The following is a 144,179-nucleotide window of genomic DNA, read 5'->3' as shown; positions in this document are numbered from 1 at the left end:
CCAGGCCGACCTCCAGGGAGCGACTGAGCCGCAATGGTCTCTGAGCACTCGCTTAGATAAAGTCTTTCTTAGGCATCAAACATGGAATCAAGGATCCTAACAGAGAAACACTTTCTTTTTTTAATACTAACTATTATTATTATTATTGATTTTTTTTTCTTGGGTTATTACAGTGTATGTGATTGTGTATATGGTATACGTGAACTCTACGGGGTCGGACTCTTATATTGTATAGTATCATGGATAATTGTATGATACAGGGACGGGTTAGGTTACTAAATCACACCCTGTGGCCCATTTCCGGTTCGGGATATGACATACCTTGCTCAATTGGGTTTAAAATTATCCCATTTCATAATTAAATTGAATTTGAATCCTCACTATCTTTTACTCGATGATCATCAATTTAAAAAATAAACTTTAAAAAAAGAAAAAAACAGAGATATGAAATTTCTAGGTGAGCCAATTGCTATTGGAGGATTCCATGACTTCCTTTCCCAATTCTCTATTTCTTAGTACACATAAAAATAAATAAAAGTAATTCTCTAAGGATAGCTAAAGTGGTAAAATCAAGATTTTTCTTATTAAAATATTAAAAATTGAGCTTTAGGAATTATGATTTCTCATTTGACACAATGCCTTAATATTTAAACAGAGATGAGTAGATTCAGTTCGGTGATTTCGGTTAAAAAAATTCATTAACCGAACCGACCAAAATTTCATATTTAACCAAACTCAATTCCATATTTCATATATATATATATATATATATATATATATATATATATATATAATATAAATACTATAAATAGTATATATAAAATTTTAAAATATATAATATAAATAAAATTTTTGTATATATATAATATATAAAATATTTCAATATATAATATTTAATTATTTATTATTAATTTATACTATTTGATTTATTCGCTTAATCGAATTAACCGACCAAAAACTAAAAACCGAAATTCAACGAAATTAAATAAATTTTTAGCCAAATCGAATCGACCAAATTTACTCGGTTAATTCAATTTTAATCGAATTATGCTCACCCCTAAAGTAGAGAAATAAATTCATTGTCCTAGATTAATTGAGTGTTCAAAATATTTTTAATATCATCATTTAAAAAGTTACTCACGTGTGCACTGCAAGTGCTTATGCAGTGTCCCATTCTCAGCCAAGGGCGCGCGTGGAATAAGCTTTGGCATCCTATATAAAAGGGGAATAATTATTCTTAATATTATTATTATTTAATTAACTTTACATTCCAAACGGTTTTCCGTTAATTGTCATTATCAAGCTAAAGAAGTCACACTCTCCCAGATTATAAACTATAAACTATATGTGATCAATTAACTAATTAATTATTTATTTATTTATTTGTAATCATTATTTTTTCACTTATTTATTCATTTGCAACCATTATTTTTTCAAACATCGATAGAAAGTTCAAAAGGCAAACGACAATTTGCAATGCCCTTTACATTCCCAACGTGGGACACAACTTCCATCCAAATCGCCAGGCCCCTTTAAAGGCAATGTGCATGACAGGGCAGCGCAGCCCAAGCAAAATTTTCAGTGTCCCACATCACACTCATCCTCCACATTATGCCATTCACTCATTACCCACGCTCTATTATTTTCCTTTTCCCTCACAATTTTCTATTCTAAAATAATAATTTAAGAATAAAATTACTAATTAATGGATAAAATTATTATTTAATGCGTTAAATTTATAAAGTATAAATTATATTAATAAATAAAAATTTACTTTTATGCGCCATTTATATTATTTTTTTTAAAAAAATAGTTCATTATATATAAAATGATTTAGAAATTAATAATAAAATAAATAAAGATGAGCAAAAAAATAAACGAAGACGAGATAGAAATTTTACGTGGTTTGAATATACCTACTCCATGGATGGATTGGATCAGAGTTTTACCATTTTAGGAGTAATTACAATATGATATGAATATAGCATTATATAAAATCTATATCTCTCCTTATTTCTTTTATATTTCTCATCTTTCATTTTACTTTTATCTTTTTCTCTTCTTCTTTTCCTACTCCACTGGTTATGTGGGAGGAAGTATTTATAACATTCATAAGTTGACTATTGCTAATTTTATTAGTGGAAACATATAGGACGGATTCACATAAAGACATAATTAATGCGTGCATATGAGACAGATTCATAAGTATATAAATTAGTATAGACATGAGGAGTAGGTTCATAGGAACACGAAAAAGTTAACAAGATATGGATGAACGATAGCCGCAAATATCCATTCATAACATAGAATATATTTTTTTTTATTCTTCATATTTCTAATATGAAAACATACAATAAAAAATAAATTTAAATCGTAATAATGCACTGGGTATACTGCTCCATCTTTAATTAATTCCTGTGGACCCCACGCAGGCGACAGCCTGGGTCCCAGATGAATCTCAACGGCTGGAAACAACTCTTTGAGTGAGAGAAATAATCATGTGTGGCACACGGACATGCGTTTTGGTAAGGACAGAACATGAGAGACGCATGGGAAGTACACGATCAAAACAGAAGGGGACAAGATTGCAACACCAATCACTCCTTCATAATCAGCGCAGTCAAACCTCACAACCAAAACACACATTGGATCTTCAACAAATGAAAAAGCTTTTGGGGTTGTTTGGTGTTATTTTTCTTTTTTGTTTTTGTTTTTTTTTATACCATAAAGGTCCGTTTAATCAAAAAAAATTATTTGAGAAAAAGAAAAAATTATTTCCGATATGATTTCATTTTGATATTTAAATTGTTAAAAATAAAAAAATATTTTAATACGATTAAGAATTTAAAAGAATAGAAGCTTAAGCGCAATAGTAAGATTGACATCGTGTGACCTGGAGATCATGGGTTTGAGACACGGAAACAGTCTCTTACAAAAATGTAAGATAAGACTATATACTATAGACCTATTGTGGTCTGCCCCTTCTATTACGAAAAAAAAAAAAAATTATATTGCTAGTTTTTTTTTTTTTAATTTCTATAAATGATTTTCACCTGTTTAAAAAAAATGAAATAATATTTAGAATTAGATTATGTAGATCGAATAATACATTATTTATATAATTTTCAATTAAAATCACAATAAATGACTATGTGAATTTAAAATATAATTAAATAAAAATATTCATAAATTTTATAAAAATGTGAAAAGAAACAATAAAAGCCTTTCAAAAAACATTTCAACTATTTTTCAATTGTCATGTATAGTAACAAATATTAGCATTTGTTAACTAACATTATTATTTTTTTTTGTTTTAAAAATATTGACTAAATAGATTGGCCGTTTTATTTTTCATTTATAATTTTATTTTCAAAATTTTTTATGATAATACCAAGTAAACACTACATTTATAGTAGAATTCTTATGCATGAGAAATTATCATGTGGGTTGAAGAGGGAAAGAAAATTGTCACATCAATGATTATTGTTATGTCATGTCCACTACTTTCTTGGGGAGTGCCTATTTACTTTCAAATAGTTTGTGAAGCTCACATTTATATATTTATAAAGTTATACAATTTAAATGGTCTAAAACTTTCTATTCTCACCTCACATGTCAATTTTGGCATTTGACATGACCATCCTCTTTTAAATTTTTTTTTGTCTTTTTTATATAATTTACATTACATATTCTCCTTTTATTCATCCATTTGTATGTTGTCCTTGTCTCTTCATCTTTTAAGTCTTTTTTTAACTTTTGGTCTTTTTTACTTTTGTTCTAATTGTGAATGAAGGAATAGTGCGCTATTAGATAGCTAACTTATCAAATCTCTAATATATAAATCCTTACTAATCATTCATTACCGTGTCCCAAGCAAGTGATGCATTGCACTTATACTATTTGGATGTATCAAAAATGGATGAAGATAGGCTAGGTCCTCATCTCGAAGTAACGCACCATTAGTGCCCCAATATTGTATCAAATGCAAAGAGTTCCTGCATCATTCTTGATGTGGGCAAGTAAAGAACTTAACTAATAAGATCAAGATTAGATTAGCAACTTGGAATGTAAAGACATTGTAGCAACCCAAAAATTATGCTATATATATATATTGTGACGCACCCGCCAAGTGGGGTCCGGGTGTCACGTGTTCCAATCACTACCGTAATTAATATGTACGCAGTGGAACATAAATAAATAACTTCAAATAAATATCATAGTTCTATATAGCAACTCAAAAACGAACACTACAATATTCAGATATCCGTATCCATAACCAGTATTTAAAACATAACCCAATACAAATATATCTGTATATATACCAGTATCTCACAATACCAAAAAAAGAAAACCACCAAAAATAATATCAGTCTAGGCCTTCAAGCCCGATCTCAAGAAGAACCTAAAAAGTTGTTAATCCATTAGGGTGAGACACTTCTTAGTAAGGGTGGAATAAATTATAACAGTGTGTGACAAATGAGTTTTAAAATTTATATATCAAATTAAACTGTTTCTCATATAATATCAATAACAACTAAGAAAACATATCATTAATAACATCACTAACATCTGATATCATACACACATCCAATATGCACAAGTAGATAATTTTTATGCAGGCGAAAGTCCCTAAGGATATGGAAGATTACCCGCCAATACAAGTAACTTCCCTTTGCTCTGGTACCTAAAAGATATCTATCAGAGCACTCACCTTACTCAGTAAGCCCTCAGGTGGAGAATTACCTCGCCGCCAATATACACATCTTTATTATTTTAAAGACGAAGGTATCTGGGAATCGGGATGTCTACCCACTCATACAAGTAGTATTCTTTTACACTGATACCAAGAAACTACCTAACAGAGCACTCACCTTTCTCAGTAAGCCCCTGCGGTATGTTTACCTCGCCGCATGCACACACATGCATTCACAATATGCTATATCATTATTATTATGCTATAATCAAATTCACATGTACACAACACATCCACACATGAATCATGCATCTCATACTTTGTCTTCCAATGTCCTCAGTACGTGACCCACATAGAGCAATTGCATACATATCAGTATGTGGCCCACACATGCACCTACGTACTTGTTATCTACACGTGGCCCACACAGGCACCACTACCGACATAGGGTACATAACATGACCCACACAGGCGCCACTATCCATACAGGATACATAACATGGCCCACACAGGCGCCATCATCCACACAGGATATAACGTGGCCCATACAGGCACCACTCCAGCTTCCGCGACACGTGGCCCACACAGGCACCACTATTCACCAGTATCCAATCCCCATGACCTACCCGTCGTACATCAGTAGAACAAGCTCCTCGACCTGCCAATGTCCTACTCCATATAAATGACAATATAACGAGCTCCTCGACCTGCTAACATCATATCATGATTTATATCTAAGCAATATAACAACCTCCTCATGCCAACGTTATATTGAGATGCATACGAACAATCACACCAGTTAGTTCACACAGACGCATCAATGCATTACCACACAAGTATCCAACATATCCACATTCCCACACAGTAATCCAATAGATCAATACATTTCCACACATGAGTCAAACATAGCAATTCATTCATCATGTCATAATCATTCCAAACATCCCCACATGCAAACCCAAATACCATAGTAATTCATATTCAATTTATTACGAAAAATTGTTTCCATGTCACACGAATTTAATATCATATGCAATTATCCCAAGTATAAACCTTAAACAAAATCATCATTTTCTAGTACTCACGCAGTTCTAAAAATTATATAGATAAATAATAAATTTCACATGCTCGTAAATGACTAGTTCACTTTAATAAAATACTGATATAATTTTATTCCCCCTTACTTGATTTCCTGAACCACGCTTGCAGGGTTCCCAAAATTACAGCGCTCACCCGAACCCTGATTCAATCAAATTAACCCCAATAAAATATTATTTTAACCTTTCCTAATTTATAATAATTAAATAACAATTAATTTCTAAATAACCTATTTATCCTAGTTTTGAGGCTATGCCTATAATGACTCCACGAGAAATTTGCTCCGTTAGACTTATAAAGAATCATCCCTAGATTCTCGTGGTGGTGTCCGATCGTCAATTTGACTTAAAATTTAAGAAAAATTGAGGCAAAAATGAGAATTTGTCTTACCCTAGGAGAAGCCCACGTTACTCTTACGACAAATCCACTTCGGTAGAAATGTCGGTGGCAAAGAATGGAGTTTAGTGAAATTTTCGGATTTTAATTTGGGCGAGAATCTACCGTGAAATCGTAGAAAGAGGAGGAGTGGAGAGCGTGAACTGAGAGAGTGTTTTTTTTCTCTTTCCCTCCTTCAGTTTTGTTTCCAGGAAGCTAACCACTAAGCTTTCCTCTTCTTTTTTTTTTTTCCCCTTTATCCCTTACTTTACTTTTATATATACTTATATATATATATATATATATATATATATATATATATATATATATATAAAATTTATCCTTATATGTACTAAAGTATATAGACATATATATACCCACAATCCTCAAATTTCTTAATTTAATTAATTTTATTAATAATAATTAATTAATTTATAATAATAATAATAATTTTTTGGTCGTTACATATATATTCATATAAAATAAGTTTACTCTGAAATCACAACTGTAACGCCCCAAACTCAGTGGGGCCCGAAGTGCTAATATTTCGTAGATAATTTAAACATACAACCAACGGAAGCAAAATATAATTTTACAACCATGCATACCAGAGTATTACCTCCCAACCTTAATGTCAACATCTCTCCAAAAACATATTACAATCTCGAATAATGAAAACAACCATAAATAAACAAAATATTGTCCCAACACTACTCACTCTCAACTAGCTTGTCTAGGTCTCGCCTTTAAACTCCTAGAATCGGTTTTTTGAAGGTCTTGAAAAATTTGTATATTTAATGAGGTAAGACACTTTTCAGTAAGACGGAATAAATTATTGCCAGTGTGTGGCTAACATGAGTCTTAGTGAAATCAAATACCTCATTTAATTTACTTTAACTGGAAAATATGACATTTGTGTATTATAACTCACACCTATACAGTTGAAAATACACATTTTCTTCACAATATAATATGTTCAGTAAATAATAACATTTACATAAATTTACATATATGCATAAAAGAAACCCCCTTTTGGACAAACAATAGCATCATGTATAAACCCCCATGATCGGGTTGTGCAATCCAAAAACTGGACCTAGCCTTGATTGGCCTACCACCAGGTTAAGTCAAACCTCATGTCTGTAAATCTGATTTTCCTACCTAGGTTGGTCTAGACTCCAGAAGGGTACACAACCCTTCCGTAGCCAAATCAACTTTTCATTACCAATACTTCTATTTAGAATAGTGTGGTTGCACTATCTCAAATACTAGCTACGGTACTGTGCTCTCATCACATCTGGTCCTCAGGGTTCTTAAATCATATAATGCAATTTAAGTAATAAAAATTATAATTTAAACTCATTTCACCATTCAGTATAAAATCTATCATATAAAAACTTGGCATTTAGCCGTCATATCAAACCCTCGACATACAGTCGCCATATTAAAACCCGGCACTTAGCCGTCAAATCAAACTCGGCTCCTAACCGTCATATCTCATTTCACAAAATCCACCACATTTCTAGTACTTCCATCAAATAGTCCAAATCACATTTTCACAATAATATCACAAAAATACTCAGATTCAATCACGCAGTAAAATATAATTAAATCTCATGCCACACGATTTATTCAATAATTATAATTCTATAAACTACTGGAAAACAGGTCATTTTATACCCAATATTTGTTTTACCAAAAATATCAGTTTAATTATCTCCATCATTTATTTAACTCAAAATATGTATTTAAAGGAAAAACGGAGATAACCAACCCTACTCACTTTAATTCTTTACAAAATACGTATAATAAATCAAACCAATAATTTTAAATGGTCAAATCATTTAGAAAATCTACTATAATAATCTAGAAATCAAATTCTTTAATTCAATAAGCTCAACTTTAAAATAACAATTATTATAAAATCCCTAGGCTCACAAACACCAATTTAATTAACTCATAATAATAATAATAATCCAAAATCTAATTTCCATATATCAGAATATTTAAAAAAACGAGCATATAATTCATGTAATCTCATATTACAATTTAATTGATTAAATTATAAAAATTATTGATATAATTTATTTCCCTTACCTAACCCTATGAGTGGTGCCTACGATGTCCCAATGACGAATCCACTCTAGTTAAAAAGTTGGTGGTCGAGATCAGAACTCAAGGATCTTTTCGTTCTTCAATCGGCCACACATATCGCCGAGAAATTGAGGAGAGAGAGAGAGAGAGAGAGAGTGAGAGAGAGAGGGAGAGAGAGTGAGAGTTGTGTAGAAGAGGGGAGGAGGGGCTCTCTATTTCTCTAAAATCAAATCAGGATGCTTCACAGAAGCATCCTGATACTTCCTTTTTATAATATATATATATATATATATATATATATATATAACATATTATAATATTATATATTAATATATATTATATTATATTATTTAATTAATAATATTAATTAATTAATTAATTAATTTAAATTTATTTTATTTTTATTTTATTTTTTGGAATCACTACATTCTCCCCACATTATAAAATTTTATACTCGAAACTTGCTAACCGTTACTTATTGCAATTTCTTCTGAAAATCACTGAATTGTTTACTCGACTCTAGAAAGAGTTGGCGACCACCCACATAGAGGCCCCGTCTCAAATTTATTAATAACTCTCACTTATGATGGAGGAACATCATGGTTACAATAGAGATCCTAGAAGACTACAATTAATCAAAGAAAACTCTCCCAAAACCATTCATAACCTAAAACCAAAAACACTAGCTCATAACTAGCTACCCTATATTGTACAAGATAATAGTCAAAACAATTATTTACCTTTACCTCAACTGGTTCAATGTTGGGCCCCACTGAACAGGTGTGGATAGCCCTAACGCATTTTCTCTTCTAACTCCCATGAGGCTTCCTCAATTGCATGATTGTGCCAGAGTACCTTTACCAATGGGATCCTTTTAGTGCGCAATTCCTGTTCCTTCAAATCCAGAATCTAAACTGACACTTCTTCATATGTCAGGGTATCTTTAAGCTCTAGTAACTCATAACTAATCACGTGTGAAGGATCTGGGATGTACTTCCTCAACATAGACACGTGAAATACGTCATGGATCCTAGAGAGAGCCGGAGTTAATGCCAACCGGTAGGCAAGTAGACCAATTCTTTTTAGTATCTCAAACGGCCCAATATACTTAGGGCTTAACTTACCCTTTTCCCAAACCTCATAACTCCCTTCATCGGAGCAACCCTTAGGAAAATCATAGCACCCACATCAAATTCTAGTTCCCATCGGCGAGTATTAGTGTAACTCTTCTGCCGACTCTAAGCTATCTTGATTCTATCCTTGATTAATTTAATCTTCTCGGAAGTATGCTGCACGAGTTCGGGTCCCAAAACCTGATGTTCACCAATTTCATCCCAATATAATGGAGATCGGTACCTCTTACCATAGAATGCTTCATATGGTGCCATATCGATACTAGCTTAATAGCTATTATTGTAGGCGAATTCTACCAGTGGGAAAAATCGGATCCAGCTACCTTCGAAATCCAGCACACATGCCCTCAGTATATCTTCTAAGATATGAATCATTCGCTCCGACTGTCCGTTAGTCTATGGGTGAAATGCACTACTGAAAGTACGTTAAGATCCCAAAGCTTCCTGCAAACTCTTCAAGAACCGAGAGGTGAACCGTGGATTTTGATCTGAAATAATGGACAAAGGCACGCCATGGAGTCTAACTATCTCTTACACATAAAGTTCTGTCAGTCTATTCATGGAGTAACTAACTCTGATTGGAACAAAATGCATAGTCTTTGTCAGCCGATCCACAATAACTCAGATGGCATTCTGTCCATACAACGCTGACAGTAATTCCGTGACAAAGTCTATGGAGATATGCTCCCACTTCCACTCAGGAATGTGAAGTGGTTGCAGTAGTCCCGCTAGTCTCTGATGTTCCGCTTTCACTCATTGGCATATTAGACACTATTCCACAAATCAGGCAATCTCCCTTTTCATCGGTGCAGCTTTCAAGAATATATGATCCTCCACACCAAACTACAACACACGCTCAGGAGGTAAACTCGGAAAATCCTTCGAAAATACGTTAGGAAACTCCTTTACTATTAGAATATCCTCCAACTTAACTTCCCCCTCCAGTGTTCCCTTTACCCAAGCTAGGTACCCCTGACACTTATTTAAGAGTAACCTTTTAGCCTGCGTGGCTGACAAAATCGATGGCAAGGCGCGCACACGCGACACCACAAATCTAAACTCTTACTCTCCTAGAGGTCTAAACATCACCTTTTTCTTGTAGTAGTCAATACTGGCATAACCGGAAGCTAGCCAGTCCATCCCCAAAATCACCTCAAATTCGTGCATATCGAGAACTGCAAGATTAGCAGGCAATGTCTTCCCCTGAATGTTGATCGAAAAATTTTCAAGTATCCTCCTACACGTTACTATGGTCCCTGTCGGTGTAGCCAATGATAAATCGACGCCTAGTGGCTGAGCCTCTATCCCACACAATTTAATGAACTTCCGAACCACGAATTAATGTGTCGCCCTTGAATCAAACAACATAATAGCTTTATGCGACACAAACAAAATGGTACATTTCACCACGTCACCGTCATTCTATGCATCTCTCGGCGTAAGTGAATACACCCGCGCCTAGGTGGTGCCCCTCTGGTGGCCACCTCGGGGTGCCTAATTATGTCCCTAGAATTGATGAGGTGTGGGCGCATCATTGAACGGTGCATGACAGTCTCGTGCAATGTGGCTAGGTTTACCACATTGGTAACAGCCAGTTGATCTACTTCGGCACTCGCCCCAATGCCTTTGATGACACTTGGGGATAGGAGGGTGTGACTGAGTTCCCTAAGGAGCTCGGGGTCCCACCTCATATCGCTGACCCGTGTAGTCACCAGGCCTCCTCTATGTACTCCGACTGGTGCTGGTCTGAAACCCATGAGGCAGGGGTTTCTTCCTTGGGTTCGCTACCCCCTCACACTCTTGTATACTAGCCTCCACTACTATGGCCTTGTCCAGTAGCTCAGAGAAACTTTGGGCCTACAACGCCACTACCTACGTGCGTATTCCTTGCCTTAGACCTCTCTAAAACCTCCAGGCCTTCTTCAGCTCATCCGAAATCATGTACGGGGAAAAGCGAGATAGCTTCATAAATTTGGTCGCGTATTGCTGTACGGTCAAGTGCCCTTGTGTCAGATTCAGGAACTCCTTTACCTTAACTTCCCTAATGGAAGCAAGGAAATATATGTCGAAGAAGATCTCCCGATAACGGCTCCAGGTGATAGCCGTAAATCCTAGCCTCTGTTCCTTTAGTAATCTTTCTGCTCTCCACCATCATTTAGCCTCTCCTATCAATTTGAAAGTGGCATATTGCACCCAACTGGTCTCCCTTATAGGGCGAGGACACCTCAGTTCAATTTTTGGGTTGAACCCAACCGGTCTCACTTATGGGGTTGAGACTCCCCAGTTCAATTTACAGGTTGAACCCAACCGGTCTCACTTATGAGGCAGAGACTCCCCAATTTAATTAATGGGTTGAACCCAATTGATGCATGAAAACATTTTTGTACATATTAATACACTTCTAAATACAAGTATGGATGTACATATTAAAAGTTCAAATACATGCACTCTCGAATGATATGCATTATGCTCAATAGAGTAAGGGTGCTATCAAATAACATTTTCAATCATTGAAAAATAATGTATATGATAAAATGCTCAAAGATCTGAACCCTATAAAATATTTCTTCATAAATATTTTCAATGAGAAGTATGAGAACTTAGGGTTTTGGTTTTAATAATATTTTTGCAAAAACAAAGATGTGTGATCTTTGATGTTGAGACTTCAAAGATCAAAATAAAATAAGTATTTCTCCAACATATATTAGCAATAAAGAGTATTTGGAGAAATTAGGATTTATGCTCAAAAGTTGTTTTTGCAATAAACACAATCAAAATAAATGCGTAAACAAAATAAATACTCTCTTACAAAAGATTTTCTAAATAGTAATAAAGAGAGTTGGAGAGTAAAAAATTTAACCCCAAAATGATTTTTGAAATAAAAGTGTATGTGGGGGAACTTTGATTAAGTGAAAAATTTGAGAGAAAATATTTGTTAATAAAAGTTATTAATTAAACAAATGGACAAGTATTTATAGTTTTTCTGAAAAATATAACCATTGGGGACATATTGAGGATTTTTGAAATTGTTTAATTAGAATTTAACCCCAATTATCGCGATTAATTTTAGTGAACTCGAGAGGTTCAATCGCCCGGTTCATAGGGCCGGTCGCCCAAACAGACTCATAGCCAAAATTGGGTTCAATTTGCCGTGGGGAGAATTGGTTGGCTAGGACAAGGAAATTTTCCAAACCTTTGTAGGTTCGGGGCACCCGGTGCATGGTTTGATCTACCTGTTCTTAATGTTTGGTCGCCTGGGGCCTTTTTGAACTACAAGTTTGGTCGCTCAGAGATAGTGGAAAAGTCAGTGAACAGGGTTTGACCAATCGTGGAAGCTATGTTCATTTTTAATTTGGTCGCTCGAGGCTTCAGTCAACTATTTGACTTTTTGGCAAAAAATGTGTTCGTTCGACTGAGGGCTATAACACATAAATCGGTCGGTCGCCCAAGGCTTTTAATTAAGCCTAAAAAACCCAACGTCGGTCGACCGAAGACCCATTTTTGCCCCAATTTAAACCCTAAGGACATTTTAAAACCTTTGTATGATGTTAACTTTTATGAAAAAAATTTTCAATGAAAAATTCAATGTCCTAAGGTTTGTCTATGGCCTTTGGTTTCCTACGATCAGTTTATGGTTTTTTCTGAGCATTGAAACATATCATGCAGATGCATGCATTATTATAGACCGGATAATCGAAATTTAAATGCAATTACAATAAAGAATAAACGTCTTATTCTTCTTTTTGCTCTTCTCTTTATGGAATACACCAAGCTGTTATATGGGCTTTAAGTTTTGTCTTGGATTCCATTTCTCATATATCTTATGTCTGTGCTAACATGTAAACATGTTCACACACTAAATGCACACATAAGATACATATGTTTTGTCAGCATCAAAAAAGGGATTGGACTCAAAAAGTTAATGCTTAAGATGGTCTTAAGTCAAGAGATAACAAATATTATTGGTGCTTATGTAACGCCCTGACCCGCCACGTGGGGCCCGGGGTGCTACTTAAGTGATGTCTGTGTTTTTGATACCATATTCAATATAAATGCGGCAGAAATAAGTGATACATTCTCCAAACACATTACTAAAGTTCTAATTACTATTATACATAAACGTCTCCAAATATCCATATTACAACCCATAATACTATACAAAAAGAATACCCATTCCATTCACACTACATAGATATACTTTACGACTAGCTCGGGCCCTCTAGCCCTGCTAAACACGATCCCTGGTGTTTATTGAAAAGATAATTTGTATATTGGGTTGAGACATTTCTTAGTAAGGAAGATTAAGTTAAAATCAGTGTGTGGTTAGCATGAATTTAGTGTTTACAGGAAACATCCATCCTTCATAAAACCGAAAATAACTATTTTACATTGTACTCTCTTTATACCATTGAAAATACTCGTCTCGTTTCCATAGTATAAAAAGTTCATTAAATAGTAACATCATTTAAATAAATCTACAGATATGCATATAAGATAACTCCTTGTGACTAACACCATTTACTTCCCCCATGGTACGGGTTATGCGGCCCGAAGGCTAGACTAAGTTTGGGTGATCAGCCCAAAACAAAATCAAAATATCCCTCTACAAGTCCGTCTGCAGGCATCCATAGCCAAGTTGCAGACCTGATGCCCTTACTTCATCCTCACGCAGGCTATCGGATGAGACCACCCTACACTTCTATTTAGAATAGTGTGGGCGCATATAGTCTAATAATCAATCACCAGCAACGGTACCATGCTCACATAAAAACTGGTCCTCAGGGTTCTTAAAACATATCATGCAATTTAAGTAATAAAAACTGTAATTTAAATCATTTCATTTTACACCTGCCATTTAATAAAGACCCGGTCCCCGGCATCACATAAACCCAGCTCGCAGCTGTCAAATAAAACCTGGCCCCTGACCCCCGGCCATCATATCAATTCCCTGTATTATTCACAAGTAATTCCAGTATGTTTCACAAACAGTTCCATATATTTCACAATCATTCCCAAATTCAATTTCACGATAAACCATAAAATCATTCACTTGCCACACATTTTCAGTATTTGAATACAATCCAGGAGATAACCAAAGATACACAGTATTTTTAGTTCATAAAATAAATCAAAATTTCCAACATTCATGTTATTCAAAATAATGTATCATATGTCCTAAATTTGTAAAATCCCGGTTGAACAGTTGGTTTTCAAAATAATCTTTGAACTCATAATAAATAAATATATAACAGTTTAATCAATTTTAAAAAAAAATCCTGACTTAACTTAATCCCCTTACCTGTTTACTAAGAGAGTTCCTACGATGCTCCTAAAGGGCCCTATGGTGATACGGAGCCCCAAAACCCTGAAAACAAATTTTCTCAAAATAATAACCATTAAGCATCCCCAAACCCACACACCCCATTTAATTAATTAAATGCTAGACAAATAGTTCATTTCTACCCTTACCTCAACTTTGGTGTAATGCCTAGAAAGACCTTGTTCAAAAATCCACTTCGCTAGACTTGTAGAGAAACTCCCCTAGATCCTCGTGGTGACTTTCGATCATCGATTCGAGAAGTGAACATCGAGATATTGTAGAGAAAGAGTGAGGGGCGCGATTTTAGAGAGAGAGAGAGAGAGAGATTTTTAGTTTTCTTAATGAAGAAGTAATTCCAAAGCTATTTATAGGTTGTTGACCCGGTCGCACTCGTCAACGAAATGGAGCCTTCGTCAACGAGTTGCAGAAGGATGTTCGTCGACGAAAGGAAGAGTTCGTCGACGAACCTGAAGCCTGAAATTTCTTGTCGTTTGGGATCTCTTCGTCGACGATGCCTGAACTTCGTCGACAAACCACAGAAGGGCATTCGTCGACGAAAATAGGAGATTCGTCGACAAACTCCACTGCTTTGCCTTTTTTAAAATTCCCTTTCTTCCTTTCTTATTTATTTCTTTTATTTTCTAGGTTCGGGTTTCTAGAGCTTATACCCTCAAATAAGGTTAGCAAAAAAACTTTTAAAGACAATATGGGAACTTATGGATAGTATATACAAGCGAGGGGCTATCAAGGACGTAGAATATATTCATAGAAGCTTATTTGCATGGATACGTTGGAAAGGATAATAAAGGTTGTGAAAGGATACATGCAAAAATAAAAGTCAAATAAATTTTTTATTTAACCCAAAGGACAGATCATTTGTCATCGATCTAAGGATTATAAAAATTTATTCTAGTGAAATTTTAACCAAACAACATAGAGTTTTAGTGTTATATATATACATACATATATTAAACTAGGTGGTGGAACCTAAAACTAGAAAATATAATAAAATTTTAAAAAAAATAATCAAAGAAGATGATTGGACACGCAAACACTCTTTGAAATAAGATAGTTAGTTTTATTAGAAAGATAGTAAAAGACATTTTCTGTGACTTTAGGAGAAAATTCTTGGATAGTAAAGGAAGTTAGTGATGAGATCAAGATGTCCAAAAAACCATAAAGACAAAAAAGAAATCTTGGTATAAAATATGACTAAAATATAGAAGCATAGAAAAATTTAAAAAGTATAAATGGATAATAAAAGATGCAAAAAAAAAAAAAAAACATTGTCATTGAAGTTAGATATAGATCACATAATAATTTATATGTTAAAGTAGATACAAAAGAAGGGGAAAGAGACAAATTTAAACTTATTAGAATAAGAGAAAGAAAGAGTAAGGACTTAATGAAAACCAAGTAGAAAGCTTAAACAAAGAATTGAGAAATGGAGAGACTAAAAATATGAATTTTATTAGCAAAATTAGAATTAATAAAGTTAACTTTGTAATAAAATACATGAATAAATATATAAGTTATAAGACCAAATGACATTCCAGTTAAAGTTTGAAAATGTCTAGATGATAACAGAATTATATAATTAACTAATTTATTAATATGACTAGTTAATAAATTATAAACATTAAACAAATGTCAGAATGAAGAAAAAAAAACACTTCAATACCTATATACAAAAATAAAAAAGAAATTCAGAATTATAATAACTACTTTGTAATTGCTAATGAGTTCTACAATGAAATTGTGGGAAATTGAACAAAGATTGAGGTTAGAAATGAGAGATCCACTACAAAAGTATATATCTTTTTTAAAAAGATTAATTGAAAACTTTGGAGAGAGAGAGAGAGAGAGAGAGAGAGAGAGAGAGAGAGAGAGAGAGAGAGAGAGATGAATATATCTTTTATTGACTTAAAGAATGCTTAAGATAGGGTACTTAAGGAAATTTTATGGTATGTTTTAGAATATATATATATATATATATATATATACATTGGGTATTCTAATATCATTAAGGATATATACAATGGAGTAGTGATTAACAGAAGAATTATAGGTGGAAAAATATAGGGATTTTCCTATTGCAATAAGTGTACCTCAAGGATCCGCCTTAAATCAAAATATAGGGATTTTCCTATTGCACATGATATTGCATTGATCAATAATATAGGGATTGAGTAATAACTAAAAATAAAAAGAGAAACTTTATAATCTAAAGAGCTTTTAAGATAAGTAAAAACAAGACAAAATATATATAATGTAGTTTTACTTATAGGATAAGGGATATTTACTACAAAAAATAAGGCCTTTGAAACTGTCACTAATAATAGCAATCCGCTCAAATTCCTTGATCGTAATCATTCTAAATTTTGGCAATATCTTCCCGTGGTTCTCCAAGCATACCAGATGGGGGAAGTGAACATATTGTTAGTTTTTCATCACTAACAAATTGTCGTGACACCCCACTATGTACCCAGAGAATATAAGTAGAGACGCTCTCAAAATATGTAATGATAATGAATAAAACGTGAACAATGACAACAATGTAAATACAACTTTCTAAATTATCCACACATTGGACAATTTAAGAATGGTTGAAATACAAACATCACTCGTCATAAATGAAACAAATAATTAACATGTTCAATTGATTATTAATCTACATAGTATGACTAATAATCAATTAAATATTAATTGATTTGTCTCACATTTACGATAAGACGTGAATGTATAGTAATGATTTTGAATGGATCTAAACTTCAATGAACACATGCATATAATGAACGAAAGCATAAATTGAGTTACCAATTTTTTTTTTAACTTTGAATTTTCCAACTATATTAACGATCATCTTCAACTAGTTTTCTACAACCAAGAGTAAAAGAAAGAGTTGGGTTGATTGATGAGTCTCTCTTGAGGTCCCATACCTTTGAGACTTCTTATCTTCATCTATATGTTTTTCTAAGTTACCAAGTCAACAATTTTGACTTTTTATGTTATTTTTTTACTTACAATAATAAGATGGCAACTCTTTATTTCATGAATGGATTCCTATTGTTCAAAGATTATCTAGAGAAAGTAGTTACCGTGTGAGATTCCTACCATGAAAATTTTTAATGAATAAACAATGATACAAGAAAGGAATTCCTACCATCTACATAAATGTAGTGAAATATAATACTTAAATAAGATAATTATAACTAATTTCTATTTTTTATTATAATATTTTATAATTTATATCCTTTTGCATTTTTATTATTTTAATCATATTTTTAATTGTTCTTCTATTCAAGGCCAAAGACGAAAATGAGTTCATTTTGGCTCTTAATTTGTTTTAGTTTTGGTAATATTAACCTAACCGAGTGCTACTTTTCACTTTTTAACGCATTTCTAATTTCCAGTTTTTGTTTCTATAATTTTAATAATGATACCAAGCAAACTCTTAGTTTTATTTTCTTTTTTGCCAAGTCATGTTCTTACATTATTACTTGCACTGTTTGTAATTGCCATAATGAATTTTCAATAACAGGAATTGCTTTGATACAATTATTCTCATGTACTTTCAACAAAACTTAGCAAACAACATTAATCAATACATTGATGATACATCATTTTGGCCCTACGATAATTCCTAATAGGGTTTTTTACTTGTAATAGAGCGGTTGAATTTCAAATGCAAACTACATTAGCCATTTGTATGAGATGAAAATTAATTTGCCCCATCAGTTATCAAAAAAATACTGCCTCACAACACATAATGATACTATCAAAGCAAATGAGCCACAAACACTTTTTTCAAGCAAAAAAGTGGTAAACATTCACACAAAAATTATTTCCTTTGCATCTCACACAATATGTTTGTCATTTGTGTGGTCTTAAAAATGTAGAGAAATATTCGTCTTTTCCAAATATGAATGGAAGAAATAAAAATCAACACAAATATATACCTTATATATGGGGTTTAACACAAAAATACAACCAACCCTAGTGTAGTGAGTGTTGATGATAGGGAGGGGGGAGGACTAATACATAGCAGCCGGTGGTGGAAAGCAGTGGATTCCGGCGACTCCTTTCCCTTCGGCAACAGGTACAGCGGTGGTGGCTTGGGCGGACTCCAACGACTCTAGCGATTGGCAGGCGGGAGGGGATTCTATGAGCTGGGAGGAGGGAAACCAAGCGAGAGGCTGGGAAAGGGGTTTGTGGAAAGGGAAATCAGCGTGAAGAAAAGAGGGGGAGTGATGTTATCTAGGTAAGGGTTTAGTGATGGTTTCAAAAATTATCACTGAAAGTCTACTATTAGTGACCATTTTTTAAAACCGTAACTAATAGATAATTATTAGTGAATGATCACAACCGTAGTGCATTATTAGTGACGAAAATTTTCGTCACTAATATCCAAAAAAGCGTTGCTAATATTTTCTCGCTATAGTTTGAGCAGGAAATTTACTTTTAGCAACGAAAGTATTAGTGACAATTTCATTTTCGTCACTAAAAATGCATTATTAGTGACGAATTTTTAAACCATCACTAATACGTTGACTATTAGTGACAAATTTTATTTTCATCACTAATGGCTCATTATTAGTGACGATTTTAGCTCCGTTACAAATAATTTTTGTTAACTTTGGTGTATTCCCAAGAGGCGGATAAATTGGGTATTAAAAAATTCTTCCTAGGTTCAACTAATCTGGCAATAGTAATACTCAACCTAGGGTCTATCTATATACACATAAACCAAAATGCATAGATAAATGTAAGAAGCAGAAATTAAATCATGCACAACATTCACACTATAACATACACGTGCTGAAATAAAAATTGCGGAAATATAAATAGTACACACACGATTTGTCATCGAGGTTCGGCCAATATTGCCTACGTCCCTGCCTTTAGCTCGCAAGCCCGAGAATTCCACTAATGCTCACTTAACGGGTAGAGCGGCACCGTTTATAACTAGGTCAATTAACGGGGTGACCTCAACTTACAACCGCACCTTACTAGGATGGAGTACCTAGCTTTCCTAATTGGGTCTAAGCCAATCCGAAACTATTCAATAGGGCTTGTAACGCCCCGACCCGAAACGTGGGCCCAAGGTCCTACTTTAGTGACGTCTGTGTACCTGATACCATCATATCATACACGATATGCATCAGAATAAATAAAACAATCTCAACATACAATTACTAGAGTCTAAATCAACATATATATATATATATATATATATATATATATCAAGGTTTTGTCCATACACATATTACATTCTAATCTAATAAGTCCACAAACTCGGTCTATACGACCATAAATACAAACCCGAAGGCATACTACAATAGTTACTCACATCCAAGTTCATGAAGACACTTACAAAAAGTAACTAAACTAGTCTCCACCCCCAGGATCCCGCTAAACTCTATCTCTGGGAATCCCTTAAAAGATATGTTGTACAACGAGATGAGACACCTCTCAGTAAGGAAGATTAAGTTAATGACAGTGTGTGACAATATGCTTTTCAGTGTATACTAGAATCATACCTCTCTCTTTACTGAACATAGAATGTCTACTCATTTTTCATTTCTCATAACATATATCAATACTGAGAAAACATTTACATCATTACATAAACATATAGATATGCATAAAAGATACACCCTGGAACTACTCGCCATGTATAAATCCATGTGGTCAGGGTTGTGCGGCCCGAAGGCTGGACAAAAACCCGGGGGATCAACCCAAGCCAAGTCAACTCCCTGTTATATACGCCAGCCAGCTTCCGCAAGCTCACTTACGGGTCCAATTGCGTCTAGGTCAATCGACTAGGACCACCCAACACCACATGCTTGTAAATGTGGTCGCACACAGTCAAAAGGTGAAACTCTCTCTAGCAATGGTACCGTACTTGCAACACTGGGTTCATAGGTTTCCTAAAGCATATTGTACAATTTAAGTAAATAAAACTGTACTTTAAAACTCATTTCATAAAACCCGTCCACTCATCGTTTAACACCACTTGGGCCTCTGCCCTCTCATAAAGTACAAATCTCGGGCCTCAGCCCCTCTGTTACAACTCAGTCATTTAATACAAACCCCAGCCTCAAAATAAACTCTGTTATTTATAAAACCCAGCCTCGGTCATTTAATACAACTCGACTTCGGCCCTCTCCTAAGTTCCTGCATTTCTCAAAACAATTCCAGTATTTTCGTAAACAGTTCAGTATTACACAACATAACCTCTCTAGTATTTCCATAACTAACAAAACAATATACACCTGCCACACAATTTTCTATATTTAATACATAGCTCGTAGACAAGCAATAAAACTCCATACAAATGGTTTGTAAGATTGAACCGAACTTTCCACCGTTCATTTCTATTCAAAATATCATATCGTATATCCTAAGTTTAAAAGCAAGCTTTTGGAAAGGTTGGTTTTCAGAAGAACAACTGAAAACATAAACATACTCGCACCATAAACATATCCACCGGTCAAAAATGATAAAACACTGCATTAAACATAATCCCCTTACCTGATTTCGAAACAGAAATTGAAACGTTCAAAAACCAAATCTCGACCTTTATCACCAAACTAAAAATCTAATCTGTTAGAACTGTAGATGTTAGCTCCCTGATCCTCGCAGTAACTTTCGATTGTCAAAACGGGCAACGAACGACGAAGAACTATAGAGAGGGAGCTTGCTGGTTCTAGAGAGAGATAGAGAGAGAGAGAGTTTAGGGTTTCTTAACCCTTAAGCAATGAATTATAGGCCTTTTGACTTGGTCAAACTCGTCGACGAATTGGTCCCTTGTCGACGAGACATAGAAGGTTGTTCGTTGCCGAACCTCCTCCCTCGTTGATGAACCCAAGCCTGATATTTTTCATTTCGGTCAGGATCTCTTCATCGATGAGACTCTGAATCTCAGAGACAAAGCACTAAAGGGCATTCGTTGACGACAACAATGGCTTCATCGACGAAGCCTACAAAAATCCCCTTTTTATATTTTTCTTATTTTTACGGGTTCGAGTCTCTACAATCTCCCTTGCTTATAAGAATTTCGACCTCAAAATTTGCTAACTGATACCGATCATACTTTAACTTACAACTCAGCTATACAAAAAAGTTGGCAGCCACCCATATAGCGGCTTTGGCCCAAGTTTATTACATACCCTCCCTTATGGCGGAGGAATACCATGGATACTAAATGACATGAAAATAAGGTTAGACCAGAATTATTCACAAACTATTTCAGTTCAAATATTTCATAAGACCCATGAAAGATTTTAGTTCAAAGCACACGACATAGGAAAGCAAATACAGGGTTTGAGCATAAAAACAGTCAAATAAGTTCACATGCATTTTTATGTGAAGTTACCGAACCGGTTATGCAATTTAAAGATATATATGTATATAATAATAATAATAATAATAATAATAATAATAATAATAATAATAATAATAATAATAATAATAATAATAATAATAATAATATATCCCCTTTATAATGTTTGCAAAATGGTGTTGGGGGGTGTTTGTTGAAAAGGAAATTTTAATTTAAAGCAAGCAAGCACAAATTTTCTGGTTTGTTAATAAAACACATACTAAAATATAACCAGAAAAGCACAATCACAATGATCCTAACAATTTATCAGTCACATGCAAGATCATATGATAGCACAAAGAACATGCGGCAAAGCAATAGCACATGCCACAGGTGTTCCAACACATATCTACGATGAAAAGTTTGTGAGCATAATAGGATAGACAATTTAATTTTTGGATGCTCTCCCTATAAATTTGAATTCTAACTTAGATACAATAAACTGCTTATACTAGATAGAGAATTGTTTCATTATGCCTAGTTGTAAAAACCCCAAAAAAAGATATAAAAGATTAATAGAATAATTCCAAATAAAAAAAATAAAAATAAAAATAAAAATAAAAATAAAAATTAAAAAAAATATATTAATTAATTAATTAATTAAAGGAATTTAAAAAGAAAAATAAAAAAAATTAATTAATTAAAATTTATTTTTATTTTATTTATAAAATATATTATTATTAATATTAATTAAATTTATTATTATTATTATTATTATTATTATTATTATCCTCCTGAAGCTTTAGCAAGCTTCAGGAGATTCAAAAGTTACTTTTTCTTTTTCTTCTTCTTCTTCTTCTTTACGTTTTCTTTTCTTTACTTTATTTCCTACAACCTGCAACCTGCAATCTCTCTCTCTCTCTCTCCTCACATTCTCTCTCCCTCTCTCCTCGATTTTGTGACGGATTTTCGCCCGATCGAAAATCCAAAGATACCACTGGACTCCATTCGCCGTTGCCGTCATTTCTACCGGAGCGGATCGGTGGTAGGAGCTGCGTAAGCGTATTCCCTGGGGTAAGCCATTTTTCCCTTTTTCTTTAATTTCTTACAAAATGTAAGCCCAATTGACGAACGGACACCACCACGAGAATCTAGGGATGATTCTCTACAAGTCTAGTGGGACGGAATTCTCGTGGGGGTGTCGGGCTAAAACCCTAAATTTAGGGTGCGACGATTATTAAGGGACTTATTTTTAATTAATTAGCATTAATTTAGAAATGCGAAAATATTAAGCATTTAGAACTAAAGTAAGATTTCTGAAATTTAGGGCCCGGGTGAGCGTCGCGGGTGTAATTTTAGGACCCGTAGGCAAAATTCAGAAAATTAAATGGGGATATTAAATAATAGTTTAAATATTAATTTGAGGTATATGGAGCTTAGGGAAGGCTAGATGAGTATTATTTTGGAGAAATAGATTAATTAATCTGGGGAAAATGTAAATTGCAGGAATTAAATTTCGGGCGCCAAGGGCATGAAATTTTGGGTCCTAAGGAATTTCTCAATAGCCAAGTAAGGGAATAAACTAAAGCAGTAATTTTCCATGCAAATTATTATTGATTACGAGTAAATTTATTTTCAGAAAAACTTATGTTATATTGTGTATTACGAATGAAATGTACGATTGGGAAAATACTGCTATGATGATTAAAATATATATATATGTATGAGGTGCCGGAAAATCACGATTTTAGAATATGAAGTATGACTTTTAACAGCATATGTGTGACATGAATATTATTTTATGTGAAATGTATTATGATGTGAAAGATTTTACGAACAAAGTATGATTTCAAGTATTATGAAAATATGAGTTATGTTGTGATGGTTTTGACGATTATGTGATAACTGATGTATTTTCAGAATATATATACCTGAAACAATTTTGGCGCGAGGCCATATATTTATGTTATCGGTACGAGGCCATATTTATGTTATCGGCGTGAGGCCATGTATTTATGTTATCGGCACAAGGCCGTATTTATGTTATTGGCACGAGGCCGTATTTATGTTATTGGCACGAGGCCGTATTTATGTTATTGGCGTAAGGTCATGTATTTATGTTTTTGGCACGAAGCCGTAATGATGTTATATATATGATCATGTATTATATGTTATCACCACCAGGATGTTAGTTTAGTTTAGTTCAGGGGCTCGGTACCGTAGTTATATGTGTAGATAAGATATCTACATCAGATTAGTGCTAACCATCCCACAAGGGTGGCACGAGGCCGTATTTATGTTATTGGCACGAGGCTGTATTTATGTTATTGGTACGAGGCCGTATTTATGTTATTGGCGCGAGGCCATGTATTTATGTTTTCGGCACGAAGCCGTAATGATGTTATATATATGATCATGTATTATATGTTATCACCACCAGGATGTTAGTTTAGTTTAGTTCAGGGACTCGGTACCGTAGTTATATGTGTAGATAAGATATCTACATCAGATTAGTGCTAACATGTATTTATGTTTTCGGCACGAAGCCGTAATGATGTTATATATATGATCATGTATTATATGTTATCACCACCAGGATGTTAGTTTAGTTTAGTTCAGGGGCTCGGTACCATAGTTATATGTGTAGATAAGATATCTACATCAGATTAGTGCTAACCATCCCACGAGGGGATGGGAGATGGATAGTCGATGTGGCTTTCAGTAGATTGTGGACGTCCACCTGGCAGTCCGGACCAGGGTGTGGCAGGCTCATCGTACTTACAGACATATTTGATTCGGCAGTGGTCGGCCAGCCATTGTCAGGTTTCGCCTTTGGGCTGCACAACCCGTCATAGGGGGTAATACATGACACCAGCTAGCTATTCATCCTGGGTTTGTTTTCAGTATTACAGTTATAACAGATGATTTTATGTATGTTATGATTTATTAACAAATGTGAAAATATATGTTTACCCAGTACGATATGATGATGTTTATAGATTTATGAAATATACTACATACGTATAAATGCATTAAATTTTCATGTTGCCACACAACTGTATTTAGTTTATTTTCCCTTACTGAGAAGTGTCTCACCCCCGAACATTAAATGATTTTCAGGAAATCCAGTGAGACCGGCGGGCTAGAGCCGCCATTGAGTGATTGGAGCTTCCCTACTAGAAGGGTAAGCATTGAACTAGGATCGGGAGTTTTTGTTATTTAATCCTAGTGTTATTTTGACTTTTGGAGGTTGTATATCATAACAGTATTTTGATGTTATAGAAAGCTCTGGTATTATGTTTTATGATTGGATGTTTGAGATTTTATGTTTACTGCTGCCAGGTTTTCCGCTATGTTTGACAGGTGTCCCCGCTACCCACGGGTTCGGGTTGACCATTTTATTTATTATGTGATATTTTATGTTAAGAAATTGAGGGACGTTACACTAGTAGTATATGCCATCAATCTAAATCTTTAAAATCAACTATACTGAATATTTATCAATTGCATTTGTCACTTGATCGGTTTAGTTGTCCCTATAGACCATAGATGCATCAAAGAATGTATATTAAGACATACAATAATATCCATAACCGAGAACAATCCATATCTGTTCATTGAGCTTTTAGGAACTGTATACGATGTTTCAGTTTTTTAGAAAAGCCTCAATATTTCAAAAAGTGAAGTGATGCATTTGAGTCTTTTATGTTCTTTCTATAGGGATGGAGTTGAGCTCATCTAAATATTCCCGATGATTATGCAAGGATGAAATTTAATTATTCATTTGATTTTCACTCATCCTTTCAAAAATATTTCAACATTAATTTTATCATAATCATCTATGTACAAGGTTTTACTTTTGGAAAAAATCCCCTCGAAATTTCGACAGCATGCCATCTATAAATCGGACATTTTTCCATAAAACTTGTACCTAATAAGTTAAAATAAGCAATTTATAATTCAGTTCAAAGCACATGAGAACCTATATCCACTACCAGCATGCAATACACATCACTGCATCCGCCATGCAGGAGGCATTCAACACAAGCACACAATCAGGTAGCTTAAAAATAAATTATGTAAACAAAACTAACCAACAGTTTTTATCTATCAGTGCACTATGGATAGCTATGTACAATTTAGTTCCCATAAAGACATATGTACACATAATATGATATAAGATCAGGAGAACCTTTGAATTTGTAACCATAGAAGATGAATGCTCCCCCTAAATTATGCACTTATTCAATTTATGTCTTTTCTTAATTATCTACTTTCTTTAGCCAATTTTATTAAGATTTTCAATGGATTTAGACTTGACATGAATGCTGTAGGCTTATTGGACCAAAAAGTCACAATGAAAATTTTTTTAAGTGTACTAAGCCAATATTGCCTCCAATGATATGAATTTCAATACTTGTGAGAGGCACAAGTTAGAATGACTTTCATATTTAACAATTTGTACAATGGTTTCTTTGAACTATGTAATTTTATTTTAAATTGAAACCTAAAACAATCATTTTAGCCATTTAATTTAGGTGAAGCTCTAAATGATTTGATTTTAATGTTTGAGAGCTTGTGAGAAGTATAAACTTAAACACTTTTAAGGATTAACATTTTTTTTAAGTTCGAAGAGTATTCAATATGAGTGGACAAGGTATGTTTAATTTAATATGTTTATATTTAAGTGTGAATTAAGCATATTGAACTATATACCAGGCATAATAGCCTTGTCCATTTGGAAGTGGATGTGTATACTAAGTTTCTACATTTTAAACCTAAGCCACTTCCCAAGCCTAATGTCATTACCAACCCCTAAATCTAGTCTCAGGGTCTAAGGAAGAATTAACTAATTTGGTAATGTTAATTTAGATCCATTTTTCCTTAGGTCCTAAGGGGTTTGCTTTCATGACAACCCACTCCATTTCTTCATCTAAGCCTCTGGTACTTCTAGATTTACATTTGGATTGGATGTGCGGGTTCCTTTTTCAAAGTAAGCTCGTTTTGTATATTCGGGAAAAATCATGCTTATATAAACTCTTTTTGCTTGATGAGGCATAAGGATGCTTATGGGATTTGAAGGATGAATTCTTTTTGACACTCTTTTTCTTTTTAACTCTTAAGAGTTTGTTTGAACTATACTTCCCATCTTTGGATTTGAAAAACATTTCAGAATTATCTTCAATCTTTCTTTCTAAACAGTTGATTTACAATACCTTCAAAATCTTTTTCTTTTCTAAAATGGCATGATAATTTTTCAAATCTCTTAATTGTTTTGCCAATCTTTTATTTTCATTTTGAAAGTCAGTTTTCTGCTTAGATACCCTAACTAGAAGTTTATGCATTTTAGATAAAGTGCATTCTAGTTCTTTGTTCAAGGGCATGCTTTCATCATAAACTTCAACATATGATTCATCACAAGATTTATCTTTATAACTACCATATGAATCAATGCATGCTTTGTCAACGGATTTATCACAAGGAATACCAGATGATTCATCATACAATATATTGCAGTATTTTTCACCAAACTCATTGCATGCATCGCTAACAGTATTATCAACAGATGATTCAGCATACGATGCATCACAGCATTCAACACAAGAATCATCAACAGAGATAGAGATAGAATCATATACCTCAACATCTGATAAAACAATTACCCTATCATTTACCACTTCCTGAGTGGTGGTCACATTCTCTCGGGATTCTCCATATTTCCTTTCGAGCTCATCCCAGATTTCCTTTGCACTCTAAAACGCGACAAACTCAACAAAAATATTAGAATCTAATGCAAGATATAACATTTCCATGGTATATGAATTCACATGCATTAACCTAATATCACTTTCATTCAAGGGAATACGAATCCCATTAATAATCATCTGCCTGGCCATCCAATCCATTGATTTATAAATACGCTCATTCTAATTTTTCAGGTAGTGTAATAGACACCACAAAATACAGGAGGCCTAGAAGGTGAATGTCCCTCTCCGAATGAGGATACGCCAATCTGAGTCATTGCGATCTTTTACAAAAATTGTTAAGCCTAGTGCAATGAAGCTCTGATACCAATTGTTGACTTTGGTGTATTCCCAAGAGGGGGGGGGGTGAATTGGGTATTAAAAAATTCTTCCTAGGTTCGACTAATCCGGTAACAGTAATACTCAACTTAGGGTCTGTTTATATACACATAAACCCAAATACGCAGATAAATGTAAGAAGAGAAAATTAAATCATGCTCAACATTCATACTATAACATGTACGTGCAGAAATATAAATTGCGGAAATATAAATAGTGTACACACAATATGTTATCAGGATTCGGCTAATACTGCTTACGTCCCCGCCTATTGCTCGCAAGCTCGAGGATTCCACTAATGCACACTTAATGGGTGGAGCGGCACCGTTTACAACAAGGTGAATTAACGGGACTGACCTCAACCTATAACCGCACCTTATCAGGATGGTGTACCTAACTTTCCTAATCGGGTCTAAGTCAATTTGGAACTATTCAACAAGGCTAGTCTCCCTCTTCAGGCCCACGCCTGGAATACAACAAATATATGAAAATTTTTGTATAAACAAATACTTTTTACATAAGCAGATATGTACTACAATACAACACAGTATAATCAATGCACCTCAAACAAATAGGAACTATAAGCTCAGTGCAACTTGTGTGCTAACACGCAAAGTAATGTTTATATTCAATCAAGCACAAAGAGTGTATCAACAAGATAATCTTTGAACCAATAAATAGATGCAAATCTCAATAACGATTTAGGGTTTCAAAGATTTTCACCAAGGTAATCAAAATATCTCTAAAAATATTTTCTCAATATTCAAGCACAAGAGATATTTGAAAAATGAGTTTGTGAAAAAGATTTGGCACACTCAAAAGTCACAAGCTCAATGAGTCTTGCAATGATAATGTAAAGACTCACTAGCCACTAGATTTTCCCACACATTGATTTATCAAATAAAATCAAGGGAGAAATCTTATGCTCAACTCTCAATATGAAAAACAAATACAATGAATATAATGAAAGTATCCTAGCAATATAGAACAATGAATAACCACTCAAATAACTCTCACAAATATTAGTTTATCAAAGGAATGATTTGTGTGAGAGAGTATAAGAAATTTGGCTTCAAAAAGTGTAGTATGGGCAAATGGGAGTATAAAAAAATTTGAGAGGATTTTTGGTTAATCCTATTTGCTAATCCACCTTAATCTTTGCAAATGAAGCCCTATATATAGACTTGGCCAATTTTATTACCGTTGGGGACTCATAAAGAATTATTAAAAATGTTTAATTGAGTTTAAGGATTTTAACCCTGTTTAACCCCAAATTATCGAAATAAAAATAAAAACAACTCGAGAGTTTTGGGTGCCCGATCCACGATTCAGTCGCCTGAACAAACAGTTAGAAAAGTTATTTTTGAAGTTTGGGTGCCCAAATATGGGCTCGATTTTCTGAATCGAAGGCGATTTCTAAAAGACCGTGGTTCGGTCGCCCAGTCTAAAGTTCGGTATGCCGAATTTGAACTTTCGATCGCCCGAGGCTTATTTGAACGTGGGAGTTCGGGCTACCGAATTGTTGGGAAAAGTTAGAATGGACGTTCGGTCGCTCGAGGACGCAACGATCATTTTTGGTTCAGTTGCCTGAGGTGTTTTGAACATTAGGAGTTCGGTCGCCCGAAGCCTCACTAATTTTACCCTTTAAGTCCTGATTTAATTCCATTTATTTCCCTGATAGTATATGTGATATTGGGGACTATCCTAAATGTAAGTGCAAGGACTTAGGGTCTTTCTAAGGTCTTTGAGTTAGTCCCAAAAACCTAACATCGGTTGACCGTGACCCCTAAGGTCTTGAGCTTATAGTCCTATATGTAGGATAATATGTAGATTATTATAAACCCATTTGAAATGAAATTATTACAGACCCAATAATATTACAACAAATAATAAATGTGTCGGGGTCTTTATATTTCTTCAAGTTGATGCATGCTATCAATGTGATCCAATTTAATATAATCCTGCACACAAACTTGAAAGTCATCAAATACCAAGAGTATTTGTCATTATCAAAATCGAATATGACCTATAAAATCAACAGTTTTGTCATTAAAAAACCTTTTTTTTTGTAGTGATTGTAGTTATTATTAGTTGTTATTATTATTATTTTTATAATAATTATTATCCTTAAAATAATAATATTTTGTTATTTTGGTGTTTTTTATTTTTAATATTGTTCTTGTTGTTATTATTATTTTATAATAATAAATATTATTTATTTTTATTACAATTATCATTAGTTGTTATTATTTTTATTATAAGTAGTAATAATAATTAGCCTTTTTAGCATTTGTTGTAGTTCTTAGAATTTTTTATTAGAGTGTAATGATAAGTTAGTCCCTTTACTTTAATTGAAAATATATTTTAGTACCTATACTTTGTGTAAGTAAAGACTTATACTAATTATTTATTCAATTAAAGGCTCGTATATTATTAGTTACAAAAGAATATTTATATTATTATTAAATTATTTTATACTAATTATGCACTTAAAGTCACAATTACTTTATGATGAATAAAATTTCTTAAATTTTTTTTTGAAATGATAACTTCTTAAAAATTATAGTTATACGACATATAATATCAATCCGACACTTTATTAATTTTATTAAATTTAATTAAAATGATAAAAATACAAGTCTTTAGTTTTATTAATTAAAAATAGAGATATTAAAATAGATTTTATTTAATAATTTAAGAACTATAAAATGAGTTTGATTTCATGAAATAAAATCCCTACTCAGATTAAAATCCTTCCAAGAACTTGAGAAGCATGCATTTTGGGTAGTACCCCTTTTTTATTTCTGCCGCACGATCATAGAAATCATATTCCAACTAAAATAGATTTATCTCATTTCTAATGTTTGATTACATTTCGTCTTTTCTTCCGTATTATTCCCCCCCCGGGGGGAGAGAAAGAGAGAGAGAGAGAGAGAGAGAGAGAGTGTGTGTGTGTGAGAGAGAGAGAGAGAGAGAGAGAGAAACCTTATCTTGGCTGAAATGACAACGGACACAAAAGGCAAAGAAGATGAAAAAAGCATAAATCTGTAACCAACGCAAAATCTCCTCTATTCCTCTCCTCCATTTCTCCTTCATCCTCATCCCTCGCTCTGCGCACACATATCCAGAGCGATTGATGTCGTCAATGTTTCACGATTCTTCAAATTAATACCACAGAGAGCAAAGAGTACAGAGACAGAAAAGCATTAATTAGATGAAACTGATTATGTGTATTTTTCAAATCTTAATTGCTGCTGTGGATTAGTGCATGAAGTTACAATTCTAGCCGCCTGAATTAATCGACGCAGTAAGTCCTAGCTCGAGTGTGTATTAATTTGATCGAATGTTCATTCCATTCTTATTGTAAATTCTTTTCTTTCTGTAAATTTTCTGCGGATTTTGTAGTTCCATTTCAGGTACTAGCTAATTGAATAGGATGAATCACTGCGTTCCAGATTTCGACATGGAAGATGATTACTCGATTCCATCTCCTTCCCGAATAACTCGACCCAAGAAGTCTCATCTGTAAGTTTTCTTTGTTAATTAAGCTTCGTTTTCTGTTCAATTGCTTGTCTCTTGATTTTCTGAGGACTCTTGAGTGTGTTCAGACCTGAAGATGGAATCATGGAGCTGCTATGGCAGAATGGACAAGTGATTATGCAGAGCCAGAACCAGAGGTTCTCTCTGAAGAAATCGCCGCCGACGAAGCCCCCGATCCTCGACGACGCTGTGCTTCCCTCCCAGCCACCGACGGCCAGGGAGATCCGATCATCGGAAGAACCAGCTACTCATGTCTTCATGCAAGAAGATGAGATGGCCTCCTTGTTGCATTACCCTCTCGACGACTCCTTCGATCGAGATTTCTGCGCCGATCTCCTCTACCCTGCGCCGTGCGTTAACTCAGCCCCTCCCGTCCGAGAGCCGGACCACCGGTCTTCTCCTCCGCCGGCGGCTTCCCGGCCGCCAATTCCTCCTGGAAGACGCACCGAGCTTCACAATGCGCATTTTTCGAGACCCAAAGGGAGAGACGAATCTGGACCGTCGAACTCGAAGAAGTTGGTGAGGGAATCAACGGTGGTGGATTCGAGCGAAACTCCGGCGGTGGGATTCGCATCAAGGGTTTCGCATTCACCGGCGACGGTAAGGAGCGAGGCGGAAGCTTCCGCCGCGAACATGGGGTGCGGCACCGTTAGCAGTGCGGCGGTTGGCGGCGCATCGCTCGGTGAAGCCAGAGTTATGTTGGCTTGTGAGGTGACGGTGACTTCATCTCCCGGAGGCTCCGGCACAGGTTCCGGGGCGGAGGCAGTGCAGAAGCGGCCGGCGGAAGGTCGAAAGCGCAAGGGAAGAGAAGCCGATGGCAATGACGCCGAGGGCTACAGTGAGGTCAGTCGCTGACATGGGAACCTTCTGACCACATCATTTTTATGCCGTACACGTGGCGCTGGTGGTCAATTTTCTCACTGCTAATGATCTGTACTCCCGTGGCACGTGTACGGTAACATAGCATTTTTGTTTCAAATCAACCAAATGGTTAGCGCAAGGTGATTGGTGATAGTAATCCAAAACGGACGGACAGTATAGCTGTATAGGTCTAGGATCTCCGGTTATAACGAAATTTAATGAAGAAATAAGGAGGAAATTTATTTTATTTTTTATTAGGTATTATTAAATATAAAAATTTATTTTAATCTGAATAAAAAATTAAATATTAACGGGGTGTAGAATTAAATTTTTATTTATAAATTTGGTATATTTTTTATTTTGTTTTCTTATTTTTCATAATAACCATGAAAATGAAGATTCTTTGATATTTTCCTTTCTTTTTCTTTAATATTTTCTTTGCTCCAAATCTATCTTAAGAAATTATTATTATTTAAAAAAAAAAATTAGATTCCATTTCAATTTTATTTCACTTTTAGTTATAAAATATAAAATGTAATATTAATATCTTTAACAAGGGACCATAATTACCAATGAGTTTGCAAATTGTTCAACCAACAGTCAATGGCTAATTTGGTCTCTTCTTCGACATGAATCTTCTGGGGATTTTGCGTCTTTTTATTGACATTGATGCTTGCTTGTAAGATAAAGACTTGCATCTCAAAGGACCTACTAAAATTGTGCTGAGTAAATAGTTTGATGCTGCGCAAACTTACGTGGTATGGTTTTACTCGAGGGGGCATGGTACTGCATATCACTTTTTTTTTTTTTTTCTCTCTTTTCAACTTGTAAAGCCTTACACTCTTCTATGTGAATCCATGTCCCCACCACAAATAGGCTAACCAATAGAAGCAGAGTCCATAGAAGGTTTACAAAATCTGTAAAGGGGAGCTTAGGAAGCTTCCAACTAGCAAGATCTATCTGACTTGTATACTAACCCTAGATCATAAAATATCCTCGTCCTCACACAAAATGGACCTATTTTTAAACTCAATTTGAACTCTTGAAGAATTGTTATGTACCAAGTAAGGATCAAGATTACTACATTGAATAAGTAATTTTTTTTTCCGCTTCACTGCAACCTTTAACCAAATAATGATACTATTAACATTATTATCAAGAATAGACCCATAGGGCCCACCAAAGAGAAAAAATTAAAATTTAAAAATTCATGGGGCTTTTATTTATTTTTAAAAAAATGGAAGGTCTAAAAATAAGAGTTTTTGTGCTAAAATAGTTGCAATCTTCCCCAAGAAAACAAGCCCAAAACTAAATGAAAAGTTCAGGAAAAAGAAAAGGGAGTTGAATATGTATGATAGAGTAGCGACTAGCGTCAAGACCGTAGGTGGAAAGTTTAGAGAATTTCCAATCAAAATAGATGTTCATCAAGGTTCTAATTTGATCCCCTATTTGTTTACTTTAGATTGATGAACTCATTAGGAATATCCAGAACGAGATCCCATGGTGTATGATGTTTGCAAAATTCAGAAATGATATTGTTTTGATTGATAAGGTGGAATCTAAGTTAGAACTATGGAGAATAGCTTTAGAGTATGAAGGTTTTAGGATAAGATGAAATAAGACAAATTATATAAAGTATAATTTTAGTCATGTAAGGAAGAATATATAAGATAAGATTCAATTTCTTGTATCTATTATGCAAGCAGAAGGAAAAATTGAAGAGAATGTTGTATATTGAGTTAAAGTAGGTTGGGTAAATGCAAGAGTGCTTTGGATGTGTTGCGTGATCATATAATACCATTAAAACAAGAAGAGAAATTCTATAGAATGACTATAAGACTAGTCATGCTATATGGATTATAATGTTGGGTAACTAAGAAACAATATATTCAAAAAGTAAAAGTCACTGAAATGATAATGCTAAGGTGGATGAGCAGTATAGCATAAAGGATAAATTAAGGAATGAACATATTTGCAATAAATTAGGCATATCAGTGTCAGAAGATAAGATAAGGGAGGGGTGGCATAAATGGTTTGAGCATTTGAAATGCAGGCTAAGTAGTGCACTAGTGAGGAAGAGCGAGTTAGCTATTTTTAACAGTAGTAGAAGAGGTAGTGGTAGGCAAAAAATAATGTAGAATGAGGTAATAAGGAGGGATTTAACAACTCTTAAGTTTTTCAAGGAAAATGCCCTTGATCATGTGAATTGTACGAAAAGGATTCATATAGTTGGACCCATACAGTAGGACCTAAGGCTGCTTCTTGTTGTTTTTGTAGTTGTAGCAAGAACTTAACTAACTTATCAAGAGCAAAGGATCACCACTTGTAAGTAGTATGAACCAAGTGATAGGGATTCAATTTCAGACAACTACCTCTTGCAAACAAAAGGGGTTGGAATCTCGATGGGTTATTGGTGCTTCGCACTTAACTCACATGGGCAGTATTTCACTTTCTTTACAGATGTCCTTAAAGGCCTCACAAGGGTCTATTCATAGGCAAATGGGGAGAAAAATGTAGTAAAACTATGCAAGCTCAAACCTGGGGCATGTGTTCGCAATCGCTATGGCTCACAACATTGATAAGAGTTGCATCACTTACATGTTGCATGGTGTCCTCTTTTTTACTAACTTTGATTTTTATTTCTCAATTTTATTACAAAATTTGGGTTTTTAATGGGTTTGGGCCTAAAATCAATCCATTATTTTAGAATTATGAAATTTTAAATTTTTAGGCCTCAGTACACACAAAAAAATAAGCTAGGTATGTTCTAGTCCACAATGGAATGTCTACATATGTCCCTTATTTGGGATAATTGCTAAAAAAACATGGACAATGAACAAAAGCCCACTTTGGTCACTACAATGCATGATGTAAAAAAGACTCAAATGTGTGTTATGCATATGATGATTATGAAAAGCCTGTCATTTTGAATGTACCAATGTATGAAAATTATTTGGCTCAAGGTTAAAAAAAATTGGTTTAGTGCCTTATACTTAGTTCAAGACCCTAATTTGTCGAGAATGGCTTAGGGCTATAAGATGAGCCTAGGGGCTCGGAATGGGATCATGCCCTAAATCAACTCTAAACCAAAGGATACTTCAAGGACAAAAAGCACTTGGGGCTTTGAAAGAGTTCAAGACCTAGATCAACTCCATGGATTAAGGTCAATATGAGATCAAAGTTTAGGATGGGTTTAGGGTTGAAGATTGGATCAAGGTCGAAGAATGGTCACAATGAGGATGACCTTAGGGCACGAATTGGATTCAAGACCCAAATTGGCTTAGGTCTATGAGCTCAAGGCTTGAAATGTAGACCCTAATAAACACAAACATGACAACAACTTAAGGTTAAGATGAGTTTAGGGTGTAGGATTTGTTTTTAATTGAAGTCAACTTATGGCTAGAATGTGTTCTAACTTTAGGATGAATTCGTGACTTGATTCAGCATAAGGATGTTCAGGCGTTGGTTAGCACAGGACTCAAAATGGGTCTAGGACTTAGATTGGCTTAGGCTTGTAATTTGGCTTAGGGCTTAGTGAGTGTTCAGGTTTCCTGGCATAGGATTAGAATATTGGTTAGGGTCAAGATGTGCTTATGACTTGGAATGGATTTAGGACTTGAATTGGCTTAAATTTGGAGGATTGCTTAGGGTTCATAACTAGAATCAACTTAAAGACGAAAGATGGCTTTGGTCTAGCATGAGCTTAGGAGGCAAGATGGATTCTTGAGGTTGAGGGGTAGCTATAGGGTGGGGGAAAGTCGAGGCTCAAGCTTGATTCTTGACTAAGATTGGCTTGGGGCAGAGGATTAGTTGCATGACTAGGATAAACTCATAGTTCTAGTCTTCAAGATCAATTCTGAACCAAGTTTGGCTTGAGGCTGAGGGTTGACTCAAAGTCAAGAGTAACTTAGATTTTAAGATTGATTCCGACTAAGATTCAAAGGTCAGCTTAGGGCCAAAATGAAATTGTTATATTAGCTTAGGACTCAAATTTTTTTTCTCATTTTGTGTTAGTTGAGACTTTTTTTTTTGGTGAGCTTAGGGCTTAAAGTTATTTTCTTTTTTGTTCAATCCTTGTGAAAACCTTCACTATTCCCAAAACCCTGTAGTATGCCCATGGAAATGTATGAACATTGCATCCTAGCTGGAAAAAAATAAAAAATACAACACTACTACTGGGGTCTTTGCCTCAAGGTTTTACCCTAGGCTTTCTATATCCTTTAGTCTTTGAGCCCTCTATATGCAAAACCTTCCCGTACGTAGAGAATTCAAGTAGAGTACCCTCTCAATAAGTACAATAATAAGTGGGACCAATGCTTTAAAAGGCTTAATTGAGGATTGTGTCAAGGCAAGGCATGCCTAAAACGCATTAAAGCTCAATCCAAAATAACAAATCCCAAAAATGCTAATGCATTACATGCTGAGATCACAAGTTTGATTTAGTTAGAAAATTTCAACTCCATGTTGATATAAAAGGAAATGTCATAATATGAGTTGATTCTTAAACTCTTGAACCTCAACCTTTCCAAAATAATTGAGTTTTGTAACATAGAAATTAATTAGATCTTTGCAACGTTATAGCTATCTCTTGTCATGATATACATAATGAATTCAAGTTGGCAATTCTTGAATGGCCAACAAGTAGTTTGCATATTTTATTTGATTTTATTTGCATTATATTTGTGATTTTATTTATTTTTAAGATATATATAATTTATTTACATATTTTTATCTAAAAAAAAAATTCTCAAAGGGCTCATGCCCCAATGCCTTAAGGCTTAGACCTCGCCTCTTAACTGTTAGAACACTTTGCCTCACGCCTTTTCCTTTTAAAACATTGAGTAGGACATTAGCATGTTATGATTTTATTGGGAAACACCAAAACAGAAGGCTTGCATAGATGGAACTGTACGTATGTGTGATTTAATTTTCAAATAAGAAGCAGAATTAAATTGACTTAGGTCCGGTTTGGTATAAATTTTATATTCCTAACTGTAGGGTTATAAATTTTTAAATTAGTTTCTATATCTTTAAAAGTGTCAGAATGCCTAATGTTTAGCCAAATCAATATAAAAGATTTGGTTAATTTGTCCATATTTTTTCTCTAAAAAAAATTTTCCACTTTTTTTTTTCCTGAATTTCCAATTTTAAGACTTCAGCACCATCATACATCTTACATCCTAGCTGGTGTACTAGCAAGAGGCATGTTTGCTGTTACATTAACTGAAACAGTTAGAGGTTTTTAGCTTTTATATGTGCTTTGGCCAAGCAACAGAAATATGAGCATTATGGTGAAAGCGAAAGCTAACTCATAAATTCAGCACCAGGACAATAGGACATCTCTAATTACTTCAACCCCTAGTTCCTTGAATGCATACTAACTCTGTGTTGCTTTGAGTGTCGAAATTATAGAATGTGACCTCGGTCTCATAAATTTATCCTTTCTTGCTTGGAAGAAACTCGGCCCCATCTAATCTCTTACGACGATGATATCTTGGCTTATGGAATGCATACAAATTCTTTGTTTTTTTGAGGGCAGAAGAAATTATATATGTGACACCAGTTATTATCTTATGCCTTATGATCAAATGGAGTTGTCTATAACTCAGAAAGGCTGCATTTTCATACAAAATGGCTTTGTTTGGACAAAAGTTAAAATAAATTTGAAAATTTTTGAAATCATCCATAACTTTGAAATTTGGAAATTGCCAATTGTTTTACCTGTCCTCAATATGATAGAACTTGTTTAAATGCAGGTGAGCTGATGAAAAAGATTTAAGTTATTTTAAGCTTAATTGCTAGACTAAACACATCAAAAGGTCCAAGACAGATGAAAGACATAAAGCTGCCCATATAACGAATTTTGAGTGTAGCAGAAATCTTAGGGAGGTTGTATTGTTAGGTTCAGGTTATTTGTTGTGCCAGGCTGGAACACTTTCTTCATCGCCTTAGTTAAAAGGAAATGAGAAAATAAAAAAAAGTGCTGACATGATTGATTGGTATGATGAGCGAAGTTTGCATAAAGTTAATTCATATGCTTAAAGGCTCAGATATTGGGGACTTGTATAATGGAAGAAAACTTTGCCTATTTGGTTGGAATTAGTATAAGAAACAGTAGCAGCATCCAAAATCTCGTCCAAACCGAGTCTGGACATTAGCAATGATCTTAAAAACACTCATGGTCATGCTAATGGGTCTAATATCTTTTGCCCTAATGGAGTGATCCTCTTTAGACAATGAAGTATTAAAAGTAGAATTCATGCTTTTATGAATCACCTTATTTGCATAGCATTCTTCAAAGGCTTTCTGAGGATCAGACTTAACCCCATCCTAGCACAACTGAAAGAATACCAAACTAAAACAATCACGCCCAAAAGCTTTGTTTCCATGTTAATGAATGCTTTCTTATCTTGTCTTCAAATCACCTCTCCAACATCTTATTGCTTAAATTTGATAACCAATTCAATCTTACTATTGCAGGCCTGAACAATACCTGCTTAAAAATATATTCAGGTCTCTAAGAAGCAAGAACTACCCCATCACTAGTTGAAATGCCCATTGTTAGCCTGTTTAAATCTAAGCTAAGTATGCTCATAATTTTGCAAAATATTCTAGCAAGGTATGCAAAAAATGATTATCTTACCCCTTTCTCTTGACCCTTCTATTTCCACGCTCGACTTGTTTGACTTGTCACCTCATTTTGTCCTCAACAAACTCTTCATCTTTATGCAACTTCTCGCTTAGGTGTTATGATGAAAAAGGAATTTGAAAGGGAATTATAGAAGTTGGCTTCTCATATTAATCGTAAGGGGAAAAGGGTAGTGGTAAAGAGCGTGGTAGATGGCTATTATGGGTATTCTTAGCTACAATGTGAGGGGCTTAGGGGATGTAAATAAGCATAAAGAAGTCAGAGAAATTATCTTCACATCTTCTCTAGATGTTGTTTCATTGAAGGAAACCAAATTTCAGTTAGTTGCATATTTGGTATGTGCATTTTAAGGATTGGGAGCATATTCCTTCCTCTGGGACTTGTGGCCTCAAATTGTGTTGTTGGAAAGTCTGCAACTCGCAGAAACAGTGTATACTTGGAGTAACTAATTGGTACAAAATGCTTTCTATCAATTTAGTACCTGTGGAATTAAACTAAAGAATGAATTATTTGATTTCATGTACACATCTCTATTTTCTGATTACTTCTAATACTAGGTAAGTTCAAGATGAAAGCAATTAACTAGCAATACATTGTGACAAGGAACTTCTTTCTTCACCATATAATTTATTGTTAATAGGATTATGATGCAGTCTTTTCTAGGTGATTTATTATCAAATCTATGATTCCATTAGTTACTGTGGACAGTGACTTGAGACGCTAAAGTGAAGTTTCTTGTTTTTTAGTCATTTTGCCAGTTGTATGCTGCAGCCATTAACTGGGAAGTTAGACAATCTGAGGACTAAATTGAGCCTTTCATGTATGTGAGTAACATAGCAAATTACATGACCAAATGGGCAGTTAGATGGTCCTAAAGTAATATACAGATTACATGTATAATAGATGTTTTAAGTGCTTTTTATCTTTTTGGGTCAGAACATCTTATTTGTGGTTTTTAGTCCCTTCATTCATCACAACCTATTTTAGTTGATGTATTGTTGTCCTTTTAATGAAAGGATGCTGAAACTGAATCTGCTGATGCAAAGAAACAAATTCGATCGACATCGACTAAGAGATCCCGTGCCGCTGAGGTCCATAATCTCTCGGAGAGAGTAAGCAACATTATAAATCTTTTGTTGTAGAAGAATTGATGAACGGGGGATTCCTTTTGGACCATTTTTCCCCCTAATGAATCAAATACTGCATTCTTGTGCAGCGACGTCGAGATAGGATAAATGAGAAGATGAGGGCTTTGCAAGAACTCATACCTCGTTGCAACAAGGTTCCTGTGTCTCCATGAATTTTGTTTGAATGATTTTATGTGGCATTGGTTAATGCTTTACTGCAGTGGATTATTATCTTTGCTAAAATGATTTTTTCTTTCTTCTTATGAACTTCAGTCAGACAAAGCATCAATGCTGGATGAGGCAATTGAATATTTGAAGTCGCTTCAAATGCAAGTGCAGGTACTATATTCTTCAAATTTCTTTAGTAATTACCAGCTATTAGACTCATGCAATGAGTGTGTAATATGTCTTTGTTTATTTTTCATAAAATTAATTAAGTCTTTACATTTTTTATTTTTATTTTTATAATTCAATTAAATTCTTTATCTACATCTCTAATAGTTTTTCTATTGTACTATGAATTATTCTAAATTGATTAGCAAAATATCCTCAAGTAACAAGAATGTTTTGATAGAAACTTAGAAATTGTATACCATTAAAAAAATTATGTTTTCTTAACAAATTTTGAATAAGAATGAAAAGGGAAGCTAAGCACGTCTCCCAAGTACAATCACAAGAATAAACTCAAGCGAACAGGATTTTATAGTGTTTTGGTTCACTAGACCTTCATCCACTCTCCATGTGACCTTCTCTGGTATTTCAATATTTCAAATAGCTTACAATAACGTGCACATGGCAAATAGACAACCTTGTCCAAATTACAATGGGTATGTAGGTCAAGGGGAAGATTCTCGAATAGCAAAGAGAGTTGGTGGTGGGATAGAGATGTACAAAAAATCATAAAGACAAAAAGAATTTGATATAAAACGTGACAAAAATGTAGAAACAGAGATAACTTTGAAAAATATAAAGAGGTAAGAAAAGATGCAAAAAAGGCTGTTGTGAAGCTAAATATAGGTCATTTAATAGTTTGATAGATTAGGTACAAAAGAAGGGGAAAAAGAAATATTTAAACTTGCTAAAGTTAGAGAAAGGAAGAGTAAGGACTTAGGAAATGTAAAATGTATAAAAAGTGAGGATGATATTGTCTTGGTTAAGGGCGAAGACATTAAAAAAAGATGGTGAAGTTACTTTAGTAAGCTGTTTAATGAAAACTAAATAGAAGGCTTAAACTTAGAATTGTCAAATGAGGAAAAGACTAAAAATATGAGATTTATTCGCAAAATTAGAGTTAATGAAGTTAAGTTTACACTAAAAAAGATGAAAAATGGGAAAGCTATAGGACCAAATAACATCCCGATTGAAGTTTGGAAATGCTTAGGTGATAACGGAATTATATGGTTAACTAATTTATTTAATACAATTGTAAAAATTAAGAAAATGCCAGATGAATGGAGGAAAAGCACTTTAATACCTATATACAAAAATAAAGGAGATATTCAAAATTGTAATAACTATCGTGGAATTAAACTTATGAGTCATACGATAAAACTATGAGAAAGGATAGTTGAACAAAGATTAAGGTTAGAAACGAAGTTCTCAAAAAATCAATATGGTTTTATGCCTGGGAGATCTACCACAAAAGCTATTTATCTTTTAAGAAGATTAATGGAAAAGTTTAGGGAAAAGAAGAGAGACTTGCATATGATATTTATTGACCTTGAGAAAGCATATGATAGGATACCTAGGGAAGTTCTATGGTGGGTTTTTGAAAAAAAAAGTGTATTTAGTAGGTATACCAAAGTCATTAAGGATATGTACGATGGAGTAATGACTAGTGCAAGGACTATAGATGGAGAAACAAGATAATTTCCAATCATCATAGGTGTACATCAAGGATCGACTTTGATTCCTTATCTTTTTGCTTTAGTGATGGACCAATTGACTAAGAGTATTCAAAAAGAGGTTCCATGGTGTATGTTGTTTGCAGATGATATTGTATTAATTGACGAAACTAGGGATAGAGTAGAGGTTGAGTTAGAATTATGGAGAGAAACTTTGGAATCTAGAGACTTTAGGACAAGTAGAAATAAGACAGAATATATGAAATGTAATTTTAGTAATGATAGGAGGAATATTGGAGATAAAGTTAAACTTGATGATGAAGAAATAAATAGCACTTGTAGATTTCGATACCTTGGATCTATTATGCACGCTAAAGGAGAAATTGAAGATGATGTAATGCATAGAGTTAAAGCAGGTTGGGCAAATTGGAGAAGTACTTCAAGGGTGCTTTGCAATCGTAGAATACCTTTAAAATTGAAAGGGAAGTTTTATAGGACAGCTATTAGACCAGCTATGCTATATGGATCGGAATGTTGGGCGACGAAAAAACATAATATCGAAAAGATAAAAGTTGCCGAGATGAGAATATTTAGATGGATGAGTGGTATAACATTGAAAGATAAATTAAGGAATGAACATATTTGTGGTAAGTTAGGTGTAGCTCCTATAGAACATAAGATAAAGGAGGGATGACTCAGATGGTATGGACACTTGCAATGTAGGCCACATAGTGCACATGTGAGGAAGAGTGACTTAGTTACTGTGGGGGGCAATGGCGGGGGTAGGGGTAGACCTAAAATAACTTATGAGAAGATAGTGAGTAAGGATTTAATATCCTTGAATCTATCAAAAGAAATGGTCCATGATCGCATAAATTGGCGGAAAATGATTCATATAGCTGATCCCACCTAATGGGACTAAGGCTGGGTTTTGTTGTTGTTGTGGTTTTGTTGTTGTTGTTATGTAGGTCAATTTGGCTATCACTACCAACCAACAATTTAACCAAGCCACCAACAAATCAGATAACCATCCACAGATTTCTCGATCCAAATATCGCCATAGGATTTATAAAAACTAAAATTACAATGATAATCCATATATCTCAGGCTTCTATACTAAGTCAACTCGAATGATAAATCCAATGAGAATTTATTTGCTAGTTAAAATTAGACTTCCAAGCCTCTTGAGAAAATGAATAAGATGAGAAATTAAATTAGAATAATCTTCTCAAGTTCACGGAGTAGTCCTCACAAGAGTCACACAAGTTGAACATATGGGCCTTGCTCACACTTGGTCTCTATTAATTTGATCTTGCAAAATAGTTGTTGTAAAAAACCCAAATTGCACAGCGGAATATATTTGTGTAGGATCAAACACACAATGCAGTAAATAATGAATATACAGAACAATCCACAACCACGGCAAGTATATGAAAGCAAGAACAAGAAATAACAAAATAAATTACGTGGTTCGGCAATGCCTACATCCACGGGAGCAAATGGCAAGGATTCACTATCTTCTTGTCCAAATTACAAGAATAATACATCAATCCTGTCAACTCTTACAGCCATCATACTTTAAATTATTGTTGTTCGTTCTCAGATACGCACAGCAAAAGCACACAATCACACATGAATCAATCAAAAACCACCAATTCAATCACTCGATGATGAAATATACTCAATAAGCAAACACTCAGTATGAGAAGAATAAAAAACACAAGAAAAAACGCAAGATTTACGTGGTTCAGCAATTTGCCTACGTCCACAGGAGCAGCAAACTCTTTTCCATTATGAACAATGTCAAAGCTTACAATAGGGTTATAAATCAATGATTATATGCGAACCCTAAACATACAGGAACCTTAGATCCTATTTAAACAATCCCTGTAGCAATCCCCAGAGGAAATCCCTTCGATTAGCTCAATCTACTAACCCCTGAATTCAAAATACGTAACTTACGTCGATAAACCGTCGACGGTTTCGAGCATAAAGAAAACATCTCTGCATTCTTCCTGAAACCGTCTATGGTTAGAGCCCAAACCATTGACAGTTATCCTCTTGCCTGCAGACTCCTCTCATCCTCTTGCTCCTCGCTTCACGTAGCTTTCCCGATGCACCCGTCCTGCTCAAAATATGAGCCACATCCCCAACAATCTCCACCTTGGCTAATATTCACCACTTAGGAAATTCGAAAGCATAACTGCTACTCCATTCGGGATAGTAGATTTGGGCCCATCTCCCATCTAACACTTGGAGACATTGATCAAGTCCAAGCAATGCTTGAACTTGTCCGTTGTGACCGGCTTCATCAGCATATCAGCCGCATTGTCAGACATATGAACCTTCTCAAGAAGTTCCCCTGAAGCAATCAATTCCTTGACCTTGTGATACCGCACATCAATGTGCTTCATACTCGCATGGTACACCTGATTCTTCGCCAAGTTAATGGCACTCTGACTGTCATACTGCAGCCGAACTCCACCTTATTGGACACCCAACTCTCTGACCAACCCTGTAAGCCACAACGCTTACTTGGTAGCCTTAGCCACTGCCACTGCCATGTACTCCGACTTAGTAGTAGATAACGCCACAAGCAATTGCACCATAGACCTCCAACAAATAGGTCCTCCCACAAGGGTAAATACGTACCCTGTGGTAGACCTCCTGTTATCCAGGTCTCTTGCGTAATCAGTATCCACCTCCTGTCATCCAGGTTTTCAACCGATTTACCTCAGTTATGTCTTTAGCAGCAATTAGCATATCGTCAACGTATAGTAGCAGAAATATAAGAGACTCGTCCACAAGTTTCATCACATAGACGTAGCAATCGTACTCACACCTCTTGTGGCCGATGTGGGTCATATAGGCTTCAAACCTCTTGTACCATTGCCTCAGAGACTGCTTTAGCACATACAGTGACTTCTTCAGTTTGCAGACTAAGTGCTCCTATCCAGGTTGGCTAAACCCTTCTGGATGTGTCATGTAAATCAACTCCTCCAGGTCACCATGGAGGAACGCCGTCTTTACGTCCATCTGCTCGAGATGCATATCATGTTGTGCCACCAGTCCCAACATTACCCTGATGGAAGTGAATCTGACCACAGGGGAGAAGATTTCATTATAATCTACTCCCTTCCTCTGTGAGAATTCCTTCGCTATCAAGCGAGCCTTGTACTTTTCTCTTTCCCTTTCTGAAATTGCTTCCTCCTTCCTGTATACCCACTTGCATCCAATCGCATGTTCCCCAGCTGGAAGCTCCACCAAGTTCCACGTTTGGTTCTTATGCAACAACTTCATCTCCTCCACCATAGCGCCTATCCATCTACCCTTCTCCTGGCTATGCATGGCCTCCTAAAAGGTAGTAGGATCCCTGCTACTGATGATAAGCGTGCAAGACACTAGATCGTTAAAACCGTACCTAGGAGTGGCCTGACGACGCGTGTGGGTCTGTCTACAGATATGCTCCGACGCAGCTGCTGGTCATCTGAGCTAGAACTCCCTGTGTCATCTCCACCCTGAGTTTCTGATTCCACCTGCACCATTGGCTGATCTCTCAGGCTAGGACTCCCTACATGTCTGCCCTGAGTCTCTAACTCCACCTAAATTGCATGCTCATTGTTTCTTCGATTTTCTGGCATTTGTTTCTCTATTTCTTCCTAAGTACGCCGCAACATGACTTTCTCATCGTGAACCACGTCCCTACTGATCACCACCTTGTTTGTCATTGGATTCCATAGCTTGAACCCTTTTATGCCTTTCTAATATCCTAGAAAGATGCACCGTCTAGACTTTGCCTCAAGCTTAGATCTCTTATCACCGGGAATGTGCACATAGGCCGGACACCCAAATACTCTAAGTCCAGAGTAGTCTACCTTGTCTCCTGTCCACACCTCCTCAGTAACTTTCCCATTCTGTGATGCCCTAAATGATCTATTTACCAAGAAACACGCCATACTAACTACCTCAGCCCAGAAATTCATGGCGAACCCAGCATACAACCTTAGGCACCGAGCCCTCTTAGCTAGGGTTCGGTTCATCCTCTCCGCCACACCATTTTGTTGCAGTGTCCGACGCACAGTAAAATGCCTCCTTATGCTCTGTTGCTTGCAGAACTCTCTGAATCCCGAGTTTGTGTACTCAGTCCCATTGTCTGTCCTGAGGAATTTGATCTTTCTCCCGGTCTAGTTTTCCACCTCAGCTTTCTACAATTTGAACCTGGCAAACGTCTCTGATTTGTGACGCTTGAAGTAAACCTAGACCTTTCATGAGTAGTTGTCGATAAAACTCACGAAATACACATGTACCCCTCGTGATGCCACTCTTACCGGTCCGCAAATGTTCGAATGAATGTAGTCTAGTACTCCCTCCGTCTTGTGCATGGCTGTCATGAAATGAATCCGGTTCTGCTTCCTAAGCACACAATACTTGTAGAACTCTAGCTTACATGATTTTACCCCCTTCAGAAAATTCCTCTTATGAAGTTCCTTCATCCCACACTCTCCCATATGCCCTAGACACATATGCCACAGAAAAGTATTGTCAGACTCAGACTCTAGGGCAACAGCTCCACCTACAACTGTGGTACCTAATTGTTTAAATCCCAAGTATCATTGTAAATAATTCACAAATTAGGAAAGTGGGTAAATGTGGGGGATTTGATATTATTCGGTAAGGAGATTATTTCCTTGTTTAGAATAGGGAATTGTATTATATAAGATTAGGATGTACATATGAAAAATCAATTCAATAGAATTCATAAAGACTTCCGCTTACATGGTATCAGAGCTAAGGTTTCTCAACCTTAGCTAACTATGGCCAACGACACCGTCAACAGCAGAGGGTCGACCTCGTCTGCAAATATCGACGGAGATTTAGAGGCCACATCTATTGGGAGTTCGAATGGACTTGACAACATATCCTTTCCACTCTCAATGGAGAAATTAAACGGAAAAAATTTTCGTGAGTGGGCTCAATCCATAAAATTGATGATTGAAGGAAAAAGGAGGCTAGGCTATCTTACCGGCGAATGGAAGAAACTAGACTCTACTGATGTGGTTGCCTTGCAAAAATGGAGGTTTGAAAACTCCATGGTCACCGCCTGGCTCGTCAACTCGATGCAGTCGTCGCTCGGGAAAATCCACCTGTTCTTGCCAATGGTGAAGGACGTTTGGGACGCTGTTCATGAGACATATTCCGATGTCGAGAGTTACTTGCAAATCTTTGAAATCAAGACCCGATTGTGGCAGATGAGGCAAGGTGAGAGAGGCGTTACGGAGTACTTCATGGAGATGACCCATCTTTGGTAGGAACTCGACTTAAGCACCCCCAAGGAGTGGGAGTGCTCTAGCAACAGCACACGATACCGAAGGAGGCTCGAGAACGAAAGGGTCTTCGAGTTTCTTGCCGGCCTGAATCGAGATCTGGATGACTTGAGGGGATGCGTCCTTGGCCGACGATCTCTTCCTTCAACTTGAGACGTATTCGCATAGGTTAGGAGGGAGGAAAGCAGGAGGCGTGTAATGCTGAGGCCCCAAAATGATCCTATCGGGTTGGACCTACCCGTATCCGCCCCAAATCTAAATGGGCACACTAATGGGCCTGATGTCTCGGCCCTTGCATCAAAAGGCCCAGGGGGATCCAGCCAACGACCACAAAAAGGTCAATTATGGTGTGAATATTGTTGAAAAACAGGTCATTCAAAAGATACTTACTGGGAGATTCATGGAAAACCGGCAGATTGGAAGCCGAGACAATACCAAAAAGATCGTGGGTACCAGACTAGCACTGACAGGTCAACTGAAAAATTACAAGGAGAAAAAATCAATACCTCTTCAAGTAGTGCATTCAATCCTGAACAGTTAGACCAACTGTATAAAATGATTTCGTCAATTCAAACATCGGGTCAGTCTTCTTCTGGTTCCCTGGCTCACCGAGGTAATTATCTGTCATCTTTAAATACTACATCCTGTTACAAATCTCCATGGATAATTGACTCAGGTTCATTTGATCATATGATTGGTTCTTATCAATGTTTTTCATCCTACTCACCATATGTTGGGAATTTGAGAGTAAAAATTGCAGATGGCTCTCTCTCACCAGTTGGAAGTATTCGCATATTTGACTCGATCACTTTACAATCAGTCCTACATGTTCCCAAGTTGTCTTGCAATCTGTTATCCATCAGTCAATTAATAAAAGACTCGAATTGTTCTGCTAAATTTGTTTTATTTCATTGTGTTTTTCAGGACCTATCATCGAGGAAGACGATTGGCACTGCTAAGGCGCATAAGGGACTCTACTACTTTGAGGAGGCAAGCTTGAGCGAACTATGTAATACTGCAATTTGTGATTCTGTATCTATTTCTAGAGATAGTGAACTTTTGTTATGGCATGCAAGAATGGGTCATCCCAATTTCCAATATTTAAAACATTTGTTTCCATCTATTTGTTCAAATAAAAAGTCTCCTGAGTTTCAATGTGAAGTGTGTGAGCTTGCAAAACACTGTCGTACTTCTTTCCCATCATCCATGTACAAACCATCTCACCCGTTTACTATGATTCATAGTGATTGTGGGGTCCCTCACATTCACTCAATCGCACCAATACAAAATGGTTCGTTACGTTTATTGATGACCATACTCGTCTTTGTTGGGTTTACTTGCTGAAAGAAAAAACTGAAGTCCGCTCCATTTGTATCAGTTTTCATTCCATGATTCATACACAGTTCCAGACTAATATTCAAATTTTACGTACTGATAATGGTACAAAATACTTTAATACTATTCTGGGTACTTATCTTCAAGAAAATGGGATTGTTCATCAGAGTTCTTGTGTGGATACCCCTCAACCAAATGGGGTGGCTGAACGGAAAAATAGACATATACTTGAAGTAGCCCGTGCGTTAATGTTCACTACCAACATGAAAAACTATTTTTGGGGCGATGCCATCTTAACAGCCACACATCTCATCAATAGAATGCCGAGTCGAGTACTTTCCTTTGTCACTCCTATTCAGAAATTCCAAGAACACTTTCCTACCTCTCGGTTTCCATCCAGTCTCCTGCTAAAAATCTTTGGTTGTACTACGTTTGTTCATGTTCATGCACACAACCGGGATAAATTGGATCCACGTGCCGTTAAATGTGTCTTCCTTGGTTAGTCCCTTACTTAGAAAGGCTACAAATGCTATGATCCGATCTCTAAAAGGACTGTTTGTTAGTATTGACATTACTTTCTTTGAAACCACTCCTTATTTCCCAAAGCCCTCTCTTCAGGAGGAGACATGGAGTGAAGATCGGTTCTTTGACCTCTTTACTATTGAACCTGCGTCATCTGAACCGTACCACCTATTGAGCCTTCCATTGCTTCATGCCCTGACCCATCTATTGAGCCTTCCATTGCATCAATTCCTGACCTGTCAAACACAACAGAGCACTTAACCTCAGGGGGAGATACAGGAAAGCAAAACAACGCAGACATACTGGTTTACTCAAGAAAGCCGAACACAAAGAACAGGGAGAATCTCATACCTGAGGCACCAAGAACGTCGGAACTGGTGATGGCTCCAAATAACCATGAGTCCATGCCCAATCGTGATCTGGTAATTGAGCTTTCTTCTGATAATCCTGTACCTGATGATATCAATTTACCTATTACAATAAGAAAACAAATCAGGTCATGTACTCAATACCCCTGGTCTAAATGCATGTCTTATAAAAGCTTGTGTACAGGATATCGTGCTATTGTCTCTAACCTTGGCAGGATGAGAATACCTAAATGGAGAGAGGCAGTCATGGAAGAAATGCAGGTCCTAGAAAAAAAGGAACTTGGGAATTGATAAATTTGCCGAGAGGGAAGAAGCCAATGGGTTGTAAATGGGTCTTTACAATGAAATATAAATCTGATGGGACAATTGAAAGATATAAAGCCAGACTAGTTGCAAAAGGATTTACATAGACTTACGGCATTGACTATACAGAGACATTTGCACCAGTGGAAAACTTAAATACAGTACGGGTCCTCTTATCCTTGGCAGCCAATTTAGATTGGCCACTACAACAACTTGATATTAAAAATGTTTTTTTAAATGGCGAGTTAGAAGAAGAAGTATACATGACTATACCACCTGGATTTAGTGGGAAAGGTGAAGAAAACAGAGTGTGTAAACTCAAGAAGTCCTTGTATGGACTTAAACAATCTCCCAGAGCATGGTTTGATAGATTTGCAAAAGCAATAAAGAATCAAAATTATCAACAAGGGCAATCAGATCATACCTTATTCTTCCAGCAGTCTGAAAGAGGTAAAAAAACAATTCTAATGGTGTATGTCGATGACAGAATCCTTATTGGTGACGATACAGTAAAGATGGAGAGATTGAAGAAAGTTTTGGCTGCTGAATTTGAAGGTAAAGACTTGGGACAACTACGATATTGTTTGGGCATGGAAGTGGCGAGAACGAGAAAGGGAATTAGTGTTTCTCGGCGAAAGTATGTTATTGATCTCCTAATTGAAACTGGCACGCTTGGATGCAAACCTAGTGAAACCCCGATTGAAGTGGTAAAGAGGGTTGAAGATTGTGGAATACCAATTGAAAAGGAAAGGTATCAGAGGTTGGTTGGCAAGTTGATCTACCTATTACATACTAGACCAGATATTGCATTTGTAGTCAGTGTAGTAAGCCAACACATGCATTCAACAAAAGAGGCCTACTTAGATGCCGTGTACAAGATGCTTCGATATCTCAAGGGATCCCCGGGAAGAGGACTCTTATTTAAGAAATGTGAAAGCAAGGAAGTAGAGATCTTTACAGATGCAAATTGGGCAGGATTAGTAAAAGATAGAAGGTCCACCACAGGTTATTGCACATCCGTCTGGGGAAATCTGGTAACTTGGAAAAGCAAAAAACGGAATGTGGTGGCTCATAGTAGTGCTGAAGCTGAATTCAGGGCAGTTGCTCAAGGGATATGTGAAGGATTGTGGTTACGGAAACTCTTGGAAGAATTGCAAGTCCCGGTGAAATTTCCTATCAAACTTTATTGTGACAATAAGACAGCTATCAACATCTCTCTCAATCCAGTTCAACATGACAGGACTAAACATGTCGAAGTGGACAGACAATTTATCAAAGAGAAAATCGAAGAAAGAATTATCTGTATGACTTATGTACCTACCAAGGAACAAATTGCAAATATTTTCACTAAAGGGTTGGGACAACAGAGCTTTGATGATCTCATTAGCAAGTTGGAGATGATTAATATTCATGATCCAACTTGAGGGGGAGTGTTAAAATCCCAAGTATCATTGTAAATTTAGGAAAGTGGGTAAATATGGGGGATTTGATATTATTCGGTAAGGAGATTATTTCCTTGTTTAGAATAGGGAATTGTATTATATAAGATTGGGATGTACATATGAAAAATCAATTCAATAGAATTCATAAAGACTTCCGCTTACACTAATAGTGTATAAATATTACCCAGTACTCTCTCCCCCCTTATCACGGTCAGAACTCGCTTGCTCACCTTCATTACCCCACCTTCAGACTTGTAACTGAACCCGTTATAATCCAAGGTGCCTAACGAAACCAGATTCTTCCTTAACTCTGGTATGTGTCTCACTTCACACAACGTCCTCGCCACACCATCATACATCCTGATTATGATATTCCCCATCTCGATCACTTTGCACGCAGCATCGTTCCCTATTAGAACGGAACCAGAACTAACCAATCTGTACGTAGTGAACCAATCCTTGTGGGGCGCGTCGAGTCCAAAATCCAAGAATTTGCGAACTCATCCAACTCTGATGAAACCGAGAGCATATCACTGTCATTGCTCCCAAAGTCTCATTATTCAATTACATTCGCTGTTGTTGACGAACCTTCTTTGCTTTCAGCAACTCCCTTACTCCTCTCCGGACACTCGGATTTTATGTGCCCTCATTTCCCACACTTAAAACACCGCACACCCTTCTTCTTCCTGGACTTGGATCGAGCCCTATGGCTGCTTGATCCACCCCAAAAACTGCTCCTCCCCCGATCTTGATTCAACTTCGCCATAAGCCATTCAAAATGTGAACCCTCGTCGCTGGCCTTCTTCCTTTGGTGGAACCACAGACGCGCACTCATGATATCCTCTAACTCCAGGTTTTCTTTTCCCCAAGTCAGCGTCATAACTAGGTTTTCGTATGTTAGAGACGTCGTTAGGGAATTTAGTAGTATCAATGCTTTCTCCTTTTCCTCAAACTTCACATCAACGCGCTTCATATCGCTAATGATCTAATTGAAAGTGTTGATGTGTTGAGTCAGATCCGAACCCTCTGCCATCTTAAGCCAATAAAGTTTTTGTTTAAGATACAGCTTGTTCGTAAGTGACTTGGACATGTACTAGCTTTCAAGCTTCAACCAAATTGCAACTGGCGATTCCTCATCCATGACGTTGTATGTAACGTCATCGGTCAGACAATGCCGGATAGTGGACACTGTCTTTGCTTCAAGCTCCTTCCAACTTGCATTGTTCATGTCGTTCGACTTCTTTCTGTACAAAGCCTTCACCATCCCTTGCTGCACTAGCAAGTCTTTCACTCTTTGTTTCCAAATCTCGAAATTACCAGTTCTATCAAACTTGTTCACATCGAACTTCATCGAAGAGACCCCAGCCATTGTTAAGCCAATAGCTCTGATACCACTTGTTGTTCGTTCTCGGATACGCACAATGGAAGCACACAATCACACACAAATCAATCAACAACCACCAATGCAATCACTCGATGATGAAATATACTCAACAAGAAAACACTTAGTAATGAGAAGAATCAAAAACACAAGCAAAAACGCAAGATTTACATGGTTCAGAAATTTGTCGACATCCACGGGAGCAGCAATCTCTTTTTCACTATGAACAATGTCAAAGCTTACAATAGGATTACAAATCAATGATTATATGCGAACCCTAAACGTACAGGAATCTTAGATCCTATCTAAGCAATCCCTGTAGCAATCCCCGAAGGAAATCCCTCCGATTAACCCAATTTATTGACCCCTGAATTCAAAATACGTAACTTGCGCCGAATGAAACCATCGACAATTTGGAGCAAAAATAAAACACCTTTGCATTCTGCCCAAAACCGTCTCAACGTCGACGGTTATCCTCCTGCTTGCAGACTCCTCTCATGCTATTACTCCTCGCTTCACGTAGCTTTTCTGGTACATGCGTCCCGCTCAAAATATAAGCCACATCCCTAACATAAATACATCATAAATGACATATATATAGAGTTCCCAGGGGTTTTCCCTCCAAAACCCCAACCATATTAACGTCCCCCTATCAAAATTTGAAATCTACGTTGGGTATTCCGAGCCAAACCGTCAACAATTTTAGATAGAATGTAGTTTTCTCAAATCCTGCTCCAAACTGTCGACAATTAGAATCTTACCGTCGATGGTTTCTCCTGCTGCTACTTGATTTCCTTTATGCTTTCCCTTTGTGTATGCTTTCCACTCAGAATGTGAGCCACAATTCACAACGATCTCCACCTTGGCGAACATACACCCCCTAGGAGAAATTGAAAACATGAACCCGCTACTCCACCTTGAACTTGGGACATTAGGTTGGGACCGTCTCCCGTCTAGCAACTGGAGACAAACACCAAGTCCAAGCAGCGCCGCTTGAACTTGTTGATGGTAGCTTTGGCTTCTACCATCAACCCCGATTCAATTATAGATGATACACCCGAAGACTTCACCCTAGGCATCCAACAAGACCTTCCCACAATAGTAAACACAAAATCTGCTGTAAACCTTCTATCACCAAAGCCCCCTGCATAGTCTTCAACAAATCTCACAACCGACGGGTCATTTTGTTGCTTGCCGAAACACCCCATTACACCTTCAAGGGGGACCTTTGACATATCCCAGACATACCCGTCCGTCCTTGGGTACCGAGCGGTAGACATTTTATGTTGATTCTCCATAGAACTCCCCTGAGATGGCAAACAAAGTCTCCCTAAAGTTCTGTCCACAAAGCCACCCTGAGATAACACCAATCTCCCTGCAGCCCTGTCCATGTGTTCATGTATTCCTTGATGGTAGTATTGTTATACTATTGCTTTTTGTTGATGATATGTTGATCATTGGTCAGGGTGCAAGCAAGATCAATAAGTTGAAGATGAAGTTGTCTATGTCATTTGAGATGAAAGACTTAGGCTCAACCCAACAGATCCTAGGCATGAGGATCAGTTGTGGCAGAAAATTTAAGAAATTATGGCTGTCTCAGGAGAAGTTTGTTGAACGTGCCATCAAAAAGTTCAACATGGAAAGTGCTAATCTAGTTAGTACTCCACTAGTTATTCATTTCAAGCTAAGCAAGAAGTTGTCTCCCTCATCAAGGGAAGAAATGTCAATAGTCCCATACTTGTCAATAGTCGGGAGCTTGATGTACACAATGGTGTGTATGAGACCAGACATTGCTCACGTTGTAGGCGTTGTAAGCAGGTTCCTTTCCAATCCAAGGAAAGACTATTAGGAAGTTGTGAAATGGATTTTTCAAGTACTTGAAGGGTACATCATAACTATGCTTATGTTTTGGGGAAGCTGAACCAACCTTGGAGGGTTACACTGATGCAAACATGGCTGGTGATCTTGATGGGAGAACATCCACATCAGGTTTTTTGTTCACCTTTGCAAAGGGAGTTGTATCATGGCAATCAAAATTGCATAAGTGTGTTGCCCTATCCACAACAGAAGCAGAATATATTGCTGCAGTAGAAGTTGGAAAAGAGATGTTATGGTTGAAGCGGTTTCTTCAAAAGTTAGGGGTCAAACAAGAAGAATACAAGGTGCATTGTGACAGTCAGAGTGCTCTGGACTTGAGTAGGAACTCAATGTACCATTCCTGGACAAAACATATCAACATTCACTATCATTGGATACATGAAGTGATGGAACAAAAACTGTTGAAGCTCATCAAGATTCACACTAAAGAGAATCCGGCAGACATGTTGACAAAGGTGGTTACCTATGAGAAGCTTAGGCTATGTAGAGACATAGCTAGGATGGGCATCAACTGAAGATTGACAAATTCTTCTCCTCCGATGGGCATGGAGGGGGAGAACTGTTGATAGATTTGCAAAAGATTTGCAAATCAATTCCATGCCCACAAATCTTGATTTTCCATGCAAATCAATTCCATGCCAACAAATCTTTATTTTCATGCAAATTTCTCTCTTTTGTTGCTGATATGGTGGAGATTTGGGCTGCGAGAATTAATCCCCAATCTCCTCCCCTTCCCCTATAAAAGGAAGACATCCTCTTCCATTGTTACGATGTGAAGACTCAACAGCAAGTGTGTGAGTATGAGAATATCCGTATGTGATTGTGTGGGTGTAACGACCCAAAAATTTCTACCATTTTTTTTTTATATCTCTAATACCATGATAATAATAATAATAATAAAGTCGACCAGAACCATAAGTGGAGTAATGGGGACACTCCTGTTCATATTCACATTATATCTATGCAGCGGAAAACATAACACACCTAAACTTTATATACAATACCAGAGTGCTAGAGTCTCCAAAATATACATACATACTTCCCAAAAATTCATCAAAAATCCCCAACATTAAACAAACATAACCCCAGTCCCCCAACAAAAACACATACTCTACTATCTCAAAGCTCGCTCTGCCTGGATACCTGGATTACCTAAAATGTTTAAGATTCTTGGGGTGAGACACCTCTCAGTAAGGTGGAATAACACAAATAACATAACTGTTAATTTAAACTGTAACTAAGATAGCAGTTAAATGTAAATCCATATCATAACACACACCTATACCATTTAGAATACACGTTTTCTATTTGAATGTACTTCTAGCTGTAATTCATAGTTTCTGTTTCTGTACATCTACGTATATGTATATAACTGTGAAAATTTCCCAGGATGGATAACTGTAATCATGAATTAATCCCGCATGATTGGGTTGTGCGGCTCGTGCGCTGGACTTAACCATGGCTGGCCTACCAGGTTAAGTCAAACTATAACTTGTCTGTAGTACGATTGGCCTACTCAACTTGGTTCGGACTACTAGGGAGTTCCTCTACTCTTCACTGAGGCACAATCGACTGCCATTACCACACTCTATCTGAGATGTGTGGTTGCACTATCTATATTGTATTAGCTACGGTACCGTGCTTTGTGTTCTATTCTGGTCCATCAGGGTTTTGATACTGTATAATACTAATTTTATATATAACTGTAATACCATGATTCTGTAATGACTGTAATACCATGATTCTGTAATAACTGAAATATCATGGTTCTGTAATATCTATATTATCATGGTTCTGTAATAGCTATAATTTCATGGTTCTATAAAAGTTGTAATATCATGGTTCTGTAAAAGCTATAATATCATGGTTCTGTAAAAGCTATAATATCATAGTTCTGTAAAAGCTATAATATCATGGTTCTGTAAAAGCTATTTAAAATTCTAAATTAAAACTCTATACTAAAACTAGTATTTCTTATGCCACACAATTTGGGGTAATACTCAGAATACTATAATATGTATGAGAAAACTGTATTTTACTACTGTATGGGAAAATCATATTCTTTGCTATATGGAAATAATAATATATATCATCTATAGGGTTTTTTTGAAACCCAAATTTATGAATTTTTCCCAAATGTACATAACATGTGAAAAGCCATAAATTTCCATACTCATAAATTCATATCCTGTAATATTCAGAAAATCATATACGGATTTTCCACAATTAAATACTATACTTTAACCAGTAGAATTTCTAAAACTAACTGGCATAACTTATTCCCCTTACTTGCTTACTGAGAGGGTGTTTAGTATGATCTCTAAACCCACGCCCGCAGCGTTCGAAACTCAAAACCCTAAAATCATATATCTCAATTCAATCAATTCAACCCCAGAATTATAATCATTTAAACATCCCCAGGCCTAATTGCTCCATTTAATGAATTAAATTCCAAACATTTAACATATTTATCACCCTTACCTCAACTTTGGAGTGGTGCCCGGAACTCCAAAACTCAAAATTGCTCTGATCAACTTGTTAAGGGTCGCTCCTAGGACCCCGTAGCGAAGTCTGATCGTCGAATCGGGCTGTAATCAGAGAGAAATCAAAGAGAGAAGGGATAGGATTTCGTGGTTTAGGGAGAGAGAGGGAGAGATTCTTTTTTTATTTAAATGAAAATGAGCTTGCAAGATCCCTTTTAACTCAGCACTGCTAGACAAAACTGTCGACGGTTTTCCTGAAACCGTCGATGGTTTCCTGGCCTCTCATCAAACTGTCGACGGTTTGGTCTACACCAAACCAAATTTCCTTCTTTTCTCTGTTTTTCTTATTATTTTAATTTTCCAAGTCTCCACATTCTCCCCTCCTTACAAAAATTTCGTCCTCGAAATTTGCTATCTATCACATATTCCAACCTTAAGGAAAAATATCACAATTTTATTAATTACCCTCACTTATGGCGGAGGAATCTTGTGGTTACAAGGGAGGGTCTTTGGAGATTACAATCATTCACATAAAAGAAACTCTCCCAAAACCATTCATAACCAAAACCAAAAACACTAACTACCCTACACTTACAAGTTAATTACATACATTGTCATTTACTTTTACTCTTGCTAGCTCAACTCTGAGCTCCACTGAACAGGTGTGGATATCGCTGGCGCATCTTATCCTCCATTTCCCACGAAACCTTCTCAACTGCATGATTGCCCTATAACACTTTTACCAGTGGAATCCTTTTTGTGCATAGACCCTGTTCCTTTCAATCTACAATCTACACTGGCACTACTTCATATGCCAAAGTATTCTTAAGCTCTAGTGCCTCATAACTAATCACATGGGAGGGATTTGGGACGTATTTTCTCAACATAGATACATGGAATACGTCATGGATTCTGGATAGAACTGGTCGTAATGCTAACCTATAGGCAACTGGAGCCACTCTTTCCAATATCTCAAATGGTTCAATAAACCAATGGCTCAACTTACCTTGTTCTCAAATCTCACAATCTCTTTCATCGGTGCAACTTTCAAAAACACATGGTCCCCTGCATTAAACTCCAACTCTTGCCGGCAAGTATCTGCATAACTTTTTTGCCGTCTTTGAGCTGCCCTAATTTTCTCTCTGATAAGTCTGATTTTATCGTAAGTCTGCTAGACTAACTATGGTCCCAAAATCTGTCTTTCACCAATTTCATCCCAATATAATTGAGATCGGCACCTCCTACCATATTACGCCTCATATGGTGTCATCCCAATGTTGGTCTGGTAGCTGTTATTATATGCAAATTCAACTAATGGTAAAAACTTTATCCAACTACCTCTGAAGTCCAACATACAAGCTCGCAGCATATCCTCTAATATCAGTATAGTCCTCTCTGTTTGTCCATTGGTCTGAGGATGAAATGTTGTGTTGAACGTCAACTGAGAACCTATGACTCCTTGCAAACTCCTCCAAAAATGAGATGTGAACCGTGGGTCTCGGTCTGAAACTATGGACACTGGCACGCCATGCAGTCTAACTATATCTTGTATGTATAATTCTGCCAATTTACTCATGGAGTAGTTAACTTTGATAGGAAGGAAATGGGCAATCTTCGTCAATCGGTCAACAACTACCCAAATGGCGTCCTATCCATGCAATGTCGGCGGTAATCCTGTAAGAAAATCTATCGAAATATGTTCCCACTTCTATTCGAGGATGTGAAGTGGTTGCAATGATCCCGCCAGTCTTTGATGCTCAGCTTTCACCTGCTGGCATGTCAAACACTACTCTACAAATTCAAAGTTTTTTTTTCATATTACTTCACCAAAAAGACTCCCTAAGATCCAAGGTCTTAAATTTTGATTTCAACTCAAATTTCAAAGCTCCAAAAGTATGAAAATTTCGATTTCAATGTCAATTTCGATTTTGATTTGAAAAAATAACAGAAACTAGTAGTAAAGCATGAAATTATTTGTGAAACTTTAGAAATGGTTAACAAACATAATAATATAAGTTTTAAGACTAATATATTACAAATTAAATACATCTATGTTTTGTATGAAGTGGAAAAGTCGTAAAATAGTATGTGTATCAAACATGCTTGTAAGATAATGTACATTAAACATATTCAGTTAATGCAAATAAAATTCATAAATCATTTAAAAATTATTTATTATACAAATATTGATAATTTAGACATGAATGGTTAAATAAAATATTACTATAAGTTTATTTTTTCATATAATTTCAAAAGCACTTGTGATAACCTTTTGTTTCAATAAAATAAATTAAAAGAGAAATTTCACTTCACTCTTGAAAATCTCGTTTGAATTTTGACAAAATTTCATTGCATAGTTAAAATTTCGACAAATTTCGCTAAAATTTCAAGGTTTCGATAAATTTTGGATGATTCGTTGAGATTTCGAAGAAAATTATGCAAGACGGAAATCGACTGCCATTTTGATTTCGAGGGTGACGGAAATCGGAAATTTCAATGGAAATTTCGACAATTTCATGGAAATTTAAGACCATGCTAAGATCCTTGTACATCTTAGTGCTTCCAGGGTGCACTGTATAAATGGATCGATGTGCTTCCTCCAGGATAACTCTCTTAGTCTCGGCATTAGCAGGTACGCAAAGTCTAGTACAGAACCTCAAAGCTCCATCCTTTAAGACATTGAACTCTATTCCCTAACCATTCTGCACTTTATCCATAATCTTTAATAATTCAACATCTTTCATCTGAGCAGCTTTAATTCTTTACTGTAACATGGGTTGTATAATTAGATTAGCGATGAACGCCTGGTGATTGCCCTCTACAAACTCTACCCCAAGTCTTTCCAAATCCATTCTGATCTGATGCTATCCCACCACTGTTGATACTGAGGCACTTCTTAATTTCCGACTCAATGCATTAGCTGCCACATTTACTTTTCCTGGGTGGTAACTGATGGTACAATCATAATCTTTAATTAACTCTAGCCACCTCCTATGCCTCATGTTCAACTCCTTCTGCGTAAAGAAATATTTAAGGATCTTGTGATATGTGAAGATTTCACACCTACCCTCATATAAATAATGCCTCCAAATCTTTAGCGCATAAATCGCCGTTGTTAACTCTAGATCATGGGTAGGGTAATTCTTTTCATATTCTTTGAGCTGCCGTGAAGCATATGCTACAACTTTCTCCCGTTGCATCAGAACACACTCGAGCCCTTTATGTGACGCATCACTGTAAATTACAGAACACTCTTCTCCCAAAGGAATTGTCAGAACCAGTGCAGTAATGAGTCATTGCTTTAATTTCTGGAAACTCTACTCACATTCCTTTATCCATTCATATCAAGCATTCTTCCTGGTCAATCTGGTTAGGGGCCTAACAATTTAGAGAATCCCTCCACAAACCGGCAATAGTATCCTGCCAATCCCAAGAAACTTTTAATTTCCTACACATTTTCCGGTCGTGCCCAGTCCACTACCACCTCAATCTTAGTCGGATCCACAAAAATGTCACCCCTAGATACCACGTGTTCGAGGAAAGTGACTTGCTTCAACCAGAATTCACACTTCCTGAATTTGGCATACAACCTTCTTTCTCTCAATATCTGTAGAACTATCCGCAGATGATCCTCATGCTTCTCAAGGCTCCTTGAATATACCAGGATGTCATCAATAAAGATTAAACAAACTGATCTAGGTACTGATGGAACACCCTATTCATCAGATCCATGAATACAGCAGGAGCATTCGTCAGTCCGAGCGGCATAACTAGGAATTCATAATGGCCATACCTAGTCCGAAACGCCGTCTTTGAAACATCTTCCGCCCTAGCCTTTACTTGATGGTACCCAAATCCCAAATCAATCTTCGAGAAAATTTGCGTCCCCTGTAACTGATCAAACAAATCATCTATGTGGGGAAGCAGGTATTTATTCTTGATGGTTACTTTATTAATTTCTCTATAGTTGATGCACATTCTCATCGACCCATCTTTCTTTTTCACAAATAGTACTGGCGCTCCCTAGGGTGACACGTTGGACCTGATAAACCCCTTGTTCAGAAGTTCCTGTATCTATTCTTTCAACTCTTTCAATTCCGCTGATGCCATTTTGTACGACGCTTTAGAAATCAGTGCTGTTCTCGGAGGTAGATCGATAGTAAACTCAACCTCACGATCAGGAGGCAGTCTCAGAAGATCCTCCGGAAACACGTCAGGAAAATCTTTCACTATCGGAATATTTTCTAACCTGAATTCCCTTTCCGGCTCTTCTTTTACATAGGCCAGGTACCCCTGGCATCCCTCCAAAAGCAATCTCCTCGCCTGAACAACTGACAAAATCTGTGGTGGGGAACGCACACATGTCTTCACAAATCGGTACTCCTGCTCTCTTGGAGATCTGAATACCACTTCTCTCTGATGGCAATCAATACTGGCATAGTTGGCAGCTAGTTAGTCAATTCCCAGAATTACCTCGAAACCATGCATATCTAGAACTACCAAGTTAGCTGGCAAAGACCTTCCCTGAATACTAAGGGGACAGTTTTTTAGTACCTTTCTACACAACACTATGGTCCTGGTTGGTGTAGCCACTGATAAACTAACATCTAATGATTGAGTTTCTATACCGCATAACTTAATAAACTCCAGGGTTATGAAAGAGTGAGTTGCCCTTGAATCAAATAAAACAATAATTTTATACGAAAAAATAGGGATAATACCTGCCACAACATCACCTGCCGCCTCAGCGTCTCCCGGTGACAGAGCATAGACCCGTGCCGGGGCAGTGTTCCTCTGTTGATTTCCTCGGGGTGCTTGATTTCCTCGGAATTGTCTAGGAGCGGGTGGATTAACTGGCTGTGCTCAACAGTCTCTCGCAATATGTCCGAATCTCCCACAACGATAGCAAACATTCTCTCCCACACGGCATTCCCCCACGTGCCTCCTATTACATTTGGGACAAATCGGGTAGGTCTGAGTCCCCTGATACACCCGCCTTCCTATCTCTGTCCCCCACTGTTCCTCCTCGGACCCTAGCTAGATCCCGCCTGAAACCCAATAGGCGTAGGCCTCTTCCTCTGACTTTGCCCCTTTATGTCTCTCTGTCGACTGGTCTAGGCTACAGTGGCTTTATCCACCAACTCAGAAAAATGTCGTATCTGTAGAACCACCACCTGCTCATACACCTCCTGTCTCAGCACCCTCTTAAATCTCTGTGCCTTCTTGAACTCATCTGGGATCATGAAGGGAGCAAAACGGGACAGCTCCACAAATTTTGCAACGTACTGTGGCACTATCAGCTGACCCTGAGTCAAATTCAGAATTCCTTCGTCTTGCCATCTCTAACGGAGGTGGGAAAGTGGCGGTCGTAAAATATCTCCTTAAACCTCCCCCAAGACAGTGCTATTGGTGCTGACCTCTGCTCCTACAAGAGCTTCACCACTGACCACCACCATTCTGCCTCCCCTGTCAATTTGAAAGTGTCATACAACACTCTTTGTTCGTCAATGCAATGCAGTACTGTCAAGATTTTCTCAACCTCCCAAAGCCAGTTTTATGCCTTAATCGGATCTGCACTTCCTGAAAAGGTTGGAGGATTCATCCGGGTAAACTGTTTGATCAAACAGCCCTGATCAGCTGGCGGGCAGTCCTGTTCTTTAGAATTCCGGGCTATTTCTGCAATCACTCATTGAGCAACACTACACAGGACTGTATCAAAATCGTTGCCGCCCATACTAGAAGACCGCACATCATCACCACCTCCAACATAAGCGTTGCTATTTCCAGGGTCCATCCTGAAAATAGAACAAAAACAATTCTTAGAATTTCAATACCTTAATATGACAGTACTACTATCTAACTAAGAACCTTAAAATATCCTACTAACACCCAAACAACCTAACATCCCTATTCCCAATTTAAGTTTCCGTCTTACTACTCAGAAACAAGAATCGGCGATAGTTTGCTATAACTTTCCTAAAATCGTCACCTCAGGAAAATCACAGAAACCACTACGGAATTTCCTGCCTCCAAGTTGCGAGACAGAACCCTAAATACCAATTTTAACCTCCAACAATGACTTACTATAATATCACAATCTATCCATCTCTTATCCTCATCAAAATTCATACTTATACCCTGGTATTGCTATCATCTGTTTACTGAAGTCTGCAGAACCTAGCAACCTAGGCTTTGATATTAAACTTGTAACGACCCAAAAATTTTTACCATTTTTTTTTATATCTCTGATACCATGATAATAATAATAATAAAGTCAACCCAGACCCAAGGTTGAGTACCGGGGATACTCTTGTTCATATTCACATTCTATCTATGCAGTGGAAAACATAACACACCTAAACTTTATATACTATACCAGAGTGCTAGAGTCTCCAAAATATACATACATACTTCCCCAAAATCCATCAGAAATCCCTAGCATTAAACTAACATAAGCCTAGTCCCTCAACAAAAACAAATACTTTACTATCTCAGAGCTCGCTCCGCTTGGCTACTTGGATTACCTGAAATGTTTAAGATTCTTGGGGTGAGACACCTCTCAGTAAGACGGAATAAGTTAACACCAATGTGTCTATTATTTTAAATTGTAACTAAGATAGCAGTTAAATGTAAATCCGTATCATAACTCACACCTATACCATTTAGAATACACGTTTTCTATTTGAACGTACTTCTAGCTGTAATTCATAGTTTCTGTTTTTGTACACTTACGTATATGTATATAACTGTGAAAATTTCCCTAGATGGATAACTGTAATCATGAATTAACCCCGCATGATCGGGTTGTGCGGCTCGTGGGTTGGACTTAACCATGACTGGCCTACTAGGTTAAGTCAAACTATAACTTGTTTGTAGTACGATTGGCTTGCTCAACCTGGTCTAGACTGCTAGGGAGCTCATCTACTCTTCACTGAGGCACAATCGATTGTCATTACCACACTCTTTCTGAGATGTGTGGTTGCACTATCTATACTGTATTAGCTACGGTACCGTGCTCTGTGTTATGTTCTAGTCCATTAGGGTTCTGATACTGTATAATACTATTTTTATATATTACTGTTTTACCATGATTCTATGATAACTGTAATACCATGATTCTGTAATAACTGTAATATCATGATTCTGTAATAATTAAAATATCATGGTTCTGTAATATATGTAATATCATGGTTCTGTAATAGCTATAATATCATGGTTCTGTAAAAGCTATAATATCATGGTTCTATAAAAGCTATAATATCATGGTTCTGTAAAAACTATAATATCATGGTTCTGTAAAAGCTACTTAAAATTCTAAATTAAAACTCTTTACTAAAACTAGTATTTCTCATGCCACACAATTTGGGGTAATACTCAGAATACTAGAATATGTATGAGAAAACTATATTTTACTACTGTATGGGAAAATCATATTCTCTGCTGTTTGGAAATAATAATATATATCATCTATAGGGTTTTTCTAAAACCCAAAAATGTACATAACATGTGAAAAGCCATAAATTTCCATACTCATAAATTCATATCCTGTAATATTCAGAAAATCATATACGGATTTTCCATAATTAAATACTATACTTTAACCAGTAGAATTTCTAAAACTAACTGGCATAACTTATTCCCCTTACTTGCTTACTGAGAGGGTGTTTACTATGATCTCTAAACCCACCCCCGCGGGTTCGGAGCTCAAAACCCTGAAATCATATATCCCAGTTCAATCAACTCAACCCCAGAATTATAATCATTTGAACATTCCCAGGCCGAAACACTCCATTTAATGAATTAAATTCCAAACATTTAATATATTTATCACCCTTACCTCAAGTTTGGAGTGGTGCTCAGGAACCCCAAAACTCAAAACTGCTCCAATCAACTTGTTAAGGGTCGCTTCTAGGATCCCGTAGCGAAGTCTGATCGTCGAATCGGGCTGTAATCAGAGAGAAATCAAAGAGAGAAGGGAGAGGGTTTCGTGGTTTAGAGAGAGAGAGGGAGAGATTATTTTTTTATTTAAATGAAAATGAGCTTGCAGGATCCTTTTTAATTCAGCACTGCTAGACAAAACCATTGACGATTTTCCTGAAATGGTCGACGGTTTGGTTTTTAACCAAACTTATTTTTACCATTTTACTGTTACTGGGCTGCGATTAAACAAAACGATCAATGGTTTTCTGGCCTCTCACCAAATCGTCGACGGTTTGGTCTACACCAAACCAAATTTCCTTCTTTTCTCTATTTTTCTTATTAATTCAATTTTCCAGGTCTCTACAGTGGGTACATTGTGAGTGTGTATTGAGTTGAGTGTGTTGTAATCCTCCTCCTCCTCCTCCTCCTTCACTATATTTTCATCTTTATATATATATAGTGAAGTTACTCCTCTCCCATGGACGTAGGCTAAATTGGCTGGACCATGTAAATCTTGTGTGTTCTTTGTGTGTGTTGTTTGATCTTGGATGGGATTAACATCCCAACAAGTAGTATCAGAGCCGACGGTTCGTAACTCTGGGTGAGTGACATCATAAAAAATAAATAAATAATAAAAATAAAAATAGTCGAGGTATGAAACTAATTCTCCTGACGTGCTAACAGTTGGAGGACCAAGTGTTTGACCAAGGCCAATAAGGATCATCTAGGCTTGGAAGATGGATCCGAATAGGGTCAAGACATGGAAAGTAAGATTGGTTCGGGGGCACGTGGAATGCAATCCAAGGCACGTAAAGCGTGGTGGTAAGGCCCACTAAAGCAATGGTTGGAGAATTGAGCTTACTCCCATGAGGGAGAAGGATTTTGTCAATGGGGAGCAATTGGAACTCACGAGGAGGAGATTGTTGAGAATTCCACTTGTGATTTTGTCCCACATTGGGAAAAAATTGAGTGGATGATAAGTGCTTATATACGTGGTTGGGTCCAAGATCCAATAGGCTTAAACTTTTGGGTCGAATTGGTGCTCACCTATGTGTATTAGGCCCACCCATTGACTCCTCCGATGTTAACACCGTGATCTTAAATTTCTACAAAATTATAGAAATCTTTCTCAAAATTTTCACTTTCCACCACCCTAAAAAAAGGGTGATCACTTTCCATACCCTCAAAATGGAAAAAGGTGATCAATATCCATATTACAAAATTTACTCTGGAATTACACAAAAAATTTTTTTACCCAAAGCTAAAAATTTCAACGAAATTTTGCTAAAAACTTGATTATGAAACAAAACTTCCTTATAATTGAAAATTGAGATTTAAGACCTTCGAATGCTAAAAACTCAGTTAGTACCATTTTTTGTAATATTTTGATGGAAAATATGAGGGTTAGAAAAAAAAATGAAAGAATTTCATTCTATAAATATATTGATTTAGATAGAATTTTAAGTGCTTGAAGTTTGACCCAAGCTTTGATAGCTTTGACAAATGTATAAAATGTTGATATGGATAATGAAATACTTTTTTGGGACATTAACAAATGGATCAACATTGACCTTGATTTCTGGACTAGTGTTACCAAATGAATGTAGTCTTGCCCAACCTAAAGGGGCAAGCTTCTTTGAGCTTTGAGTTTGTAGAGTTATATGATATAGATGAAGTGTTCCTTTTTCTTGTAAAACCATCTCTGACTTTCTGTTGCAAGGAAAATTTCAAGGGTATCTCACATTAGTTTGATATTAGTGTAAAAGGTCCTCTCGTTAGTTGTAGCATAGGATTTTCTGTATGGTTAAAAACAAAGAAGTTACATCTAAGCTCGAAACATTATTTCAAGACTTTGATAATGCCGGAAAGAATTTGGTTCATAGGATAACTTCAATTAAGAATCTAGGAACATGTCAAGGCATGGCTTAGGATAGAAAAGCAGAAAGGAGGTGATGCAGCGATCTAGAAAGTGGGCATGGTGGAAATGAGGCCTTAGTAACTTTTTTCATGTTTAATAGAATAGAGTTTTGTTGAATCCATGCTTACAATAGAAGCTTGATAACTTTAGAAATGCAAAGAAGGTTCTTTCTAGCATCCATATGATGTCCAAGAAACTTTAAAAATTCATAAAAAAGGGCAGCTCAGTGCACAAAGCTCCCATGCAGGGTCTGGGGAAGGGGCTGACTATGATGGGTCTATACTACGTAGGCTTACCTTGCATTCTGCTAGAGATTATTTCCACGCCTCAAACCTATGACCTCTTGGTCATGTGGCGGCAATCTACTACTGTGTGAAGCAATTGTGGATCCACGATCTGTAGTCAGTGGGGGCTAAAGCTCATGCTTAGCATACTTTTAAAAAAATTATTATTGTAAGATTAATTTTGGGCAAAAGACACTAACATCCCTTGAGATTAGGAAAAAGGATCATGACTTCCCCGAAGGTTTCAAAAATCCTAGGGACCTCCCTTGAGGTTTGTCAAAAAGATAGAAACCTCCTTTTATTTTATTTTCTTTATTATTTTATTTTATTTTATTTTTATGGGAGGCTTGTATCTTTTTGGCAAATCTCAAGGGAGGTCAATGCCATTTTTGAATTCTAGGGGGAGGTCTTGTCTTTTTGCCAAACCTCAGGGGAGGCAAGTGTCTTTTGCTCTTAATTTTTTTTATAATTATTCGTTTATAATCATAAATTAGTATAATATCAACTTAGACATAGCAATAAAGCTCTAATCAAAACAAGAAAACTAAAACTTTCTCTACATTGGATTTCCTTCATTATTTTTTTTGTTTCAATTTTAAAATAGCTTCCCAAATTTTATTTTTTACCTTATGCAGCAACAAGTTGAGTGCATGCAGCTCCAAAATAATACTTGCTATTTTAAGCTTCTTATATATAATACAAGGAGATTTTGTCAATTGAATGGGATCTATAGGTCACATTGGGCCTTATGCAGATCTGCCCATGGTGCCAATGGTACCCTTCTTTTTTAAAAAAAGGTAATATGGTTGAAATTTTTTTGAGAGGAACAATCATTTAGTAAATTGGAGGAAAAGACAAATACCATATAACCCCTTGGAACAATAAAGTATACTAATAGTTTGCTCATACCAAGTTAGAAATTTTGCCTTTGATCCAAATCAAAATCCACAAAATCAAATTTATGACTTATCTGAACTTTTTGTCCAATAAAAATGCACATTTTCCTAAACATTGAGTCTGCAGTAGCTTGTTAAGCAGCACAATTTTTATTCTCTTAACATAATGTACCAAGCAGCTGCATTTCCTGGCATTCTAAATAATTTTAAAAATTGATCATCTCCAGGTCAAAATCCTACTTTCCAAATTTAGAACATTGTTCCTGCATCACTTCCATTGTTCGAAAGTCTGTTTATTGCTTCTGTGCACATACACACACATGCTCTCCATCTTAGTATTAGTATCACTACTATTTTACTGCAAGTGCAGGAATACAATTACTGTATTAAGACTTATCAATCCTTTTCAGTGTTGTTATTTATTTTCCTTGTTCTTTAAGGCCCTGTTGTGGAACTCTCAAAACATTAGGAAAAATTAAGGAAAATTCCAAAAAAAGTAAATAAATCTTGTGCTCAGTTATCAAGGAAGGTGAGAAAGAAAATACAAAATATACCTAATGAACAAAATTTTGATTTTATGCATCATTAACATTCATTTTTTTTTTCTTAATTTTTATTCATATCAACAATATTTTTAACATTATTCGAAATAGAGAGAATATAGTGGAAACGAGTTTCTTTCTTATTTTTCTTTTCTTTCTTTTTCCCAAGAAAAATCCTTGATCCATACAAACCATAATGGTTCCTCAGAGACTCAGAATTTATTGACTTAAAAAGCTTGTCTTGTAGACTGAGATAATCAACTTTTCATTGCTATGATCATTAAAACTGATAGAAGTACAAGTCACATAAAATGATTAATAGAAAACTGATAGAATTAGCCATTTAAAGCCTACAGAAGTAACAAAGAATGTGAAATTATCAATTGTCAGTACTAATCTGGGAGTTGGATTTAGATTGAGTTTTGAAGTGGACTACTGTTGCAAGACTATTGTAGCAGTATTGTTCAATATGGGTATTTTGAGGTGTTATTATTTCCCTATAGTTCCTATGTTAATGGTATTTTGGGTCTGTTTCTATAGTTATTTTTGGTGTTGATTTGGCCTTTATTTTCAGTTATTTTTGGAGCTTATTTTATCTATTTTGTTTTTGTATGATCAAGATTAGTTTAGTTTGGGTGGTCAAGATTAAATACTAATAGGGTTTAGCTACCAAAAGGCACCCACATACCCATATATTTTGTAATCTTTGTACTGATTTTCTCTGGGAAATTATTGTATAATTGCCTACGCTTGTTGCAAAACCGTAAATCTAGTGACTTTTTTCTCTTAGGAGTGATTCCTAGAACCTATCAAGTCTTTTATTATTAATATATAAGATTGCAGACCTGGAGTTGTACGCATGCTCCGGGAAACTGCCAACTGGTCTTTCTCTTTTTCTTCTTTTTTATCTTCCTTTCTTCTTCATTTCTAGCCCCAAGTGCTACATTTTCTTCATTGAATTTCAATCGAATCTTCTCTGAACCTGAATAATCTGTTGTAGTTACAGCCCTTTTCTTCCTCTCCTTTTCTTTCCTTTATTGACTCTTAAAATAGAGATTTTTGTTTTGATTTGAGAATCATTTATGGAGTCTTGTGGGTGTTGTGTGGCTTGCAGTACTTCGTTCATGTAAAGGCAGCACCCTACTGTTTCTTGCAGGCTGTTGTTGCTGTTCTGATGTTTCCTCAGACAGCCAGTCAATTGATGATACTGTTATGATGTTGTTATGCCTGCCTATGCTTCTAGCTGCTGCCAGGTTTGTTATTGGTCTGCACTGCTGTTTAAGTGCTTGTGGTGCTTTGTTGTGGTTTGCCCTACTCTGTATGGTCAAATTGTGGTTGTTCTGTGTGGTTAATTCGAACTTTGACATGATCTGTGAGAAACTATTTATGTCTGTAGCTGCCTCATGAAATCCTGGGATTTTGAAGTTCAAGAGTGTTGTTATGTGTTAGTAAGTGCTGCCTGATTCTGCTTTGTTGTTGTGTGTTGTTCAATCCTGGTGTTGGTGTGTGCTGATTGCAGTGTATTGAGAGTGGTTCTCATAGCCTCTGCATAGAGCTTCGGCTGATACTGCAATGTAAAGATCACGGCTATCAACTTGGTTGGGTCCTGCAATTACTTCTTGTGGTCTTATGCATTGGTTGGATATATTAATGCAAAAGGGAAGTTCAGGTATCCGCTGCATTCTGCTCCAACTCCAAAGTCCAAGGATTATGAATATTAGATGAAAGAAAATGATATGTTACATGTGTGTGTTGTGGAATTGCGTGAAGCCCCAAAATGTTGTGAGCATGGTGTTTCATAGAATAGCCAAGTCCATATGGGGGTGGTTATGATGATTGGATGAAAGAGGACATATTTCTTGTGCGATTGTGGATTAGGAATGGGATGAAGCCACAAAATGTTGTGAGCGTGGTGTTTCATAAAACAGACAAGGCTGTGTGGGGTGATCTTTGTGAAAGCTTCTCATACGATAAAAATTAGACTCATGTTTTTGACCTATGTGAAAAATTTTTCAAACGTTACCAACAAAATAGGTACGCTAGTGAGGTTTATAGCAACTGAGAAGGGTATTTAGGAGGAACCGTAGGAGTCTAATACCACTTGTTTGCACTGGAGGAGTCTATGGGTAGGCTTGATACACATGAGTGAGCACCAACTTGATCCAAAAGTTTAAACCTATTGGGTATTGGGTCTAATCATGTATATAAGCACCCATCATCCGCTCAATTTTTCCAATGTGGGACAAACTCACAAGTGGAATTCTTAACAGTTACTTAATTCAAATTATTTTCAAGATCTAAGATACAACTCTCAATTTGAGTTTTGGAAATTATAAACGTGGAGTTGATTTTTTCTAGCCAAATCTAAATTGAGGATTACACGCCCAAATTACAAAAGCCACAACTAAAAGGCGCGAAAGGCGTGCGTTTTGTACAAATACATAAGCCTCAGCGTGTAATACATTAGCCTATTTGAGATATGGCATTTTAGGCATGCCTTGCCTTGAGGGAAGCCTTGATTTAGCCTTTTAAAACATTGGATGTTATTATCCCTACACTTGAAGGAAACATGTTATGCTGAATTCATTTTTTTTAGGGGACATCGTATTTCTCTATGTGGGGTCCTCCTTGGCTGAATCTGAGTCCATCAATGATTTTTGATCCTTCTTTGTGTGTTGATCCTTTTGTTCCTACCTTATCCCTCTGGATAAAACTTCCACTCCTCTTCCAAATCCATCAGTTAGTAACCCAAAGAAACAATTGTGGGTTGATGAATGATGAAAAGTTGGCATAGACCTCACTACCACCGTGCAGCCACTTCATATGCCCTTCACTGTTTTGATTTATAGATCCATCCTAGCGTGATTTTTGGATTTGGCAATTGCTAACTGAAAGGTGTCTGAACATGTACTCAGTAGTCCTTGGTTGTTGACCCTTTTCCTCATTTTGGTTTAGTTGTTCACCTTCATAATCCTATGCGTTCCTTTGCCTAGTCTATTTCCTCTGTTTCAATCTCTTCCTCGCATGTCGAAGCGCTTCCACTAATCCTAGTAGGATCATTGAGGTTTTCTTTTTGTGATTATTAGCAATTTTTTATTTTTGAACATGCTAGACCAACCAAATTCCAGATGTAGATTTCTTTTTTTATTTGAGTTTTTTTATGACACATGCCATGGTTCATTTAAATGTATGTAAGCATGACCTTGAATATGTATTTTTAAATCCTTTTAGCTTGCCACTATATATGATGTCAACACATATTTCATTTATTGTTGTTATATTTATTGTTCATTTTCAAGTAATGTGGCATGATTTCTTCACAAAACAAAAATTTATGGCTCCAGCATAATTTATCAAGTACATTTGATTGCAAACCATTTCTGCAGATGATGTCCATGGGATGCAGCATGGTCCCTATGATGTTTCCAGGTGTTCAACAGTTCATGCCACCAATGGGGATGGGAATGGGCATGGGCATGGAAATGGGCATGAGTCGGCCATTGATGCCATTTCCTTCTGTTCTTGCTGGTGCAGCACTGCCAACGCCAACCGCAGCAGGTCATTTGAGTCCAAGATTCCCAATGCCAGGCTTTCATATGCCCCCTGTTCCTACACCTGATCCATCAAGAATCCATGCAACCCACCGGACCTTCCCTGTGCTCAACACACTTGGCATGCAGAACCCCACGCAACCACAACTCCCAAATTTTGTTGATCCTAATCAGCAGTATCTTGGTCTTAACCAGGTGCTATTACCATTCCCTCAGGTGCTTTTAGACCCTGACCTTTAAATTAGAGCTTGGATATACTTATGACATCTATTTGCAATATTCACATTGGTTATCACTGCATTATCAATTCTCTGAAAGACTTCATTCCTACCATTTGTCAGTTGATAGAAAATTAAAATTAAAATAAATAATCATATGAACTTAAATATAATTGAAATAAAAATATACATAAATTTCAAAAAAATAATAAAACCAATTATAAAATATTTTTACTATTTTTTAGTTGTCATGTCCAATAAATTTTTTATCATAAAGTAAATTTTGCAAGTATAACAATTAAGTAAAATAACTATAACAATTTTAATTTTTATTCTAGTATTTTTTTTTTTTAATGTGTATTATTTTGTAATTTATTATTTTAATCATATTTTTATAATATTATTTGATTTAAAAATGAAAATGTGCATTTTTTAATTAATTTTAATTTAATAAATATTAACCAAACATGTTGCTAGTTTTTGGTTTTTGGTTTCGTTTTTAGTTTTAGTTTTAGTTTTTGTAATTTTTGGTACCCTTAGAAAACCTCAAGGGAAGCTTGTGGAATGTTTGAAATTTCAAGTGAGGTTCTTGAAATTTTTGAAACCTCATGGAAGTCATTGTCTATTCTATTTGTCAAACGTCTAGTGGTTAGCGTCATTTACCGAAATGAAAATGGAGAGAGAGAGAGAGAGAGAGAGAGAGAGAGAGAGAGAGAGAGAGTTTGTAATCAAAAATCTACTTTGCATTTACAGCCTCAATATAGCAGCTTGTAAAGGTCTGTAGTGGTCCACAACATACTGTAATGGTACTGCAACAGACAGTATTGACCAATAGGATTAGGGGATGGGGGTGGTGCTTAGAGTTATTGCCCTGAAATGGCCTTCGAAGCCACCAATTATGTCATTTTTTCAAAACTCTAATTATAGGCCAATCACATGCACAGAATGATAGGATTTTTCACATTGCAAAATAAGCATATTTCTTTAGCTTTTGGTTAATATTGATGATTTCCCATAATCCATTTATTGAACCAGCGAATCGCTCAACCAAGCACTAGCAAGTCAAGTACCAGCAGAGGAGCAGAGAATCCGGGAAGTTGCCAATCTGGTAGGCTGATTATCTGATGTATCCTTTTAACCTACTATTATAAATTTTAGATTGCAAGTATTGAAATATGACCAAGGTGGACTCAGGATTCCCTTTTTTCCAGCAATACAGGCCGCCGCCCACATCAAAAATTTATTTTATCACATTAATAATGAGTATGCTAGCGAGACCGTTCTAATTTCACTTGCTCCTAATCCAATTTATGTAGGAATGCTTAATGATGGTCACTTAATGTTTTTAATAACTACCAGAACAGGAGTATGCTTGTACAACACCCCTGAATTGAAATAAATCTTTATCGAATCTGGCTCAATGATCCTGATGATAGACCTTGGAGTGTCACAACCTTTTACCACTTCCCTCGATGATTTTCACAAGGGACTCAATGCACTGGTAGCTAGGATTGCCAGCAGCCTGATGTATATGTATGTTCTGACCACCAGACACTGGCACACACAAAAAAGCTTTCCATAGGAGAAATGGTGTTAGGCGGCCAAGGCCAAGAGCTCAGCAAGCAGTATGTTCCAAGACCCATAATTAAGATCATATTATTGATGATAGGTACATCTGCATTGCAGGATGAAATTTTGGGCAGATGGATGGATTTGCCCTAGGTTCTGCCTGCTGAAGTTTTGTAGTGCAAGAGAACTTCACTTTCACCTGAGGACAGTATTGTAGGCTAAAATGTATATTACCCAGCTAACTTGTAATTACCATCCACGGTAGAATCAATTTTCTAGTTTGTGTTCTGGCATCTAATTTGTTCTCTAACTCATCATTGATTCTATTATTCATGCGAAATGCTTGGAGGATGGTCGGAGGTGAGAGCAGAATGGTTTCACCGCCTACAAGGAGATCATCATGTGAGAGATGTGGAATGCTGGTGATACGTGCATTTGGGCTCCCTTCACTGCGACTCGCTTGTTGCAGTTAGAGAGGGATGAGAGCTAAGGCAATAAAAAGGAAATGCCAATGTGATCCGTAAAAGAATCGCCAACTCAGTGGTCAGTGAAATGCCAACTAAGGGTGCCTGAGGGCATCTCTCTCTCTCTCTCTCTCTCTCTCTCTCTCTCTCATTTGACTGCACTTGCACATGATAAATGGGATCACCATGTTTTATTGATATTTGATTTACATCAAGCACTTGCTGCATGATAATGACAACCGAGAAGGCTGGGGGATTTAAAAAATAAAAATACAAATAAAATAAACAAAGATATCTACTGGCTATCCACGAAGGGTTGAATGTGCAAAAGCCACCGAGTGCTGCCCCCCTGATATTTCTACTGCCATATATACGAGTGTCCATAAAAATGAAACAAGTTGACCAGTTAGGCTGAACAGGAATGTAATTCAAAAAAGGAAAAAATTGAACATGCAGATAATAGTCCAGCTACCCATTTTTGCAGACTACTTGCATCAATTTACATTGTTAGAGACAAAAAATATAAGATTAAGTGAATAATACACGTTTAACCAGGCTGTAGATCACAGAATAGCTTCCTATTTTTTATTTTTGTCTTTATTTTTCATTTGATTAAAAAAAAAAAAAATTATCTCAAGTCTTGAAAGATCAATATAAAGTTAAAAAAACAAAATACATAATTTTTCAATTTCTTGTATTCCCGGACAAGCTTGCCATCAATCATGGGCTTGCAGCAGACAAAATGTCCTAAAGCTCTGCCGTGTTCAAATAATTAGGACGAGTGAAATATCAGTTTTGTTTTATGTCTAGCAATTGTTTAAGTGAAACATTGTGATAAGATGATGTGCCAAGAGAACTGGAAGGTAAATAACAGAAAAAAAAAAAAAAAAAATACTACCCATTGCCCGTTAAGGGTTGATTATACAACCAAGCATGGTCCCTAAAATTTCTGTTCTATTGAACATAACAAGTGCCCATAATAACTAATTAAACAAGTTTGGGTTGAGCATCCACAATCCAGGTACAATAGTTCCTACAAAATACTTCAGTTCTACACATCAATTCGCATTACTAAGCCAAAAATAACATTAACTGAAGAACAATCCACCTTCAATCAGGCTTCAGATCACTGAAGAAGCTCCCTTCTTTGATCTCAAGGCCCGAATGAACAGGGACGTGCTTGTACAAACTTCTCCAAAAAAACAAACAGCTTTCCCAGAACAGACATCTTGCCAGCAATCACTGGCTTACAGCTGACAAAATCTGACACAAAAACTTCGGTCATAAGTTTCCGGTGTGCTCAAATAATTTAACCTCCGAACCAACAATAATATGAAAATGTAACCAGGATTTATAAATATTTAAAGATGTCAACCATATAAAACTATGTAAGGGTAATCCAATAGATATTAAAGGCAATACCGTGTCACTGAACATGCGGAACGCCTCCACACCCATGGCTCTCTCAAGTTCCTGACAAGTCACAACTGAAAAGTTCAGTAGCAGCGTCCCTACCCAACATGGCAGGATGGTTTGATGATATAATTACATTATAGTCACTAATTCTCATTTAAATACGAGTATGGTACTTACATTCTCTGCATCTGGGGAACAATAAATTTTTTGTATGAGCTTTTGAAGGTCTTCATCCTTTAATGCGTCGCGAATTTCTCTGGATGAAACTGCATGATAAGAAAAAAATGAACTTAATAAATTGTTCCAGTGCTCTCAAAATTCTCATAGCTTTGGATAATTCATCCTAATCTCAGCTATCTTTAAAAGATATGATCTGGCCATCTAACATATGGGCGTAATTTGAAATCCACATGCATGTAAGTGAGAAATATCTGGTATTGGCTATTAAATAATGCAATATGTTGACTAACAACAACTAACTCATTAACTAAAAGAAGCAGATGTCTGGGACTGCTTTTGGAAGTAAAGAGCCTGCACGGGTAATTAAAATCAACTCCAAGACTTCCAAAACAATGAAAGAAAAGGGCTTTCCGTAAATGATAACTGAGCCCATCGTCCATCAAAAGGATGGTTGACTAATAGAAAAGCTTCCATGCAAGAAATAAAAGGCAAAACAATCAACAGGAAAGGTAACAAATCTAGAAATCAAATTCCGACATGAGTTTAGTGGTTTTATAAAGCTGAAAATAAGTTTTATTGAAAAAAAAAAAAAAAACTGGCTGAGACAGAAAAGTAAAGGTTCTGATGGAGTAAATTTGGAGTGGAGAATCAGAGCTCAAGTTGCGGGTAAGCTGAAAATTAGGGCTACAAAAAATACAAATTGTTGTTAGATTCTGGTTGTTGATGGTCATTTCTTGACCAAAAATAACCCAGTTGAAAAAATTAAAATTCTAATAGGAGAAAACAAAAATTTTCACTAAAGCAGTCAACCAGCTTCTCTTTCCCTCCACCTTTGTTGCATAGTGCCACCAACAGGCAGTAGACCGGCTTCTTCAAGCAATAGATCGACCTTAGCAAAATTCAAATGTTTGTATTTCCTTCTTGTAATTGGCTGGGAATTTTGGCATGCTATATGTCCCAATGATGCCAAATGTCAAGCAATGACATTGGCAGTTAGTGGTTGGTAATTATTGATAGTTGTTTTTGAATTTGAATTTTCAAAATTCAAATTCAAAGGGACTTTTCCCTCCATTCCATTGGAGATCTATAAAAGGACCCCTCGGAGGAGACTAGAGAGAAAGGGGCATGTCCAATTGGAGACAAGGAGAGATTTTCCAAATATTATAAGGAAGTTTACATTGAGGATTTACTTGAAGGAAAAAAAAAAAGGAAGAATTCATTCACTACAAACTTTCTTGGGGCATTTAGGGAGTCATTTGAAAGATAGGGGTCCTCCACTTGATCTACAAAGTGAAATTCTTCATCAAGTTCAGTGCCTAACCATTCTCTTAATTTTTTTTTCATTTTCATGAACGACTAAATGTATGATGCATGAAGGCTTTTGTATGTTTGTGATTAGATTTGTTCTGTTTTTGGCATTGTTTCATGTTATTAATTGCATGTTAGTGGTGTTAGGATGTCTTTATTTCAATTTCATAAGAAAAGCTTGAAAAAAAATTTAAAAAATGCATTGGCATGCAATTTTGCTTTGTAGGTGGTTGATTGCCCCTACTTTTTGAAAAAGTAGTCATTGGCTACTAGGCAATCGACTGCCAAGATCCTGAGTGCAATTTTTTTGCACTTTTTCTTGATTTGCTCTGGAATTTCAAGTGTTTTTGAGTCTCCGCACTTGATAAAGTACATTTGGTCAAATTTGAATGCTAGTTTATTGGAAGTTTTCATGATTTATCCATAAAAAAAATAAAAAATAAAAAAAATTTCATCAAGAAATGAATCCATACAAAGTTTTCACAAATGCTTTCATATTTTTGTAAAGTTTTTCAAATACTTAAGAGTCATACATCTATGATATGGTTTTTGGATGTTCTCCAAACTTTTTCCAACAAGATGTCCCCCACCAAAAATCCACACTTTTCAAGTTAGGTTCTATGGTCTTCCTTCCAAAGAAATCAATTCACCCTTTTTATAAAATTTAATTTTTTAATGAACCATTCGTGATGTAGCTGTAGAATGGATTAAAAAGTCTCTTTTCTAAAAGGTAAAATCAATGTTTTCGAGTTGAATTTTATAGTCTTCCTCCCAAGGAAACCAAATCATTCAAATTTCAAGAGTTTTCATAAAATAACCCAGATCCAACCATACCAAACAATATGTAGGCAGTCTACTTCATAGATACAATCATACCAAATAAAAAACCAAAATGTCTCTCTTTCTTCTCTCTTATTTTCCAGTTTTTTGCATGATTGTATGTTCGTTTTGAATAGGCATTAAGTAGTAGGATTTTCATTAGAGGTTAAGTCTTCTGTATGGATCCTATAAAAGTCTTTTCAAAGGGGTTGAGGACTGAAAGATTTCTAGAAAGAATAAAAAAAAAGAAAAGAATAAAGTTACAAAGGGACAATCAACCGACCTCTGCAAGTGGTCGATCGCTTGATCTTGCAACTTGTTTTTTAAATGCTTTTCATGCTTTAACTATTTCTTTGAGAAAAAACATTTTCAAAAAAGGGAGATATACATGCACAAAGAGATAAGTATGGTAACCATTCATAGAATGGGTGCTATAGGGTGCTAATATTTTGAATTCCAACAAAAAGGAATTTAAGGTATTACCTTCCTATTTACCAAAGCACTCTTGAACCTGATCTCTTTCAAAAAAGGTTTTCCTTTATTTTGCTTTCTCAAAATTAAAATAAATTGGCAACTTCGTCTTCTAGAATAAATAGCCAAGTTGGGGAACCAATGGATTGTTTGTCTATACTTGTTCGATTTGCAAAAAGTGAACAAAACGTTAGCAATCAAAACAAGCCTCCTAAAACCAATGTCGACTAAGGTCGTGGATTTGACTTTGGCAAAAAGTATGCCGTTAAACTAAGGTTTGGTTATTGGAGAAATTGAGGAATTAGGATTGAACCAAACTTGAAATACAAAGAAGAGGATAATAGAAGAATAAAAGGGTCGGCCTTGGATCAACAGTAAGGCTGCTCCTTTGTGACTGTACAATCAAGAGTTTGAGTCCAAGGTAATAGTCTCTCTGCATAAAAGCAAGGGGAAGACTACATACATTGTCCCCCTACTCTCGCAAAGCAAGAGCCTTGTGGTCTGATGTAACAAGCCAAGCTTGTTTAGGGCATTATGCTCGCTTGTAACCGCTTGCCTTGTGTAAATGGGGGTGGGTAATCATCATATAAATAGTAATATATTTTATTTATTGTGTTTGTGCTTTAATGTAAAGTGAGATTATAACAATTCGACCAATTTGGTATTTCCTAGTGTCAGAGCTAGAATAGCTTAGAAAGCCCTTTAGAGGAGGGTGAGTATTCATCTGTCATTGTAAAATTCACTAGCATTTTGTAAACATGTTTAGCCTACTTGCCTCCCTCACTAAACACACATTACTTACGAAGGTTTTATTAATGAATTATGCTAATTCAATGTCTACTGCGTCATCGTTTTGCTTGCATGAATTTCTTGCTACTTTCGGTTACTTTGCTTTCGATTATTGTGAATGTACTCTTTTGGTAAACTGCGGTATACTTTAGCTGACTAGTTAAGCAAAAGTTCTTTAATTAGTAATATACGACCCTTTTACAAGGTGTGAAGTGTTTGACCTGTGATAGTTGATATAAGAGCTTGGTTAATTGCTTTGTGAATTCAATTGTCTTCGCATTGTCGGATTGTGTGAAAGTATCAATAAGAGACCATGCCAACCAATAACAAGAAAATTAAGGCGCTAGAGGTGCACGTTGAATCAACCAACAATTTGGCTATAAAGGTGGTCATACTTGTTGAACATGTTGATGTAAGGACTTCCACACGACTATAGATGCTTTACAAACCCAAATGAGTGATATGAATGCCCAGGTGAACTTGATAGCTCGTACTATGGGAAATTCCAGCTCTATGGGGATAGAGTATAGAAGAACAAAGGTGCCATAACCTTGAGCATATGGGGGTGACTATGATACTAAAGAGTTGGAGAACTTCTTATTTAACATGGAACAACACTTTTGTGTGGCGAGGATCAACTTAAACGAGGTGAAAGCATTCATGGCTACAATGTACTTTAAGTGGTGACGCTAAGCTCTGGGGCATACCACATGCGATGAGATACATAATGGATGGTGTATAATTGATTTTTGGGCAAACTTTAAGAGAGCTAAATGCCCAATTCTTTCCTGAGAATCTTGAGACAATGGTCAATGCAAACTACAAAATCTTAAGCACACTATTAAAATCAAGGAGTAAATGAAACAATTCTCTTCTTTGATGTTGGATATCCAGGACAAGTTAGAGAAAGACAAGGTCTACTTTCTTAAGGGGTTGAAACTGTGGGCAAAGGCAGAACTTCATTACGAAGAGTTTAAGATTTGCCTATTGCACAAGCAATCATGGAACGCCTGACTGACAACGTTGGAGAGAGTTTTACAATGTCCAAAGAGAGTGGCATGGGTAGAAACAACGGAAAGTCTTTCAAGAAGGGCAAACCCAAGAGTGGAGAAAGCTAACACCAAGGCACCAACTTCAAAGGAAGCTTTTTGTCATATTAATCTTTCAACAAATCCAATGATAAGGGCAATATGACATGTTTCTTATGTCGAGGCCCTCACAGAGTTGTTGATTGCCCTCATAAATCATCACTCAATGCCTTCGCTTTCATTGTAGAGGGGGGGTCAAGGAGATTATGAGGATGAGGAGGGAACCCTAAGAATGGGTGCAATGCAGTTACTTAACGTGTTGGAGAGGCAGACAAAAGAACCCAAAGTTACCTAACTGAAAAGGTTAATGTTTGTGGATTTGTAGATCAATGGGAAGCACACTCATGCTATGGTGGGAATTGGGGTTATCCATAACTTTTCTCATAGGTAAAAGCGCAGAGACTCAACTCAAACTAGTACAAAGACTCAAGACCCATGAAAGTGATTAACGCTGCAGCTTAGTCTATTCTAGAAGTAGCCAAGCAATTGACTATAAAGCATAGTGGTTAAAAGTGCAGCTGAGGCACGCCTAGGTGCGAGGCGACCAAGCTAGCGCCTCATCCTTCTTTAGGCGAGGCGAATTTCAAGAGGTGCAGGAGGCGCACTGAAGCGCATTGATTCTTCAGGCGCAGTGAGTCGCACCTTGAAATTTTTGAAGCTGTTAAGAATAAAACGTAGCCAGAACCATCTCCAACCCTAGCCCTTCGTCTTCAACCCTTCAAAGTAGCATGAAACTAGCAGGAGAAGTTCATCTTCGACCAAACGATCCTTCGAATCAATACAAAACCAGCAGGAGCCCTTCATCTTCGACCCTTCGAACCAGCACGAGCAGTTCGTCTTCGACCCTTCAAACCAGCAGGAGCCCTTTGTCAGTTCGTCTTCGAGCCTTCGAACCAGCAGGAGCCCTTTGTCATCAAGGTTCATGCCTTCGTGATTCATCAGGCTGCTTCGATTTTCAAACTAGTAAGTCGTGATTGTCATTTTCTTCTTCCTCTTCTTCTTCAGTTCTTCTTCTTCTTCTTCTTCTGCTTCTTCTTCTTCTTTAGTTCTTCTTCTTCTTCATCTTCTTCTGCTTCTTCTTCTTCTTCTTCTTCTTCTTCTTCTTCTTCTTTAGTTGTTCTGCTTTTGCTTCTTTTTCACTTCTTCTTCAGTTCTTTTTCTTTTTCAGTTCTTCTTCTACTTCTTCTTTTTCAACTCTTCTTCAGTTCTGCTGCCTCCTGCCGGCTGCTTCTTATAATGTTAACTTGCATTAAACCTCTAAGTTAATATTATATAACATGTAATTAATTATGTAGTTTAATGCAAGTTTATACTTTATAATTAATATATAACATTTTTTACTGAATTTTGCTGCTGTTTTGTAATTTGTTTGGAAATGCAGTGTACAAACTATACCTTATTCTGAAATATAATAATATATAACATTTTTTTACTGAATTTAGCTGCTGTTTTATTGTACTCTTTTCTTTTGATATTGACTAGCAATTTTATTTCATTTCTAATTTGAAACTTGAAATATTGCATTCGTAATTACTTATGTTGGACTATGTTTGTTTCACTTGGAACTTGGTACTTGGTTGTCATAATTACTATTGAATATTTTGGCATTTTAAATTCTAATATAACTATTGATGTGTTTTTATATCAATTACCCACCAAATAGGCATTGTACACAATTTTAATAATTGTGCGCCTCACGAAGGTGAGGTGCGCGCCTTCCCCTCGGGCCTCGACTCCAAATACCCTCTCCGCCTCGGTGCCCCTTGCGCCTTTGACTACTATGCTATAAAGCTTGGGCAGCCGGTGGGACATGTGAATTTCACATTCGTGCCAAAGGATGATTTCCAAGTGATACTTGGAATGAAATTCTTGGGGGAGACTAGGGTGGTACCCATGTCATTTGCTAGTTCCCTTTGTCTAATAGGAGACCACCCTTGCATGGTGCAATCCATTGCAAGGAAAGGGAGCAACGAGAGGTTCCTTTTAGCCATGCAACTTAAGAAATGGTTGAGAATAGGTGAGTAGAAATTTCATAACACATTGGTAGCGAACTAAGAGGTAGGCCAAGAGCAGGAGCCTATTACTATCCAAGCTATGTTAGATGAATAGAAAGTTGTGATGCCAGACAAGCTACCTAACAAGTTGCCTCCACGATAAGGTGTGGAGCATGAAATCAAGTTGTTACCGAGGGTAAAGCCTCTTGCTAAAGGCCATATTGGATGGCACCTCCATAGTAGCATAGTTGAGGAAGCAACTTGATGACTTATCGAAAATGGATTATATACGTCCTTCCAAAGTACCGATAAGAGAATCGGTATTGTTTCAAAGGAAACATGATGATACCATGAGGATGTGTGGGCTACCATGTGCTCAACAAGGTAACTGTGCACAATTAGTATCCCATTCCACTGATTGCTAACTTGTTTGATTAGCTAAGTCACGCCAGGTGCTTAACCAAAGGTGACTTGCAATTAGGCTACTATCAAGTGAGGATAGCAAATGGTGATGAGTCAAAGACTACTTGCATGATGTAACACAAGGCATATGAACTCTTGGTGATGCCCTTAGGGTTGATGAATGCTCTAGTGGCATCCATACACTAATGAACCAAATACTTTATAAGTACCTCAATAAGTTTGTCATGGTGTGCCTAGATGACATTATTGTCTACAGTTACACTCTAGAGGAACATGAAGAGCATCTACGGAATATGTTTGACAAGCTAAAGGAGAACAACCTTTATTTGGAAAAAGATAAGTGTTCTTCGTTTGGAGGAGCATCAAATTCCTTGGTCATGTGATCAAGCAAGGATATATCTAAATGATATGGAGAAAGTAGGAGCTATTCAAAGACTGGATGACCCCAATGACAGTGAAAGAGTTGCATTCCTTTCTTACAATTGTGAACTACTATTGCAAGTTCGTTGGGGGGGGGGAATCGAGAACTACCCATTGAAAGAATTGTTGTAGAAGGGTCGTAGGTGGAACTAGACAGATGTTTTAGGTAGTCTTCGACAACTTGAAGGATGCCATTATGTGAGGTCTAGTACTTACTCTTCTAGACATCATGAAGCCCTTTGAGTCACAGACAAATGCAACGAACCATGCCTTTGATGGAGTCTTGCTACAAGATGGGCATCCTGTTATATAAGAGTCGTAAGCTTAGTGTAGCAAGGTGGAAATACACAACTTAAGAGAAGGAGATGCTAGCATTGATACATTGTCTTTGTGTGTGGCGGCATTACCTACTTGAAGTTTTTGGTGAAAATAGACAATGCACTCACTAGTCACTTCTTTACACAACCAAAATTATCACCTAAGCAGACCCATTGGCAAGAATTCCAAGCCAAATTTGATTTCTCATTCGAGCAAAAGGTGGGAGGATGAATCAAACTAAAAAAATGATTAATCGATTTTATAGTTCAATTGGATCCATTTTGTAGTTTGATTTAGTTTTTTTTTCCTTACCCGCCTCTAATCACGATAATGCTTGAACAAATTAAGGAGAACTTGGTCAAAGATCTAGTTCCCGAAAACCTCATGAAGTTGATGGAAGAGGGCAAAGCATGCTAGTTCTGGTTAGAAGATGGAATATTGATAACACATTACAACCGACTCTTTTTGCCTCGAGCTAGTGACTCAAGGAAAACACTATTGAGAGTGTATCATGACACCATGTGGCTAGACCATCCAAGATGGCATCGCACTTTGGCATTATTGAAACAGAGGTACTACTAGCCACATATGTGAGATGAGGTGGTCGAATATACCCAAACTTATCTCACTTACTAACAAGATAAGGTGGAGTGAAAGAAGATTGTAGGGATGTCGTAGCCTCTTCAAATACCAATGGGATTGTGGGAAACTGACTTGCAGGACTTCATCACCAACCTACTTAGAGTTGGAGACGTAGGGTCTAAACTCATGGTTATAGACAAGTTTTTGAAACACAGTACTTTCATACATGCACAAGGTACTATTTGGTAGAGGAGACAACACAATAGCTTCAACCATATTGTGAAGTATTAGGGCGTTCCCCAAGATGTTGTCAGTGACCAAGACTCAAGATTCACAAGGAACTTCTAGACATAGCTTTTCAAAATCCTTTGTTCACAACTTCACATCTCTTCAAACTACTACCCATAGATAGATGAATAGATAGAGAGATTCAACAAGCTACTAGAGGAGTACTTAAAGCCATTTCATCATTGCCAACCAAAAGAATTAGGTGCAGCTACTTAACGTGTCTCAATTATGTGTCAATACCCAAAAGAGCTCAACAACCAACAAAGTCCTTTTGGGCTTGTTATAGGCAAGAGCCACTATTACTCACATAGTTGACGAGCTATATATGGGAAGAACTCCAAGAGCATACATTATCGCCAAAGAATGGAGAAATAATGTAGAGGTCGCCCGAGCTTATTTGGAGAAAGCTTTCAAGCGAATGAAGAAGTGGTCAGATCAAGGAAGAAGGCCACTGCACTTCAACGTGAGTGACTTGGTGCTTGTTAAGCTCCATCTAGCACAGATCAAGTCACTATAGAGTATAGAAAGCAAACTACTTCGCAAATATGAAAGACCAGTCCCTATCTTGGCTAAAGTCAGGAAGACCTCTTACAAGGTTGATCCTTCGGCTTAGATGAAAGTGCATTGTGTTTCTCATAAGCTACCTCAAGCCATTCAAGGCCGAGACAAAAGATCCAAGCAAAAGTCAGTAAACTAGAGCACCACTAAAGACAATGCAACTTGATAGAAGTTGAAGTCATCCTTGTAGATAGATAGTTCACATCATCAAGGAAGAAGCAGCATAAGTTCTTAATGAAGTGGAACAGCCTAGGAGACGAAGAAATCATCTAGATTTTAGCTGAAGACTTGCAATCGTTTGTGGATAATGTTGAAAAGTACTTAGCGTCAAAGTCTATGAAGGCGTTGACCACATAAGTGGGGAGAATGTCACAAAGCAAGCTTGTTCAGGGCATTATGCTTGCCTATGACCACTCGCCTCGTAAACATTGAAATAGAAGACCATCATGTAAATAGTAGTATAGGTTTCATTTATTATGTTTATGATTTAGTGTAAAGTCGGAGTACGGCTCCATGGTCAATTTGATGTTTCTTAGTGTTAGAGCTAGAATAGCATATAAAGCTCAAGGTGAATGTTCATCAGTCATTAAAAAACTCACTAGCATTTTGTAAACGTGTTAAGCCTACTTGCCTCCCTTGCTAAACACACATTACCTATAGAAGTGTTGTTAATGAATTACATTGCTTCAATGTTTACTGTGTGATTTGTCATTTTCTTGCATGAATTTCTTACTGTTTCTACTTACTTTGATTCGATTGTTGTGAATGTACTCTTCTAGTAAAGCAAGGTATACTTTTACTATGTAGTGAAGCAAGCGTGCTTTAACTAGAGCCACATGGCCCTTCACAAAGTGTGAAGTATTCAGCCCGTGACACCTGGGGACGCCCCTTTTTTTTCTCTTTTAAGAAGAACAAAACCTAGGATAGGAGTCCACATGGCCAAGAAAAAGCATGGATGCTAGAAAATTCTCATTCATTTGTCCCTCTAGAAGCAAAGAATATAGGCATAAATCTATATATAGATTCTATGTTAACTAATCCTACTAGGACTTGATTTGCTTACATAACAAAGGAACTTCTAAAACCAATCAATTACTGAAATTCCAAGCACATAATTTGGCAACTCACAAAATGGACTCCTTTAAAAAACTAGCACATAAATAAGCAGCAAAAAAAACTTTAAATTATTAAATTACAACTTTGCCCTTTGGAAATATAAAATTATGATTTTATACCCTGAATTATAAAATTATAACTTTGGCCCCACAATCTGGTGCTCCAGAAACAGCAACCATGATTAACTAGCTTTTTCCTGTCGTTAGCGTGTGTATTAACTTCAATTTCACAACAATTATCCTTGGCTTAAAAGCAATAGAATCCAATGCATACTCTGTGAGAAAACATAATGTAATGATCATACAAACTTGGATCAATGCCCTGGAAATCGTTGGCTTATATTCATGTCAAATATGACGATTTGCAGTATGATAACCAAGGTCCAAAACTATTAGTAAAGTATTTTTTATATACATGATTTAATTTCTTGGTATGATTTAATTATTCAATTAAATGCATAATGGCAGCATTTGCAAGGCTTATTTATCTAATTAATCAGCTAGAACTATGAATGAAGCCTGGATAATAGTGTTAACAAAATTAAAAGTGCTTTCTTACAAATAATAAGTGAGAAAAATTCATGTTTTGAGCAAATAGTAACATTCACATGAACCGTTAATATTTGTTATATATGGGGATAGGCCTATAATGCTAAAAATTGAAGAAATAAATTTTAAAGATGGGATGCTCAAGGCCCAGAATGATTACTTATGCATATTAATTCGCATTATATATTTTCTATTATTCTACATGATATTATTATTTACTTAAAAGGTGTAATTGCTGATAAAATGATTACATGGGTTTTATCTGTGAAATTACAGAAGCCTAGAAAATAATAAGTAAAACAATACAAATAATATTATGTAAAAAATAATATGATTAAATGACCAGCAAGTCAGTGACAACAATGGTAAAATTAACGAGGTAAGGCAGGATCTTGTAGAGGAACAAAATAATTATGGCAGGATCTTGTAAAGGAACAAAATAATTTTCATTCACATCCTAAGGCTGTTCCAGCAAAGATGAGAATACATATGGAACTTTGGTCACTTGAAGAGGGGTTTTTGAAACAAAAAACAAGAGAAAATTGGTTAAATTTAGGTGATAGAAATAATAGGTTTCTCTCAGTCATGATAAATTAGAGAAGAATCAGAACTCAGATAAGATCATTACACAAAGCTGAAGAAAGGCAGGTTGGCAACCCTGAGGACCTCATGTATCTTGGAGTACTACTGAAGTTTCTAGGGGGATGTGATAATGATGTTTAAGCCTGTAATATTAACCTCCTGAAAAAGATGATGAATTTCACTTGATCAAATGAGGAAAAGGCTACTCTGTGTACCTGTTGATAGAAATAAAGTAAAAGCAGCCATGTTTTCCTTTGCAGATGATAGATCACCAGGATCTGATGGCTACAATGTGAAGTTCTTCAAATTTTGTTGGCAAATTGTGGGAAATGATGTACGTGGTGTTGTTCTGTCTTTTTTTAGAGATTCCAAGTTATTAAAACAAGTCAATGATCCTCTCATTACACTGGTTTTTAAGATTAAGAATCCCTCTCATCATAAGGATTTCAGGCCAATAGCATGTTGGAACCTGGTTTATAAGTGTATAACTAAGATAATGGCCAACAAGTTGCAAAGTTGCTTGAGATCCTTTGTCAACTCCAATCAGACCACTTTCATAAAAAGGGAGAAACATTCATGATGATCTGTTGTTAGCTCAAGAGCTTTTACACAACTACAATACAGATGATACGCCTGCCAAGTTAGCCTTGAGGATTGATCTTTTGAAGGCTTTTCATTCAGTAAACTGGAGATTCCTTTTGCAACTTCTCGAGTGTATTGATACTCCAAAGACCTTTATAAGCTGGTTACCAAGTGCATTAATACTACCACTTTCTCTATTTTGATAAATGGCTCTATGGAGGGATTTTTAAGGGACCAAAGGGTATAAGGCAGGGTGACCCTATTTCTCCATATTTAATTGTAATTGTAATGGAAATGCTTACAAGATTGCTTCAGTTTTCTGCTATTCATTGTAAATTGACTTTGTAGGAAAATTGGGTTAATCAACTTGTGCTTCACTGATTATCTTTTGATCTTGGCTCAAGGTGATCTTGACTCTGCCATCAGTTTTAAAAACACACTGCATATATTCTATAAACTAGCTGGCCTGAAATGCTATTCTGATAAATCTGAGGTTTTTTGTGCTGGCCTGACGATGTGGATAATGGAATGCTGTAAAATTCTAAAATCTCCAAAAGGTAAACTTCCTCTGAGATACTTGGGTTTGCCCTTGGTAAATCAGAGAATCTCAAGAGCCGATTGTCAAATATTAGTGGAAAAAAAAAATTCTGCTAGGATACATACAAGGACTCACAAATATTTATCTTATGCTGGTAGGCTGTAATCAAGTCTATTTTGCAAAGCATATATGGATATTAGGCTTCAGCTCTCTTCCTTCCTCAATCTGTCATAACTGAGCTTGAAGGGAAGTTTAAGAGCTTTCTTTGGAGGGGTAATGACTGGAATTCAGAGAGCTCTAAAATCAAATGGGAGAGAGTTTGTAAGCCTTTCAAAGGAGGCCTTAGAATTAAGCTACTAGCAGAATGGAAAATAATCCCCCCCAATGAAGCTTCCTTGGCAAAAGGTTTCCAGTGGGTGATTTGGATTCAAGCTTATTAATTAAAAGGGAAGAGTTTATGTTAAGGCTACAGCAGGGAGCTCATGGACTTGGAAACAAATTTTCAAAGCTAGGCTCAAGCTTACTCACATATTGAGTACTCCATTGGTAATGACAGACTCACTTTTCTGTTCCTTGACAATTGGCATGCTCATAGTCCCCTTCTCGCATTCTACAGAGTTCATTTGCCAATAGAGCTTGGATTCGCAGTAAACACATCAGTTAGCTCCATTATGAAAGAAAATAACTGGAAATGACCTAGAAGGCTATCAGCTAATGTGGTTGATATTAAATCTACTCTTAATTTTCTCCCAAATATGCATGTTAAGGACAGGGTTTCCTGAGACTTAACATCAAATGGGCAATTTATTTTGCCTCTGCTTGGGAGGTTGTAAGAGGAAAAGAGAACTCTCGAGCTAATTCACTGTGGTTTAAGCACTGTATTCCTAAGTTTCCTTTCACAGCATGAGCTGCATAGCTGGCTATTCTAAATAGACTAAACACTCTTGAGAAGGTTGCTAAATGAGGCAGTTCATCAGATTTTAAATGTAAAACCTGCTTTTCATGTATAAAGACAAGATCGCCTGTTTTTTCAGTTGTCAAGCTTTGGACAGGCATATAAAACAGCTAATGCAAATTTAACATCCAAGTAGCCCCTCTCCATTGGCAAGATAATCTGAAGTGATTGTCACCTTTGGGCAACACATGTCATGATGAAATATGCAGATTGGTATGGATAACTTCAATATACTATAGTTGAAAAGCAAGGAATTCACCCATATTTGAAGGAATGCCTGTTCATGGTGAAAATGATTGTAAAACAAGTAGTATTTGACATAAAAATAAGGTGTTATTTTAAGTCTACCTACCCATTATATTGCCACTAACAGCAACTAGCTCAATCCTCGTCACTTGAACACTATTTGGCATACAATGCAAATGTCTAGACCATCTAAACTGCCCCTACCTTATCATCTACATGTGCTCATGTGCTATGTGTCGTGGACGTAAAATTCACAATGGCCAAAAGGAATAACCCTTGCAAAAATCCTCCTAAAGTATCAAGGAGTCACGCCCTTTGTGACGGCAAAGACTACACTAGGTCCAACCCAGCCATACTCATCCTAATCCAAGGAAACACTCAAGTGTCCAACCTAGTGGTCAAGTCTCATGGCTCAACAACCCTTGAATCAACTAAGGTCATCACTAAGGAACCTGAACTCGAACAGCAAGGGAAATAACTCACATTCCACCAGTATTGAGGGTAACTCTCATCCCCTTAACACAACCAAAGTCTTGACTGATACTGCCTAATTGTATAGTCGACGGCTAAGAAGGACATAAAACCAAACCTTCAGGCCAGTGAGATCAATGTGATCCCATTCCCAAATGGATCGTCGATAGGGCTCCCAATCCCACACAAAAGCCCTAGACACCGCTCGAGGATGTCATGAGCCTGCCCATGAGCACTCCACAAGCTCAATTAGTACTCATCAGGATACTAGGGGAGTTAGGGCACACACCAGGTGTTCCCACAAATGTCATTTTTTAAAGTATTCTCGATCACATACAAGGGACCACCAAGGATCTAATGATCATACATCTTAGATTCGAGAACATAACAATTAGAACTATTCGAATCAACCACAACGTCATTGTGACATACCAAAACCATCCCTATGACAACCGCACAGTCACATACAAGTTAATCGACCTTATGTCCAAGTTAACAGTCATACACCAAAACCATGTGTTAGGGTTGCAAAACTCTAAGACCCTAACATTGCCTAACTTGCCACAAATACGTTCATTCCTCAATTCATATTTTGACGTTTTACCACTCACCCACCTTAACATTCTCATTTTGGAAACTTTTACTTTTTGGCCAACTCGTATAGCATAGCTAGTCTTATAGCTATCCCATAAAACTTCCCTTTTAGTTTTAAGGGCATCCCACAATCACAAACACACCCAAACACTTCTCCATTTCACCCAATCTACTTTACCTATAGCTCTATGTATTACATTTTCAACTTCTCCTTCAGCTTGCATAATATATCCAAAGTATCAAAATTTACTTGTGCTATTAATTTCTTGACCATTAAGTTTAATCTTTTCTCCAATATTCTTCCTACCATTACTGAAATGAAATTTCAAATATCATGTTTTTTTCTGTTTATCTTAAAAACCTCAAAATTATAAAGTTTCTCTCTATAAGTTTAACTTAGATTTTGCTCCAGCCCTAGTTTCATCCATCAAGACATCATCTTTAAACAAAATACATCATGGAATCTCATTTTGGATACTCCTAGTAACTTCATCCATCACTAATGCAAAAAGATAACAGATCAAAGTAGATCTTTGATGTACACCTATTGTAATTGGGAATTCCCTAGATTCTCCACCTATAATCCAAATGCTAGTCATTACTCTATCATACATATCCTTTATGACATCAATATACTTATTGCATACTCCCTTTATTTTTTTCCAAGAACTCACCATAGAACTCTCCTAGGTTCCCAAAGTAGTATGTACCGAATCATTGGGTTTGTCTAAGTCAATAAAAATCATATGCAATTCTCTCTTTTCCTCAAAATTTTCTATTGATATTCTTAAAAGATATATAGCTTCTATAGTCAATCTCCAAGTAAAAGACTGAATTGATTTTTTGAGATCCTTATTTCTAACCTTGGTCTTTGTTCGATTACTCTTTCCCATAGTTTCATTGTATGACTCACAAGTCTGATTCCACGATAGTTATTATAATTTTGAATATCTCCTTCGTTCTTGTACGTAGTATCAAAAAAATTTTCCTCCATTTGGGCATTTTCTTAGTTTTTGTAATTTTGTTAAATAAATTAGTTAACCATATAATTTCATCATCACCTAGGCATTTCCAGACTTCAATTGGGATGTCATTCAGTCAACTTTTTCATCTTTTATCTTTTTTAATGCAAACTTAACTTCATTAACACTAATTTTTCAAATAAATATCGAATTTTTCAATTCCATGTTCGAGTCTTCTACTGGATTTTCATTGAATAGTTTATTAAAGCAACTTTGCCATCTTTCTTGTTATATACTTCTTTAACCAAGGCATTGTCATCTTCATTTTTTATACATTTTATATTATCTAAGTCCTTACTCCTTTCTTTAGCTGTAGCAAGTTTAAATATGTCTCTTTCCCCTTCTTTTGTACCTACTCTAGTATAAAATATGCTTTATGTTTAGCTTTACTTTTTGCATCTTTTCTTGCCTCTTTATACTTCTTAAAGTTTTCCATGTTTCTACATTTTTGCCATGTTTTAACCAAATTCTTTTTGTCTTTATGACTTTGTGGACATCTTAATCCCACCACCAACATTGTTTACTACCCGAGAATCTTCCCCTAGATTCAAATAAAATCTAACTTTTTAATAGAGCAATCTATCCTACTCCAAAGAGTGTTTACGTCTACACTATGCCCTATTATCCATCACTCTCTTCGATAATTTTATCTTTATATTTTATTTTATTTCACCCTTTGGGTTTGACCACCTAGTTCTCTTGCATTGATTTATGTAACCTTTTTCTCCCGCTTTTAATACATACGTGTAATACTAAAACTCTATGTTGCGTAGCTAAACTTTCATCTAGGATAATCAATACAATCCTTACATGATAAACAATCTACCCTCCTAGCTTAGAAAAAATCTATTTGACTTTTATTTATCCTTCTTAAAGGTTATTTAGTGTTCTTTTCTCTTCTTAAAGCATGTATTCATTGTAATAAAGATCATATGACATGGCAAAGTCTAAGTCCATATAACCAGACTCATTTTTATCTCTATATCGATGTTTTTATCCTCTCATAAACTTTATTGTCCTTCCCAATGAGTCCATTCAAATCAACTCCTTTGAATATTTTCTCAGCCCCTGATTTCCTTTGAATAATACTATACATATCTTCCAAAATTATTTTTAAGGTTTTCTACTAAGCCTATATGAGGAGCATACATGCATATGACATTTGTAATCTCTTTTTGTAAAACACTATAATGATTTTATGATTGTATATTTTGAGTCTTTATCTACAATAATTGCTACCCCATTTTTTCCTAGGGTACCAAAGTTTAAATTTGAAAAAATTTTGATTTTTCAATTTCTCTAGCTCTCTCTCCTGCCCACTTATTTACCCACCCATGTCCAGAAGAAGAAGAAGAGGAAGACAAAGACGAAGAAGAAGAACAGCAGGAACCTGCAGCAGAGGGAGAAAGAGAGAGAGAGAGAGAGAGAGAGACTGCAATTTGATTCATAGGGGAACAGAAAGCAGGGAAGGGGAAGAACAGAACAAAGGTGAGAGGCAAAATTAGAAGAGAAGAAGAAGAAGAAGAAGAAGAAGAAGAAGAAGAACAGACCCATTACTAACTAAAACATATTTTTACATAAAAGCCCCAATAAAAAAAATTACAAAATAACCCTAGAGTACTTAAATACACAAAATAAACCTAAATTGACTAAACTTCTAAAATAACAGGACTTTTCCAAACTAAAATATAAAAGCCTAAATTCAATATAAACATCTAAAATCCTCCATTGGTGGTTCTCCAATCAAACTACCCTTGTTAGAGAAAATTCAACGGCGTAATAGCTTTAGCTCCATGTGTGGGAACAAAGTCAAACATGCAGGCAAATCAAGAGGAGGCATGATCTGCATTGCATCATCAATCACCATTGGAGAATATGTAGTAGATTGCCCAGCTGCAAGTAGCACAGAAGGCTCCAATGTCCTCTAATAAAATAACAAGTCCTCCAAACAAGAAATCAATTGAATATCCAAACCCATTGGCAGCTCAAGATTTTACTAGATTTGGTTATGGAAAATGTAGAGGAAGAAGATGATCGAGGAGAAATAATCTCAAGAGGGTTTTTAAAAATAGGTTCCATGATTGAAGAAATTTCAGCAAACTCTATGGCAGCCAATTATTCCTCGCTCTTTGGGTTAGAAATGGAAAATTGAGGTTGAAGAGCAAGGTCACTGACAGGCACATCTGTCCTAGTAGTTGGCAACTCATCTTGCACTTCATTGCATGTTTCAACAACCAACTGTGATGACAAATCAAGGTCCATCTTTGGCCTAGAGCCCCCCAACAATGCTTAGGGTCACTATAGACACGTCTACAACCTCATTTTGAGAAGATTCATTACTTACATCAACAGAAGAATCAAAAAATTGTGCACTAGTTATATGCATGTCATTCATGTAATGATATTCTGTTATCCAACAATTAGGATGGGAACTTTTTATATCCTCAACAAGTTGAGTTTGCTCTTGAACATCTTTGGTGGCCCTCAGGCTACCCTCTGACCATTGATAAGATTCATGAGTCATGTGCACTGAAGAATAAATAAATTGTTCACTAGTAACACGCAAATCATTTATGTAATCGTGATACTCAATTACACAAGAATTTGCATTGGCACTTTTGATATTTGATTGTTTATCCTAAACAATTTGAGTTTTCTCTTGACCATCTTGTGAGGATCTAGGAATACTATGTGACCATAGAGAAATTGATCTACAATGATGAAATTCTTTAAGATAGGAAGTGGTGTTATAGGTTGGTGGCTGGACAAATCTCTCAGCTTCTAGAGCCATGTGGTAAACCTTTGATAGAGTAGTGGGATATTTTTGAATTCAGATAATCATAAGCCTTTTGATTTCATCTCTCAACCCTTTCTTGAACAAATTACCTTTCTAAGTTCCTTACTAAGAGCACACCAATACATGAGGTCTCTAAATTTAAGGTAATAATAGGTGACACTAGAAAGTTGTCTAAGACTACACAATTGGTCCAGCAATTGTTGAGAATTTCCAACTATGTAGGAAACACATATACGAACTTTACTCCTTTTTTTTCAGTTTTTTTTTCCCAACCAAGAGTAAATATGGACCGACACAAACTTGAACAAGTACCAAATAGATAAGCAACACTAAATCAATTTTTATGAGTGTTGGTCCATACAACGTTACCAAAATGTCCTTGCTTTCACTTTGTAGCTTCTAGATTTCAAATATTTCACTTCAACTTCCCACAGATGCTTCAAGAACACTATGCTAGCACACTGATTTTACCCTCCAAAACTATGTACATCCAAGATTAGTTCCTTCAAATCAACATCCAAATCTCACGGAGGAAAACCAATTTGTTGTAGTAAAATCTCAAAACACAGCAACTAGGCCTCAATTTGGACGTTGGCAGACCTTCAAAACTCTGAAATTTGGTCGAGCAGCCCAAGATTAGGCTGTATTTCACCTTAGGAATGCGAACCAGGCTTGACACTTCAATATTCACTCAGAAAGCTTCAAAATATCAGGTAAACTCCAAATTCTTGAAGCTGGAAGCAATATCTCGTGAGGCTGGGCAAAACAGGGAAAATTCGGCAACTTCCCCACATGCGTGGCTAGTGCATGGAGCGCATAAGCTGCTGGCAATGGGTTCAGACTGGTAGTAGATCAGGGGATAAGGATTCTAGTGAATAAAATCCAAATTCTTGAAGCTGGAAGCAGTATCTCGTGCGGCTGAGCAAAACAGGGAAATTCAGCAACTTCCCCACGTGCGTGGCTAGTGCATGGAGCACGTGAGCTGCTGGCAATGGGTTCCGGCTGGTCGTAGATCAGGGGATAAGGATTCTAGTGAGGATGGCTATGCAGCCAAAAAAAAATGAAGGAAATAGGGGATTTAGAGGGGAGTCGGCTGGAAAGTTCTCATCCAGAGCGTGGGGCCTGTCCAGTGATGGTATGACAATGAAATTTTGAGAGGCGGTGTTTCAGGGGTGTCTGATTTTGTTGGTAAGGGAGGTGTTATGGTTTGGTTGCTGGAAAGGGTGCTCAAATTTCAGGGACATGACTGGTATTTTTTGGGAACTTTTGGCAGTCTACAGTGTGTAATTTCTGGAATTTTTGACTTCGAATGGCTGCATGGTGATCGTGGCTGCGTGGTGATCATGGTTTGCTCTGATACCAAGTTGATGTACGACAGGTATTAAAGTTGATATATATGGATAGAATTAAAGAGAAGAAGAAGACAAAGAGGGTCAATAAAAGTAACAAGACTTTCCCAAACTAAAATATAAAAACCTAGATACAATATGAACATCTAAAATCCTCCATTGGTAGTTCTCCATCACTTTCTCAAAGTTTCTTTCAAGTCAAGCTCAATTTCCTTGACACAAGCCAAAACTACCTAAATGCTTCTTTCAAGTTAGCTTCAGTCTCTTCATCACAAGTCAAAACTACCTCAAAGTTTCTTTAAACCTAAGCTCAATTGCTTTGGCATGCATGAAAACTATCAAAAAAAGCGTCTTCTAAATCAAATTTCTTGGGGACATATTTCAAACTGCCTCAAAGTTTCTTTTAGATCAAGCTTTATCACCTTGGTACAAATTAAAATTGCCTGATAATGGTTTCTTTCAAGTCCAACTCCATCTCTTTGGCATGAGCCAAAACTGAAAACTATTTATAAAGATTTTTCCAAATCAAGCATTCTAGGATAGAAAAGTTTCTTTAAAGCCAAGCTCAATCCCCTTGGAAAAAGTTAGAATTGACAGAAACTCTTTGCAAATTAATACTCTAGTCGTGTGGGAGCTAAAATTGTGACGGGACATTAAAAAAAATGATCTAGTTAAGGTAAAAGGAGGTCAATGCAAAAGTTAGCTTGGGCACATAGCCTTTTAGGTCGAAAATCCTGCAAATTACAACCTAGGCAAAAGTTAGTGCTTCAAAAATCAAAACAAAACAAAAATTAAATTAAATTGAACTACGCTTTAACTTGACCCTTCATCTTTCAAGGTATTTGGACAGCTTGGTCTCCAAAATAAAGTTTAGCCAACCCATAGAAACACAATCCTTCCTACATAACAACTCGCATTTTCTAAGTTCAACTTGATACCCTATTCTTTATGAAGGGTGAACACCACTTCAAGTTCTTCAATTCTTGACCTCCTAGTTGAAGATCTTGAATGACAGGGATTGATGGTGATCATTTGCCTTTATTCTTTATATCTTACGGATTTTAGTTTCCATTTCTTCCTTTACCTTGCATTTAGGAGCACGAATTTTGGGGCTTGGAAATGAATGTGTGTGGATTTGGGCAAAACATGATATAAAATAGTATTGAGTTTCTTTCAAACCCACACAAATCCAATCCAAGGCTCGAAACGCATGCTTACAAATAGTACCTTTAGAGAATTAAATCTTCTTCAGCTGCCTCCTATGGAGGGGACCATAAGTCTGTACAATTAGAAAGATAAAAAGTACTACTAAATTGACTTCTTCTAGGTAGTTGCTAATGCCAAGCTCAATGAATTGAAACCAAATTTTACGAAATTTTGGATATCAACCTCTAAAATTTTTTATACTTGTTCATTTTTCCCTCACCAAAATTTATGTACACAACCAAGTCTCTCAAGGGGGATATCTGTAGGATACAAAAAGACAACCAAATTAAGTGGATGCCACAATGCACATAAAATACCACCTAGAACGTACCACAAGTTATTAAAGGGTGTTGACATTTATGTTAGTAAATACTATATAACAATCGTCAGTTTTATTTTAATTAAATATACATTAAATTTCAATATATTAATTAGCCTTACCGTTTTAAAATATTAACTACTACATTAACGGTTTAGTATTTATGATGCTGGAAGTTATACTTAATTTTACCTATATAAATTGTGATCCAGCTTCATTCCAAGATACGGTTTTTCTTCTTCGAATAACTTTAACTTCTACTCTTTCTCAAGATTTATATTTTGTTGGGTAACTAAACAACAGTACATCTCATAAAGCTCTGGTGTTTGAGTGCGCACAAAACCAAGCCAACTGAGTAATCCTAGAAGTCGTGCGCATAGTAACTATATGCACCAAGAAATATTCTCTATAGACGCAAAATCGGCTTTAAGGACAATGGTCCTTCCATGTCTCAACTTCTGATAAGTATTTGTATTTTTATTTAATATTAATTTTATAAGTAAATATTTTTCTTTCTATTATATTCCCAACAAAGGGTCCCTTTAATTAAAATGTATCACTTGGAGCAGCTCTTGCTTCCAAAGTCTCATGTTAATACAAGATATCCCTTCTTGGTTTCCATGGGAGGTCAAACATCATGAAAAGTGCAACGCTACTTCATCTCCTTCCTTTAAAATAGGAGCTGTTGTGCTTTAAACAATAAACATGGTCCCCACCCCAATAAAAATGAAATGAAATAAAATAAAGTAAAGAATAATAATAATAGAATGAGACAAATCTCCCTAGCATGAGCATTTTCATGACCCATTAAAGGCTCTGCTGATCAGTCAACCTTAAAAATTTGCAACTCTTAATTAAGAGATAAGAGCGGTCAACAGTTTTAAACCATGGCCTCCCATCCTTATTGTAAATCTAGATTATCTGACGAATTGTTATTGCAGTTTTTTGCTCTTTTTAATTGTTCTGCATATCCTCTCTATATTGGAAATAAGACAAATGATTTTGTGAGGGCATCTGTTTGCCAACTACAAATCATATCTTGTTACATATGTTTTCTGCATCTTTCCAACAAACAAAGCATAACCAATAAATAATATTATTACCTTCAATACTCAAATCAAGACATATATGGCTTTGTGTAAAACTTTCCCCTCAGCTTTCAAGATAGCGAGAATTTAATAATACTTAACATCACAAATTTTCTGTAGAGCCTTGATAGATTGTGACAATAAACCTTTAAAACATTCCTCGCAACAGCTATGCAACATAAGTGCAATACTATTGCAACAGAATTAGTGGCATTTATAAGCATTATTCTAAGGCAAATTGGGAAGTCGTACCTATTGACTCTAGTTGCGACTTCTCCAGCACTTCGCTTGGTTCATTAACAAAATATGGTCGTTCTACAGACAATAGTGGATCTACACCTGCCAATTGGGAGGTAAACTGTATTAAAGTGAATCGTAAAACAATAAATTATGAAAATGGATGGAATTTTGATGTTTAAGTTCAAAAGGGGGAAATCATAAAAGGAGCATTGAACACTAAGGGGATATTTCACCATGAAGATGCTACAGTATGCAAACAAAATTCCACCAAGCATAAATACACACTCCAACATTTTGAGCATGCATATGCGTCCATGTTGGAGGTCTTAGGCGCAAATTTTGGGAGGGGATGGGGAGGGTGGGGCATAGGATGGGAGGAAGGCTACCCCCACTGTGTGTGGCCCTTTAGGTCTCCTAATGGGCCAAGAAACTACTTTATGCTAGGATATAAAAATTAGGCAATATGTAAGTGCATGTGTGCACGTGGTTGAGGGCAGAGGGGATGGCAATGCCTTCATAATATTTAAGATACTAAAGCATTGTGTTTGACACTCATTACCAATAAAATATAAATCTATAAGCTAACGCAGAGACATCAAAACATGCAGGAACAGTTGGTGCATATGCAGAAAACCTCAGAATGCTCAACAATAATTGGTGTAGTAACACAAATCAAGTAGATGATAACATGCAGCTATAATAGCAGATTTCTTACCAGCCTTTTCCTCAGATGGCACTGGCTTAACACATGGAATTTCTGCACCATCCACATAAGCACAATTAGTCCATCAATCAAAAACAGTGCTTTCATCATTAATAATTTAATAGTAATAAACATAAAAACATTTGTTTTCAAAATTATACATCAGTAACCTTGGGACCTTAGATTTTTCAGACTAAAACCTGCACATCAGGTTTCCTCCCCAAGCCAACTTTTTGTCTATTATTATTGGCAACACCAGCTTCCAGTCCCTCTGCAAAACCAGAATCATCAACCAATCTGACACCTTTATTTTTATCATTTTTTCGCCGCAAACCGATTTTGAAACCAAGCTAGTAGTGTCCTGGTTTTGCTCCAAATCTTGATCTGTTCCATTCATGTCTCTGAGAATTAAAGAAAGGCTTTGGACTTCATTAAGAGATGGTTGATAATCAATGCTCCCCATACTCTGCTTCTGTGAGTTATGTCTAGGAAATTGGGCCTACCCATTAAGAGGATCAAACAGTGTAATGCACTGGCCACCCTTATCCTTAAAAATGGGCCTGTTCAGAGACAAGACCAACAGTGAAAGACCCAAATGAGAAGAGCCCTCTTTTCGTTTCTTCCAAGATTGTTAGGAGGTTATTAAGGGTGATTTGTTGTACATCTTTACCAAATTTCATGGGAACGGGACTTTGAGCAAGAGCATCAATTCCTTATTTATAGCCTTGGTGTCTAAGAAATCAAGATCTATCAAGGCAGAGGATTTTAGACCTATTAGTCGTGTCTCTAGTGTGTATATGATCAAACTAAAATTTTAGCTAATAGTTTGAGTGCAGTGCTCGACAATACTATCTCTAGTGCTCAAAGTGCATTTGTAGGGGGAGGCAAATAGTGGATGCTATTCTAGTGGCTAATGAGGTGGTGGATGATACTCGTAGAAATAAAAAGAGTGGGTTTGTTTTCAAATTAGATTTTGAGAGTTTATGATAGAGTGAGTTGAAGCTTCTTGGGTAAAGTTTTTTGTAAGAAAGGGTGTTGTTGGTGAGTGTATGCATCAGTAGATTAGAGGTTGCTTGTCTACCATGTGGTTCTCAGTGATTGTGAATGGTGAACCCAAAACCTAGTTTATTGCTTCGAGGGGCATTAGACAAGGAGACCCTTTATCCCCCTTTTTGCTCATCCCAGTAGCTAATGTATTGAGTAGGATGGTAGATAGGGCTCTGGGAAGGGGGTTGATGAGAAGGTTAGAAGCAGTTGTTTCGCATTCTTCCACCGAGGCTGAATATCGTGTGGTGGCATCTACCACGACTGAGACTGTGTGGTTACATTGGTTGTTGGCTGACATGGGTGTTATATTTTCTGCTCCTACTCCTCTGTGTTGTGACAATAGGAGTGCTATCCAAATTGCAAGGAATTCGGTGTTTCATGAATGGACCAAACACATTGAAAGTGATTGTCATGTCACTAGACACCACCTTAAGCAAGGGTGTCCCCCCCACCATGCAGGTTGCTGACTTCTTTACGAAGTCCACACCGTCCAGCGCTTTCATTTTTTGGTTGACAAACTCTTGATACTTTTTGCTGCCTGCATCATGAGTTTGAAGGGGATGTTAGTGATAATAATTATTTGCATTATATCAGGGTAGAATAGTCTTTTTCCCTTTTATACTTGTAGGCTATATAAGCCATCTTTATCTCTGGTAGAACCCGAATGATTCAATGAAAGCTTTTGCTTTTCCCAATCTTCTACTCCTCTTTGATTCTATCATGGTATCAAAGCTTTGCTTTATGGAATTTCGCATCTCATCCATCAACTTCGTGGATCCAACTTCGGGATGAGTTGGCTGAGGGTTGTAGGGGGCAGCGCACCCCCTACTTGGGGTTCGGGGCGAAGGCCCGAAATTATTTTCTTTTTTGGTGTCCATACAGTTCGATTTTGATTTTCTGATGGATTCTAGCTATTGGCGAATCTGGACGTGGTTTGCTTTTGGTTCAAGTTTGACTCGTGATTTGTTGGATTCTTGCTTGGCTCAGTATTGGAAGGTTTGGTCTCGCTTTTACCATTCTAAGATTAATTTGTTACTTATATCTTGGGTATATTTGTTGTTGTTCGTCATGGCTAATGAATGAGATGATTCTCTACAATCTATTAGTGTGCGGTTGGATGGTAAAAATTATTCTTATTGGAGTTATGTGATGAGAAATTTCTTAAAGGGTAAGAAGATGTGGAGTTATGTCTCGGGTTTGGCTCGTAAACTTGTGGAGGGGGTTGATAAATATGAGGACTTATTAGATGCGTGGGATACTCATAACTCTAAAGTTATTACTTGGATCAACAATTTTGTTGATAGTCGCATTGGGGTTCAATTGGAAAAATATGAAACCGTTAAGGAGGTTTGGGACCATTTGGCAAGATTATATGTTCGGTCTAATTTTGTTGCTCAGTATCAATTGGAGATAGATATTTGAGCACTTGAACAAAAGGATAGGAGTGTTCGGGATTTTTATTCAGCTATGACTAATCTTTTGGATCAATTGGCTCTCATAGAATCTGTGGAATTACAGAAGTTTGCTCCATATATTTCCCGTAGGGAAGAGCAACGATTGGTCCAATTTCTGATGGCTCTTTGTGATGATTTCGAAGTCATTCATGGATCGATTTTACATCACGTTCCACTGCCTTCAGTTCGGTGGTCAATGAGTTGTTGGCAAAGGAGACTCGTCTCAAATCTCAAACTGGAAAGGGAACATATCCCCCATCTACATCCGTTTTGGCTGTTCCTCCTAAACCACCTTCTTTAAGTCAGAATCGATCTTCACCTCACGCCAACAATGAGTACAACTTCTGTAACAAGAAGGGACAGTGGAAGGCTCAATGTCCAAAATTGTTGAATAAGACTCAAATTTCACAGCCGTGGCAAAATGGAGGAAAGCCATCTCAGCGTTCAAGGGGTCCAATGCCATAATAGTGGCGACCAAGAGGGCACCAGTCTAATACAGCAGCTATTGCCCCTTCATCAGAAAGTGCCTTAGAAGTTTACTCCCCACCCAAATCGGAACGAAAACATTTAACTACAGCAGAGTGTTGAGTACGAACAAATGATCGGAAGACAGTATAGATATGAATTAAATCAGATCAACATTTCATTAAATAGACCAAACAATACTGAGTATGATATCAATAAAAGAAACATAGTATCTAGACCCCCCTTTTGTGTCAACAGGGGCAGGACCCCACGCGTCAGAGTGAATTAAATCAAAAGGTGCAACAGACTTAGACATGTGTGATTAAAAGGTAATGCAGAAAACTTTGCCAATTTGCAACCACTTCAATAAGAAATATCATGTGTCTGTAAGTCACCCAAAACACCACTAGATACCAAAAATTTTAAACGAGAGCCCGACACATGACCAAGTCTAGAACGCCACAAATAAAAAACAGAAGATGAGAAATCCAAGCGAAATGAGGAGAGGTCTACTCTCAATGCTGCCACATGATCAAGAACACGCAGCTCATTTAAAACATACATGCCACCCTCTCTAACGGCCTATCCCAATCAGCTTCCCAGGTAGAGGAAAAATGACCAAAATAACCAGCATCACACAATTGACCAACAGAGACAAGACTCATGGTTAGTTTAGGAATGCAATAAACATATGAAAGTGAGAAATTATGAGTATGAATAGAACCAACACCCTTTAAAGTCATAAAAGTGCAATTAGCAGTTAGCACAATATTTGAAGAAAATGATGGATATATAGACGCAAATGAAGAGAAGCTAGGGGACATATGATGAGATGCACCAGAATCTAAAACCAACGAAGAAGAGGATATACTTGAGGGAATAGACGATGACAAACTTACTGCAAATGGAGTGGACATGGCATGTGGTTATGAAGCAAGAAACTGCTGGAACTGTTCTGCAAGGGCACTCATACAAGGATCAAATGAGGAATCATTCCCTAAGTTATCCAATGAAGGAGCAACAGTTGTTGTATTAGACTAGTTCCATCCTGGTCGCCACTGCTGAGGCATTGGACCCCCTGAACACTGAGATGGCTTTCTTCCATTTCGCCACGGCTGTGAAGTTTGACTCTTATTCAACAATTTTGGACAATAAGCCTTCCAATGTCCCTTCTCCTTACAGAAGTTGCACTCATTGTTGGGGCAAGGCAAAGATCGATTCTGACTGGAAAAAGGTGATTTAGGAGGAACAACCAAAACGGATGCAAATGGACGATATGTTCCCTTTCCAATCTGAAAATTGAGACGAGTCTCCTCTGCCAATAACTCACTAACCACTGAATCAACTGAAGGCAGTGGAACACGATGTAAAATCGATCCACAAATGTCGTCGAAATCATCACGGAGATCCATCAGAATTTGGACCAATCACTGCTTTTCCCTACAGGCAATATATGGAGCAAACTTCTGTTATTCCACAGATTCTGTGAGAGCCAATTAATCCCAAAGATCAATCATAGCCGAATAAAAATCCTAAACACTCCCATCCTTTTATTCAAGTGCTCAAATATCCATCTCCAATTGACATTGAATAGCAAAGTTAGACCGAACATACAATCTTGCCAAATGGTCCCAAACCTCCTTAGTAGTTTCATATTTCGCCAATTGAATCCCAATGCAACTATCAACAGACTTGTTGATCCAAGTAATAACTTTAGAGTTATGAGAATCCCACGCATATAATAAGTCCTCATATTTATCAACCCCCTCCATAGATTTATGAGCCAGACCTGAGACATAACTCCACGACCCGAGACATAACTCAACATCTTCTTACCCTATAAGAAATTTCTCATCACATAACTCCAATAAGAATAATTTTTACCATCCAACCACACACTAATAGATTGTACAGAATCATTCCATTCACTAGCCATGACAAACAACAAATATAAGAAACAAATACGTGTTGGCTGTGGGCACGACTAGCGTAGGCGTGGGATTAGTCTGGTGCATAAGCCCAGGAAACCCAGCGTATCCAAAAAAAAAAAAGATATAAGAAACAAATTAATCTAAGAATGGCAAGAGTGAAACCAAACCTGTCAATACCGAGCCAAGCGAGAATCCAACAAATCACGAGTCAAACTCGAACCAAAAGCGAACCACGTCCAGATTTGCCAACAGCCACAATCTGCCAGAAAACCAAAATCGAACCGTACGGACACCCAAAAAAAAATTTATTTTGGGCCTTCACCTCGACCCCGAGTAGGGACTCACTGCCCCCTGCAACCCTCAGCCAACTCACCACGAAGTCGATGGAAGAGATGCGAAATTCCATAGAGCAAAGCTCTGATACCATGATAGAATCAAAGAGGAGCAGAAGATTGGGAAAAGAAAAGGCTTTCATTGTACTTCTGGTCTATATTTAAGATTCCTATGGGGATCGCTAGCAAGCTTGAGAGAATTATGAGAGATTTCTTCTAGTCTTTTACATGAGGGGTCATAAGGATCACTTATTAAGTTGGAAAGAAGTTTGTAGGTCTAAAAAGGAAGGGGGGAGGGGGCTGGGCCTTGGTAAGTTGGTGTCTAAAAACACCGATCTTTAGCTAAATAGTCTAAAAACACCGATCTTTAGCTAAATAGTTACAGCACTTCCCTTTAGAAGATTCTTCCCTTTGGTGTATAGTAATAAGAAGTAAGTTTGGGTTGGATAAAAGTGGTTGGGATTCCAATGATAGTTTAAGATGTTCTTTGAGGACTCCATGGAGGTCTATTTCCCAAATTTATCCTTTATTCACTCCTCACACTAAATTTTAGGTGGGACGGGTTTACAAGTTTGTTTTTGGGAAGACCCAAGGATTAGGAATGCTTCTTTTTTCACATTTTTCCCTTGTCTCTCTCAATTGAGTTTAGAGTATAATAGAATCATTTCTTTCTTCATTGGCGATTTGAGCAGTCCGGACTTCTTGGAATCTCCATTTCAGGAGATCTCTTGCTGATATGGAGATAGTTGAGTTGCCATCCTTGTTGTCCTTATTTAATAATAGTAACCTTCCTTTGGAAAGGGATGTCCATTCTTGTTCTTTGGATAAATCAGGAGCGTATTCTTGCAAATCATTCTTTGAATTCTTTACTCTTCCAATTCTTCATTTCATCTCTATCCTATTATTTGGAAGTCCACAGCCCCCCCACCCCCCAAACAATTAAGGCTTTTACTTGGTTGGTTGTGCTTAATAAAATTACTGCTACTAATTTGTTGCAACTCAAAAGAACTTTGAAGGCTCTCTCTCCAGATGTATGTGTGTTCTATCATAAGAACTCTGAGACAGCTTCTCATCATCTTTTGCACTCTGAATTTTCTAGGAGGATTTGGAATAAGCTATTTGGTATTATAGGCGAGAGTCAGGTTTGTCCTTTTTCAGTGGAAGACTTGTTAGCTACTTCTTTCACAAGCTTTGGAAGATAGAAGGATAGAGCAGCATTGTGGAAGTATGGTATACTCGTACTCTTATGGGGATTATGGTTAGAGTGTAATGCATGGATCCTTTTTGGGAAAAATTAAATTGGGTACTATGGGATAAGATTCATCATATGGTTTCTTTGTGGTGTGTCGGTTTTGGATTTTTCAAGGGTGCTAGTTTTCCGGATTTACAAAGAGATTGGATAAACATGCTGACTTGATGATTTTTTCTCTTTGTTGTTCTTAGTTATCTATTTTTGGGTTGACCCAGATCTTTCTCAAGAGACGTCTTATTCAGCCTTTTGCAAATTCTTTCCCTGTTAATGAAATTTTCTTTTGATATAAAATTTTTTTAAAAAAAATCTTAGAAGTTGCTCTTGCCCCAACAGACACGAGTTTCACCTTCACTCAAGAAGGTTTTGCAGATTGGCACTTGGCAGTCAGCATTAAAATTCTGGCAAAGGCCATGTGAAAGTAAATTTCAAAAGACAGATAATAGGTTGCAGAGAGCACAAAAAACCATGTTGTTTTCTCTGTAAACAAAAAGAACTAAAACCTAATGAAATTACAATAATGCTCCCCTCCAGACCTGTGCAGGTTTTGACAATAATAATCCTCGAAAATATTTTAAAAAGAGAGCCCTGCAGAAAGCAATGCAACCAACTATATCCCAAAGAAGACTGTGGAGAGGGGGAGAGGAGGGAGAGGGGTTTCTTTTGCCATTAAAAATGCTAGCATTCCTTTCTAACCAAATAATCTTGTTAAAGCTTGATATACATTGCTGGCCCACAGCCAAACAGCTTAAGCTCTTGTTAGGTAAAGTGATAATCAAACATGGTATAAGAGTCATGGTTTCCAAAAGGCCTGGGTTCTTTTCTTGTTGTCTGCATTTATAGTTTACTTTAAAAAAATTGTCCCATTTCCTGTAGTGAGTATTATTTATCATTTGCTTATCTATCCACGTGCAACCACGCTGCACATGGTAACAGAATGTTAAAATCTTGACATACATTGTTGGCCCACGGCATAACAGCTTAGGCTTTTAGGTAAAATGGTAGTCTAACAAGTCCAAAAGAGGGCAAAGATAGTGTATCTCCAAAGGACCAGCCCTTCCTTCTTCCGAAACCTATGCGACACACTTTCAAGAAGGTATTAACCGACCGTGAGAGCACCAATGAGCTCAGAAAAGACTGAAAACAAAAAAAAGAACCCAAAGCCGCTTAGCCACCTAATAGAGTAGAAACAAATGGTCAATAGTTTTATCGGACTTGAAGCACATGAAGCACATATATGAACTAATAACTTCGTAGGGCCTCCTTGTCTACAACAAATCATTGGCATTCAATTAGTTAAGGATCAAAGTCCACATGAAGAAGCTCTCATTTTTTAAGGGAACTTTGCCTTCCAAATGAAATTATTCAAGGGGAAAGAACAAGGACTCAAGGATTTCATAAGTTGAGAGGAAAAAAAAAATTTCAGAGAGGAAACAAGCAGAAGAGCCCCTACCCAAGTCCTCAAGTCATCTCTCACTTGGGGGAAAATGAATCCAACACTCCCAACAAAATAGTCAAGTCATTGACTTCTCTCTCACGGAGATTTCTAGACAAAGGAAAAATCCCAAAGGAGGAACCCCCTTCCAAAGAATAGAAATCAATTATCAAAAAATTATGCAACATGGATAGTCTAAAAAAATGAGGGACTAAAGACCCAACAAAATCTCTCCTACACAAATATCTTTGCAGAAAAAAAATGTTGTTTCCATTTCCAACTTGGAAGCAAGTAAGAAGGTAGAATAGGTGAAAGAAATGAATTTCTGAGGACTTGTATGAGAAGCACAACCACTTCCTCAGGTATCACACCCATTACAACGCAAACCATATTTACTTCTAAGTACCATGTGCCAAAGGGATTCAACCTCCAATGAGAACCTCCAAAACCACTTTTCCACAAGCAAGATGTTTTTCAAACACTACATTCCTATGCCTGATACCCCCTGTAGGTCTTCTAATCCAATCCCAGCTAACAAGATGGTCTCTCCTACACTCCCCAACTCCTGATGATGGAAAATCCCTCATGATCCTCTCCAGGGTCCCCCCCCCCCCCCAAACTAGAATTTTGAAAAGAGAGGAAATAAGTGGGAATATTTGAAAGAACCGCATCAGCAAGAGTAATAATACAAATAGTGATAAGTAAGCCCTCTTCCAACCCCTTAATTTGCTACCCATTCTTTGCACCACAAGGTCCCAAAACGAGGCATAATTAGGATTTCCTCCAAGAGGAAGGCCCAAATAAGTAAAAGGCCACTCCAAGATGGTAAGTACAACTAATTAAATTGATATAGAATGAAGACTGTTGATTTGAGTTCAGTAGAATAACAAAAACAAATGCATATATACGAATATTATTTTGAGAATCTAAAGTTAACAGCCTTGAGATCACAACTACGCTCTATCTTTCTCAAACTTAGGATGAAAAGTATCAAAAATGCACAATTAAAACTTAGTCAAGTTATAAAAATGAAATAATAATTATGCCTACCAATTTGTTATTGAGCACTTCACATAAAACAACAAATATTAAAAAAACAATACCTTTATGCTTCTTGAAACAGGCTAGAGAACAGCTGCCGTCAGGAAAAATAATCAAACATAAACATTCATTATGTAACAAGTATGGCTAAAATCTTAAGATTTATCCAAAAAGATAAGGGTTTTTACTAAAAAGAAAAATTTATAGGAGGGTTCTTCTAGTAAAGGATTTTAAGAGAGAAATGTTTTTCTTTCCCACTTACTATGGGACAAGACATGAAGGGCATTTGTACTTCGATAGCGCTTCATTACAGACTTGACATTGTCGAGGGCCCATAATTTCTGTGTGTATGAAACATTTAGCAAATCAAAAACAAGAATTATTGTTGGGAAAGCAATTCAACATATTAAGACATGGATCATTAAATGTGAATAAATATGGCCAAAGTATCAACAATGATTGCAACAATTTACCTATGCTTCCAATTAATAATTTATTATGTATGGCACGAACGTTACCAAAAGGCAAGAAATTATTGTTGGAAAAGCAATTCAACTTAATAAGACAATGATCAATAAATTTTACTAAATTTGTACAAAGCATTTTCAATACATTACAGTAGAAAAAGATCAATAAACTTTCTTAAACTTTACCTCAACATTTCTTAAAATCACCAAGTTATCAACGTTAATTAGAAAACTATGAAAAGAGGGGCACAAAATCCATGGTCGCTCAATTATGGTCTCCATAAGACTATATTTAACAATATACAAACAATATGTGCAATCCATCAACAACAACAACAACAAAGAAGCAAGCCTTAAGTCCCACTAGGCAGGTTTGGCCTCATGTATCCTTTTCCGCTAATTTACACTAACATAGACAATTTCTTCTAACCATTTAAGGGCTATTAAATCCTTACTATCTCATTCATAGTATTCAAAGGCGCAAGGCGCACCAAGGCACAAAAGGTATTTGGAGCCAAGGTGCGAGGCACGAGGCGCAGGCGTGTGCCTTATGAAGGCAAAGCACACAGTTATTAAAATTGTGTACAATGCCTATTTCATGGGTAATTGATATATAAACACATCAATATCAAAAGAAAAGATTACAATTAAATATTCCAAAGTCTAAAAAATCCTCCTCAATCATCACTTAAATTGATAAACAAATTAAACTCAGGAAAATGTATAGTTTGTATGCAATTTCCAAACAAAACAGCAGCTAAATTCAGAAAAAAAAAATGTATATATTAACTTGCATTAAACTACAATACTACAGTCTACATAACCAATTGATTACATATTATATGATACTAAACTCAATAGCTTAATGCAAGTTAATATATAACTGGCCAACAGCAGAGCAGGCAGCAGCAACAGCCAACAGCAGCAAAATACTGAGCCCTGAGGCAAAGTTTCGAATAAGAAAAAGAGTAATAAGAAGAACACAATGATCTGGCAGTGAGCCTACTCAATCTCAATCATTGACTTAGTTTCGAAGAAGAATAAAAAGAAGAAGAGAGAAGAAGAAGAAGACGACTTACCTGCTTAAAGCAGCTTGACGATTCACGAAGACTGGAAGACGAAGGGCTCTGGCTAAGGCTCCCTTGCCGGCGAAGGCTCCCTTGCCGGCGAAGGCTCCAAGACTCGAAGACACCCGCTGTGCTGGTTCGAGTCGAAGTCTCTCCTACACGCTGGGACTAGGGTCTCTTTTGCTGGCTTTGGCAAAAAGAATTTTGAAGAATAATCTAAAATATTTAAATGTTAACTAAAAATAAAATTTAACATAATTATTAATTAAAAATTAACCGCATATGATTTTATTATGCATTATTGACCTATTAATTAATAATGAAATATAATTAAATCATGAAATGAATAAAAAAACTACCTATAAATTTAAATTAACATAAAACAAACTAAAAATTTTAATTTAGTTATTAATACTATGTTTAACATAAATTAATATGATAATCATATCTTATAAATATACATTAATGACAACATTATTGTTAATTAATAAATAGTATTATATTATTTTATTTAATAAAAATGTTTAAATTTCAATTAAAAAATATCATGTTACTAAATATTATGACATATTAATTAGTATAATTTAATTTTGAATTGAACAAAAACTATTTATTAATTTAAATTAACATTAAATGAATTGAAATTTTGAATTTAATTAAAAATAATGTTTTTTATTTTAATTTAATATGATTGTAATATGTTATAAATATACATTAATGACAAGATTATTGTTAATTAAAAATAATAATCTTATTATTTTTAATAGAAAATATTTAAACTTTAATTGTAAATAATTAAAATAAGTATTAGTGAAAATGTGTAGTGATCCCAAAAAAAATAAATTAAATTAAATTAAAATTAATTTATTTATTATTATTATTATTTATATTATATAATATAATATAATATATTAATATATTAATATAATAAAATATAATAATATGAATATATATATATATATATATACACGTAGAGTTACTCAGGAAGTTGCTGAGATTGATTTCAAACGATTGAAAACAACATAACCCCCCCCCCCCCCACTTCTCGCTCTCTCTCCTCAAACTCACTTTCTCTCTCTAGAATTTCTCTTCGTCAATAAGTCAAATCGAAAAACGAACACCACTATGGGATCCTAGCAACAATCCTTAACAAGTTAACTATAATGCCCCGACCCCCTACATGGGCCTAGAGTGCTACTAATCCACTCAATTACCTGATAATCCACATTCTAATATTATTTATGCAGCGAAAAACATAACTACAATCTTTCAACATATATAATATCAGAGTTTTCTAAATCTATTTACATTCTAACATAGATCATACATCCACCTGTATTCACATATATACATATCTCCAACACATAATCCCCAAATACCAGTATGTTTCACAACCATCCATTACTCGAAAGACTTAAAACATAAAACATCTACATCTCAAAATATTATCAAAATTATACCATTTTCTCAAAAGTGCTATCACAGCTCGAGCTCTCTAAGCTCGATCTCGTGGAGGTCCTAAAAAAGATTAGTTCATATTCGGGTGAGACACATCTCAGTAAGGGAAGAAACAATATATTAAAATAGTGTGTGGTCAACATGAGTTTATTTAGCAACATAATTTTTAACATTTGAAAATTGTTAACATAATTTCTAAAATCATTTTCTAATTCTATTCAAACACATGTAAGGTATTTTACATACGAGATTACCTAAGGATAAGGGTGATTACCCGCCCATACAGGTAGCACCTCTCTGCTCTGATACATTAGGTAACCCAAAGGTCACAGCAGAAGCATACCAGGGCACTCACCTTATTCAGTAAGCTCTCAAGTGATAGATTAATCTCGTACTCACACAGTTCATACAAAAGTTTACTAGCGAAGGCTCCCAAGAATAGGGAAATCTACCTGCTCATACAAGTAGGTTCCCTCTGCCCTAGTGCGTTATGCAGCTATTGCTACATCTGATACAACTAGCGCACTCGCCTTTCTCAGCAAGCCTTCAGGCGAAGAGTACGCCCCGCCCAATCGTAACATGTTCTACGAGTATAGATACTTCTAATATCATAATACATTATTCTTTCTGTCATTATTCAACCATTCACCTATGTTCATGTTCATAACTTTAACATTTCATTTCATTTCACTTTAAGTGACTCTTTCGCATTTTACATTGTTCACATTTCACACTTCATTTTTGTTTCATTCATTTCCATTTTCATTTCATTTCATTACATACCCAGTATCTTTCAGTTGTTTTACCCAGCATCTTTCAGCTGTTTTACCTGGCATTTTTCAACTGTTTTACCCAACATCTTTCAGCTATTTTACCCAACATCTTTCAGCTATTTTACCCAATATTTTTTAACTGTTTTACCCAACATTTTTCAACTGTTTTACTCAACATCTTTCAACTATTTACATGATTGCATTAACACACACAAGCAGCATAGTTCATATCATATTTCATTCTCAATGCATTACTTACGTAACTTGCATCTCATACATTTAACATATATTTGCACAAAACTTACATTTACTCATGCCACACAATTTAGTAATAAAATTCATACACTGTTTGTAAAATAAGTCAACCAACATTTAATGTTTATATACTAAAAACACCTTTCATTTTTTACATAATTATCCTGAAAATATTTCTTACTTTCATCAGTTCATTTTTGCATATACGTATCTAATAAACAACCCTAAACTCGGAAAAACATAGTTTAAATCGTTGGCATTTTAAACTTATACCGAAACATATACGCATATATATAACACAATTCATTTTTCATAAAATTCATAAAAAATTTTGATTTAATATATATTTTTCCCCTTACCTGATTTTTTATACTACGCCAATAGAGACCCCGAAAAGATGCCTACGACGCTCACTCGAACTCTGAAATTAAAAATTCTAATTTCATTAAATTAATCCTAAATAAAATATTATTTTAATATTTCCAAACCCATGAATTCTAAATCAATAATTATACCCTCAAATATAGTCAATTTACTCATTTTCTCAAATCTCACTCTCGCTTTGGAATGGGGTCTAGGATATCCCAATTGAAAATTTACTCACGTCAAAATGACGATGATCGCGACTAGTACACCGTGGTGGTGCCCGATCGTCGATTTAACAGCAGATTTAAAGAAAAATTAAGAAATTAGGAAAAAATTGTCTTACCCCAGGAATAGTGGCCGCTTCCACGACAAATCTGCTTCAATAGATATGTCGACAATGGAAGTAGGAATTCAACGGCACCTTTCGTTTTCCACTCCACCGCAAATCCGTTAAGAAATTGAAAGAGAGAGAGATGGAGACGGAGGCAAGCTTGGGCACGCATGAAATTTTCACTGGGGGGTGAGTCTTTGCAGAAACCAAATCCATCTCCTGAAGCTTAGAAGCTTCACGAGAGTTACCATTCGTTATATATATTATAATAATATATTATATTATATTATATTAATATATATTAATATGTTATGTTATATAATTTAATTAATGATTATCATTATTTAATTAATTATTTAATTTAGTTAATTATTTAATTCAATTTAATTTTAAATTTTATTTATTTATTTATTTATTATTATTATTTTACTTATTTTTTTTCTTGGATCACTACATTAACGGGAGTGGAATCGTCATTTGAGGATCCTAGGCACCTCTCCAAGACTAAGGTAAGGAGAATAGATTATGTCAATTATTTTTAAAATTGAACCGATTAAATTGAGAATTTGGATACTAAAATTTTATATATGATTTTTCTAAATTATTTAGGCATAGGGAAACAATGATTTTTGGTTATTATATATGATTTTATGAATAATCAGGCATATGAAAATGATAGTTTTGGGTTATTATATAAATGTGTATGTTGTAAAGGATTTTTCAAATGAATTAAACGGTTGAAACAAATGGTTTTGGTTTATTAAAGCATGATATATTTTCTCCAGGCAGTTTACTAAAGTATGGTTTATTACTCAAATTGTGTGGCATGAGAATGATTGTCTGTATTGTATAAATGAACCTGTTGAAATATGTATATGGTGTCATATAGGAAAAGTTAGGGTATTATACTGGATTTTCTAGAATATTGAGAATAATGTGAATTTGTGAATATGATGGCGTTACACCAAGTTATGATATGTTGGTTTTATACCAAGACAGGAAATGACATAATTTATACAGATTGGTGAAAATGAGATCAAGTTATTGATTTATTACTTAAAATGCAATATATGGATTTAAGTATTATGTGGGCTAGATGTAATGAAAGCACGATACCGTAGTTGTAGTGTGACGACCCGATTTTTCTACCATTTTTTTTTCTAATACAATAATAATCAATCATTTATCAAATATCTCTGATACCGTATATCAACATGACCCAACCCGAAGTGGGGTACCGGGTAATATGTCCAACGCTTATAAAAGATACCAAGCAGTAGAAACAAATACAATCCCAAACACAATACCATAGTGCTAGCATCGTCTAAACACATCAGTAACTCTCTCTTCAAATCTAGACTTTAATACAATACCAGGAGTCCCCAAAATACCACTACTCACATGAAAGATCTCACTAATACTTACCCTTTACACACAGCCAACCATACCTGCCCTGGAGCTTTCTAGACTTGATTCCTAGTATTCCCTGAAATGTTAGATTTATAGGAGTGAGACACCTCTCAGTAAGAAGGAATAAATTATTGATAGTGTGTGGTAACATGAGTTTTGTTATATCATAACACATTCATTTAAATAATTATAACAACTGAGAAAGCCATATAGATTTGTACTCATAGTCATATATATAAACATAGTTTCATAAGCTTTCATTACTCCTCATCTTTTATCAACATGTTTTCATAAGCTTTCATTTCTCATAATCATGTTCTAGCTCATGAGTATCCACCAGTATATAACACAACGCGTTTGTAACTCATAGCTGTTCACTTTTCATTCCTTTCATTTCTCATATTCATATTCTAGCTCATGAGTATCCACCAACATATAGCACAATGCATCTGTAACTCATAGTTGTTCATCATATTGTATCATACAATTATCTCATTTGTAATGAGGAACCTTCTTGAGGATATTCATGTCACATCGTCATGTATTTACCCCACATGACCAGGTTGTGCGCCTGTAGGCGGGACCTAACCGTGGTTGGCCTACCAGGTTAGATCAAAACTAAATGCGTCTGTAGTACGATTGGCCTACCCAATCTTGGTTCAGACCCTAGGGGGTTAACACTACCCTTCACAAGCCCAATCGACTGTCTCACCACACTCTATACAAGACGTGTGGTTGCACTGACACATATACTAGCAATGGTATCGTGCTCTTAGAATAACTCTTGTAACGTCCCGACCCTCAATACGACCCCAGAGTGCTACTATACATACATATCCTGTATAAATCCTAGTAACATACATAACTACCCACCCCAAACATGGACATATGGATGTTTAATAATGATCTGTACTCACATATATTGCGGAAAACATAAACATTCATATGAATTCTAATAAACATACCAGAGTATCTAATTGTTCTTTACATACAATCATTTGTGTGTAAAACATAAACTATATTACATTCCCAAAAAGTCACTCTGAACTAAAACCCATTACATAAACCAAACACTTACGTAACTAACAACAATACTTCACTTCAAAGGCCCACTATCAACTAAAGCTAACACTCTGTATGACTTGAAACAAAGGTTGTATGATTGGGGTGAGACACTTATCAGTAAGGAGGAAGATATTAAATTAGTGGGTGACTGTACAGTTATATTTTTGTTTGAAAACAGTTACACAGATTGCACATTCTCAATATTGTGTATATATATATATATATATATATATATATATATATATATAGTTCATAAATAAATTTCCTGATAATAGATAGCTCAGCATCATTACAAGTGAGAGTTCCCGAGGTTAGGGTAGGGTACAGGCTCATACACTATACAACCCCCCCGCCCGATACTCAAACTTGTGACTTTGCCCAGTAAAGGTTTTAAATCGTGTCTATGCATATTTAGAACACCGTTCAGCTTGAAACTATCATAACTATGTCAGTAACTCCCCGTGGCAAGGGTTGTGCGATAAGAAAGCACTGATCGAGCTTTATTCGTGCAAGCATTGTTAGATATCATAACATACTGCAGTCCAACTTGGCCATCACCACCCTGATCCCTTTTGACTAGTGACCCTTCTTACCAAGCCTACGATTAGGTACCCATACTAAAAAATAACTGCATGTGGTTGCACTGTACCTCTATTTTGGCAACGGTACTGAACCTACATAATATAAGCTTTTTAAGGCTTCATGTACTATTGAGTCGAGCTGCGGTCCCAATATCATAAATATAATTTACATTAAAACATAATAACTTGTGTAATTTTAGTATTTTCACAATCTTATTCATGCATACTTTTATTCATACTATGGTAAAAACCGGCTCGTAACCTCTCAGTTTTACTCTTTTCTTATACTTGGCACGATATCTAACCAACGCCTATTTTTATGCATTTTCTGTTAATCACTTGGAACCTTAGTCCCCATAGTTCATATACATGCATCTCAAATCAATATAGATCCAATTCATATCATACGTCACACTTATTTGATCAAATATACATTTCATATAAATTGGTTCGTAAAATATCATTTTTGTTGCTATTAAGAGTTTCAAGCATCTCTTACTTTAATTCTAGTGCAAATAAATAAGTTTAAGAAATTTGGAGATCATATGCTAAAAACTTCATTTTTGCCGAAATCGTAAAATCGTGAAAACTGTAAGAATCGACATTTATACTTGGTAAAACTTTGCAAATAAGTAGTCAATAAATACATATAAACATAAGCTACATATCCTGTGGTTTTCTTTTTCTAAAAATACTGATGTAAACAAATCTTCTTACCTTTATTCTGAAAACTGAAACACGAGCTTATTGTTCAAAACTATGACACAAGATCCTCAAAACCTAAAAACTGAAGAACAATACTTCAATATTATTGAATCTACTATATGTCTACCGAAATGAAAACGAATTCAAATCCCTACCTCGATTTTAGGGAAAATCTCGAAAATCTTCAAAACGACAATTTGATTTGCTATAACTGTAGAGTTTCCTCCCTTAATCTATGCAAAAACCTTCGATCGTAGAAATAGACAACGAACGGCGAAGGATCGTAAAGAGAGAGAGAGAGGGAGCTTTTGGGTTTTCTTACCTCTTAAACAACCAAAAATGATATTTATAGAGCCTTTGACCGAGTCAAATTCGTTGACAAAGCGGCGCCTTCGTCAATGAACCAGTCGAGTTGTTCGTGGACGAAGCTTTTTCTTCATCAACGAACCCCATCTTGATATTTTCTTGGTTCACTCAGTATTTCTTCGTCAACGATGCTCTGAATTTTGGCGACAAATAACTGAAGGGACTTCGTAGACGAATATACTAGCTTCGTCGACGAACCATGCTGAAAATTCCCCTTTTACCCTTTTCTTATTTATTTTCCTTGTGCACAAATTCGAGTCTCTACAATCTCCCCTCCTTATAAAAATTTCGTCCTCAAAATTTTCTACTCGATACTACACATATTCTACACTTACGACTCAGTCCTACCAAAGAGTTAGCAGCCACCCACATAGCCGCTCAGGCCTAAGTTTATTACATGCCCTCACATATGGCAGAGGAATACCGTGGTTACAACATAATACTTTGGGAGATTACAATATACATACAAAATCCCCCAAAGTCATACATACTTTAATAAATGCACATACATTTACTTACATATCCTTTTGCTTACCTATATAATTCTAACTATCTCTGAATTAAGTGAGGGTACTGGCGTATCTCGGACTCCAACTCTCATGAAGCTTCCTACACTGCATGGTTACGCTATAATACTTTCACTAGCGGTATCTCTTTGGTCCGTAACTGCTAAACTTTCCAATCTAATACCTACACCGGGACCTCCTCATATGATAAGGCATCCCTGATCTCTAGAGGTTCATAACTCAACATATGTGACGAATCCAACATGTACTTCCTCAGCACTGACACGTGGAATACGTCATGGACTCTAGATAGTACTTGGGGTAAAGCCACTCGATAAGCAACCAAACCTATCCTTTCCAGGATCTTGAAAGGCCCAATATACTGAGGACTTAGCTTCCCCTTCTTCCCGAACCTCATCACCCATTTCATCGGAGTGATCTTTAGGAATACCATACTTCCTACCTCGAACTCCAACTCTCGTCGATGAGTATCATCATAACTCTTCTACCGACTCTAAGTTGCCTTAATTCTCTCCCTGATTAACTCGACCTTTGGAGAGTCATGCTGAATTAGTTTCGAACCCAGTATCTACCGCTCACCTATCTAATCCTAGTACAACGGAGATCAACACTGATGATCATACAAAGTTTCATAAGGTGCCATCTCTATGCTGGCCTGGTAACTGTTGTTATATGCAAACTTAACTAGCGGTAGATACCATATCCAACTATCCCCAAAGTCATACCATCATCAGAGATACCAAAATTCGGCTTTAACCCACTCTAGACTCCTTTCATAACTTCCACAAGCTCTGGATCCTCCTTCTGCACTGCTTGGACCATCTCCTATAAAGTTGGCTGTACCACCAAGCTAACAAGAATAGCCTGATGATTTCCTTCCACTACCTCCAAGTCCAACCTTTCTAGGTCCATACAGATCTGATGCTGAACTCCCATTACATAGACCGACGCATCGACTGACTTCCGACTCAGAGCATCAACTACTACATTGGCTTTTCCTGGGTGATAGCTAATGGTACAGTTGTAGTCCTTTATCAACTCAAGCCACCTATGCTACCTCATGTTCAGTTCTTTCTGGGTGAAAATGTACTTAAGACTTTAGTGATCAGTAAAAATCTCACACCTTTCACCATACAGGTAGTGCCTCCAGATTTTCAATGCAAACACTACAACTGCCAATTCTATATCTGGTAATTTCTCTCATACTCTTTGAGTTGACAAGAAGCGTAAGCAATCACCCTGCCTTGCTGCATTAGAACATAGCCGAGACCCTTCTTAGAGGCGTCATTGTAGATAACAAATCCACCATCTCCATATGGAATGGTCAAAACTGGAGCAGTAATCAGTCATTGTTTTAGCTCCTAAAAACTCAGCTTGCACTCATCAGTCCAATCATACCTCACTTTCTTCCCCGTGAGTCATGTTAATGGACCTACTAAATTGGAGAACCCTTCTACAAAACAATAATAGTAACTTGCAAGACCTGGAAAACTTCTGACCTCTTGAACATTCTTTGGTCTCACCCAGTCCACCATCGTTGCTATTTTACTCAGATCCACTGATACCCCTTCTTTGGACACTACATGCCCTAGAAACGAAATATGTTCTAGCCAAAACTCACACTTCTTCAGTTTGGCGTATAACCTCTTATCCCTGAGCACTTGCAATAGTAGACTCAAATGAATTTCATGCTCTGCAGCACTCCTAGAATATACTAGGATGGCATCAATGAATACCACAACGAACTGATCTAAGTATTCGTGGAAAACCCGGTTCATCAAATCCATAAATGCTGCAGGTGCATTTGTCAGACTGAATGGCATAACCATGAATTCGTAATGGCCGTACAGAGTTCGGAAAGCTATTTTTAGAACATCCTCCAATTTCACCTTTAGTTGGTGATACCCACATCGTAAATCGATCTTAGAGAAAATTTGCGTACCCTGTAGCTGGTCAAACAAATCATCAATCTTGGGTAATGGGGTATTTGTTCTTTATCGTTACCTTGTTAAGTTCCCTCTAGTCGATGCACATCCTCATCGACCCGTCCTTCTTCTTCAAAAATAGCACCGGTGCTCCCGAAAGAGAAACACTCAGTCGAATGTACCCCTTATCTAGCAGTTCCTGAAACCGTTCTTTCAACTCTCTCAATTCAGCTGGAGCCATAAGATACAGAACTTTCGATATCGGCACCGTACTTGGAGCTAATTCTATAACATATTCCACTTCACGGTTTGGAGGTAGTCTTGGAAAGTCCTCTAGAAACACATCAAGGAACTCGCACTCAACAGTAAACTCCTCCAGTTTACGTTCTTCTGCTAGCGTGGCTTTCATAAACGCTAGATACCCTTGGCATCTCTCCCGGAGCAATCTACCAGCCTGCAAAACTGAAAGGATATGTGGTGCAAAGCGCACACATGACCCTAAGAATCTAAATTCCCATTCCTCTGGAGGTCTAAACATCACTTATTTCCTGTGATAGTCGATACTGGCATAACTAAAAGACAACCAGTCCATTCCTAGGATGATATCAAAGCCATACATGTCAAATACTATAAGGATAACTGGTAGTACCCTTCCCTAGATCACTACTGGAAAATCACAGACTACTTTACTACATGCAATTGCCGACCCTGATGGCTTAACTACTACTAGTTCATAACCCAACTGTTGCATCTCTAATCCACACAGTTTAACAAATCCCTAGAAGATAAAGGAATGTGTTGCTCCCGAGTCAAATAATATAACAACTTTATTGGAAAGCATGTAAATGGTACTTGTAACAACATCTCCTACATTCTCTGCGTTACCAGAAGTCAGAGAGTACACCCTAGCTTGGGTTGTCCCCCCTTGCTGACCACCCTGTGGTGCCTGAGCACCTCCTCCGTATGGTTGTTGTGGAGCTTCGTTGTTCATCGGCATACGACAATCTTTCTTCTAATGTCTCATCCTACCACAACAAAAACAAGCTCCATAACCCAACAAACACTTCCCTGAGTGAGGTTTACCACACATAGAACAAATAGGTGCAGATGCAGTATGCTGCGATGCACCACTGCTATTCTTCTTCCAGTTGCCCTACTTTGCCCCTCTATAAGAACTGGAAGGCATAGGCACAGGTCTTTTCTTCAGAACCTAAACCTCAAGGTCCTTCTGCAAACTCCCCTCTACTATGGTAGCTTTATTAACCAGAGTAACAAAATCCTGCATCTTCCATATCACAGCCTGCTTCCTAATCTCCTTTTTCAAGCCCCTCTGAAACTTCCAAGCCTTCTTTGTCTCATTCAGAATCATGAATGGAGCAAAATGGGATAACTTTTGGAATCTGGTAACATACTGCTGAACTGATAGATGCCCCTGTTTCAGACTCATTAATTCCTCCATCTTGGCATTTCTAACCGTGGCTGGTAAATACTATTTAAAGAATAAATATTTGAACCAAGCCCACTTCACAACTATTGGAATAGGTCAATGCTCTTCATGCATCTTAACCAATTTCCACCACCTCTTTACTTCACCCGTCAGCTTGAACGTCGCAAAAGCTACCTTCTGCTTCTTAGTGCAGTTCAAGACATCCAGAATCTTCTCAATCTCCTGATCCAATTCTTAGCTCGAATTGGGTCTACACTCCCCACAAAGACAGGAGGTTTCAGTTGTGTGAACTTGTCAATGGAGCATCCCAACTCAACAAGGGGACGATCCTGATCCTTATTCGTTTGGATAAACTTAACTATAAGCTGCTGAGCGAAGTCACGTAGTACACTAGTAGAGTCACTGCAGCCTCATGACCAAGACCCTCACTACTAGTGCCTCCAACGTTGGCAATAATATCCCTGGATTGCATCCTGAAAAGTAATGATAAACATCGATTAGAAGCTTAACAACCTACTTATCCGCTACTAACACAAAACTACATAACTCATTTCCCATAAGAACCTTCCTAGTACTGACACACTCTAATAACTCAACACTCTCATTCCTACTCAAGTTTTTCCCTTCCACTTAGAAACAACATCGTCAATAGATTGCCGTGATTTTCTAAACCCTTCGAATGATCCAGAAAAGCACAAAAGTCTGCCAATGGATTTCTGTCTCCAAGTATACAAAGCTACACTCAATAATCACATTCACATCCTAAACTATGGTAAAGTCTAATCTACAAAACCTAGCAACCTAAGCTCTGAGCATATCCATAACCAAACAGTGCAATTCACATCATACTTCCGCCTGGTTATGGCTTTGATACCAAATTGTAACTCCCCGACCCTCAATACGGCCCTAGAGTGCTACTATACATATGTATCCTGTACAAATCTTGATAACATACATACCTACCCGCCCTAAACAGGGACATACGGGTGTTAATGATCTATACTCACATATATTGCGGAAAACATAAACATTCATATGTATTCTAATAGATATACCAGAGTATCTAACTGTTCTTTACATACAATCATCCGTGAGTAAAACATAAACTATATTACATTCCCAAAAAGTCACTCTAAACTAAAATCCATTGAACACTTACGTAACTAACAACAATACTTCGCTCAAAAGGCCCACTGTCAACTAAAGCTAACGCTCTGTATGACCTGAAACAAAGGTTATATGATTGGGGTGAGACACTTCTCAATAAGGAGGAAGATATTAAATTAGTGTGTGACAAGTGAGAGTTCCTGAGGTTAGGGTAGGGTACGGACCCATATACTATACAATCCCTTTGCCCCATACTTAAACCTATGAATTTGCCCAGTAAAGCTTTTAAATCGCGTATATGCATATTTAGAACACCGTCCAACTTGAAACTATCATAACTATGCCAGTAACTCCCCGTGGCAAAGGTTGTGCTATAAGAAAGCACTGATCATGCCCTATTCATGCAAGCATTGTCAGGCATCATAACATAGTGCAGTCCAACTTGGCCATCACCACCCTGATCCTTTTTAACCAGTGGCCCTTCTTACCGAGTCTACTACTAGGTACCCACACTAAAAAATAACTGTATGTGGTTGCACTATACCTCTGTTTTAGCAATGGTACCGAACCTACATAATATAAGCTTTTTAAGGCTTCATGTACTATTGAGACAAGTTGCGGTTCCAATATCATATATACAATTTACATTAAAACATAATAACCTGTGCAATTCCAGTATTTTCACAATCTCATTCATGCCTACTTTCATTCATACTATGGTAAAAACTGGCTCAAAACATCTCAATTTTACCCTGTTCTCATACTTGGCACGGTATCTAACCGGCACCTATTTTTTTGCATTTTCTGTTAATCACTTGGAACCTTAGTCCCCATAGTTCATATACATGCATCTCAAATCAGTATAGATTCAATTCATATCCTACGTCACACTTATTTGATCAAATATACATTTCATATAAATTGGTTCATAAAATATCATTTCTGTTGCTATTAAGAGTTTCAAGCATCTACTACTTTAATTTTAGTACAAATAAAATAGTTTAAGAAATTTGGAGATCATATGCCAAAAACCCCATTTTTTCCAAAATCGTAAAATCGTGAAAACTGTAAGAATCGACATTTATACCCGGTAAAACTTTGCAAATAAGTAGTCAATAAATACATATAAACATAAGCTACATAACCTATGGTTTTCTTTTTCTAAAAATACTGATGTGAACAAATCTTCTTACCTTTATTCCGAAAACTGAAACACGAGCTTATTGATCCAAAACTATGACACGAGATCCTCAAAATGTAAAAACTGAAGAACAATACTTCAATATTATTCAATCTACTACAGGTCTACCGAAACGAAAATGAATTCAGATCCCTATATCAATTTTAGGAAAAATCCTGAAAATCTTCAAAATGACGATTTGATCTGCTATAACTATAGAGTTTCCTCCCTTGATCTATGAAGGAACCTTCGATTGTAGAAACAGACGATGAACGACGAAGGATCGTTGAGAGAGAGAGAGAACTTGCTGGTTCTAGACAGAGAGAGAGAGAGAGAGAGAGAGAGAGAGAGAGAGTTTTAGGGTTTTCTTACCCCTTAAGCAACCAAAAATGATATTTTTGAAGCCTTTGACCGAGTCAAATTCGTGGACAAAGCGGCACCTTCGTCGATGAACCCAATCCGAATATTTTCTTGGTTCACTCGGTATTTCTTCATCAACAACGCTCTGAATTTTGGCGACGAAGAACTGAAGGGACTTCATCGATGAATATACTAGCATCGTCGACGAACCCTGCTGAAATTTCCCTTTTACCCTTTCCTTATTTATTTTCCTTATGTACAGGTTCGGGTCTTTACAACTCCGTCCATTAGGGTTCTCATTTTCACATTCTGTATTCATATTTCATCATGTCTATATAATTCTCATCATTTCTATATAATTCTCATCAGTACTGCATTGAACACGTCTGTATGTCACATTTCATCATTTTTGTGTAAAACACATCTGTATATCACATATATCATCATTAGTGTGTGAAACATATCTGTATTTCTCATTTAATCATTTCTATAAAACTCATTTGTATATCTTATATATCATCATTTCTATATAAAACATATCTGTATATCACGTGTCATCATTTCAGTATAAAACATATCTATATTTCTCATATCATCATTTATATATAAAAACATATTTGGGTTTCTCATATCTTAATATCTGTATAAAACATATCAGTATATCTCGTATTATCATATCTGTATAAAGACATATCTGTATATCTTATTATAACTTCATTACTATATAAAATCATGTATGTGTTTCTCATACATCATTTCATAGTGCAAATCATATATTTTAGTATCAATCACATTCTCAATATAAAACTGTTATTTCATATTCCTCATTGCATACAATTTTTAACTGATAATTATATATATAATAATCACAGGGAAAATATTCATTTCATAATTTTCCAAAACTATATACCATATTCTCATTTTCATATACTTTAAATCAACCAGTTCATTTTCCAAAAATATCTGTTATAATTTATTCCCCTTACCTACTTACTGAGAGGGTGCTTGCTAAGATCTCTAAACTAATGCCCACGACGTTCGGAGTTCAAAATCCTGAAATCATATTTTTCTCATTTTAATTAGCTCAACCCCAGATTTACAATTATCTTAATATTCCTAGGCTTACATGCTTCCATTAACTGGTTAAATTCTAAAAACGTGGGTATGATCCACTTCCCATATTTAAATTTAATTTCTAACACATTTAAAAACACCATTATGATCAAATCCCCACAGTTTAATCTAATTCCAAAATATTCTCAAAAATTTAATTTAATCAAATCCCTACAATTTAACTTAATTGCGAAATATTCCCCAAAAATTTTATTTAATCAAATCCCTACAGTTTAACTTAATCACAATATTATTTTCAAAAATATAATATAATCCAATCCTGTAGTTTAATTTAATCCTAGGAATATTTCCAAAAATCTAAAATTATCAAATACTACAATTTAATAATTAAATACTACAATTTAATCAATTAATTTTTTTTTTAAAACAATAAACACAATTTGTACTCCTCACCTTAGCCTTGGAGTGGTGCCTAAAATCCTCAAATAAAAAAAATATGCTCCTATTAAAATGACAAGAATCAAAATCGGGACCCTAATATCGCATTTGATCGTCAATTTAGCTGAAGATCTGAAGGGAAATTGAGGAGAAAGTGAGAGTTACCTTATTCTTGGAGTGGTGCCTACGACGACTGTTGGCATTTTGAGTCCAATTCATGGTTTTGATAATGACAAACCACAAGTTACTTATGTGTGTATCTAGTGATTGAACATGTTATAATTCAACACACACATAAGAGGATTGAGAATGGAACCAAATACACATAAAGCTCATATAATCAGGGGTTTTCCATGAAAATTAAAGAGCAAAGAAGATCAAGAAGAAGACATTTTGATTTTATTTGTATAATGCATTTAAGTTTTTATTATTTGGTATGTAATAATGCATACATCTTGCATGATATGTCTAAATGCTCAGATAACCATAAATTGACTGTAGGGCACCCTTGGTCGACCGACACCAGATTTTTAGGGTTAGCTCAAAGACCATAGATTGACTTTAGGTCCCAAAATATTACATGAAAAGTCCCCTATAACTTAGAAATTACAATTATGTGAACAGAGGTGACTTTAAATGTCAATCCAGACTTAAATGCACAATTTGAATGGCCTCGGTCGACCGAACCCGAAGCTATATAAAAGCTTCAGTCAACCGAACTTGCCAGAGTCAACAGTTTGACTACTCGGTCAACCGAACCCGAACCTATATAATAGCTTTGGTCGACCGAACCTTCCCAGGGTCAACAATTGATCATTTGGTCAACCAATCCTGTAATGAACTTCAATGCTTTGGTTGACCGAACTGGCACGTAGGGATTTTCTAATGCCCTAGTCGACCGAACCTCTAGTTATAAAATGACCCAGTCGACCGAACCTATGAATCTGGTCAACCGAACTTGACCTGGTCAACCAAACCTCAAAGGTTCAAAATCGCCTTAAGAATGGTCAACCAACACCTCGGTTCAAAAACACCCAGGTCGACCGAACTGAGCAATCTAGTCGACCGAACGTTAAAAATGGTCGACTGAACCTCTCGGGTTGCTCGAATTTTTACCGAGGTTAAACTGGGTTATTTTTAATTAAACTCAATTAATCTTTTTTCAAAATACCAAGGGTGTCCCCAACGGTTATAATTTTTGTAAGATCTATAAATACCCCCTCATTTGCTTTAATTAGCAACTTTGACTAGCCTAACTTTTCTCTCAAATCTTTTTCCTAATCAAAGTTCCCCCACATACTCTTTTACTTAAAAAATCATTTTGGGGTCAAAATTTTCGTAGTCTCCAAACTCTCTTTCATTTATTATTGCAAATCATTTTTAAGAGAGTATTTTGTTTGGGCATTTATTTTTGTATTCATAGAACAAATATCTTTGAACTTAACTCTTAGATTCTCCAAATATTTCTCATTTGCATAAATCTCTATCGGAGAATATAATACTCATTTTTCATATATTTCATTTGTGCAAAAACTATTTGAAAACCAAACACTAGGTTCTCTTGCTTAGTACTAAAAATATTTTTTAGCAAAGTATTTTATTAGGGTTCAAATCTTTGATGCATTTATCATATATGTCTTTCATCAAAGATTGAAGTATTTGTTTTACACCCTTTCTCTGCTGAGCATTATTACATATAATATGAAAGTGCATTTGAGCTTAAATGTGTACATTTCTGCTTGTATTTTTCAAAAGCATTTTCATGTACAAAAATATATTTATTATATCGGTTGGGTTCAGCCCACAATTGAACTAGAGAGTCTCAGCCCAGTAAGTGAAATCGGTTCGGTTCAACCCAGAAATTGAACCGGAGCTTTTCTCATCCCGTAAGGAGAGGATGTAAACAGTTTCTGCTATACCCGTTTAAGTGAGCAGGTTTAGTGGAATCCTTGGGGGTATGCCTAAAGCAGGGATGTAGGCAATAATGGCCAAACCTTGTTAACAAATTTGTGTGTCATTCTCTCTCTATCTTATTTAAATTCCTGCACTTAAATTTCAGCATGTGTATGAATATTTGTTTAATGTCATAATTATTTGCATACACGCATTTGATTTAAATAAGATATATTGCACACGTGTATGTTTACTTTCACTGTTAAAATTATTTTACATATAGGCGTGTACATTAAATGAGATATGATATGTGGTGAATCATCGTAAATGTTTAAATTAGCCAAAATATTTTTAAAACCCAATTCACCCCACCTCTTGGGATCACACCAATTCCAACAATGACCCCACAACAAATCCACTCCGGTTAACTTGTTGAGGATTGAAGCCGGGACCTCGCGGTGATGTTTGTTTTTCGATTTTACTTACGTATGGAGAATAATTTTAGAGAGAGAGAGAGAGGAGAGAGAGACGAAATTAGAGGGGGGCGTTCTATTTACAATTGATTTCAGGAATTCAATTCCTGAAGCTTCAAAAGAAGCTTCAGGTTATACTATTATATATATATATATATATATATACATATATATATATATATGTATGTATATCTGTATATCTATCATTTTATTTATTTAATAAATTCAATTTAATAATTTTTAATTAATTAATTAAGTTTAATAATTAATTAATTAATTAATAATTAATAATTTTTTTTACACTTCCATGCATATGATTTTTTGGGGCATTACATTCTCCTCTCCTTATAAAAATTTTGTCCTTGAAATTTGCTAACCAACACTAAGCAAGTTTATATATATACTAACCAAGCAACCGACTAAGCCGCCACAGTTACTTGACTAGCGTTGGCCCTCGTTAAATAACTGTGGGTACCTCCGGCGTATAATACTTCATCCAGTACTATTTCAATACTGGCTTGGTAGCTATTATTATAAGCAAACTTCACCAGTGGCAAGTACTAAATCCAGTTGCCTCCAAAATCTAACACACAAGCCTGAAGCATATCTTCTGATATTTGGATAGTCCTCTCTGTCTGTCCATTGATTTGGGGGTGAAAAGTCGCACTGAATGTCAACTGAGATCCCCAGGCTCTTTGTAGGTTTTTCCAGAACTGATACGTGAACCGTGGGTCTCAATTTGACACGATGGATAATGGTATGCCATGGAGTCTAACTATCTCTTGCACATACAACTCTGCCAACCTATTCATAGAATAGTTGACTCTAATTGGAATGAAATGTACAGTCTTTGTTAGACGATCAACAACTACCCAAGTGGCATTTTGCCCGTGCAGTACTGAGGGTAACCTTGTAACCAAATCCATGAAAATATGTTCCCACTTCCATTCGAGAATGTGAAGTAGTTGCAATGGTTATGTCGACCTCTGATGCTCAGCCTTTACTTGTTAACATGTCAGACACTACTCCACGTATCGGGAAATTTCTCTCTTTATATTATTCCACCGGAAGTATTCCTGCAAATCCCGATACGTTTTAATGCTTCTTGAATGCACTGTATATAGAGAATGATGTGCCTCTTCCAGAATAATTTTCTTTTTTTAATCTCAACGTTATGAGATACACATAACTTGGTACGAAACCTCAAAACTCCATTATCTGAGATATTAAAATTTGTCTTCAGTTCACCCTACATTTAATCCATAAGCTTTACTAGTTCTCTTTCTTTCATCTAAATAATCGTAATCCTTTAAAAACTCCTAGCATAGAATTCCACTAGAAAGTCCCCAACAACACCCTTATCCCATAATAGCCAAGATGGATTCAAATTTTGAAAATAAATCCATTTATTATTTGTGAAGGCTATAGGGAATCATCACCGTAATCATTACCCCAAATTTGATTTATACATATCAAAATATTGTACTCCCATGTGCACTCTGCATATGAATCCAATCATAAATCAAATAAAATTCAATCCACAACAAAGCATGAATGTTCCCATTTATTTCTATGCACATGCATCTTTGATCTTACTTCCCATTGACATATATCACTAGAATCTCATTACCTAGTAAGTAATACTAACTACTCAGGTTTGTTCAACCTTTCCTTGACCAACAGTCTCAGAATGCTAAGAAAGTAATGCAATCTCAGTCCTTGATTCTACTCAACATAACTATGACAAAACCAAATAAGGTTTCACTCTACCAAATCTGTCAAGCCAAGCTAAACCTTAAGTAGCCCAATGTAACTTACATAGCTTACCATCCACCCTTTGAGCAACATACCCACACGGTTGCTCTATATATTGCTATTCCTGCAAACATTCATTCAAGAAATCATAGAAGGCATTTTCACATCTAATTGATATAAGCCCCCCCAGTTAAAATTAACTGCCAACAAGATTAACATGAATGAATTATCAAAACTTAGTTAAGCAACAGGAAGGGAAGTTGGAAAAATAATCATCTACAACACACATTTGGATGAACTTCTTGACAATCGATCCAACTATTATTCATTTCATAGAGAATTGTTGGAAAAATATGTGATGGTGTAGACTCAACAACTCTAACAATGTAGTAACCCGAACCAAGAAAATAAAGTAATAAACAAAAGAAAAGAGAAAGTAAGACGAAAAAGAGGAAAAAGGGTTTGGCTAGGACCAAATCGTCGACGATTTTGTGAGGATCAGAAAAACTGTCGACGTTTTTCCTGTAGGTAAACTATTGAGAGCTGTTTAAGGGCCAAACCGTTGACGATTTTGTCAAGCCTAGAAAAACCGTTGACGGTTTTCCTACGGGCCTGTTTACTTAAGGGCTAAGTTATGTTTTCTTTCTTCATAACTCTCATATCCTCTATCTCTCTCTACCCTAGGGTTTTGGAAGGCTCTCTCTCTCTCTCTCTCTCCTAAGCCTCCCGAATTATCTTTGAGTGCTCTTTGATCTTCTCTCCCTTCTCCTGGAACGTAGGTCATCGATCTTTGTGCGGATTCGTGCAGTTAAACCGCTTAGCCTTTCATACCAAGCTCAAGGAGCTTGCTTTAAATCGTACAAGGCTTTTGTCAGTCTATACACATGATCTGGATTCTTATGGTTTTCAAAACCTGGAGGTTGTTCTACATATACTTCTTCACTAATGTAGCCATTTAAAAATGCGCTTTTGACATCCATTTGATATACCTTGAAATCCTTATAAGCGGCATAGGCTAAAAGCATTCGAATGGTTTCCATTCTAACTACAGGTGCAAAGGTTTCTTCAAAATCTACTCCTTCTTCCTGGTTATATCCCTGAGCTACTAGTCTAGCCTTATTCCTAACAACTATCCCATGTTCATCTTTCTTGTTTTTATATATCCATTTTGTTCCAATGATTGTTTTATCCTCAGGTCTAGGAACTAATGTCCATACTTTGCTTCTCTCAAACTGGTTTAACTCTTCTTGCATGGGCAACACCCATGATTCATCCTCAATTGCTTCACTCACATTCCTTGGTTCTTCTTGAGATAAAAAGGCAAAATGACTAATCATATTCCTAAGTGAGGATCGTGTGGCTACTCCATGTAATGGTTCACCTATTATTTGATCAATGGGATGATTCTTTATGGACTTTCATTCTCTAGGTGGTTCATTAACCTCATTTTCAATTTAATTAGTTTCAATGGATGGTTCCTTAATTTCATTTTTCTTTTCTAAATCATTCTTAATGGATAGTTTTTCAAATTCTTTATTTATTTCAATTTGATCTTCATCAGTTCTTTTGGAGAAGGGATTTGACTCATCGAACACTACATGAATAGATTTTATAACCATCAATGTTCGTTTGTTATATACTCTATAAGCTTTACTATCTAAGGCATACCCTAGGAAGATACCTTTATTTGATTTCACATCAAATTTTCCTAAATGTTCATTGTCTCTAAGTACAAAACATTTACAGTCAAAGACATGAAAATATGATTTTTTTGGTCTATGACCATTCCATAATTCGTACGGAGCCTTATTAAGTGATGGTCTAATGAAAACTTTATTTAAAACATAGCAGGCGGTATTCACTGCCTCAACCCAAAAATACTTAAGTGAAAGGACAGTCAAATTTATGTGGCCTAACCTTTTACATTTAAAACATGTAATATTTCTGTGATAATCCTTAGTTGGAGCATATGATTTTGACTCTCTTACAAAATATCCCATGTGAATATGCCTTTGTTTTAAATTTTCTTTCCCATTAAAACCAAACTCTTCATTTTCTATGAAATTTCTTTGAGCTCCTTGGAGTTTTTCAAAATTGTTTTGTCCTTCAGTAAATTTACAAATAATTTCAAATTTATCTTTCAAATCCTTTTTTAACTCCTCAATTTTCAATTCTTTGTCTTTCATGAGAGATGCATGAGATTCATTTTGACGGTCAACTAAGCTTCAAAATTCTTTGACTTTACTTTTCAAATAAAAGATTTTCTTAGTTTTCTTCTCAAGTATTTTAATAGAGTACAAGTATTCTTGTTTCAGTTCATCATATGAAAGCATATCATTCTCATTTTTAGAATCAATAGAATAATAAGAAGATGATGAGAATGATGATTATACCTCAAGGTCATCATGTGCCATTAGACACAGATTGGCAATCTCGTCGTTGCTGGATTCAGATTTTGAACAGTTAGTGCTGTGTGTATCCCAACCGACTTTCAGCGCATTCTTCTTTTTCTTTGAGGCTTTCATTAGTTTGGGGCACTCAGACTTGATGTGTCAAACCTCTCTGTAGTTGTAGCATGTTGGTGGATCTTCCTTCTTTTTCTTCATAATTGACTCTCCTCTTTTGGATTTTGTGTTTTGGAATTTTCTGTTGAACTTCTTATTCTTTTTCAAGAACTTCCTAAACTTCTTTGTTAGTAATTCCATGCCGTCATCTGATTCTGAATCACTTTCCTCACTAGAGTTGTTTTACGATGCCTTAAGTGCTGTAGTTTTCTTTGCTTTTCTTTGCTCATTATTTCTCTCATTTATTGCCAGCTCATAGGTGATGAGCGATCCAATGAGTTTGTCCACCGACATCTCCTTGAGATTTCTCCCTTTCACTACTGTGGTAGCTTTTGCTTCCCACACTGGAGGTAATCCCCTGAGTATTTTCCTGATCAACTCATAAGTAGGGTAAGTTTTTCTAAGTGCATTTAAAGAATTTGTGATGTGTATGAATCTAGTGTACATGGATTGTATGTATTCATCAGTAGTTATTTTAAATGCTTCATATTCATTGGTGAGCATGTATATCCTACTATCTTTGACTTCCTTAGTGCCTTCATATGTAACTTCTAATTTTTCCCAAATTTCTTTAGCAGAGTTACATGCCATTACGCTATTAAATTCATTTACATCTAATGCACAGAAAAGCAAGTTCATCGTAGTAACGTTTATTTGCACTGATTTCTAGTCTTCCTCAGTATATTCATCTTCAGTTTTAGATACATTTACCTTATCGATTACTTTCATGGGAACATGGTTTCCCTTAGTAACTATTTTCCATACCTTCCAATCTACGTTTAACAGGTATATGCTCATCCTAAGTTTCCAATAGGGGTAGAAGATTGGTGGTTTAGTGGATGAGTGTCCCTCACCGAATGGAGTTACACCGATGTGTGCCATGTGATCTTTTTACAAACGAACTATTAAGTCTACGTAAACTCGCTCTGATACCAAATGTTGATTTAGGTGTAATCCCAAGAGGGGGGTGAATTGGGTATTTTAAAAATTCTTTGAAACTTATTCACCACTTAGTCCCTATGTCTAAATTTAACCAATTACTTATCAAGTTCGTGTGAGATTATTCAACAAACATACATGCAATTTAAGTAATGAAGTGCGTTGCAGAAATTAAAAAGATAAGGGAAGAGAGAATGCAAACACAGTTTTTATGAAGTTCAGCCAACCCGACCTACATCCTCGCCTTGAGCAACCCACTCAAGGATTCCACTATAATCCCTGCTCCTTAAATTGGGACGGAGCTTCCCTTACAATCCGCTGCTTACAAGAGGTACAACTTCCTCCTAATCCACTGCTTACAAGAGATATAGCTCTCTCCTCAAACCCGGTTCACAACCCAAACCGTGAATACAATGAAATCTGTAAAACACTCAAAGTTGCTTCCAACAAAGCTAGCGAGTACAATTGAAATTCCTAATACATAATCATATGATGAAACTTGAAGCTCAGAAAGAATGTAACGATACAATCGTTATATAGATGAATATGCTTCAACACACAAATCCCTTTTTATCAAATCTCCCAAAATGATGATATAAGTAAAAGTTTAGGAGAAAATTTGGGTTCTAGTTCACTTAGCGAAAATGCATGAATATATCTAATGTGAACTTATTCAAAAACTCTGTCTTGAATATTAGATCAATCAAAATCAACAACTTTCTTTCAAATATTCAATCACACAATGATCTTTGTAATATGCAAATCTATATATATATATATATATATATATATAATATGATTTCCAAAGATCAAAAACTAAATATAATGTTTTCCAGAAAATATCTCTCAATAAAATAAACAATTATGAACACTAAGGATAGTTAATCAAGTGGTTTTAAGATATCTAAAATATAGAGTCTGACTACACACTTGAAGCAAAGCTGGTTAACCTATGGCAAAAACCTTTCTTGAGTAGTGATCTTATTTAAATAGTTTATAAATAAATACACTCAAGTTCAATCACTTAACTTATGTTCAATAACTGATTTTGATATGAAAAGTTCTTTGGAAGATATATATATATATATCAACAAGCAAATCAGTATATATGAACAACTCTTATGAGAATAAATATTAACGTGCAGATTGATTTACCAAACCTTAATGCCAAAAGGAGTGCACAATGATTGCTAGATTGTCTTTTGAAAATCGAGGTTGCCTTAGCTCAAATTTGACGTAAGAACTTTGAAATCTCGATCTAAAGTTTTAGCAGTGTGTTCAAGTTGAGCTAAACGTGCAATCTCCTCAATTGAATGTCAAAGTTTTGTTCTCCTCTATTCTTAATGATCTTAGGTTCCATACTAGGGTTTAGATGTTCAATATATAGGTGTCTTACCCTTAGAATCAATCTTGATCATTGGATCAAAAAGTATCTCGCGAGTTCTTTTATTAAAAGTTAAAAATTTAAGTTTTCCTGTTAGTTCAGACGACTGAGGTCAAAGGCTTAGACGACTGAAGTTCCTTAAAGCTTCAAAAAATCAACCTGGACACAGGGTCAGATGACTGAGGTTAAAGGCCCAGACGACTGAAGTGTTGGGTTTAGACGACTGAAGTCTGAGTTCAGTCTTTTGAGGTGCTTTTGCCAAGTTCTGTGTTTCACCATAAATTCTTCAGGCAACTGAACTTAATCTTTAGTCTTCTAAATAAATTCTTCAGACTACTGAGGTTAACTTTGATCTTCTAAAGTGCAATCCTCAGATGACTGAACGCTGAGTTTAGTCTTCTGAAGTGCAATCTTCAGACGACTGAATGTAGAGTTCAGTCTTTTGAACTTACAAATTCTTGGATTTTTTCTTCTTAATTTGAAAATCCGCCTTGCTCCCTTTCTTGGTTATTTTATAAAACATTTTCTGAGGTTTTGAAAATATATCTAAGTCCATGAATGTCCCCTAATGATGTTCATGAAATGCATGAGTCCTAAGGCCATTCTAGTTTATGATTTGAGCCTTAAATTAAATCATATGAAAATGTAAATACATGAGTTCTAAGTACTCATTCCCATTGTTGGCCTTACAAGGCTTAAAATCTTGTTATCTTGTTTTGATGCTAACAAACAAGTGAAAGTTAATGTATTTGAGTGAGTAATGATATTTCAGGGCTTATATAAAGAAAGCAAAGGTCAAAGTGCTCAAGAGGATCAAATGAAGCTTAAAAGAGTCCAAGCATGGATTTAAAGATGATATATTAAACCTTGAAGAATATGAAGACATGAATGAGTTGTTGAAAGCCAAGGAATATTAAAAGATCCAAAGAAAGGCTTGAAGAAAAGATGGAAGCTTGAGGAAAAGATGGAAGCTTGAAGAAACAAAACATGAAGATTCAAGAATGAGAAAAGTTTTAGAAGTTTTCATGTAAGTACTTTTAATGTTTAAAATATCGTTTGAAATATTTTGAAGCTCTTAGGTTAACTTAGACCTAGATACTTTTAAAATACCTGGAAAATATTTTTAAGGCTAAAAATTATTTTAAAAGGGTTAGAATCATTTTTGGAATAAAAAGCACCAAAAAGGGTATTTCTATTTGCTGTCAGTTTTTTATACAGTCACATTAAGGTGCATTTTTCACTATCAAAACCTCATTATTTTGAAAATTGGTCAACATTAAAGTTGTAGGATTTTCTCTTAGCTTTAATTTGAAACCAAGAACACTTAATTTGGAGTTATAAAGAAAAAGTTATAGCTAAAACATTAAAGTGGGGTCACTGCTGACAGAAGTACGAGACATAATAGGCAGAGAGTTACAGCAACAAGTTCAGACGACTGAACTTGCAACTTCAGTCGACTGAACCTGCAAAATCAGATGACTGAACCCTGATTTTAGTCAATTGACCTTGTATCCAGTTCTATTTTTTTTAAGGGGTTAAGAAACTTCAATCAACTGACCTAGATACTTTAGATGACCAAACACTGTTCAATGAGAAAATTTTTTAAATTCTAATATTTTAAAATATAGCCGTTTGAGCTCTAAACTTTCTAAAATTTTGGGAAACACTTAAAGGAAACTTTTGCAACATGGAAACAAGTTTAAAAGCCTATAAATACATGGTTTCATAAATCAAAACTCATCAAAGAATTGAAAAATCTGCTTGTAAAGCTGAAAGTATACTTGTTCTTCAAAAGCTCTCTTGCTCACTCATTGAAAAATTCTTTTGTTGAGAATTCTAAAGTGCTAATCCTTCCTCCTCTGAATTTCTACTGCTAATCCTTATCTAAGAAGGATATTGGTGAATTCTACACTTAAGCTTCATTGTATTATATATTGATATTTTACATTCAAAGTATATAGTGCTGAAATTGTACTAACTTGCTCTTTGAGAGAGTATACTTGTATGCAAATCTTATCTTGTGTTTCTTATATTTCTTTGACGTTCCAAGGGTCGTTTGGATCGTTGCCTGAGCAAGGGTACATTGCTTAGAGAGGCGGACTCTAGCTTATGTAAGGAGTGACTGAACGAGGGAATATCGTTTGGAGAAGGCATACTCTAGCCTTAACCAAGGAGTGTTGTAATCGGCGCCCGTCAACGAAACTAAATTAGTGAATCCTTTGGTGGTTTGCCAAAGGCGAGGACGTAGGCTGGGTATAAGCCGAACCTCGTAAAAATCTTCGTCTCATTCTCTCTTTCCCTTACTCTTTATTTTCAGCATATTTAAATTGCGTGGATGGTTTAAAATTTGGGAATCATATAAACTACATATATTTGGAAAATCAAACAAACTTAAGGTTTAATTTTGATTTGGGTTGCAGAAACCGAAAGGGAGTACGTTGGTTGCACCATATCTTGCGGAAACCTTACGGGAGTGTGTTACTTGGTTATCATCCCAAAAATAAATTTACCAAGAGTTTATTTGAGTTTTAAATATTTGGAAAGAGTGATTTGATTCATCTATACAGGGCTTTACACCAGCAAGCATAAATTTTCATTCACTACAGGGCTTGGTTCAAATTTGGCAAATATAAACAAACAACCATCTTGAGTTGTTATATTACCAAAGTGCTGAATACTTTATATCTTGGTTTGATTGTTTGTTGTTTAACTTGTACTTGACAAATAAATTGATTGTTTGACTTGAAGATATTGTTTAATTAATTGATTGTTTAATTGTGTTATTGATTGGATAAAAGAACTAAGTTCTCGATTGATTAAAGAATTAAACAAACAAGTCAAGAATTGGTTAAAAGAAATAAAGGAAGTTTAAGGTATCTCAAAAGGAATTAAAAGAAAATTTTAAAAGCCAATTCACCCCCCATCTTGGGAAGTTATTCCTAATTTCACCCATGATGCTCTTGAACTTCTTGCTTGCATCTTCATTCTGGTACTCTTTGAGTTCCATGGATCTTGCCAAGATATGTATGCTTTACTCTTCATGGCTTTCACGAATTCTTATCCTTTCATGCATGCTTAATATAGTTCCTGTTCAAAATCTTAATGCACAGATCAAATACCAAGTGATTTGTCATTTTCAAAATAGGATTGGACTCATAGAGTCAACAAATTTGAAATTCGACACACTGTGTATGTTCACAATGCAATTTACATTCCATAACACAGATTTATGCATTAGCAAGGAGGCTGGTTGATGTCAAAAAGGGGAGAAGTTAAAATTTTCAAATTTAATGGTTGAATAAGTTCAAAACTTTAAAACTTAAAAGGGGAGAAAAATATAAGACTATGTCCACTCATGTATTAATATTATACACCTTTTTGTTGATGCCAAAAGGGGGAGAAGTATCTGGCTTTAGGCAAAAATGGTTGACAAAGCTAATTGTGTAAAGGGGGAGAAGAATTAGGTTATGAGAAAAATCAAGCTATAGGAGAAGAATCGGGCTAAACAACTTGTGTATGAACGTGAACATATTTTATTTGGAATCAGGCTAAACAACATGTGTATGAATATGAGCATATTTCATTTGGCATGAGCATATTTCACTTACTGAACTTACTAAATATTTGATTCATTATTTAAGGGGGAGCCTTTTTAGGCGTAACCCATTTTATACTATATTTTTGCTCGTGTATTTGTCATCATCAAAAAGGAGGAGATTGTTGACTCTATGAGTCCAATCTGGTTTTGATAGTGACTTGATCTATGCATTGAGATTGTGAACAGAAACTATATTAAGCATGCATGGAAGGATAACAAGTCATGGAGGCCATGAAGATTAAAGCATATCTTTCTTGGAAAAATCCGTGGAACTCAAAGAATACAAAAATGAAGATGCAAGCAACAAGTTCAAGAACGTCATGAGAATGGGTACTTAGAGCTAATGTATTTATATTTTCATATGATTTAATTTGAGGCTCAACATATACCTTAAAATGACCTTAGGATTCATGCGCTTCATGAACATCATAAGGGGATATTTATGGACTTAGACTTATTTTTAAAACTCCGGAAAATAGTTTTATAAAAGAACCAAGAAATGGAGCAATGCAAATTTTTTGAACTAAAAAGGAAAATCTAGGATTTGGTAACTTTGGTAGCCTGAACTCAACGTTCAGTTGCCTGAAGAATTTCTTCAGGAGACCAAAGATTAAGTTCAGTCGCCTGAAGAATTAATGGTGAAACACAGAACTTGGTCGAGACACCTTACTAGACTGAACTCAACTTCAGTCACCTGAACTCATCACTTCAAGCGCCTGACCCTCAACTTTAGTCGCCTGACCCTGTATCCAAGTTAATTTTTTGAAGCTCTAAAGAACTTTAGTCGCCTTGGTTTTTAACCTCAGTCTCCAGAACTTGTGGGAAAGTTTAAAAATTTAATTTTTAATGAAAGAACACGTGAGCTATTTCTTTGATCTAATGGTTAGGATTGATTCTAAGGGTAAGACACCTATTTATACATCATCTAAACCCTAGTGCTAAAGTTAAGACTTTTGGAAGAGAAGAGAACAAACCTTTTGTAGAGATTGCACGTTTAGCACAACTTCGAACACACTACTGAAACCTTTGCCTGGGATTTCAACGTTCTTACATCAAATTTGAGCTAAGGCTATCTCATTTGTCAAAAAGCAATCTAGCTATCATTGTGGAATCATTTTGGTATTGAGGTTTGGTAAATCGATCTACACGTTGATATTTCTTTTCATAGAGTTCTTCATATAAACTGATTTGCTTAATTGATATATATTTTTCAAAGAACTTCTCATTCCAAAATCTATTGTTGAAATAAGCTAAGTGATTGATAGTGAGTATACTTTCATATAAGTTGTTTAAATAATCTCACTACTTAATAAATGGTTTCATCATTGATTAAATAGTTTTGATTCCAGTGTGTGTTCAGTTAAAAGATCTATATTTTAGATATATTAAAATACCTGATTAAATATCCTTGGTGTTCGTAAATATTTATTTTATTAAGGGATATTTTCTTTGGAAAACTTTATATTCAGTTTTTGATCTTTGGAAATCATATTATATATATATATATATATATACATAGATTTGGATATTACAAAGATCGTGCAGTGATTGAATATTTGAAAGAAAGCTTTTTGGTTTTGATTGATATAATATTCAAGATAAAGCTTTTGATAAGTTCACGTTAGATATTCACGCATTTTCGTAAAGTGAACTAGAACCCAAATTTTCTCCAAAGCTTTTAATCATATCACCACTTGGGAGTTTTGGTAAAAAGGGAAATTGTGTGCTGAAGCATATTCATTCATTAACGAGTGGATCGTTACATACATTCTGAGCTTCAAGTTTCATCATATGATTATGTGCTAGGAATTTCAATTGTACTCACTAGCTTTGTTAGAAGCAACATTGAGTGTTTTGCAGATTATATTGTAATCATGGTTCAGGTTGTGAACCAGGTTTGAGGAGAGAGAGTTGTATCTTTTGTAAGCAGCGGATTGGGAGGAAGCTGTACCTCTTGTAAGTAGCGGATGTAAGGGAAACTCCGTCCCAATTTAAGGAGCAGAGATTTTAGTGGAATCCTTGAGTGGGTTGCTTAAGGCGAGGATGTAGGCCGGGTTGGCCGAACCTCGTAAAATCGCGTTTGTAGTCTCTCTTCCCTTATCTCTTTAATTTCCGCACTACATTTCATTAATCGTATTGCATGTGTATGTTGAATAACTCTACACGCACTTAATTGGGTAAAAAGAACTCATTGATAAAATAAATTTAGTTCAGTTTTAAATCCCTGCGATTGATTTTTTAAATATACAAATAGGGATTAAGTGGTAAATAGTTTCAAAGAATTTAAAATACCCAATTCACCCCCCCTCTTGGGATTACACCTAAATTAACCGATATTATTTTCGAAACCAATCGATTAAATTTGAATATGAGATTACTGGATTAAAGTACTGGATTTTCTAAACATTTTGACCAATTGAAATTATTGATTTCAAATTGTAATGTGTGTTTTATAAAGAATCAAAGTGAGTAGGGTTGGTTATCTCCATTTTTCCTTTCTATATATATTCTTAGTTAAACAAAAATAGTGGAGATGATTAAACCCGTATTTTCAACTAAGTAAATATGTAGTATGGTATGACCTATTTTTTTAGTAGATGATATAATTGTAAGAATATGACTAACATGGTATACTGATTTATGATTTATCAGATGAAAATTGTGTCGCATGAGAACGGGTTAAAATGGCATAAATAAACGAAATATTTATACAGTATGTTGTGTCGGCTATAAGCCATGTGATGATATGCTGGCAATAAGCTGTGTGACGATGTACTGGCTATAAGCCGATATGTGATATGACAGCTATAAGCCAAGATTTGATATTCTGATTTTATACCGAGACAGAAAATGACAGAATTATGAACAACATTTGTTTTATATAGTGTTATAAAAAATGAATTATGATTTCTGTATTATTACGTAAATTACCATATATGATTCTAGAACCCTATAGATATGAGATGTTGTATTATGAGCATGATACCGTAGGTAGATTTGGGAGGTGGTGCAATCACATAGGGATGGAAGTGTGATACGGGATAGTCAATTGGAGACCTGGGTATAGTACTACCTCGAGGTCGTTTCAGGGGCCCCATCTGAAGCAGTTTTGGGTGACCCGTCCCAATGTAATTCTGAGTTATGGGTAGGCACAATCGTACTTACTACCTATTCTGACTCAATTACGGTCGGCCGGCCATATGCTGAGTCTAGCCTTTGGGCCATACAATTCGTCATAGGGGGAAGCATGTCGTATGAGTATGTGAAAGCGTGATGACTTTAGTTCAGTAGTCCAAGTTGTATATTTTATGCATATATAGGAAAATTTACTATTTATGGGCTATATTGAGTTGATAGTACATTATTCAAAACTTATGTATTTTCAGTATTATGGATCAGTACAGTTTAAATGTCATTTCATATACAGTTAAATAATGGAAGTTTTATATTTACATGGGAACGTATGCTAGCCACACATTGATAATAATATAATCCGCCTTACTGAGAAGTGTTTCACCCCAATATACAAACTTTTTTCAGGACCATCTCGAGATCGAGCTTAGCAAGCTTTGGGGTAGGGTGATAGCTAGATTCTGTTTGTGAGTGTATGTAAGAACTCTAATGTATTTAAGTTATGTTCGAAGTCTCTGGATATGTAATATGATTGTATGAACTAAGTTAGTTTTCTTTCTTTTGGTTGGGATGTAATATGGATATTGAGAGACTTCTATGTATGTTAGCAGTTTAGAACTCTACTAATGTATTTGGAGGATGTATCATTTATTTCCACTGCATTTATATAATGAATATGGTATTAGGTACATAGACGTCACTAAAGTAGCACCCTGAGCCCCACGTGGTAGGTTGGGGCATTACAGGTGATATTAGAGCCTAGGTTTGCTAGGTTTTGCAGACTTTGATAGTGGTTGATTACCAGAGTATAGGTTGAGATAAGATAAGGATAAGAGTGCGTAGATTAGACAATGATTCTTTGACGGTCTTCTATGTTTTTCCTGGAGTGAGTGATTACGCGCTTAAACAGCATAATTAGGCATTTCAATTCGTGCATTAGGACTTATATTTTTAATTAAATGCCTAATTACTCTCAATATTTTAACAAGGTATCCTATTTATAATCTCTGGATTTTATTGAGTAACTTATGAATTTTTGGCATTTTTTTATTGCAGAAAAATTATCGGGAGCTAAAATCGGCATTAGTTTGTAATTCATGTATAAATTTTCTGTCCAAGCTCTGATTGAGATGATTCTAAATTTTGAAAAAATATGAGAATATTATCTACAACTTCCGTGTTTTGAGTTTTGAGAAAAACGGGCTCCAAAAGGGTCAAAAACACCTTTGTTCACCAAGAAAAAAAAAAAAAAAGGCTTGATGTGGCCTGATCATGTAGCCAGGTCGGGTTGGGGCCTCTCACTCTGGGTCTCTTGCTGGCTGGTAGGGCTTCCCCCCTCCCTTTATATAATTATTTTTCCCCCTCTTCTTTTAGTGCACCCCTCTCCTTTTTTTTTGCTCCCTTCTCCCTTCCCTTTGCTCACCCCTTCTCTTCTCTCTCGGCTTCTCTCACTCTCTATTTCCCTCTCCTCTTCTCTGCTCTTTTCTTCCTTCACCTTGCAACCCAAATTGCTCTGTGTCTTTTCTTGTTTTCATCTTCCTTCTTAGTCCAAGGCTGCTCTGTTGTTTGTTGGCCAGCCACCCCGAGTATTTCACCTATTGCTGGAGAAAGCCATGAGACTTCTTCTGTTGCTGTAGCGTGTGTTGCAACTGTTCCCTCTCCTATACTCCGGAAACACCATCCATTGCATAGCCGAAAGCCACCTGCCAGCAGCAACACCAGCGGCTTGACCTCCTCTCTAGACCACCTGTGTCTCCTGTCACACCAGCCTCACCAGAAGCTCCTTGCTGCTCCACCACCTTGTTGTTGTGAGGAGACCCGAACACCATATCCACCTTCACCCATGACTCTCTCTCTCTCTCTCTCTCTCTCTCTCTCTCTCTCTCTCTCTCTCTCTCTCTCTCTCTCTCTCATATTTTCCCTTTTTTATTATTGTTAGTTAGTTGAATATTGATAAAGTTTAGTTTTTAAAGTTTATTTGAGATTTTAGATGTTGAATATTGTTTAACGTGTTTAATTATTATTGAGGTTATTTATTTATTTATTCTCTCTCAATTAGCGGTAGATTTAATTAGTATGTCGAGTTATTTAATCAATTAAGTAAAGTTTGGTTTGGTTCTAAAAAAAAAAGAATAAATTACGAAAGGAAAAAAAATTATTTTTGTTTTTAGAAATTAGTTTAGTTGTCCTTTTTAAAATTTAATCTTTGTTAAAGTTCAATTAGTTTAGGGTTAGCCTTATTAAAGTTTTCATTTTTATCATGTTCACTTATCGTTTGAGTTGTTTAAGCGTTAAATTTTTGTTAGTGTTTGTGTTTAAGTTTGGTCTTGGTTCAAGTTTTTGATTTTGTTAAAGATTTGGTTTTTATCATTCGCGTATGTGTTTGATTGAGTTTTCATTATTGCGTGTTTTAATTACGTGTTAAAGTTACCGTATTTTCTATTCCGAAGTTTAACACGTGTTTCGATGTTTTCCTGATTAGATGTATGCGTTCCATTCTTGTTATTTAATTCAGTGCATGCTAGGATTAGAGTTTAATTTGTGTGTTCGTTTAATTTGTCAAAAGAAATCTCAAACAATCCTGAAAACCCCGAATATGAACTGAATTCAGTAACTTTTTATTTTCGATTAGAGAAACGTAAAATTTGAGATTAAACCGCATTCCTTGAGGAGACGATCTAGCCTTTGGGCTAAATATTACACAACAAAACTCCTATACTTGGGATAACTTCTGAGTTGCTCATTTTTCGAGTGAGTCAAGTTTTTGGTGCCGTTGTTGGGGCGTGCTTGTTTTAATTTCAAAAGTTGTATATTTCTAATTATTTTTGATTTTTTATTAAGTAGAAAATAAGAAAAAAAATATAAAAATATAAAAAAATATAAAAATAAAAAATAAAAAGATTGAAAATTTGAAAAAAAATTGATTACGCTTGTTTGCTGCTGTGTTAGTGGATTTCTGCTGCTTGCATTGATATTTGATGCCCTAGGTAATTCGGATAGATTGTCTAGAATTTCATTTAACATCAATAGGGACAC

General features: G+C 36.0%; 2 protein-coding genes across 18 annotated transcripts; one reads left to right on the top strand and one right to left on the bottom strand.

Moving 5' to 3' along the window:
- The first annotated feature begins 30,993 nt into the window (after nucleotides 1-30,993).
- On the top strand, nucleotides 30,994-74,754 carry LOC131155673 (transcription factor PIF1-like). Of its 15 annotated transcripts, none has more exons than XM_058108967.1 (9): nucleotides 30,994-31,427; nucleotides 31,526-31,645; nucleotides 31,729-32,503; nucleotides 40,187-40,282; nucleotides 40,387-40,452; nucleotides 40,571-40,636; nucleotides 72,124-72,504; nucleotides 73,542-73,614; nucleotides 74,193-74,754. In XM_058108967.1, exons 2-9 carry the CDS (start codon nucleotides 31,557-31,559, stop codon nucleotides 74,195-74,197), a joined length of 1,551 nt encoding a protein of 516 aa, XP_057964950.1. In that variant the 5' UTR covers nucleotides 30,994-31,427; nucleotides 31,526-31,556; the 3' UTR covers nucleotides 74,198-74,754. The 15 variants fall into 15 exon arrangements, with proteins under 15 accessions (XP_057964950.1, XP_057964952.1, XP_057964940.1 ...); XM_058108957.1 differs by having other exon boundaries at nucleotides 31,041-31,427; nucleotides 72,124-72,483; nucleotides 74,425-74,754; XM_058108964.1 differs by having other exon boundaries at nucleotides 31,041-31,427; nucleotides 72,124-72,483.
- Nucleotides 74,755-75,473: 719 nt separating this feature from the next.
- On the bottom strand, nucleotides 75,474-110,260 carry LOC131155674 (uncharacterized). 3 transcript variants are annotated; one of them, XM_058108972.1, is made up of 8 exons: nucleotides 110,050-110,260; nucleotides 108,766-108,844; nucleotides 108,566-108,597; nucleotides 99,562-99,603; nucleotides 98,859-98,945; nucleotides 76,133-76,221; nucleotides 75,962-76,012; nucleotides 75,474-75,802 (listed from the first exon to the last, which is right to left on the bottom strand). In XM_058108972.1, exons 2-8 carry the CDS (start codon nucleotides 108,837-108,839, stop codon nucleotides 75,779-75,781), a joined length of 399 nt encoding a protein of 132 aa, XP_057964955.1. In that variant the 5' UTR covers nucleotides 108,840-108,844; nucleotides 110,050-110,260; the 3' UTR covers nucleotides 75,474-75,778. The 3 variants fall into 3 exon arrangements, with proteins under 3 accessions (XP_057964955.1, XP_057964954.1, XP_057964956.1); XM_058108971.1 differs by having other exon boundaries at nucleotides 75,474-76,012; XM_058108973.1 differs by lacking the exon at nucleotides 108,566-108,597.
- Between the last annotated feature and the right edge of the window lie 33,919 nt (nucleotides 110,261-144,179).

This window comes from Malania oleifera, chromosome 5 (genome assembly GCF_029873635.1).
Source record: "Malania oleifera isolate guangnan ecotype guangnan chromosome 5, ASM2987363v1, whole genome shotgun sequence".
Classification (NCBI taxonomy): domain Eukaryota; kingdom Viridiplantae; phylum Streptophyta; class Magnoliopsida; order Santalales; family Ximeniaceae; genus Malania; species Malania oleifera.
The sequence above is the reverse complement of the archived record's forward strand: the minus strand, read 5'-3'. Positions and strand labels throughout refer to the sequence as shown.

Coding starts and splice junctions, on each gene's coding strand:
- LOC131155674 (XM_058108971.1), bottom strand. CDS start 108,839: ATGGGCCCTCGACAATGTCAAGTCTGTAATGAAGCGCTATCGAAGTAC. Junction 108,598..108,765: donor CCTTCATGTCTTGTCCCATA/GTAAGTGGGAAA, acceptor TCCTGACGGCAG/CTGTTCTCTAGCCTGTTTCA. Junction 76,013..76,132: donor GTTCCCCAGATGCAGAGAAT/GTAAGTACCATA, acceptor GTGACTTGTCAG/GAACTTGAGAGAGCCATGGG.
- LOC131155673 (XM_058108954.1), top strand. CDS start 31,557: ATGAATCACTGCGTTCCAGATTTCGACATGGAAGATGATTACTCGATT. Junction 32,504..40,186: donor ACGCCGAGGGCTACAGTGAG/GTCAGTCGCTGA, acceptor TTTTAATGAAAG/GATGCTGAAACTGAATCTGC. Junction 40,637..72,123: donor CGCTTCAAATGCAAGTGCAG/GTACTATATTCT, acceptor CCATTTCTGCAG/ATGATGTCCATGGGATGCAG.